The sequence below is a fragment of the Budorcas taxicolor genome, chromosome 1, assembly GCF_023091745.1.
Source record: "Budorcas taxicolor isolate Tak-1 chromosome 1, Takin1.1, whole genome shotgun sequence".
NCBI classification, from domain to species: domain Eukaryota; kingdom Metazoa; phylum Chordata; class Mammalia; order Artiodactyla; family Bovidae; genus Budorcas; species Budorcas taxicolor.
This window is the reverse complement of record NC_068910.1, coordinates 71629863-71753667: the sequence shown is the minus strand read 5'-3', so window position 1 is coordinate 71753667 and position 123805 is coordinate 71629863. Positions and strand designations below refer to the sequence as shown.

General features: G+C 41.1%; 3 protein-coding genes across 4 annotated transcripts; 1 reads left to right on the top strand and 2 right to left on the bottom strand.

The window, feature by feature from the left end:
- Positions 1–8991: 8991 nt before the first annotated feature.
- Positions 8992–21848, bottom strand: RWDD2B (RWD domain containing 2B). The gene is made up of 6 exons (XM_052639297.1): positions 21714–21848; positions 18137–18307; positions 12777–13003; positions 12616–12683; positions 12136–12498; positions 8992–10219 (listed from the first exon to the last, which is right to left on the bottom strand). Exons 3-6 carry the CDS (start codon positions 12981–12983, stop codon positions 9985–9987), a joined length of 873 nt encoding a protein of 290 aa, XP_052495257.1. The 5' UTR covers positions 12984–13003; positions 18137–18307; positions 21714–21848; the 3' UTR covers positions 8992–9984.
- Positions 21849–26345: 4497 nt separating this feature from the next.
- Positions 26346–52771, top strand: USP16 (ubiquitin specific peptidase 16). The gene is made up of 18 exons (XM_052641583.1): positions 26346–26403; positions 28478–28579; positions 32586–32764; positions 35687–35790; positions 36962–37065; positions 38239–38426; positions 38999–39094; positions 39652–39782; positions 40063–40150; positions 41468–41546; positions 42975–43066; positions 43405–43461; positions 44414–44590; positions 46949–47612; positions 48675–48769; positions 51764–51850; positions 52154–52310; positions 52422–52771. Exons 2-18 carry the CDS (start codon positions 28519–28521, stop codon positions 52544–52546), a joined length of 2484 nt encoding a protein of 827 aa, XP_052497543.1. The 5' UTR covers positions 26346–26403; positions 28478–28518; the 3' UTR covers positions 52547–52771.
- Positions 52772–53766: 995 nt separating this feature from the next.
- On the bottom strand, positions 53767–67360 carry CCT8 (chaperonin containing TCP1 subunit 8). 2 transcript variants are annotated; one of them, XM_052637094.1, is made up of 16 exons: positions 67225–67360; positions 65187–65277; positions 64435–64514; positions 62742–62891; positions 62096–62276; positions 61921–61982; positions 60880–61017; positions 59993–60171; positions 58972–59038; positions 58808–58895; positions 58601–58716; positions 57988–58059; positions 57743–57907; positions 57327–57446; positions 54314–54418; positions 53767–54003 (listed from the first exon to the last, which is right to left on the bottom strand). In XM_052637094.1, exons 1-15 carry the CDS (start codon positions 67282–67284, stop codon positions 54326–54328), a joined length of 1662 nt encoding a protein of 553 aa, XP_052493054.1. In that variant the 5' UTR covers positions 67285–67360; the 3' UTR covers positions 53767–54003; positions 54314–54325. The 2 variants fall into 2 exon arrangements, with proteins under 2 accessions (XP_052493054.1, XP_052493066.1); XM_052637106.1 differs by lacking the exon at positions 54314–54418.
- Positions 67361–123805: the final 56445 nt, after the last annotated feature.

The window sequence follows — 123805 nt, the reverse complement described above, 5'->3', positions numbered from 1 at the left end:
TTGCGACCCCATGGACTGTAGTTCCCCAGGCTCCTCAGTCCATGAGATTCTCCAAGAAAGAATACTGGAGTGGGTCGCCATTGCATTCTCCAAATATTATGTCAATTCTAATCAAAATATCCATAACGAATGTAATCGAAAGAATTAATGAACTTCGGAAATATGATTTAAATGTTTACTTGGAAGAATAAAAGAATTAAAAGGATATTTTTTGTAAATAACAAAGAGAAGTTTGTCATGTCAGATTATAACATCTATTTTGACATTATCAAATAATAAACAGGTTTTAATTAAAGATAATTGTCTAATTCAAAATGCATAAAAATTAAAACAATGTAGATGCAGTACCTAGGAGAAAAACGCTACAAATCTTAGGGTCATAACTAGAAAGAGGATGGGAAATTACAGTAGCTGAGATGTCAACTCTCAAAAGCTAAGTTTGAAACGTGTATACTCCCAACAGCATCCTCAGTGAGACTTTTGTTTTCAGATATCTCGAAACTATCTCAAAAACTCATACGAAAGAATAAGGAAGATATTTCGGAAAGCAGGCATAATAACGGTTGGTCCTAATAAACTTCAAAACTCAAGATACTGCCAATACTATCCTAATGGTGTTGTTAGGACTAAACTGAAATAGAATAGCAAATCTGGAACTCACACTCAGGCTCTGATGAAAGTGGCATGTCCTATGTCTGAAGAATATAGATTATTCAAAAAAAATCACTGAATTAACTGCTTACCTTTTGAAGAAATAATTTGAGTACCTACTTCATGAAAGTGTTAGTTGTTCAGTCCTGTCTGTTTGCAGGGGATCTTCCCAATCCAGGGATCAAACCCAGGTCTCCTGTGTTGTAAGCAGATTCATCACCTACTTCATGCAGCACTCTAAAATGAACTGCTGATGACTGAATGTTAAACATAAAGCCATAGGGACTTCCCTGGGGGCCCAGTGGCTAAGATTCTGAGCTCCCAATGCAGGAGGCCCAGGTTCGATCCCTGGTCAGGGAACTAGATTCACATGCTGCAGCTGAGACATGATGGAGTTAAATAAATAATTTTTTTAAATGATGCCATAAGATATGGCATAGGAACACATACATTATGAAAGTACAAAGAGATATGTGGGAATGATAAATTCTTTAGGGTGGGGTTAATGCTGCCAAGGAATAGGATTGTAATCAGCAAAAGTACACAAGAGGCTTTCAGCCACACTTGTGTAATAGAATGGTAAAGTTTTGCTTGTTGGCTAAGTTCTCTTAAAGGAGTTGGTAAGACTATGACTTCATTTTTTACTTCTTTTCACCTTTTTCTATAAGGTAAATGTTCATAGTAAAATAAATAGTATGGATGTTACATATCTACTTCACAATAAGATTTTTTTAAACAAACAAAAAATTATGAGGTTCTATAGACACATTTTCAAATTATCCTGGAGTAGGGAAGTATTCTTCCCAGTCAATGTGCCAAAGACAGAAGACCATAAAGAAAATGACTGATACATTTAAGCAACATTAATTTGAAAGTTTTTTTTCTGTCAGAAAAAAACAAATAGACAAACGGGGAATATCTGTAACATTAACTAGTTGTTAATAGGCTTACCATTAAAAAAAATTCTTACAGGGAGCTCCCTGGTGGTCCAGGGTTAAGACTTGGCCTCCCAACACAGAGGCTGTGGGTTCAATCCCTGGTTGGGGACTAGGCCAAAAAACCAAAACATAAAACAGAGGCCATATTATAGCAAATTCAATAAAGACTTGAAAAAACAAATGGTCCACATTAAAAAAAATCTCAGAGAAAGAAATAACTAAGGTTAAATTAGTTCTATTTTAAAAATTCTTACAAAAAATATTTTAAGGCTGCCCATTTAAATAAAAAGTAAGGCATAAACAGGCAATCCACAGCAAAAGAAATATAACTGACCAGTACACATATAAAAAGTTATTAACTCACACTAAAAGTCAAATGAGGTGAAGTGCTAAGTTGCTTCCTTCGTGTCTGACTCTGTGACGCTATGGGTTGCAGCCCGCCAGGCTCCTCTGTCCATGGGATTCTCTAGGCAAGAACATATGTACATTACCTGGGGACATATGTATACCTATGACTGAATCATCTTGATGTTTGACAGAAGACAATGAAATTCTGTAAGGCAATTATCCTTAAATTTAAAAATAAGTAATTTTTTAAAAAACTGAAAAAAAAAAAAATACTGGAGTGAGTTACCATGCTCTTCTCCAGGTGATCTTCCTGAACCAGATCAAAAGTCAAATGAAGATAATATAAAACAATACAGATTTTTTTTTCCAGTTGGCAAAATGATAATAACCAATGTGGGTAAAAATCTAGGGCAAAGGAAATTTTATGTCTTTACAATTTTCATTTCTCAACCTTTCACAAGTACAATTAGTAAGACAAATCCAGAATTTCAGAGTGAAATTCCACTTCTTGAAATCTAACTTGAAAAGATAATAATGGATGCTCAGAGCAGCTTTGTTTTTGAAACTGCAACTAACCAGTGAACTGCTGAAATCAATTACAGTATACTCAGACAACTGAATACAAGATAGTCTTGAAAATATTTAATTTCATGGAAATGTTTACAACCTATTGTTTTATCAAAGAAGGCAGATAACAAAGCAACACGGACACTATGACTTGTGTTAAAAAACAAAGACCACATATACAAAAATAATATACTAAAAAAACGTAAAACAAAATTTTTTCTTCCTGGGCACAAGGTTATGGGTGAGTTTTATATCCAGTTATTTGTACATTTTATACAATGGTCACCTTTTCAGTAAAAATATATTTCACAGATTTACTTGCATATATTTTGGGATGTGTAGGGAGAAAAGAAAACACGTTTACAAAACTCAAAACGCCAAACACCCCAGAGGAAAAAAATTAAGTCTCCATATTGCATGAGCAAAACTTGTATATTTAATCATCCAAAGCAAATGATTCTTCAGGGACTATCTGAAAATAGATAGTCTGAAAATATTTTAAGAACAAAAGTGATGGTCTATCAAAATTTACTTTTTCCAAGAAAGTATATATTTGTATAATTGTATCACTTTACTGTAATAGAGAAGTTAACACATTGTAAATCAATATATTTTGATAAATTTTAAGAAAGAACTCCGATAAAACGAACTTTAGGTCAATAAACAAGAAAATTTTTTCTAAATAAATAACTTTTTTTCTATCATATTTTAATTTCGGTTAAATTTAGTGTTATTTAAAGAATCATTAATTTGAATTTCAAAATATCTCAAGACGACAATATTGTTGAGCACTCCGGTCATTTAAATTTCTCTGAAAAGACTTCGATTCGTTTCAAACAATAGAGTATCAGTTTAAAACGAAATAAAAATAGTTTTAATATTAAAAAAAATAATTAAGCCTCCATTTCAGTAATTCCTTGGTTAAGATCCAGGGACAGACACCCTGGTCCTCAAAGACACCATTCAGGTCCCTGGAGCATCATGCCTCCAATTATTCCAGCTGTTAGCAACACCTGGGCAATCCCAAGAGAATGTGGGTCGATGCCATTTTTTTCCCCCTAAAGATAAATATTAAAAAGAAAAAAAGCGCATCTCAACACCAGAGAAGCCTCTGTCAGGGTTGGAGGATGCCCGCCTGAAAGACGAGCCCACCGGGAGCCAGGGTCAGCACCCTGCCGACAGATCAGAAACCAGCGCCCCCTGCCGGACAGCCTCAATACGCCTTTGCCCCTAAGAGGGAGCGTGCTTCCGGGGCGCATGCGTGAAGTCACCATAGGGGCCTCCCAGCTGCGCAGGCCGAGGTCCGGTGACTGAACGCTGCGAGCGTGTGAGCGAAGCGCGTGAAGTCTGTGTATTTGGGAGCATCTCGGGACCCTGGTGTCCGTAGGCAGCCAGTCACCTGCTTTACGCCGCTGAGCTGGAGTCTTCCCTCCCCGGGTTCTGCTCCTCCAAGGAGCAGATGTCTGCCTTTGACATTTCGTAGAGATGGCAGAGGCAGAGGACTTGAAGGCGTACATCCCTCCTACGACGCGGTGGGTCAGATTGCCAGATGGTGCTAAAGGGGAAGACTCCTGGTGCCCCTTTGCAGAATTTTTGTGGGCTTAGATCTTCACTGGTGGCTCAGGCGGTAAAGCGTTTGCCTATAATGCGGGTAGAGCCGAGTTCAATCCCTGGGTCGGGAAGATCCTCTGGAGAAGGAACTGGCAACCCACTCCGGTATTCTTGCCTGGAAAATCCCGTGGACAGAGGAGCCTGAAGGGCTACAGTCCATGGGGTCACAACGAGTCAGACACGGCTAAGCGACTTCACTTTCTTTTTTTAAGTAGTTGTAATCATTGTTTCGGGGGGACAGGGGACTGGCAAGTAATGTACCTGTACCTGTCCTTCAGTTCAGTTCAGTCGTGTCTGACTCATTGCGACCCCATGGACTGCACCAAGCCAGGCCTCCCTGTCCATCACCAACTCCTGGAGTTCACCCAAACTAATGTCCATTGAGTCGTTGATGCCATCCAACCATCTCATCCTCTGTCGTCCCCTTCTCCTTCCTTCAACCTTTGCCAGCATCAGGGTCTTTTCAAATGAGTCAGTTCTTCCCATCAGGTGGCCGAAGTATGGGAGTTTCAGCTTCAGCATCAGTCCTTCCAGTGAATATTAGGGACTGATTTCCTTTAGGAAGGAGTGGTTGGATCTCCTTGCAGTCCAAGGGACTCTCAAGAGTCTTCTCCAACACCACAGTTCAAAAGCATCAATTCTTCAGTGCTCAGCTTTCTTTATAGTCCAACTTTCACATCCATACATGACCACAGGAAAAACCATAGCCTTGACTAGATGGACCTTTGTTGGCAAAGTAATATCTCTGCTTTTTAATATGCTGTCTAGGTTGGTCATAACTTTCCTTCCAAAGAGTAAGCGTCTTTTAATTTCACGGCTTCAGTCACCATCTGCAGTGATTTTGGAGCCCAGAAAAATAAAGTCAGGCACTGTTTCCCCATCTCTTTGCCATGAAGTGACAGGACTGGATGCCATGATCTTAGGTTTCTGCATGTTGAGTTTTAAGCCAACTTTTTCACTCTCCTCTTTCACTTTCATCAAGAGGCTCTTTAGTTCTTCTTCACTTTCTGCCATAAGGGTGGTGTCATCTGCATATCTGAGGTTATTGATATTTCTCCCAGCAATCTTGAGTCCAGGTTGTGCTTCATCCAGCCTAGCGTTTCTCATGATGTACTCTGCACAAAAGTTAAATAAGCAGGGTGACAATATACAGCCTTGAAAGTGAAGTCGCTCAATCATGTCCAACTCTTTGCGACCCCATGGACTGTAGCCTACCAGGCTCCTCTCTCCATGGGATTCTCCAGGCAAGAATACTGGAGTAGGTTGCCATTTCCTACTCCAGGGGAATCTTCCTGACACAAGGATCAAACCCAGGTCTCCCACATTGCAGGCAGACACTTTAACCTCTGAGCCACCAGGGAAGCATACTCCTTTTCCTAATTGGAACCAGTCTGTTGTTCCATGCCCAGTTCTAACTGTTGCTTCCTGATCTGCACACACATTTCTCAAGAGACAGATCAGGTGGTCTGGTATTCCAATCTATTTCAGAATTTTCCACAGTTTTGGTGATTCACACAAAGGATTTGGCATAGTCAATAAAGCAGAAATAGATGTTTTTCTGGAACTCTTGCTTTTTTGATGATCCAGTGGATGTTGGCAATTTTATCCCTGGTTCCTCTGCCTTTTCTAAAACCAGCTTGAACATCTGCAGGTTCACAGTTCACATATTGCTGAGGCCTGGCTTGGAGAATTTTGAGCATTACTTTACTAGCGTGTGCTGCGCTGCTGCTAAGTCACTTCAGTCATGTCCAACTCTGTGACCCCATAGACGGCAGCCCACTGCCAGGGTCCAGCCCCGGTGTATCCAGGGAATTTGAAGCGGGGACGGCGTTGGCGAGGAAAAACTTATTTATTTAGAGATATAAGATTAGATTAGGAAGAAATAGTATAGTAGGAAAATTAAGTGGAGAAAAGAGGCTGAATAACTTGGTATACGTGGAGAGCCAATAAAGTTCCAGACAAGGAGCTTGCACCATCTACGTTAGGCCACCAGCGTCCGTTTGAATATCGGAGAGTGCCCCGCCTTGGGCTCTGTCTCTTACGGATCTTAGAAGCCGGGACAAGTAAGTAGACATGGTGAGCCTCCATGCCCCAGATGGGAATTCAGCCGAAAAAGGGAGAAAAGAACGACATGAGCAAGCCCAGCATTGGTGCAAGACTCCAAAAACTATTTTTCAAAATCAGCTTATATACCCCAAGTTGTACATAAAGAAATAATGGAATATGCAGAGTTATGTAGGGGCCGCAGTCCTGACCCTCATTGAGACAAACAAGGCTTTCTTTTTGCATACCCTCCCATATACAAAAGGTCTCAGGTGGTTTACATTATCTTCTGGCCAAGAGGCCTGTTAACATTTTTGTGGTTTTCTTCCTGGATAATTGTCTATCAACCAGAAAACTCCTTTTCCTTTCAAGTGTTTTTTCTTTACTCTGCATCACCCTCAAAGTACTAAATAAAGTTACATTCCTGTAGAACAAAGGTGCAGTGGGTTATAACAAAGAAAGTACTGAACTCAAAGATCTAGTGTTGCTAATACCAGGTCTACTACCTGTCTTTCTATATACCAACTATATCTAATAATAAAAGATATGAAAATTTGGCAGCAAGTATTGGCTCAACAAATGAAACCTTTAATCAGTCCTATTCTAATGATTTTGATTCCTCGGAAGCCCCTACATTCCTAGGATGTTTTAAGCTTCCTGTGCCTCCTGTGGTCAGGAGGCCTCAAACAATCACACGGGCAGCTGTACAAGTCCTGCAGGCAGGCTAGAAAGCCATCAGAGGGGTTTTTGGATTGAAACACTCGTATTATGCCCAGGAGATTTATTATCTAAAAGCTCTAATCTTTTCCAGGAAATGGTGGTGGGGGCACAGCCCCCTGTTAATGACAGAAGAGTAGGTGGAAAGCATAACACAGTAAAGCAGGCAGACTCTGGTCTTGGGGGGTGGATGCTCAGGAAATTCCAGGGGGAACCCCTGAAGCCAATCATGTCCTTGCGTTTTGTCAGGCTTCCTTCCGCATGACCTTGTCACAGCGGGATTCCTCACGCTGGCTCCCGGCAGCCCACCAGGCTCCCCTGTCCCTGGGATTCTCCAGGCAAGAACACTGGAGTGGGTCGCCATTTCCTTTGTGTGGTAGTTTGAGCATTCTTTGGCATTGCATCAGTTCTTCTTCTGTTCTAGCAACTCTTGGCTGCCTGGTAGCTTTAGTGGAATTTCACAAATGATACATTGTTGGGTTTCCCTGATATACAACTTTCTTTAAAAAAGAAATCTGTGCTTGTTACTTTTATATAGGTGCCAAAAGTAATCATCAGTTCTGCTGGACAGCAGATAACAGTTTGTTTTTTTTTTAATGCACTCTGTCAAAGTAATGTGCAGGGGGTAGGTTTGACTTTGTTAATCCAAACAATTTGGTTTTATGAGGTTAAATTTAGGGTTTTTTATTTTGACTTAAGAAAACTATTGTTTGTACCAGAATTACTTTTACAAATAAAAATGTCTATGTAGCGAGTTTCCTGCCAACACTGTTGGTTTCTATAGATTCTATCGATTATGTTAAACATAACTTGAGACTAAGACTTTCTTTTAAAGATTTATCATTTCTTTACAGATGATTTCAGTTCAAGATACTTTTCAGATTAATATGTTGACAAACTGTCATTGTGGGATAAACACCATGCAATCATACTGAATAATTTTACATTTAAGTATTTTTATATACGTAGTACATTGGTTTGGTTGGTTAGTCACTAAGCCATGTCTGACTCTTGTGACCTCGTGGACTGTACCCTGCCAGGTTCCTCTGTCCATGAGACTTCCCAGGCAAGAACACTGGAGTGGGTTGCCATCTCCTTCTCCAGGGAATCCTCCCAGCCCAGGGATCACACCCGTCTTGGCACTGGCAGGCACTGAGCCACCAGGGAAGCCTGTAATCATTGGTATAATGAAAAAAGCTATATTGCCTATTACATTTAACTTTAGTTTCTTACAGTTTTTACTGTGTCTTTTACATTATATAATCTAGGCAGACTATGTATGTAACTTGCTGTTTTCTTTATTGATGTATTTCTTTATTGAAGTATTGACTAATACTTCGATTCATTTTCAGAGAAAATTTCTTAATTACGCAGCTGAAAACTCTGTACTTCTCTTGGTCACTGTGTTAATAGTTCAATGTCTAAATTTGACAGTAGTCTGTGAAGAAAGCTTATAAAGCTACATTATTGTAGTCAATGTTTTTATATTTCGCTTGAGATCTATATATTTATACATACAATGTGTTTTTCATTAAAATAATGTATGAAGAGTAAAGAAGTTTTAGCAGTTTGGCCCCGCTGAAAGTAACATGGGCATCACCTGGCCCCCTTGGTGGCTTGTTGCCATGTCGGTATCGTTTGGTGGGGTACTCATCCAAACCTGGAAGTGGTGGGGGAACTCAGAAACTAAGGTACAGCTGATCCACCTGGCTGTGTGGTGGCAGCTGAGGGGGGCCTGGCATTTCCAGGGCAGCTGACAGGGCACCGGGGAGGTGGGCAGCAGGGGGGGAACCTGAGAAGGCATGTAAGACTTGCATCCATGAACACCATTTGGATTTTCCCGTGTGTGTATATCCAAGGTCTATCTACGTTTCCTTGTAGTTCTTTTATCCCTTTTTGTTTTCTACCTACACTTAGTGATGGCCACAGAAGTTGCCTCTGACTGTTTTACTAAGATAAATGATGTATTGTGCCCCCGACTCCGACCTGTCCCTCTATCAGAGTCTGACTCAAGGAACACCCAACACACAGGATCAACCTGGGTGCTAGCAATTAGTAAATATTTAATCATCACTTTTGAAACTGGTTTATGCAGGGTCTCGAAAACCAGGCTGTGTGTTTATTTGAGTGGGTCAATTTGCTGAAGGTAGATTTACAGAAAGCCACTTGCAGAATGAAAAAAATGTGTCAAAATCCAATTTGCCAAAAACAAATGCTCTAAATTACCAATTCCATGCATGCTTGAGACCTATTAAAAAGTCTTCTAAGCCTTCTCTGAGGTAAGCCAAGGAGCAGGGCAGAGCATGAGCATACAGAAATAGAGATGAACTGCAAACTCTGTTTAAGAAAAATCCCACCTGTCTTTGTACCAAATGGCAGGGGTACATGCAAAACTAATGCTCTGAAAAAAATCTAATTGGCAAACTCACTTTCAGCTGCTAGTAACAGGCACAGAAATACAAATAAAACTGGTTTTATTTCTTAATAAGCTGTCTAGAGATAGGCAGGTGCTAGTGTTGGATCAGTGGTTCAACTGCTTGAGGGTTGGCATCTCTGTGGCTCTCTTCACCCCTTCTTCCTTCATGGCTGAAAGGACGATTGCAGCTCTAGTGATCATTCTGGTGCCTGTGACAGAAGAGAGGGAAGAGGTGCCCTAGTTGTACCTATCACTTTAATCAGGGAAGCAAAAGTTTTCCCAGAGGTTCCGTGGTCAAAGCTGTGTCCCCCGGCCACCCTAGCTGCAAGACAGTCTGAGACAGTGAGCATTTAGCTTTTCCAGGGTCTTAAGTGGAGACAGATACAGGGGAAAGGGGTTGGGAATGGGTGGCAAGTCGGACCACCAATGTTATAATTAAATATAATTAACTTCTCTTTCAAAATAGGTAGCTTGTAAGTCAAGAAATGTCTATCAACAATTTTAAGGTTATAAATTAAAACTCAGTTCTAATCATGACATATTTTTAACAGATGCATTTCTGCTACATTGCTTTGCCTTTTTTTCCCCCTCCCTAACATTCTAGAGTGGGACTAAAGTCAAAATCTTTCAAGCAAAAGAGAGGAAAAAGTCAAAAGACCAACAGTGGCAAAACGCTTTCAGCCACTCCCCTGTTCACTGTCCTTCCACACCAAACAACATCTGGAAAACATTCCCACATTTGTTGGCATTCAAAAACTGATACAGCTGACCAAAGTCCATGTGGTTTCCTCTGGCTCCATTAACACTGAATATTTTTTCTTCAAAAACTGAAAATTTTCTTTGTCTCTCCATGTCCTCACTTGTACCATCAAAAGGAATATCTTCTCGATGGCGAATTAAAATTCTCTTCCAGTTTAATTTTCTGAGCCTGAAAAGAAATTTTCAGAGTAGAAAATTTGAAAATGTGTACTCTAAAGCCCTGAAAGTAGAAGTTATAAAATAGATTTATCAATGCTTTTTCCTAGAAGTAAAGAAATGTCCTTTCATCTCACATAGATTTTATTTTAATCTAGTATGATTCCAGTAATGTGTGATCAGTCATGTCTGTTTTGCAATGCTATGGACTGTTAAGCCCACCAGGCTCCTCTGTATAAGGGCTTTTCCAGGCAAGAATACTGGAGTGGGTTGCCATTTCCTCCATATCCCATCCCCAAACTCATCTACTGCTATTATGACTGCCTGGTATCAGCATTTTACAAATGTAGAAATTCCTGAATATTGACCTCTTGAAGGGGCTTGTGATTTAGGGTATCAGTAGAGAAATAAGATTCCCTAGTGGCTCAGACAGTAAAGAATCTGCCACAATGCAGGAGACCCAGATTCAGTTCCTGGGTCAGGAAGATCCCCTGGAGAAGGGAATGGCAACCCACTCCAGTATTCTTGCCTGGAGAATTCCATGGAAATGGGAGATTGGCAGGCTACAGCCCATGGGGTCACTAAGAGTCAGACATGACTGAACGACTGATACTTTCCATTTCTCACTTTCAGAGAAATAAGATTAGAAATCTTGTTCCAGAGGGTAACCACAACTTACAACATCGCTGAGAGAAGAATCAGATCCATAGAAATGGAGGGGACGGTAGACAGTGTTGTGGGCAGGGGCGGGATCTAATGTCTACCTACAGAATATCTTCTCTGTGCCGTGTCAGGTGAGAGGAGTACACTGACCAAATGTGAGTGCTATTTTAGACTAAATCCTGATATGACTTCAGGGACACAGATTTCCACATCTCTAGTATCATGTGATACATGGCACAGTGACAGATTTTTTTCCTGGGCTCCAAAATCACTGCAGATGGTGACTGCAGCCATGAAATTAAGAGACACTTACTCTTTGGAAGGAAAGCTATGACGAACCTAGATAGCATATTAAAAAGCAGAGACGTTACTTTGCCAACAAAGGTCCATCCAGTCAAAGCTATGGTTTTTCCAGTAGTCATGTATGGATGTGAGAGTTGGACCATAAAGAAAGCTAAGTGCTGAAGAACTGATGCTTTTGAACTGTGGTGTTGGAGAAGACTCTTGAGAGTCCCTTGGACTGCAAGGAGATCCAACCAGTCTATCCTAAAGGAAATCAGTCCTGAATATTCATTGGAAGGACGGATGCTGAAGCTGAAGTTCCAATACTTTGGCCAACAGATGCAAAGAACTGACTCATTGAAAAAGACCCTGATTCTGGGAAAGACTGAAGGAAGGAGGAAAAGGGGATGACAGAGGATGAAATGGTTGGATGGCATCACCAACTCTATAGACGTGAGTTTGAGTAGACTCCAGGAGTTGGTCATGGACAGGGAAGCCTGGCGTGCTGCAATCCATGGGGTCGCAAAGAGTCAGACATGACTGAGCGACTGAACTGAACTGAGTATCATGTTGTATACTGTAATAATTGACAAGGCATACAGAAGTTGTGAAAACCCTGGACTTCTCTGGTGATACAGTGGATAAGAATCCACCTGCCAGTGCAGGAGACACAGGTTTGATCGCTGCTCCAGCGAGATTCCACATATTGTGAAGCCGCTAAGCCCATGAGGCACAACTCCAGAAGCCTGCATGCTTTAGGGCCCGCAAACCACAGCTCCTGAAGCCGTCTGGCGTCTTAGAGCCAGCAAGTCACAACTCCTGAGCCCATGTGCCTAAAGCCTGTGCTCTGCTGCAAGAGAAGCCACAGTGAGAAGCCCACAGACCACAACTAGAGAGCAGTGCCCACTCGCTGTAAGAGGAGAGAAAGCCCGCACATAGCAACGAAGGCTTAGCACAACAACAAAAAAGGTGGTGATAGCCAACCTTGACCAGAATTCTTCACAGGCACTCTGTGGGCCTTCCACACAAACAACACCAGGTTTCCCAGGCATGCTAAACCCAGAGAGGGAAAGCTCCTTTGCCCACTCAAGAATATTCTTTCTTTTGTATTTGTTGTAGATGTGATGGCTGTAGATCCAGAGCCTTGTGAGAACGTGGTCGCCTGGCTGGACTGTACTTCCTGGAGCAGGGGACGGGGTGACGTCTTTGCTGATGTAGCCAGAAGCATGTTCTCGAACCCACTCTGTGGCATTCAGTATACAGACATCTCCGAGACAGTTCTTTTGTAGGTATGCAGTCAGATCCGTATTCAGCTGAGCCTGCTCGGATCTACTTAATAATTCTGACCTGATGGAAAAGATATGGGATTAAACATTAAATCAATTTTCTCAGAACAAACTTGAGAAGTGCTTTTGTTCTCAGATTAGTTTTGACCTCTGAAGTTGGCCAGGGTCTGTAACGTACCTGACAGTAATTTCAGGCAGAACTGCAGGGTATTTAAAAGGAAGAATACAGGCCAGAGAAAACATCACCTGATTAAAGAAAGAGAGAGAGAGAAAAATTGCCCTAAGTGCTGTTTTAAGTTGAGACATATTTCAATGCTTCCAAAAGTAACACTGAATTACCATTGCTTCCTCAGATACGTCCAGATTCACACTGATTGTAAAGTAAACTTTTGAAGATCGTCCTTCCATGGTCCTCTTTTCAATGCACTCTTTCAGTTCTGCTAAAGCCAGCTGGTCATTCATGATGAGCTCGTTCTCACCGGGGAACATACTGGCCAGCAGGTCCAACTCAGAGAGCTGGGCCTCTGCCTGGTCAATCTCAGTCATTTCGGGGTACCTGGAAGTTTCTAAGAAGGTAAGGATAAGAGAGACATTTATAAATACAATCTTGGGAGAACTCAACATCGGTACATATTGAACATGGGTACTTACTGAAAATCTTAATAAAATATGACATTTAATCAGAATACCTTCTGTGTTACTTTCAGGTGTAATATACTAAGGATCAAAAGGGGTTTCCCTGGTAGCCCACATGGTGAAGAATCTGCCTGCAATGCAGGAGACCCAGGTTTGATCCTTGGGTCAGGAAGATCCCCTGGAGAAAGGAATAGCAATCTACGCCAGTATTCTTGCCTGGGAAATCCCATGGATAGAGGAGCCTGGCGGGCTACAGTCCATGAGGTGGCAAAAAGCTGGATGTGACTGAAGGACTAAACCACCACCAGTGATCCAAACTACAGGACAACCCAATGACAGTGGTAAAACTCCAAAGAAACCCAGGCACCAGATTTCTCTATAGATAGTTGATGTGGCGTCTTGAGATACCACAATGAGCAATTACATGGAAGTAAACTAATTGTGTAGTCAAAAGTCATATCGATGATATAACCAGGAAAGAGGCTCTGACTGGTTACCTTGGAAACTCAGAATGAAAAGAATAAGGAAGAAAGTTAGATGTGTGGTCATTTTTTTCTCTTAATATTCATTAGTTTTTAAAAAACAGAAGAATGTGAAAAACAGAAAATAAAGGCTAATTATCCCATAGCTCAAGTAACACATGTCAACAACAGCAAAAAGTTACAAGATTATAAAATTCAAATGACGGAGAAAGGTTAAAAGTGAAGACACAGTTTGCTGCTGGTGATTGCTTCCCCTAGCTAAGCCCCCTATCCAAGGCAGAGATTTTGGTGTTTCAGAAACATTTTAGGCATTACACATATACCATGGTGGTATAATGTGTAAATATATGTAGAGAATGAAATATATCATTAAAATGTATCTAGAAGGGGTGATATTTACAAATCTTTTGTCCTTACTTCCTAACTCTCTCCCCACCAAATATATTTTGGAGATCTATTCACTGAAAATTTGAGATACCAAGGGAACATTTCATGCAGAGATGGGCTCGATAAAGGACAGAAATGGTATGGACCTAACAGAAGCAGAAGATATTAAGAAGAGGTGGCAAGAATACACGGAAGAACTGTACAAAAAAGATCTTCATGACCAAGATAATCATGATGATGTGATCACTCATCTAGAGCCAGACATCTTGGAATGTGAAGTCAAGTGGGCCTTAGAAAGCATCACTATGAACAAAGCTAGTGGAGGTGACGGAATTCCAGTTGAGCTGTTTCAAATCCTGAAAGATGATGCTCTTAAAGTGCTGCACTCAATATGCCAGCAATTTGGAAAACTCAGCAGTGGCCACAGGACTGGAAAAGGTCAGTTTTCATTCCAATCCCAAAGAAAGGCAATGCCAAAGAATGCTCACACTACCACACAATTGCACTCATCTCACATGCTAGTAAAGTAATGCTCAAAATTCTCCAAGCCAGGCTTCAGCAATACGTGAACTGTGAACTCCCTGATGTTCAAGCTGGTTTTAGAAAAGGCAGAGGAACCAGAGATCCAATTGCCAACATCCGCTAGATCATGGAAAAAGCAAGAGAGTTCCAGAAAAACATCTATTTCTGCTTGATTGACTATGCCAAAGCCTTTGACTGTGTCGATCACAAGAAACTGTGGAAAATTCAGAAAGAGATGGGAATACCAGACCACCTGGCCTGGCTCTTGAGAAATCTGTATGCAGGTCAGGAAGCAACAGTTAGAACTGGACATGGAACAACAGACTGGTTCCAAATAGGAAAAGGAGTACGTCAAGGCTGTATATTGTCACCCTGCTTATTTAACTTCTATGCAGAGTACATCATGAGAAACGCTGGACTGGAAGAAACACAAGCTGGAATCAAGACTGCCGGGAGAAATACCAATAACCTCAGATATGCAGATGACACCACTCTTATGGCAGAAAGTGAAGAGGAGCTAAAAAGCCTCTTGATGAAAGTAAAAGAGGAGAGTGAAAAAGTTGGCTTAAAGTTCAACATTCAGAAAACGAAGATCATGGCATCTGGTCCCATCACTTCATGGGAAATAGATGGGGAAACAGTGGAAACAGTGTCAGACTTCATTTTTCTGGGCTCCAAAATCACTGCAGATGGTGACTGCAGCCATGAAATTAAAAGATGCTTACTCCTTGGAAGAAAAGTTATGACCAACCTAGATAGTATATTCAAAAGCAGAGACATTACTTTGCCAACTAAGGTCCGTCTAGTCAAGGCTATGGTTTTTCCAGTGGTCATGTATGCATGTGAGAGTTGGACTGGGAAGAAGGCTGAGCGCCAAAGAATTGATGCTTTTGAACTGTGGTGTTGGAGAAGACTCTTGCGAGTCCCTTGGACTGCAAGGAGATCCAACCAGTCCATTCTGAAGGAGATCAACCCTGGAATTTCTTTGGAAGGAATGATGCTAAAGCTGAAACTCCAGTACTTTGGCCACCTCATGTAAAGAGTTGACTCATTGGAAAAGACTCTGATGCTGGGAGGGATTGGAGGCAGGAGGAGAAGGGGACGACCGAGGATGAGATGGCTGGATGGCATCACGGACTCAATGGACGTGAGTCTAAGTGAACTCCGGGAGTTGGTGATGGACAGGGAGGCCTGGCGTGCTGCGATTCATGGGGTCGCAAAGAGTCGGACACGATTGAGCGACTGAACTGAACTGATCTGAACTGATTCACTGTCAGCACATAGATTGATTTATCTCATTCTTTCTGGTGGTTGACTCATAGTGAATCAGATAGATACGTCATAATTTATTGCATTCCATATCTACTGATGGGCACTGGGTTTTTTCCCACAGTTTTGCTATTACGAACACTTCTATAATGGAACTTTATGAATACACACACATACAAACACACACAGTTTGGTGAGCTGTGAATAATATATACACAAGAGTAAGTTTGCAGAGGTGGCTGATTCGTACAGCATTTTACAAGTTTGGATATTGTCAAGTTGCCTTCCAGAAAAGTTGCTACATGGAAGTTTAAAATTTTCACACAGTCCCCTGCTTTAAGAAAAATTCTTGGTATATAGTCTTTATATGATGTTCTGTGTCTGTGTGAGCCATTCATTCGTTTTTACTTTTAAGGAGGCAGACTCACCAGCCTTTTCTTTTACAGCTTTTGGACTTTGAATCTTCATTGGAAAAGAGTCTTCCCCACTCCAAGGTTATAAAGATTACAAGATGCTAACCAAAATAGGATTTTAAAACATTTTTTAGAATTTGATAACTTGATTTTCATTTGCAAGAAAGTGCAGGGCCATCTAATAAAACATGGAGGCTGAGCACATGTATTTATTTCTCTTTCTCTCTTTTCCCTCCATTAAAATTAGAGTAAAGGAATAGATTCTTACATATACAGGGACAGAAATGACAGATAAATGCTATCAACAAAATACGGGAAGATGGAAAGGGGTGAATGAGTCACAGCTAACTTAGATTTCAGCTTTTTTTCCTTTATTAACTGCTTGGTCGGGTGGGGAAGGGAACTGCAGAACTTCAGAAGGGCTCAGAACTGTCAACACCAGCTACTTTGGAAAGTTGCTCTGTGTATGCCGCAGAAAACATGAATTTGTTGAAACTCTAGAGTCTAGACTTTAGACTCTCTTTCAGGGTTTCTTAATATTGGCACTACATATCTGATGGCTGAATCACAAATTATAAGACTGTTGTTCTAAATGTATGTAGAAGAAAAATTTAAGATTATTATATCGTTGAATTAAAAGTGACATAAGGTTTCTGTATTTTACTGACACTGGTAAAATATGACACCAGCAGACTATAATGGGTTGCTGCTTCTTCGTGTCAAGTCTGGGATATTTGAGGCAAAAAAAAAAATATCCAAAGGAGTGATCATCACGTCCTTCCTTGGGTCCTGAGGTCCTTCACTGATCTGCCAACCTCTCTCCACCTTTCAGAATATTGTTCTCCTTTATATATATATATATATATATATATCATGATTCTTTTGGGGAAGACTAGGAAAAATATCCTGAAAAGTGGAAGTCCCTCTAACATAATATTTTTAATTTATCAAGTTGGCATTAAAAAAAAAGAAAAAGGGGGAAACGTTGTTATAAGGAAAGCTGATTTAAAAATGCCAATCTTATGAAACTGCCCTAAAGAAAAACCGACGCATAAAACTGTGTTTCTAAGGATGGTCACTGTTAATAATAAGAAAAAAAATCAGAAATGGCTTAATTGTTCAGCAACAGAACAGGAGTTAAGTAAATACATAGGCATATCTTGGAGATACTGCAGGTTTAATTCTAGACCAACATAATAATGTGAGTATCACAATGAAGTGAATGACACAAATATTTTGATTTCCCATTGCATATAAGTTATGTTTATACTACACTGTATTCTGTTAAGTATGCAATAGAAATATGTCTAAAAAAAAAACAACATACGTACCTTAATGATAATCTTTTTGTAATAATGACATCAAAGATCACTGGTTACAGATCACGATAACCAATTTGGTAATAATGAAAAGTTTGAAATATTGGGAGAATTACCAAAATGTGAGAGAGAGACACAAAGGGAGCAAATGCTGTGGGAAAAATACCACCAGGAGATGTGCTCAAGTTACAACAAACCTTCAATTTGTAAAAAACAAAAAACACACTATCTGCAAAGTGCAATAAAATGAGATATGCCTGTACACCCTGTATACCCAAACAGTAGAAGATTATGAAATAACTTAAAAAATGGATATTCACATTGATGTTCATGATGTATGGTTACTTAAAATAGTAGACTATAAAAATAAAAAATAAATGAAAATAGGTTGTAGAACAATATAAATAATCAATAAATAATATTACTATTCCTTCTTACCATCACACATACACGAAAAAAAAATCACAAAGAGAATTCACAAAACTACTAACAGTTGGCTAATGTGGGTTGACAGAAGAAGAGAAGGATTTTCATCTTTTAATTTGTATGCTTCTATATTGCTTGAAGTTCATGATTAGCATGTAGTACCTCTAAATTCACTAGAAAGGAATAAGAGTTATGCTTATGAATGGAAAACTGAATCGCACTGATACAGAGAAAACATGGCTTACCTTCTCAACGAGAATTTACTCTGGGGAATCAAACACCATTATTTCAGTTGGTGGTGTCTTCATGGACTTTCTTTTCATCTTTGGTAAAGGTTGATTGGGCAGCTATTATCTGTAGAGCTTCATCCTTCATTCCTTCCTGGAACTATTTAGGTTGAAGATCAGGACTTATATCTAATAAAACATAGAACAGTGAAGGTAAAAAGGCCAAGTGTTCAGTGACCAGTATTATCACAAGGATTAAAATGAGGGCATGATCAATAAAATGGGTCATCAAAAAAAGATTTGAGGAAGGTGGCACGATTTGAGTTGAGCCTTAAAGGAAGGGTAAGACTTAGACAAGGGAGGAGGAGGCCTAACGTGCCGAGGGAAGAAAGGTGTGCAGGGCAAGAAAGCACAAGAGAAACAGCATGGACCTGAACCTGTCCCTTCTTCACAAGTCCAGCTGCCCAGGTGTAATTCAGGGATTCATCATTTGGAATATTTTCCCTTATGCTACTTACTGTTTGTCCTCTAAACCCATTCTTGGTCCTTCTTTACCCTTCCCTGGACTCTGGACAGCTGACCTCCACAGCCTATTGCACCCAAATCTTCTGCATTTCTTGTGGTTGGCCAGTGCTCTGGCTGGAAGTGGGAGGATGAGAGGAGAAAGAAGCCAGGGTATTTCTTCATTATTCTTTCCCTGCTTTGGTGGGATTCTGACAATGACCTATGACCAAGCTCCTGCAGGCAGCCCTTCACTTCTTTAGCTCCAGTAGAACTTTCAGCCTAGAGAAAGTCATGGTTCCTTTAAATCTGGCCATACCTTGGGACTTCCCCTGGTGGTCTAGTGGTTAAGACTCTGTGTTTCCACTGCAGGGGGTGTACGCTTGATCCCTGGTCAGGGAACTAAGATCTCCGTGTACCGTGCTGCTGCTGCTGCTAAGTCGCTTCAGTCGTGTCCAACTCTGTGCGACCCCGTGGACGGCAGCCCACCAGGCTGCCCTGTCCCTGGAATTCTCGTCAAGAACACTGGAGTGGGTTGCCATTTCCTTCTCCAAAGCATGAAAGTGAAAAGTGAAAGTGAGGTCGCTCAGTCGTGTCCGACTCTTCATGACCCCATAGACTGCAGCCTACCAGGCTCCTCTGTCCATGGGATTTTCTAGGCAAGAGTACTGGAGTGGGGTGCCATTGCTTTCTCCGCTTGTACCATGTGGTAAGGCCAAAAGATATATATGTAGGGGTGTGTGTGTGTGTGTGTGTCTGTGTGCACTTAGTCGCTCAGTCATGTCTGACTCTTTGTGACCCCATGGACTGTGGCCCACCAGGCTCCTTTGTCCATGGAATTTTCCATGCAAGAATAGTGGAGTGGGTTGCCATTCCCTTCTCCAGGGGATGTATGTATACACACACACATATATCTTCAGAATATATATATGTGTATATATATATCTTCAGAAATATTTAAAATCCCTGGACTATTAGAATTCCTTATCTTTTCTAGTCCTGTTGGAGTTGGGGAACTAGGAAACAACTTAGATGGTTATTAGAGGAGGTGAATTTACTTTGGTTTTTATCATAGTGTTTAAGTATACTCTGTTGCCACACTGCCAAGATGCAACTCCTGGCTCTGCCACTTACCAACTGTGTGACCTGAGGCAGGTGGCTTAATTTTCTGTGCCTTACTCTTCCCATCTCCAGAACGGGAATGACAGGGCTGCTGTAAGTTATTAAATGAGGATGTGTGGGAAGTACTTAAAATGATGCCTGGCAACAGAGCAAGTGCCATAAAGAGCTTGCTATTTTTATATTCAATCAACAAATATTTCTTGGGTACCTATTGTATGTCAAGCACTAAGACTGTAATGATGGACTAAAGTAACAAAAACAAAAAAAATCTCTGCTGTCAGAGATTTAACCTAGTGGGAGCAGCCTATGATAACAGAACACACACACACACATTGCCATGCCCTCTTCCTGGGGATCTTCCCAACCCAGGGATTGAACACACGTCTCCTGCAGCTCCTGCACTGCAGGCTGATCCTTTACCACTGAGGCACTGGGGAAGCACTTCATACACCGCTCCCCTGCACCCCACATATACGTCCAGTGAATAACTGTTATGAAGAAGGTAAATAAGATAAGGTGCAAGTTGCTGGGGGTGGTTCAATTATACACAGGCTGGCCAGGGACAGCCTTTTTGCTAAGGTGACTGCGGGGGAACGAGACTTGAAGGCACTGAAGAAGAAAGCCATGTGTTGAAATGAGCAACAAGTCTTCCAGGCAAAAGGAACAGCATGTCCATAGCCCAGGAAGCAGGCTGATGCTACACCAGGTGGCTGGAGCAGTGAGTCAGGGGCAGGGTTTTAGGACAAAACGTTAGAGAGGAAATCAGGGGCAGTCATGTTGGAAATTAGGGAATGGCTAGGATTTAGGATTTTTTAAAAAGATATATTTATTATGTATTCGGCTCTGCCAGGTCTTAGTTGCAGCACTGGGGATCTTGCAGCATTCGACCACCGGGGAAGTCCCAGGATTTGGGGTTTTATCCTGACTGATATGGAAGGCCACTGAAGGGGTCTGACTTATCAAAGGCTCACACTGCTGGGAAGAAGGATGGAAGCAGAGTTAGCAGGCAGGCACTACAATGATAGAAGGAGAGATGATGGTGACTTGGATAGTGGTAGTGGATATGGTAGTGGAGGTGGGGAGCAACTGTTCGTGTTCTAGACATGTATTAAGAGTAGACCAACAGGATCATGGATGAATTATATGTGATATGTAAGAATAACTCCGAGGCTTCCAGAAAACTGCAAGAACGGACCTGCCATTTACTTGGATGGGGAAGATGGTGTAAATCTGAAGGTTGGTCTTAGACAGACTAGGTAATGAAATGTCTGTCAAGCCACCTAGTAAGTAGAGACGTCCAGCAGGCAGCTAGATGAACAACTATGGCGTTTATAAGAGATTTGGCTGAAGATGTAATTTAGGGAGTACTGAGCATTTCTCTAAAAGCACGTTTGTTTAGTTAGTCCGGGAGTGAGTTAATTTGGGAACAGGCCTCACTGAGTTTGGAGGTTTGGGTCTCAGCGACGTATGGCTGGACAGCTACCGGAGTGATGTCACAAATAAATGATTTGTCTAGTTATTTTCGTAGACGAGGTTTCAGTCCCAGAAACACCTTGAACAGGATTTTCTGACTCAAGGTTTTAGTGAATATCACTGTAAGAACGCAGAATGACACGAGCTTCCTTTCTTTTTCCCTTGCAGTTTTTTTCTTTTTTATTTTGACTACTGTTTTTTTTAAAGGACTTGGTTGTCCAAGTTCTAACTTACTCAGAAAGTTTCCCCTGGCCCCTATCCTAACGACAGACCATGTTCAGGATGTGTGTGGGGTGTGTGTGTTTGAGGGAGGGGGCGGCGCGGCGCGGTGTAGAGGAGACGAGGGTGCGCGGGGCCAGGAAACACGAAGCTAGTTCTAACCAATGAGCGGCGATAAGTTAGTGGGAAGGCGGGGCCACCAGGTCGCCGAGTTACCGAGCGGTGGACTGGGCCGCCGCAGCATAGGAACTCCCGGTCCGCAGGTGGAGAGAAGACTCACCTCGAGCCATGCACCCACTCAGTGCTGTAACCCCGCGTTTCCTGGTTGCATAAACGGCTCGATTCTTATTCGGAGACACCCTCAAGGATCCCAGGCTAGCGAACCGGAAGCCGACAAACAACCTTCGTCCCGCCGCCTCTAGAGCGTGAGACACCGCCCTCCCGGCCGGGCGCATGCGCGATCTCAAGCCCGCGCGTCCCGGAAGTCGGAGGTGATAAAACCGGGATCCCTGGGCCCGGCTTCGTTTCTGTCAGCCGGATAGTTTTTGTTCTTCCCTATTCGTGTTTCCCAGCTGCTGCCACTGTCGGTGAGAAGCATGGCCGGCAAGTTTCCTGGGTCAGGATATGGTCCACCGAAGCATCGCCCCTCAAATTCGAACTTGTGGCGGAGTCCTTCGGGGATCTTGGTATAACGCAGATGGGATTCGGAAGGTAGCCTTGGAGTCCCACGTTTTGCATTCCTAAGATCTTCCCAGGTAGTAGCGGTCCTGGCCCCTGAACGACGCTGAGTAGCAAGGCAGTAGGGACAGGTGAGCGTGGATGGTGGCCGTGGCGACCCTAGGAAGGACCCTGTGCCAACACAGAAATTTATCGCCACGGATCAAGGACAGTTTTAAGCTGACTCCCCAACACGAGAGTAATTAAAAGATGTTTTTCTTAACCAACTAAATACACGCAATGTACCTTTTCCTCTATGTTACATATTCATTGTAGAAATCTCATAAGATTTATCGCCTGATATTGGGTCTTTCCTGGCTGCTCAAACCGCAAAGAATTTACCTGCAATGCGGGAGACCGGAGTTTGATCCCTGGGCTGGGAAGATGCCCTGGAGGAGGGCTTGGCAACCAGCTCCAGTATTCTTGCTTGGAGAAACCACATAGACAGAGATGCTTGGCGGGCTACAGTCCATGAGGTCGCAGAGTCGGACACGACTGAGCGACTAAGCCCAGTACAGCACAAGCTGGTATTAATATTAGGTACTATCATTGCTATTTTTTTTTTTCTTTTTAAGATGTGTTTAAAGGTCTTCATAGCTTCATCTTTTACATGGTGTTTTCTGAGCATTTTTCAGTGTCATAATCTTTCTCCAACTTTTATGGAACATTTCAAGCATTACAGCAAAGTTGAGAGAATTTCAAGTGAAGCAATTCACAAAGAAAGGAGAAGGAGGAAGTTGATTTTGCTCCCCAAAGGATTTTTGGAATGTCTGAAGACGTTTTGAGTTGTCACAACTGGAAGGGTGTGTGCTTTGGGTACCTAATAGGTAGAATCCAGAGATACTTAGCAGGGTGCACCAGGGTACACCAGGGTATCCCCCCTACAAAAAATTTGCTGGTCTAAAATGCTGGTAGTGCTAAGGTTAAGAAACTGACCTCAACAATGCCTAACTAGCTTTGTCATAAATCTAATTCAGCCATCCCATCTCTTATGCCTTTCAAAGTAAGCTGCAGACATTAGTCTACTTTTAAGTACTTAAGCATACATAACATTAGGATTTCAATTATGTAGGGTTTTTTTAAGTAAAAAGGAAATATATATCTTAAATGTATATTTGCTGAGTTTTGACAAATTCATACACCTTGGTAACTCAAATCCTATTAAAATGTAGAACATTACAGCACCCCAGAAAATTCTTTCAGATTCCTTCCCAGTCAGTCCTCAAGGAACTCAACAGGCAACTAATAGTCTTTTTATTTTTTTCCTCCACACCATAATTAGTTTTGCCTGTTCTAGAACTTAATACGGGGAAGACAATGGCACCCCACTCCAGTACTCTTGCCTGGAAAATCCCATGTATGGAGGAGCCTGATGCCCTGCAGTCCATGGGGTTGCTAAGAGTCGGACACGACTGAAGCGACTTAGCAGCAGCAGCAGAACTTAATAGAGATGGAATTATCCAGTAGGTACCTTTGTGTAAGGCTTCATTGTGTGTATCCATGTTCTTGTGTGTATCAGTAATTTCTTTTATTCCTTAGCTGTATCTACTCAGTGACTATACCTCAGTTCTTCCATTCCTCTTTTGATGGAGACATGGGCTGTCTGCAGTTTTTTGGCTATTATGAGTAAGGTGTGAATAGTCAAGTACCAACATTTCTCATGACTGAAATTTCTTCAGTAAGTATTAAGCATTGTGTTCCAAATACTTCTAGGTTCTAGAGATATAGCCAGGAGATATAGAAGAAGACAAAGATGCCCCCATCTCAGAGAGCTTAGGTCTGCTTGTTTCTGGGGCAGGGGAGAAAGGAAATGGCACCCTACTCCAGTATTCTTGCCTGGAAATCCCACAGGAGGCTGGCGGGCTACAGTCCATGGGGTCGCAAAGAGTCAAGACTGAGTAACACACACACATAAGGTCAGGGTGGTGGGGCAGGGGGTAAATACATAGGTAACTATGAAACAAAGATACCAGGTTGTGATAAATGCTGGGTAGAGAAGTAAAATCAGGTGATGTGAGCGATAGGGTAGCCATGTTACCTATGTTTTTCAGCCAATTTCTTTACGTGAAAGTGACTTTTAAAGTGTGAACAGGATTAAAAGCTCAAAAGTGAATGGCATTCTAGGTGTGGTACAATGGCCCTAAGCCCATTTTAGAAAAGAGGAAAAAAAAAAAAGGCCTTTGTGCTAAATAATGAAAACTTAAAAAATTATATAAGCAGTATAGAGCAGGAGAGCCGTTTACCCCCCAAATTTAACCATCATTACTCTGGCCAATTCGACAGGTTAGGGTGCCGCTTTCTTAACCTACTTTTATCAGATTACTAATAACGATAACTATTTATTCATATCATGTTTTTATTGTGAATTACCTGTTTATATCCTTTACCTGCTTTTCTATTGGGACCTGCATCTTTTCCCCTAGCGATTATTGTGTCTTCTGCATAGGACTAAACTCCAAGGCGACGAAAGCCTATGTTTATTTCACTTTACAGAGGGCTTGGCACTTAACCTATTTCTAACGCATAAACAGTAAATATTTGTAAATTTTACTTTGTCAGCAAGGTTATTTCCAGACTATATACTCAATTTTAGAAGTCCGGCTGGTCAGAATTCGGGAAAATGAGTAAAATTTAAATGTCCCCCTTCAAATGTGATGTGTTTGAGTAAGGTAACCATCCAGGAGACTACAAATGTCTGACCACCCCCAGGTACCAATACTTTAGAACTGTTTACCCAGAGTCGCTCAGTCGTGTCCGACTCTTGGACTGTAGCCCACCAGGCCCCTCTGTCCATGGGATTCTCCAGGCAAGAATACTGAAGTGGGTTGCCATTTCCTTCTCCAGGGAATCTTCCCAACCCAGGGATCGAGCACAGGTGTTCTTGCCTGGAAAATTTTATGGACGAAAGGAACCTGATGAACTGCAGTCCACGGAGTCGCAAAGAGTCCGCAGGACTGAGCGCACATGTACCTAATTACCGGAAGCGCCGGGGGCGGGGGGGGGGGGGGAATAAAAATCATTGACAGCCAGGTCAATCGCAAGCCACCGCGTCCAGACTTCCGGCGCGAGTCCCGCGCAGGCGCCGATTAACTAGCATCAGTGCCGCCGGGCCCAAGGGGCACAGCCGCTTCCCATAATGCCGCGTACCGGAAGTTGTTGCTTTCCAGGGGTCACGCTGGCTTCGGCTCTGTCGCTTTCAATTCGTCACCGGGGAGGAAGACGGAGCAGGCTGCCCGGCCCGAGGGCCCACTAGGGGATGCAGCAATGGGCGCTGTCGCCGTGGGTGAGTTCCGCTCCCACTGCCTTCGCAGTCACCACTCGCATGACTTCCTCCGCACCCGGGAGCCCGAATTTTCCTGCCCCGACCTCGTTCTCTCCTCGAAGGCCCCTCTGCCTTTAAGCACGTTACCTGGCCTCGGCCCAGTACCGCGTTCTCATTGGCCTCACGTCCTGTCAGTTCCAGGAGCTGACCAATGAGTTGTCGGTGCTGGCGCCCTCCTCGACCCAGTGGACCCCGAGGTTCCCCCCGTGGGTGCGGAGCAGTTGGAAGGGAAGGGGAGGTGTGGCGGACTTCGTGCGGCCGAGGACTCTTCTTACGAGTTGGCGCTGAGTTTGCCGCCGTGTTCGCTTGTTGGTTATTAGGACAGGCAGGAGCTGTCGTCTAGACGATTCAGTGCTCCCAGGGTAGGATTTAGCGAAACTTGAAAGCCCTGTTTTAGCCCGGCTGACAGAAGTTTTCCAAACGCATGCATGTTTAATGGATCCCAGGCAGGCGTGGGAAATACTGGAAGGGCGGAGAGGGAAGGGAACTGGGTTAATATGAGAGCCGGCAAGACCAGCTACTTTTGCGTGGAGCCCTGCAAAGAGTAATTTGGCCCAGAAGGCAACGCTCATCTGAAGACTCGCCTGAAAAATTGAGTAGATTTATGGATGTTTTATAGATAATAATACTCACAGTACTGTTTTCACAACTCATTAGATGCCCTTTATAGTTGTCAGAAATTCATTGGGAGCTCTTTTTTTTCCACATTGAAGCAGTCCCCCTACTGTCCTCTGCCTGCAGCAATTACAGTTCGTCCTTCAAGTTTTCCTTTGGCGTCTGAGCGACTAGCAGGTCCCAAACCAGATTTGCTAGTGCTGTCTTCACTGCTGCAGAGTTCTTCCTTCTTTACCTTTTTCTTTCTCACCGGAATTTGTGTGCTTCATTCTTGTACACCTACCTTTGCACCTTATAATCATCCTTAATGCCACAGGTACTATTCTCTTTTTCTGTTTCAATGCAAGTAGTATTTCTGGATCTGCTATATGTTAACACTATTCTAATGCTGTAGGTGATTCAGAAGTAAGGCCTAAAACACTTTCTTGCTCTTAGAACTTTAGATTCCAAATAGAGAAATCACACATGTCTAGGTAAAAGATTTAAGAAGTATCTCACTTAGGTATCTGATTAGGGTACAAGATGAATAGCGCACACTGAATCCTGGGAAAGCAGAGTTGAGTGGTTTATTTAAATTCAACTGGTTGTCTAAGGCTCCATTGAAATGAAAATCTTGGAGGAATGGGGAAGATTTGGATAGATGGAGCGAATTCCCAGCTAGAGAGTAAAGGCTTAGAGGTGGAAGGCAAGGTGTTTTGGAGTGGAGGGTTCAGAAGAGTCTGTGGGATTCTGCCTTGGAACCAAAAGATCTATGATTTAAGTTCCATTTCTGCCACCCTGTGATCTTTCATCATTTTGAGTTTACTTCTTTAGCACAATGCTCCATTTAAAGGCTTTTGTGAAAATCAAATGAGATAATATTTATGAAAAGGCTTTGAAAATCCGAAGCACTGTATGACTAAACATTAGTGGTTCTTTTCTGAGAAGTAATGAGAGTCAGGGTTAGGAGGGTGTTGAGGACAATTTATAATGGACCATGAGTGCACAGCACAGGAGAGTGGGTCAAAAAACTGTCAAGTACTTTGAATCAGGAGAGTGATTTGATGCAAATGGCATCATTGGAAGACATTGTCTGTACTAGAATGCAGCACAGATTAGAGGGAGTTGGATTGGAGGGAGGCAAGAACTTGGGTGCTGTTCCTCCCCACCACCTCCGCCAAATCAGAATATACCCTCATTTTGTATATAACCATATAGTTGTGTTCTGTTAATAAATACATTGGTTTTGTATAAATGAAACTTTGTTAATGTTTTATCTTTGAAAAGGGTAACAGTTAATGATTTGACACTCATTTTTCTTACAAACCTTGTGGGATTACTGTGAATTACCCTCACACGTTAAGAACTAAAGGAGGAATATTTTTAAGACTGTAAACCAGAGCAAGATGACAGCTACCTTTCAGAATTAATTGGGAAGTGTTTTAAAAATATATGTCCCATGCCCTACTTTTCACTTATGGAATCAGAATTTTCATAAGCATCCCAGGTAAAATAAATACTATAGTCATTTAAGTAATTTTGACACTAAGTTATTCTAATGTATGTAAACTACAACTTTTCAACATCATTATTAGGTAGACCTGTATGTACTTTCAGTATTTTTCATGTGTTCTGATTTTTAATTGTTGACTGAAAAGGTGATTTGATGGTAGCTAGATTTGTCATTCTTGCCTGGAAAAATCCCATGGATGAAGGAGCCTGGCAGGCTACAGTCCATGGGGTCACACGACTGAATGACTTCACTTCACTTCAGATTTGTCATATTATTTCAAACTGATTTTCTCAAGAATATAATAATGTAGATGGCCGAGAATACAGATGTAGTCAGTTTTCAGGTAACATCCATAGGAAGTTCTGGTATGGGAAGATGCAGAACAGTGTATCATACTATATGGTTGGCTTTGAAACTATTTTGCAAATTTTCTAACTCCCTCTAGGAGATTGTTTTCAGAATTATTTTAATTTTCTTTGAGAAATTATAAATCTAATTGCATTGCCTGCAAGAACTAAGATAGCTTTGAAGAAGGGGAAATTAAAGTTTCACACTGCTACCACCATTCCACATTTATGTAGTGAGAAGTTGAGTTCCTAACAGTGTAAAGTGTTAAGACTTCAAGATCTGTGTAAGAAGATACAAATTCTCTCCAGACCTTTACATTTATTGAAAATCTCTTAACATTACTAAGAATCAATTTCCTAAGCTATGAAAAACAGAGGTAATACTCTGCTTTGGGGGTTCTTATTGAAAACAATGATACATGTGAATGGTCTTTGTAACTTATAAAGTATGATAGATACACACAATGATGTGGTTTAGTTCCGTTACTGTATCCTAGAGAACTGTAAACTTTTTTTTTTTTTGGTCAAGCTAACTTTGTCTTGTTTTCTAGATTGTTATTTTGTGTCAGTAAGTAACTCCTAAAGTGCCAACATGGGAAAGAAACGGACAAAGGGAAAAACTGTTCCAATTGATGATTCTTCTGAATCTTTAGGTATATTTCACCAATTAAATCTTTAAAGTAATGTTTGTATCCCTAAATGGACATCTATTTTAATACGTAAAAATGGGATCAAAGTGTTTTGATTATGTTATTTTGTAATTTGCATTTTAACTTAATGTTTGTATAGACATGTAATTTAATAGTCTGCACAACATTTTCAATGGCGTGATATTTATTCCATTGATATAGAAGACTATGGGTGCTTATTTCATGATTTATTTGGGTAATCCTCCACCGTTATAAATGTAGGTAATCTGTAACTTTTCAGTGTTATGAATGGAGTGATAGTAAATATTTTTGTAGCTCAAACTGTGCACATCTGGTTATCTTCTTGGTACAGATGCTAAAATTAGAATCGCTAAACTGAGATATAAATATTTTCAAGATTCTTTTGGATCTATTGCCATTCAGAGATGTGTTACTAATGTAGGGGCCCCCTAGCAGCATAACAGAGTACACATTTCTCTGAACCTTTAATGACACAGGTTGGTATTATTTGTAAAAATCTTTGCTGATTTCCTAGTTGAAAAAGAATATTTTCTTTTTTCAGTTTGTGTTGTTTTTGACAACTTACTGGGCTTTAGTAGTTTTTTAACATGGTCTCATTTGCATTTGTATTCTCTTGGTGCATATTCATTGGACATAAAGCTAATTGTACCACTTGATGAGTTTCTAAACCTCCAGGAGCCATGAAAGAACTGAAGCCCTTTAGAGTGGCTTGCATAGCCTGCTACTGTCTGGCCCCAGCGGGGTTTTCCGTCTCAGGCCGTGCTGCTCATTATTTCACTTGTGACTGCCATTCTGAGAAGAGAGCACGCGCTTTTACATTTTATACCTCCATCCCTTTGTTAATGGGATGTGGCCTTTTCTGGGTCAGGAAGATCCCCTGGAAGAGGAAATAGTAATGCACTCCAGTATTCTTGCCTGGAGAATCCCATGGACAGAGGAGCCTAATGGGCTACCATTGATGGGATCGCAAAGAGTTAGACACAACTGAGCAACTAAGCACAAGGCCTTTTCAGATTGTTTACTCCATGAAATCATAGTTTAAACTATGAGCTTGAAATTAAAAAGACTTAAATCCAAATTCTAGTATAGCCACTCAGTAGTTATGTGACCTTGGGCACTAACTTTGAGGTTTCTCATCTATCATTGAGGGTAGTACAGTCTGCTTTTCGTGGTGGTTGTGTAGCTTAAATGAGATGATGTGTGTAAACAGTTAGCACAGTGTCATGCTCATCAGTTCAGTTCAGTCGCTCAGTCGTGTCCGACTCTTTGCGACCCCATGAATCGCAGCACGCCAGGTCTCCCTGTCCATCACCAACTCCCGGAGTTCACTCAGACTCACGTCCATCGAGTTGGTGATGCCATCCAACCATCTCATCCTCGGTCGTCCCCTTCTCCTCCTGCCCCCAATCCCTCCCAGCATCAGAGTCTTTTCCAATGAGTCATCTCTTTGCATGAGGTGGCCAAAGTACTGGAGTTTCAGCTTTAGCATCATTCCTTCCAAAGAAATCCCAGGGTTGATCTCCTTCAGAATGGACTGGTTGGATCTCCTTGCAGTCCAATGGACTCTTTCAAGAGTCTTCTCCAACACCACAGTTCAAAAGCATCAATTCTTCAGCGCTCAGCCTTCTTCCCAGCCCAACTCTCACATCCATACATGACCACAGGAAAAACCATAGCCTTGACTAGACGGACCTTAGTCGGCAAAGTAATGTCTCTGCTTTTGAATATGCTATCTAGGTTGGTCATAACTTTTCTTCCAAGGAGTAAGCGTCTTTGAATTTCACAGCTGCAGTCACCATCTGCAGTGATTTTGGAGCCCCCCAAAATCAAGTCTGACACTGTTTCCACTGTTTCCCCATCTATTTCCCACGAAGTGATGCAACCGGATGCCATGATCTTCGTTTTCTGAATGTTGAACTTTAAGCCAACTATTTCGCTCTCCTCTTTGACTTTCATCAAGAGACTTTTTAGCTCCTCTTCACTTTCTCCCATAAGGGTGGTGTCATCTGCATATCTGAGGTTTTTGATATTTCTCCTGGCAATCTTGATTCCAGCTTGTGTTTCTTCCAGTCCAGCATTTCTCATGATGTACTCTGCATAGAAGTTAAATATGCAGGGTGACAATATACAGCCTTGATGCACTCCTTTTCCTGTTTGGAACCAGTCTGTTGTTCCATGCCCAGTTCTAACTGTTGCTTCCTGACCTGCATACAGATTTCTCAAGAGGCAGGTCAGGTGGTCTGGTATTCCCATCTCTCTCAGAATTTTCCACAGTTTCTTGTGATCGACACAGTCAAAGGCTTTGGCATAGTCAGTAAAGCAGAAATAGATGTTTTTCTGGAACTTTCTTGCTTTTTCCATGATCCAGCGGATGTTGGCAATTGGATCTCTGGTTCCTCTGCCTTTTCTAAAACCAGCTTGAACATCAGGGAGTTCACAGTTCACGTATTGCTGAAGCCTGGCTTGGAGAATTTTGAGCATTACTTTACTAGCATGTGAGATGAGTGCAATTGTGCAGTAGTTTGAGCATTCTTTGGCATTGCCTTTCTTTGGAATTGGAATGAAAACTGACCTTTTCCAGTCCTGTGGCCACTGCTGAGTTTTCCAAACTTGCTGGCATATTGAGTGCAGCACTTTCACAGCATCATCTTTCAGGATTTGAAATAGCTCAACTGGAATTCCATCACCTCCACTAGCTTTGTTCGTAGTGATGCTTTCTAAGGCCCACTTGACTTCACATTCCAAGATGTCTGGCTCTAGATGAGTGATCACACCATCGTGATTATCCGGGTTGTGAAGATCTGTTTTGTACTGTTCTCTTGTGTATTCTTGTCACCTCTTCTTAATACCTTCTGCTTCTGTTAGGTCCATACTATTTTTGCCCTTTATCGAGCCCATCTTTGCATGAGATGTTCCCTAGGTATCTCTAATTTTCCTGAAGAGATCTCTAGTCGTTCCCATTCTGTTGTTTTCCTCTATTTCTTTGCATTGATCGCTGAAGAAGGCTTTCTTATCTCTTCTTGCTATTCTTTGGAACTCTGCATTCAGATGTTTATATCTTTCCTTTTCTCCTTTGCTTTTCGCTTCTCTTCTTTTCACAGCTATTTTTAAGGCCTCCCCAGGCAGCCATTTTGCCTTTTTGCATTTCTTTTCCATGGGGATGATCTTGATCCCTGTCATGCTCATAGTAAGTGCTTAATCAGTATGAGGAATGTTTATGATTATGCATATCTCCCAAGATTGTACAGGCATTACCTCTTCGGTGAACTTTCGTTGACTTCAGCCTTCTCTTCTTGTGCTACTGTAGCATGGCTATAGCACTGCTCCCTAGGTGGTATGGTGTTAAAGAATTCACCTGCCAATGCAGGAGACACAGGAGATGGGTGTTCAATCCCTGGGTTGGGAAGATCCCCTGGAGAAGGAAATGGCAGCCTACTCCAGTATTCTTGCCTGGAGAATCCCATGGACAGAGGAGCCTGATGGGCTACAATTCATGGGGTCGCGAAGAGTTGGACATGACTGAGCGACTAAGCACCCACGCAGATGTATATAGCATGCCTAGAGATTCTTGTGCATTCACTTATTTGCTTCTCCTGCAAGAATGTGAGCTGCGCAAAGAAAGAGCTGTGAGTTGGTCAGGTTTTCGGTTATATTGTCTATTACAGTGCCAGACATGCAGCAGTTGTATTGTTGACTGAATGAGGGACCTTCTCTGCAATCTTATAAAATGAAGAGGATAATAGATCCAATTAATAAATTGAAGTGAATTTAGGGTGGTGGTGGTTATACCTAGAACTTCAAAGCTTGTATAAGATCTTTCTTACATAATCATCTCATGATCAGATATCAGAGAAAAATTTAAGTTTTTTGGTTGTCTAACAATTAGTTTATAGAGTAAATTCATTTTTGAAGTTGAAATCAGGTGTAAGTTTTGAGATTAACTGAAAAAAGTCATATTCTACCTCATATTTATTATTTGTTTTAATAGAACCTATGTGCAGACACATTAGAAAAGGATTGGAACAAGGTAATTTGAAAAAAGCTTTAGTGAATGTGGAATGGAATATTTGCCAAGATTGTAAGATGGACAATAAAGTAAAAGATAAATCTGAAGAAGAAACAGAAGAAAATCCTTCAGTTTGGCTGTGTCTTAAATGTGGCCATCAGGTATGCTTAGATTCTGATCGATTCGGGATTGTATTAAACTCTCTGAACTTATTTTAGAAGATATTACCTAAAAGCATGGTATGGGTGACTAGAATGTGTGTTGGCGTAGTTTGTGTTCCCTGGGGAATAGGTTCTGAGACTTGTGTGTAGGGGGTTTATTGGGGAGTATTCTCGGGTACTGTACTAGGAAAGCAGGGAGAGAAGCAAGCTTAGGCGGAGGCAGTGCTCCAGGGCCTCAGCTGAACCCACAGTGGAGTCTGGTCATCAGGGAAATCCTGAACTGCAGCACGGGCCCAAGTCTCTGTCCTTGTGCCTAGACCAGTCATTGGATGTTGGTTGCTTCTGGGGAATGGAACTGATGGTAAGGAAGGCAGCTTCGTTCCACTGAGGATAATTCTTGGGGATGGACAGACTGAGCTGTGACCTGTCTCCAGGCCACATTACTGGCCTCTGGGGAATGAATACCTTGGGTCTGGTGGTATCTGGTTGGCAGAACGGTCACAGGGATCATGATACTAAAGGTCAGGAGGGCCTCTTAACCAACCTTGGTGGTGGTGAGTTTACCTGTTAGGAAACTTGACTGAGCGGTGGTAACATTTTCTAAAACTACAGTGTAGTATCACAACCAGGATATTAACATTGATACAATCCAACAGTCCTCATCAGGTCTCCCCAGCGTTACTTCTCTTAGTTCGTGTGAGGGTGTATGTGTGTTGTGTATGTATTAAGTGCTGTTTGGTTCGGCAGCTGTGTAGATTTGTATCCATCACCACAGTCAGGGTATTGAAAAGTTCTGACATCACATGGAGCTCTTATATTGCCTTTTAAAAATCATACCCACCTCTGGACTGCCACCCTTCCTCCCAGCCCCTCACAACATCTAGTCTGTTCGCTGCTCCTAAAATTTTGTCATTTCAAAATGCTGCGTAAGTGGGATCATGTGATACACAACGCTTTGGGACTGACTTTTTTTACACACTTCTGAAGGTTTTCCCAAGTCCTGTGTCTCAGTGGTTGCTTCTTTTTCATTGCTAAGTTGTATTCCATGGTAGAGGTGTACCACGGTTTGTTCACCCATTGAAGGACATCTGGGCTGATCTCAGTTTGTGGTGATCATGAGTAAAGCTGCTGTGAACATTTGTGTACACATTTTAGTGTGAATTTAATTTAAGATTTCATTTCTCTGGGGAAAATGTCCAAGAGTGCAATTGCTGGGTAATATGATAATTAAATGTTCAGTTTTTAAGATACTCCCAAGCGTTTCCAGAATGGCTGTCCCATTTTATATTCCTCCCAGTAGTGTTTGAGTGATCCACTCGCTCCATCCTTGCCAGCATTTAGTATTGTCACAGTTCTTCATTTTACCATTCTGATAGGTAAGATCTCACTGTGGCCAGACAGTTACAAAACTTTATGTTAGCATTTTTATTTATTTGTATTTGAAAAGTTGTCATTTAACCTGTTAGATACATATGATGAGCATGAATATATTTTACTACTACAAATTTTCCATAATGCATTTCCTATTATAAAATTTATTTATTTTGCTAGTTTTTTAATTCCTTGGGGTAAGACAGTATCAGTATTAACTGTTCACTTTCATCCCAGTAGTTACGTTTTACAGTGTTAGTACAGGAGTCTCAGTTATTAAGGTATCTCATGTTTATTTCAAATAGCCTCAATTGGTGTTAGAATTTTCAAAATCAATACCAAATTGCAATTCATTTATTTTAGAACTAAATGTTGAATGGGATAAATTCAATCAGTAGGTTTGATATCATAGTTAAAGGGTTAGAAGCCATTGATGGATATTTCCCCCCGCAAAGTAATATTTTTTAAGAGCTGCAGTAGAGACAGGACCACTTATGGTAGTGTCGTCGGAGAGTTGAAGGGCTGGTTCACATAGACGCACAGGGAAGATGTGCTTCTTAGCTGTGGCTGATCAGCTGGAGGTGAACAATCTGGTCATGTTCTCTTGTGAATATGCCTATGCAGATGTAGGTGGTGGAAGTCTCCCACTTACCTTGTTCAATTAATGCTTATTGACCTCCCTCATTTTGCTAGTCTTTGGTAATAGATTAATTCTGTTTTTCATGCCTTCAGTATTTACGCTCCTGCAGGAGGGGTGTGAAAGGGAAGAAAGGATAGCAACATTAACAGCTTTACTGTAAGGTAGAAAATAAGGCATGCCCTCAGGAATGTACACCATGTTTTGTGGGAGTTTGTCTATAGGAGGAACAGTGTTTCCTCATCTGGGAAGCTGGGCATAGGCTTCTAAGAGGAAGTGGCCTCTGAGCAAGATCCTGAAGACCAAGTGGGATTTGATCCATGGTAGTAATGGTAAAGAATTTCAAGACAGATGAAATAATGTGAACGAAACTGTATTGTGGAAGCGAGGTGGTTTTAGCTAGTAGGTGATACTCAAATAGAATATGGGCGCTAACCCTGGAAAGGGGGATTGGGGTCCAAAGGTATCAAGTTTGTTGAGTAGGTTTGCTGAGAGCAGTTCATCACTTTTGAATTGAATATATGAACAGAGCTTTTAGGACTATTAAACTGAAAAAATAAGTATGTGAAGAAAGATTGAAGTTAGGAAAATATTGAGGAAGATGTTAAGGAGTCTAAACTAGAACTCGTGAATGATTGTACTAGCATGGTTTAGCTAGGACTGGAAAGGGCGAGCTGGAGCAAAAGAGTACTTCTAGTGTGTGCTTTTCTAAGTACCTTGTTCCTTAAATGTCCTCAGGTGCCTTTTCGTGTTTAAGTTCTAACGAAATCTGGACTCCGCTAGAGTCTCAAGTTTTAATTTTAAAATTGTAAGAATGTCAGGATTTCTTGATCCACTTCCTTATTCACTGTAGATTGTGAATTCTCTCCTGGTGAGTTTTTGTGGCTTTGAGTTTTATGATTATGGTTCTCTAGGGCTGTGGCAGAAATTCTCAGGAGCAACACGCTTTGAAGCACTACATGAAACCAAGATCTGAACCTCATTGCCTGGTTCTTAGTTTGGACAACTGGAGTGTATGGTGAGTTTCAACTCCTGTGCCCATTTGCTGGAAATTATTTGAAATGTTGGAGAATGGAGGTGTTTTAAGTATTTGTTTACATACCGTCACTTTCAGGCTTCCAACCATTGGCTCAGTGGTAAAGAATCTGCCTGCAACCCAGGAGATGCAGGAGACTTGGGTTTGATCCTTGGGTTGGGAAAAATCCCCTGGAGGAGGAGTTGGCAACCCATTCCAGCATGCTGGCCTGGAAAATCCCACAGACAGAGGAGCCTGGCAGGCTGCAGTCCACGGGAGCACAAAGAGCGACACAGCTGAGCTACTGAGCTTACACGCACGCATCACTTTCAGAAGGCTAGAGAGTGTGATGTTATGAGAAGCTTTTGCTTAGTATTGTACAAACACAACAATTATAGCATGTAGAAGACATAGGAATTTTTACCTTTTTTCTCTCGTGATATTACAAAGCATATGGTAGAGTTGGGACACTCAGAACAAATTCCAGATAAACAGATAATAAATTTTGGCAATGAATCTGCATGAAAATGTTAGGCTGGCATTTTTTGTCTTTTAACACCATTAAAATTTTGCATCTGTAACCATTCACATAGCACTGCTCACTGAACGTGCACGTGTGCTGTCACTTCAGGTGTGTTCGCCTCTTTGTGACCCTGTGGACGGTAGCCCACCAGGCTCTTCTGCCCATGGGATTCTCCAGGCAGGAATACTGGCCTGGGTTGCCTTGCCCTCCTCCAGGAGATCATCCCCATCCAGGGATCAAGCGTCTCTCATGTCTCCTGCATTGGCAGGCAGGTTCTTTACCACTAGCGCCCCCTGGGAAGCCCATTCTCTGAACAGCATTTGTCAGTTGTAAAATGTGTTAATTTTGATAATGTAGGTCTGTAATTTAACATATGATTAGAAAAAACTTTCACATTGTAAACAATCATTTCTGTAACATGTTTGGAGCATTTTCACAGTATTTATATGTAGCTGTAACTCAGGCTAACTTAAACGGTACAGCAGAGTTAATATGTATAGTCTTCTTCAAGAAAACATAGCGTTTTTATTTTCAGTTTCTTTACTGGAATATTTTGAGGGTTGCACACTTTGGGTCCCCTGAATTAAAATTAGTCTCCTTTTGTGGTTGTCAGTTTGTCACTTTTCTTCTCTGGGATCTTTTGGGACACAGGTGTTACCTATGTGACGATGAAGTCCAGTATTGTAATTCAAACCGATTGGGTCAGGTGGTTGATTATGTTAGAAAGCAGGCTGGTAATACAACTCCAAAATCAGGTAAAATCATTTGTTTCTTAATGTAGACTGTAACATGGATATATATTATCTGTGGGCATTTAGTTTCACATACTGTATCATTGCATATAGCTGAATAACATTATTAATGATTGATTTCAAACTATGAAACTATCTTTGGTTAAGAATGTAAAACAGTAAGAACATAGATAATTATAAGGAGTTAGAAGGGAATCTGAGAAATAATATAGTCATGTATGATGAAGAATCTGAGTTAGCGATGAGCAGTAACTCCACACTCCCATAGCCTGGCACAGGGCTTAAGGCAGACCTGCCTTATAATGGATTGGATGATGTGCAAGTTGGTGATGGACAGGGAGGCCTGGCATGCTGCAGTCCATGGGGCGGTGAAGAGTAGGACTGGACTGACTGAACTGAACTGAACACTGGATGATGTGAAAGTAAAGTGCCTATGATTCCTTCAAAAGGCCAGATACTTCTTGGGTATTTTTCATTCATTATTAAGTTAATAGGGTTGATTTTCATCATCTGCTTTAAAAACTCCTTTAGATTTTTACGGTCCCAGAGGTATCTTTTGTGGAGCCAGAATTGTTTGTTCCTAACTTCAAGATTAGTTTTTTTTGTTTGTTTGTTTGTTTTTTAGTTAATGTGATTGGCTGCACTGGGTCTTAGTTGTGGCATATGGCATCTTTGATCTTGGTTGCACTATGCTGGAACTTTTAGTTCTGGCATATGGGATCTAGTTTCCTGACCAGGGATTGAACCCAGGCCCCTGTATTGGGAGTGCAGACTCTTAACCAACAAACCACCAGGGAAGTCTCCAGGGTTAGTTTTCCACTCTCAGACTTCATTTAAAAATTTACTTCATGTCCATGTTCTTTGTTTGATTGCTTTATACTCTGATTTCACAGGGTAAGATTGCTCATTTGTAAAAAAACATTTGTTCAGTTAAAAGGGGATTTATACTGAATACTGTTTGGTTTGCCTATGTCAGTTCTGAATATTTTTGGTTTATTGGTTTTTCTCTCTTGATGGTAATTTATTTATAATAAAACATTTATAATCAAACAGGTGGCAAATCATGTTATTAGGTAAAATTCACAAATTCTGGTCCCAAGTATATCTTTGCATTTGGTATGGGTGTCTTGCACGTTTTGCTAAATCATTTCTTTTTCTTCTTTTTTTTTTTTTAAGCAGCAAAAGATAATGGTAATATTGAACTTGAAAATAAAAAGCTAGAAAAGGAGAGTAAAAATGAGCAAGAGAGAGAAAAAAAGGAAAACATGGCGAGAGAAAATCCTTCCATGAATTCTACTTCCCAAATAACTGTGAAAGGACTCAGTAATTTGGGAAATACATGTTTCTTCAATGCAGTTATGCAGGTGCCAGTGTTAATATTTCCCCCCTTTAAAAAGATCTTAGTATTTTCCTCATAATGCTAGGATGTTTTTGCATATTTGCTACGGATAATATTGAGCTTTTCCCTTACACGTAGTTTCTTCCTGTGTTTTCAAAGAAAATTCAAGGGAATGTTTACTTTACATGACAGTAAAACCCTGTGCTAAGCACTGGCATGCCAAAGGGTTCAAAACAACCGTGGCCTGTGCCGTCACAGAACTGTCACTTGGGTGTTAGAAGCACAAGGGAACCAAGTACAGAAATAAATTCCTGGCTGCGTGTGGTGGTGGTGGTGTGGTGGTGGTAGGGGTAGGGTAGCTACTTCATAGTAGGTGGTTGGGAGAAAGACCTGAGGTGATGCCTAAACTCAGGACTGAAGTATTTATGAACCAGTTGGGGTGGGGGGAAGAGCATGATGTTACTTTGTGTATAACAGACACAATAAAAGTTGCAGTGTTGGTGTTTTTCTGTTATGGAAGAATAGACACTTAAAGTATTTGACTGAATTGGTTTGCCTGTAAATAATTTTTCCTTTCTTTTCCATCCTGCATTCCAGAATTTGTCACAAACACCAGTACTTAGAGAACTACTAAAAGAAGTAAAAATGTCTGGAACAATTGTAAAAATTGAACCACCTGATTTGGCACTAACAGTATGTACTTTAAATTTTTCTTCTTTTCTTTTCCTCTCTGAGTAGCAGCATTTTAAATTATTTTTAAGAACTGGTGCTCATTTTCACCTTTTTTATTTGTTTTAAGCTACCAAGTTAGATTTTCAGGCTAATGGATATTTATGAGGGGCCTTTGTGTGTGTTTGCTCCTGAAAGCCCTTCTGCTGTGCTGAGTGTTTGGCTTCCTTCTGGGGAATGCTGCTTATGGAGCTCTGAGCACTCATTATGAGTTTGAACTTCTTTTAAAGTGACTGATACGCTGTGTAGCAAAATGAGTTTTACCTTCTCCATTTTTATTATCTACATTTCGATTTAGCTCTTTCAGTTCCTAGGCAGTAAGTTCCTGATAAGATGAAACAATAAAACTGAATTCTTTATCAAAATAGTTTAGGACTAAAAACTTTCTCCATCTTTTGATGTACATTTTGAACTTTTAATTGGAACAGCTCTATCAGGAACATAGGAATATAGGTTGACGAGTTGCATTTTGATAATTCTAAAATTTGACTGAAGAAAGTAATTTTTATTCCCATATTCAGGAACCCTTAGAAATAAATCTTGAGCCACCAGGCCCTCTTACGCTAGCCATGAGCCAGTTTCTCAACGAGATGCAAGAGACCAAAAAGGGAGTCGTGACACCCAGAGAGCTCTTTTCTCAGGTCTGTAAAAAGTGAGTATCCGTATTGACTGTGCTTTCAGCGCCGCAGTAAGACGCTGGGAAACACAATGAAAAATTAATAGGAGTAGAGTTAATGCAGCAGATAATATTAAAGCATGGTTTAAAAACACATATACTTTGTGTGAAAATTAAATCTGCCAAGAGTGTTGTTGGACTAAACAAAAATTTTGAGAAATTGGAACATGCCAAAATCTGGGATATGATCCTAAGATTTTATAAAAAATAGTTTCATTTTAGTGGACTCACCATAGTTTTTCTTTCTTCCCTGTAGAGCAGTGCGATTTAAAGGCTACCAGCAACAGGACAGTCAGGAGCTGCTTCGCTATTTATTGGATGGAATGAGAGCAGAAGAACATCAGGTTAGCATATTTTGACCAGTGTATTTTATAATCTTCATTAACTTTTCTGTCATTTGATGTTATTAAGGGTTATTAGAGCAATGAAAACTAGTTATTGAGGCCATTATATTAAAATTTTTTTCTTCACCAGCCTTTTCAACCAGTGTATTTTCTTTCCTTTTTTATATATTTGTTTTTCTTCTTTTCTTTTTCTTGGCTAGTATATTTTAATTATTAAATGAATGAAGGGAATTAAAAATGATTCTTTTCAGGATGCTTTACTTTGCTCGCTGTTTGCGTCATTATTGTTCGCTAAGGGTTGACATTGTAGCCTATGTCAGCAGAGATAGAGGTATGGAAAATATTCCTCCCCAGACGATTCCCAGTTGCAGTGCAGCCTTACTCTTACTCTGAGTGTGATTTAACACTCTTTTTAATCTGGGAAGTATTTTTATTTTGCAAGAGTCAGGGAGCATTTGTTGCATTGTGAAATTTTTGTTAATTGCCAGGATGTAATTTTGGGGAGGGTGTGTGTAGATATAATTAGTAATAGTAATAACACACTGATAACGATACTTATTTTGCTTTTATTTTTTGTCAAGCACTGTTCTCAGTATTTTATGAATTACCTTACTCAGTCCTTACAACCATTCTGTGAGGTACATGCTACTGTCATTTTTCTCACTCCATAGATTATGAAGCTAGGATATCCAGAAGCTGGTTCAGGGTCACCCAGTAGTGATGGAGCTGGGCTTTGAGCACTGGAGTCTGTCCCTATAGTTCTCTGCTTCTGGGATTTCAGGTGGCTCAGGAATCTGCCTGCCAATGCAGGAGAGGCAAGAGATGCAGGTTTGATCCCTGGGTCTGGAAGATCCCCTGGAGGAGGAAATGGCAAAATTTTGCATGGGAATTTTCTGCAAGTATTCTAGCATGGGAAATGACATGGACAGAGGAGTCTGGCAGTCTGTAATCCTTGGGTTCACAAAGAGTCAGACATGGCTTAGCAACTGAGCACACACGCACTCTGCTTCTAGAACATGATATTTCAGTGGTCTTTTTCAAAGGAGGTGGGCATATTCAGAGAAACTTTAGTTCGAGTAGGTTAAAATCTTGAAATGCTAATACAGTGCCTTTGCTCAAGGGTTAGTTATTGTTTTTTAAAGTATATTTCTTTTTAGCTCCTGGAATTAATTTTGAAAATGTGATTTTAAAAATACTGATTTTTATTTGGTAATTTTGAGGTGCTAATATTTGATCATTTTCTTTACTTGATTACATATTTTCTAAGGAAAATAACTATATATTTAATAGTATATATATTTATTTTATTACTTTTAGAGAGTGAGTAAAGGAATTCTTAAAGCATTTGGTAATTCTACTGAAAAAGTGGATGAAGAACTGAAAAGTAAAGTTAAAGGTAATGTCTGACTTCTTGAACTAAAACAGTATAGTTGAAATCCTATGTACATTAAAACAGGACTGCTGGCACATGTATTTTAAATCCACAGTTATTAGTGTATAATATCTCTTTATCTCTGTTGATTTAAAAAAATTATTCAGTACTCCAAAGGTAAATACTTTAGGAAAATTTAACCTAGGTGTATTCTTTTTATGTAGTATTATGGTAAAATTTATAAACATAGAGCTAAGATGACATCCCAATTTTATTTTTTAAAAGCTTAGACTTTATTTATTTGGCCCTGCCACGTGGCTCAAGGGGTCTTACTTCTCCAACCAGGAACTGAACCCAGGCCTCAGCAGTGAAAGCCAGAGGTCCAAGTCCTAACCACTGGACTGCCAGAGAATTGCCTCAAAAGCTTAGACTTTAAATTGTTAGTGATTTACACTTGTCTTTGCTAGTTATCAGCTAGTTTATTAATCATGGAGCTGACTTTATTCTTATCGTTGTGTAACATTTAATGATTTAGGAAAGGTATGTTGAGTAGAACTGTCTGTGATGATGGATTACTTCAGTATTTCTGCTGTCTGATACAGCAGCCATATGTGGCAATTGAGCCCTTGAAATGTGACTGGTGCAAAAGGACCTGAATTTTTATTTTCATATGATTTCAACCACTTTAAATGGCTCCAGTGACTAGCAACTACTGAATTGTGAAGCACAGCTTGGAATCTACACAGAGCAACTGTTTGCCTCCTCAGTGCCCTTGGTGCTGGCCTGGCCATTAATGGAGAGAATTCTAGCCTGCTCAACTGTCTGTCACAAAATGTGTTTCTGTATAAATGACACGTGTCGTTTGAACAAGGCTTACACATTTCATGTAGTTAGAAAATTGGATGACTAGGTAGTAAAATTCCACCACCTTATGCTAAGCTTACCAAGGTTGTTTCTGGGGACATAGAGAAAGAAAAGGAGGATTTTGTCTGAAATACTTTCCTAAGGGCTTTTTGTTTTTGTTTTGATTTTGAATGGAGTTCACAAAGCAAGTTACTCTCAAATTTGCTGCCGGTGTCTGAATACTAGAGCTAGAAGTGAGCTAAATTATCATCCTGCGTAGCCCAGTCTGCTCATTTTACTTTTGATAGTTAAAATATTGATGCACAGAAAGTCTCACTGACTTGGCACAATTCATTTTGCACTGACTAGACCCTAGATAAGAATTTGTGTGTGTGTGTGCAAGATGTGTTAAATTGTATCCTGCTTAGAATGCTGGAGTACATTCTGCTGACTGTAGTATAAAAGTAAAATTATGGTAATTATGAGTAGAGAAAAACAAGTCAATAGGAAATTAAAAATAAAATTTCAGGGTTAGATAGGTAAGTAAGTAGTTTCATCTTACTTCGTTAATTGTGTACAGGTAATTGATAGCCTTTTTTCCCCTTATAGAGTATGAAAAGAAAAAATCAGTACCAAGTTTTGTGGACCGAATATTTGGTGGTGAGCTGACTAGTACAATCATGTGTGATGAATGCAGAACTGTAAGTAGATGCAGTGCAGACTGGATTTATGCGTATTAATAGAGGATAGTTCATGAGTTGTTTCTTTTGGAAACAGAAACATCTGGTTAGTTTTGTAAGATACTCTTTTTGAACTAAGTATGCATAGTTTTTTGCTAGAACTATGAACATTCCTTATATCAGGAAGAAGTATAATATTTTAATTTCTTATACCTAACCCAAAGTCCTTAACACTGTGTAGTTTTTCATATTCTTAAGCCTTTATTTTTAAATTTAGCCCCCCTCCCCAAGATTTTACTATATGATGTTTAAAGTGAATCTTTTCCTCCTTTTCTCATCGTCTTTTTTGGATGGTTAAGGTCTCCTTGGTTCATGAATCTTTCCTTGATTTGTCTCTACCGGTTTTAGATGATCAGGTAAGATTATTGAGTTTATTTTATGTAAGTAGATTGTTTTCTTTCCTGTGCTAAATTTTGTGAGGGAGGGCTTGTTACCCTTTCCAAGTTTGTACTTTACTAGGCCTTGCATGGAAAAAGTTTTCTTAATATATGTGAGATAGAAGAGTTTTAAAGATTTGAAAAGAGAATGATTAAATATATGTATTCGTGTATATATATATTTTTATGTGTGTGTATATATATGCATTTTAAAGACTATGTTTTGAATTGGTTATGGATGACTAACTTGGGTAATTTACATATAGGGAAGTATTTACTTCATATAAGTCATTATTATTTTCGTTATTTAAGATTAACCAGAAATCCCTAAAGTTTAAGTTCATAAATATTAACAGAGAGTAAGCCATATAAATTTAGTTCTTATCAAGTAATATTAGGAAAAAAAATAACATTATGAGTATTGGATAAATCATTATTCAACTTAATATGAATTGGGGGGGGTCCCTTTAAATCACTAAGTGATTACCAAAGTTACTATGTCTTACCAAACATACTCTTATTTTTTCTTTTCTTTAAAACTGTCGCTTGCATGAGAAGAAAAGAATAAAAAGGAATACCTGTAGTTGGACATGTAAATCACTTATCAACAGAAAGTGCATTTAGAAATAGATGTAATTACAGCATGGTACGGCATGTATCTATTAAAACTCACTATAGTCCTTTCTGTTACACTCACATGTTAAATTGCCTTTTTTTTTTACTGTTTTGTTTGTTTGCTTGTTTTCTCAGTATGTGAAGATTGTTTTCTAGTGTCTCAGATGAATTAATTTTGTCCTGGATATGTTTCCAAACAGTATGAAAAATAAATCTGGTGTAAATTAGGAATAGAAAACTGTTTAGGTAACATGAAGTCTCTTTACAAGCAGTAATAAAGTTTTATTTTTGGTCCATATTCTCTCCATATTTTAAGAGTGGCAAGAAAAGTATAAATGATAAAAATCTGAAAAAGACAATGGAAGATGAAGATAAAGATAGCGAGGAAGAAAAAGATAATGACAGTTACCTAAAGGAGAGAAACGATATTCCTTCAGGAACAAGTAAGCACTTAGAGAAAAAAGCAAAGAGGCAAGCCAGGAAGCAAGCCAAGGTGGGTAATTAGGAGGAAAACTGTACTTGTCTAATTTTAACTTTTAGACTATTGAGTTTGAAGTCTGAATGACACTGGTAGACATGTCTATTATTTTATATACAGCACTTTAATTTGACAGGCTTCCCTGTTGGCTCAAAATCTGCCTGCAATTCGGGAACCTGGGTTGGGAAGATCCCCTGGAGGAGGGCATGGCCACCCACTCCAGTATTCTGGCCTGGAGAGCCCCATGGACAGAGGAGCCTGGCAGGCTGCAGTCCACGGGATCACAAACAGTCAGACACGACATGACTTTCGCTTTTACTCGATTTGGCAGTTATAGAATTAGCTCATGTGGTATTCTCTGCAGTGAAATTTCTTTGAGAATATGTGAAGAAAATGTTGTTCTTTAAAAAAAAAAACTGCATTACTTGTCAAGAATTTTTTAAGTTTCTAATAGATTAACATTTAAAAATATAAAAGGTGTACAATAAAAGTCTTCCTCCTTGTATGATATATTAACTCTCATTAGGGTCTTATTTGTGCTGGATATATTTTGGGAAAATACAATCAAGTACAAATATGTGGTCTTGTGTTTTCCTGGTTTTAAAAATTATGCACACTGTTCTGGTCCTTGTTTTTTTCTACTTAGTTAGATTCTTGGAGATCTTTACGTTTCTTCATGTTTCAGGACGCAAAGATTCTTTTTTTTAACAATCATGTAAAGAAACTCTACTTGGTGCTCTGTGGTGACCTAAATAGGAAGGAAATCCAGAAAAAAGAGATATATGTATAGCTGATTCAATTTGTGGTACAATTAAAACTAACCCAACATTATAAAGCTACTATACCCCCAAAATTTCTTTTTCAAAAGTTACATAGAATTCTGTTTTAGTAGTAAATGTTGTTCAGTCACTCAGTCATGTCCAACTCTGCGACCCCATGGACTACAGCACGCAAGGCTTCCCTGTCCTTCACTATCTCCTGGAGTTTACTCAAAGTCCATTGAATCAGTGATGCCATCCAACCATCTCATCCTCTGCCATCCCCTTCTCCCACCCTCAATCTTTCCAGCATAGGGTCTTTTCCAGTGAATTGCTGTTCGCATCAGGTAGCCAGAGTGCTGGAGCTTTAGCATCAGCATCAGTCTTTCCAGTGAATATTCAGGGTTGATATCCTTTAGGATGGACTGGTTGGATCTCCTTGCAGTCCAAGGGACTCTCAAGAGTCTTCTCCAACACCACAGTTCAAAAGCATCAGTTCTTCAGCACTCAGCCTTCTACAAAATATAGTTTAAAAGATATACTCTTAAAAGAAGTGCTGTAGTTCATCTAACCATTTCTTTATTGATTTAGATGTACAAACACCTATGCTCTTCTGCTGTAATGGCCAGTGCTTCTGTGAAGAACCCTATACATATGTCATCTGCAGCGTATATTTTGAGAAGAGGGATTGTATTTGTAGTTTTGCTAAAATAATTGCCCCCCACAAAAGCTATACCAATTTATGTTCCCATCAGCAACATATGAAAGTGAAGTTAAGCATATTTTTATGTTTAAGGGCCATTTGTGTTTCCTTTGAAGTATTTGCTCATCTCCTTCATTTTTCTTTCATGTGTAACTATTTTTAACTGAAGTGTCTCAGAAAATATTTGTGTCCAGGGCCCTGTATGTGGCCCTTCAACTTTCTGGTACTACAAATTAGCCTCATGGGGCTGTCCTTTTATGACAGCTCAAGTGCTAGCCCTTTGAGTCTTCAGCCATTCCAGTAACAGGAATCTCCGTGAAACCCTGCCCACACCAACCCCACACCCCCATGCTGGGACAGAGGCAGCAAACAGCAAAGAAGGTGGTTTAAGTGGCTAGTGATTTAAGTGTCCTCTGTACATGTGGCTTCCTTGCTGCTTCTCTGATTTGGGGCTGTTTGTTTCCTGGAATTTTATCCTCCATCCCTCTGCTTGTCCTTGAGTTTTCGGTTTGTTTTTTTTATCTCTTAAGTGAAGCCTTGATCGTGTAGTTATAACTCACATGGATACATCCCTTCCTGATGTATGTGTCATCACTCGTCCCCCGCCTTCACACATGGCTGCTTGGGTTCAGCAGCCTCGCTGCTCTGTCTAGATCTAGACTGCTCTGTCTAAATCGTGCCCATTTTTATTTGCCCCTGTGTGACGGTCTTTTGAATATTCGTGATGGTTTACCCCTCCTTTCGCAGAACTTTTCTTTATAATTATTTAATCTCTTTGACAGTAAAGGAACTTTTCTGGGAGTGAACTCTTCCTTATTATTTATTTTTGATTGATAAATAAGAAAATCTAATGTGGTACATGTATGCTTTTCCTCTCCCTCTCTTTTTTAACATTTTGTACTTTTTACACAGAACCAACGAAGACAACAGAAAATTCAAGGGAAAGTTCTTCATTTAAATGATGTCTATGCCATTGACCATCCTGAAGATAATGAATGTGAAGTTGAAATGTCACTTCAGGGAGAAGCAGATATTAAATCCAACCATATCTCACAAGAGGAAGTTGCACCTAAAGAATATTGTGTTAATCAGAAAGATTTGAACGGCCATGAAAAAATGATAGGAAGTATAACTGACGATCAAAAATCCACAGAGAAAGCAGCTATGAAAAATGTCAGTGTGGATAATGATCTGGAGGTTTTGGCATCATCTGCCACTGAATGTCCTAGGAATTTAAACGGTGCCTACCTGAAGGAAGGGAGCAATGGGGAAGTGGACATTTCCAGTGGTTTTGAGAACCTTAACTTGAATGCTGCTCTGCAACCTGACGAAATAAATATAGAGATTCTGGATGACGATCCTACTCCCGGGACGAAGGTATATGAGGTTGTAAATGAAGATCCAGAGACTGCTTTCTGTACACTCGCAAATAGGGAGGCTTTCAACACCGATGAGTGTTCCGTCCAACACTGTTTGTATCAGTTCACTCGAAATGAGAAACTTCGGGATGCTAATAAACTGCTTTGTGAAGTGTGCACGCGCAGACAATACAGTGGACCAAAGGCAAATATGAAAGGTATTTAGATGCTTCACAGAAAGTGAAGTTAATGTTCAGTAGAACAGTTTGCACTGCATAAGTAGGCTGTTAACTGTTTTAATTGTGCCAGGATTTGGATGGAGTCACTAAGTCCTTTTCTGTGTAAACATTTTCACAGAAGGGTGGGTAAGCAGAGTTCACTGGCGTCCCAGTAGTTGGGTGGGGCAGCTCGCGCTCTGCTAGCAAGCGCTCCCGTGAGGAAGTCGTCCCGCTGAGCTGTTGTCTCCACAGGCTCCTCACAGACAGAGGCTGTTTCTGTGTGTCCTTGGTTTCCTCTCACTTGTGATGGCCCTCATCCCCCCGCATCCAGGAAAACACGCTTGAACTCTTCAGTGTGGTGACATCCCAGTGCAAGGTCCTGGGAGCACAGTGCTTCCTTACAGGCTTCTCCAGATACAGACAGAAAGATATTAGTAATTCCTCTCCTACCCCTAGCCCCCACCTTTTTATGTTTATAGACTGGGTTAAATTGGATAGGGAGGGACCATAGATTCCCTAAGGATTCTCACTTGAATTGTTGAAACACTTGAAAAGTCTTTCTCTCTGTTATTTCTGTTTTATTTATTTACAGACAGTGAATCATGTTGATTTTATAGCATTTCTGTTTGCTTTAGTGCTGGTGTCAGTGGACTATGGTTTGTATTCTAAACTTGGCCCACCTCTTGTTTTTATTGTCATATCTGAGCTAAAAATATTTTTTATAGATGAACATTTGAAAATGATTTTATGATAGAAAACATTAACTTTGAACCCCGATTAATTACCTCTCCAAACATAATTCTATTCTTTTCAGTAGACTGCAATTATACTCAATTATTTTATAATAGTAAAAATTTGTGGAAATTTTCTCTCGTGTATTAATACATATAAAATAGCCTTGATTTTTGCCTCTTGGTCCAGAAACCTAAAATATTATTTGGTTCATTCCAGAAAGTTCACTAATCTTTGACTTAGATGTTTTGAAAAGATTTTATAGCAGGTGTGAAAGCTGAAGAAGTCTAAAGTGATGCTCACACTGCTAACATTTGGTTCTTTCTGTAGGCGAAAGGAAGCATGTTTACACCAATGCTAAGAAGCAGATGCTAATTTCTCTTGCTCCTCCAGTTCTCACTCTTCATTTCAAGAGATTTCAGCAGGTACCCCTTGTTTTCTTACCAAAACTTTGTTTCAGATATGTAACACCTGCTTTATTTGTTACTGTCTCTACACATTAAGTGTGTGTGTGGTTTTGCTTTCTGTTACTTCCTAGTTCTGACTTCATAGAGGCGGGGAAGCAAAGCAGTACTCACCTGTGTGTGCTCCACTGCTCAGTCTTGTCTCACTTTCTGTGGCCCCTTAGACTGTAGCCCATCAGGGTCCTCTGTCCATGGGCTTATTCTGGCAAGAATACTGGAGGTTGCCATTTCCTCCTCCAGGGCATCCTCCCACCCCAGGGGTTAAACCTGAGTCTCCTACATTAGCAGGTGGATTGTTTACCACTGAGCCACCTGGGAAGTCAAAACAGTATACATACGGGTAACACAGAAGGGTTTGATGAAGATAACGTCAAGTTGGAAGAGAAATTTAGGCACAGTCCCTCCTCAGTCTTACTACATGTTGCTCTTTTTAGATATCAGTTCAGTCGCTCAGTTGTGTCCGACTCCTTGCGACCCCACGGACTGCAGCACACCAGGCCTCCCTGTCCATCACCAGCTCCTGGACTTTGCTCAAACTCATGTCCATTGAGTCCATGATGCCATCCAACCATCTTATCCTGTCAGCCCCTTCTCCTCCTGCCTTCAGTCTTTCCCAGCATCAGGGTCTTTTCCATTGAGTCAGTTCTTTGCATCAAGTGGCCAAAGTATTGGAGCTTCTTCTTCAGCATCACTCCTTCCAATGAACACTCAGGTCTCATCTCTTTAGGATGGACTGGTTGGATCTCCTTGCAGCCCAAGGGCCTTTCAAGTCTTCTCCAACACCACAGTTCAAAAGCATCAGTTCTTCAGTGCTCAGCTTTCTTTATGGTCAAACTCTCACATCCATACATGACTACTGGAAAAACCATAGCTTGGACTACATGGACCTTTGTTGGCAAAGTAATGTCTGCTTTTTAATATGCTGTCTAGGTTGGTCATAGCTTTTCTTCCAAGGAGCAACTGTCTCAATTTCATGGCTCCAGTCACCCTCTGCAGTGATTTTGGGGCCCCCAAAATAAAGTCAGCCACTGTTTCCACTGTTTCCCCATCTGTTTACCATGAAGGGATGGGACCGGATGCCATGATCTTAGTTTTCTGAATGTTGAGCTTTAAGCCAGCTTTTTCGCTCTCCTTTCACTTTCATCAAGAGGCTCTTTAGTTCTTCTTCACTTTCTGCCATAAGGGTGGTGTCATCTGCTTACCTGAGGTTATTGATATTTTTCCCAGCAATCTTGATTCCAGCTTGTGCTTCATCTAGCCTGGCATTTCACATGACATACTCTGTATATATGTTAAATAAGCAGGGTGACAGTATACAGTCTTGATGTACTCCTTTCCCAGTTTTGAACCAGTCCATTGTTCCATGTCCATTTGCTTCTTGACCTGCATACAGATTTCTCAGGAGAGAGGTAAGGTGGTCTGGTATTCCCATCTCTTGAAGAATTTTCCAGTTTGTTGTCATCCACACAAAGGTTTTGTTGTAGTCAATAAAGCAGAAGTAGATGTTTTTCTGGAACTCCCTTGCTTTTGCTATGATCCAACAGATGCTGGCAGTTTGATTTTGGGTTCCTTTCGGGTTCTTCTTGGGTTTTTTCTAAATCCTGCTTGAACATCTGGAAGTTCTCAGTTCATGTACTGTTGAAGCCTTGCTTGGATAATTTTGAGCATGACTTTGCTAGTGTGTGAAAGTAAAGTGAAGTCGCTCGGTTGTGTCCAACTCTTCCCACAGACTGACTGTAGCCTCTCAGGCTCCTCTGTCCATGGGACTTTCCACGCAAGAATACTGGAGCCGGTTGCCATTTCCTTCTCCAGGGGATCTTCCTGACCCAGGGATTGAACCCGGGTCTCACGCATTGTAGGCAGACACTTTACCGTCTGAGCCACCAGGGAAGTCCACTAGTATGTGAGATGAGTGTAGTTGTATGGTAGTTTGAGCATTCTTTGGCATTGCCTTTCTTTGGGATTGGAATAAAAACTGACCTTTTCTAGTCCTGTGGCCACTGCCGACTTTTGCAAATTTGCTGGCATATTGAGTGCAGCACTTGCACAGCATCATCTTTCAGGATTTGAAATAGTTCAGTTGGAATTCCATCACCTCCACTAGCTTTGTTCCTAGTGATGCTTCCTAAGACCCACTTGACTTTGCATTCTAGGATGTCTGGCTCTAGGTGGATATCACACCATCCTGGTTATCTGGGTCATTAAGCATCTTTTTTGTATCATTCTTTTGTGGTTTTGCCACTTCTTGCTCGTATCTTCTGCTTCTGTTAGGTCCATACAGTCTGTGTCCTTTATTATATTAGCATCTTACTCTAACCCTAATTTCAGATTTAACGAAAAAAGACCATTTTAGTAGTTATATCTCATACTTGGCAAATTTAGCATTTTCAGTGTGTGTGTAGTATCTTATTTTTACTGACCCTTAATAATAAGGCATTAGTACCTTGGATTTCCATCTTTTTGATGACTCCATCTTTTCTGAAAGACTTTTAGCATGAGCAGTACCAGTTGTAAATTCAGTTCTAGATTCCGAAAGTATTTTTAGAGCATTTTCTCTCCTGTGCTTGGTGTGAGCTTGACTTACCTGGGTGCATCTTTACGAAGTTTGCCAGGCTTGGTTAGAGTGAGGCCAAGGAGGGTGCTTCACAGAATTCTGCTAATGCTGAGTTTTAAGCACTCAAGAGTCTCTTGTCTAATTTGGCTTTTCTGGATGGTTAAAGCAGAAACATTGAGAATGTTCTTACAGGAACAGCTTACTCAATCTGGACTGTGTGTAGGTACACTTAGCAAAAACCAATCAACTGGAAGTTAGCAGTGAGGGAGCTAGAGTCTTCGGAGACAACTGAACTGGGACTGGGTTATTGTTCTTCTGGGCATTGTGTTGGGTCAACAGTTCTCTTACCATGTGCAGTTTTTCCAGGAAAAGAACTTAAATCTACTATCCTTCTTTTTCAGGCTGGTTTTAACCTACGCAAAGTTAACAAACACATAAAATTTCCAGAAATCTTAGATTTGGCTCCTTTTTGTACCCTTAAGTGTAAGGTAGGTGAAACTTGCCTTTTTGGGGAAATCTTTTAGAGGGAATCAGCTTATTACCAAATGCTCCAACAGCAACTCACATAAGTATGAAGTTGATTAAGAGCTGCTGAGTACACTAAGTCTTTTGATCTTTGTACCTTTGTAATTTCAAGATCTGTGATCAATCATCTGTGATCAACATAGAAAAGGGAGAAAATTCCAGTTCAGATTCATGATTTCTGCATTCTCAAAGGTTAGAGACCTTTGGCATAGTTTACAGTTATCTTGCCTAGAAATAACTTTTTTGAATTCTGTTCACCTTTAAAGAATGTTGCTGAAGAACATACTCGGGTACTGTATTCCTTATATGGAGTCGTTGAACACAGTGGTACCATGAGGTCAGGGCATTATACTGCCTACGCAAAGACAAGAACTGCGAACACTCATCTCTCTAACCTTGTTCTCCACGGTGATATTCCACAAGGTAAAAGGTTTTACAGAATTCTAGTATTCAGCAGATATTTATGGCAAAAACAAAAAAGGCTGAACTTGAATTTTTCCATTCCTATTTAATTTTACATTTCCTTTCTGACAGATTTTGAAATGGAATCAACCAAAGGACAGTGGTTTCACATCAGCGACACTCACGTGCAAGCTGTGCCTATAACTAAAGTACTAAATTCACAGGCTTACCTCCTATTTTATGAGAGAATACTGTAACACTTTCAAAGTGCTTTCTCTGGAAACGTTTATGGCTTTTATAATGGCTATAATAATAAAAAAGTAAAGACTAACTGTAAATCGTGTTCACTTAAATACATGCCAGAAGAAATCATGTTTACTGAAATACTGAAGGGAAAATATCTAAAAATTTACAGTGGTTTTGTATTGTCACAGTGGTTTTTATCCCTGCTTCCAATTTCTGGAAAGGATTCTGAATTAAGTTCTCAATAATATGTCGGTGTGGTGGTTTGCAACACATCAATAAAATTAATTACCCCCAAAATTTGCTTTATCAGTAAGTTGTACTGACATACACTACCAGAAAACATTAAAGTTTCAGACTGCCTAACAAAACTTGAAGTGTTAGTTAAAATGAAAGTATTAATTTTATAACCATAGGGTATTTGATTTGGCAGTAACATACATGTAGTTCTGCTGCTGCCAAGCAGCCTGCATACGCTGGGGTGTTGGTTGAACTCAAGCCAGTGTTTCCAAGGCACATACAACTCTAATAATACCAAAACTGTCTAAACTTCCTGTAAGGTTCTCTATTAGAATTTCTTTTGATGAGTTTATATAAGGCCCAGTCAGCCATACTGCATCTAAATTCCTTTGAAATGCCAAAAACCGTATAGAAGTGTTATTCAGTGACCTCATATAACCAACACATAGTAGCATATGTTCTGTAAAGTAAGTTTACTTTTTAATGTTCTTTGCTTTTTTCAAACCTCCACGGTATAAAAATTTATACGTTGAGGCATTTTTTCAGTTGCATTGTAAGTATCTTTTGTTCTCTGCTGCTAAAATATATGTATTTAAAGTCATCCATTCAACACATCATTCAGTGCTAGTGAAACAAGTCACCTGTCAGGGATTTTCAGAGCTGTGAAAAAATACTAAAAATCTAGTCCAGGGAATGACAGACTTCCTACAGAGCACTTCCTATAATTAGTAAATGTCTCAGAGGCCTTGCAAGCCACTTCGTCTCTGTCATAAGTCTCCAACTTTGCCTTTCCCTTGTAGAAAGCAGTCAGACAGGGTGTAAATACCTGATCACATCTGTGTTCCAATAAAACTTATGTACAGACAAACAGCAAGCCAGATTTATACTGCAAACAGACCCCCTGATAACTTGGGTGACTTCACTTAAGTGCCACAGTTTTTCATGAACAAAGCTGAGACAAAACAGGTCATCAAGATCCAAGAACAGTGGTCCTCAAAGAGGCTTCGATAATAACGTTTATTGCATCATCCATTCAAGGATACAAGATACAAACACAAAACACTTCTTAATTTAAGGAGAACATGAAAATATCAGGCAATTCCTATAGTACTACTACAAACACAACCTTCACCTACAGTAAAAATGAAACCATTCAGTCATTTTGGTCTTCATCCCAGTCTTTCTTCCCACTTGGAGGCTTGGGCCCACCCGCTGGTTTTGCCATGATGATCTGCAAAACAAAATTCACAAGAGTACACTTACAAACTCAAACTTTAGAATGAAGAGAAAGAATATTTTTCTGAGCCTGCTTTGTTATTAAACAATCATCACCAATGAGCAATCTGTTATTACACTGCATATGGAACACTAGCGCGATGTTGGTTATCATCCAGCAGGTGAGTTTTCCGTTTTCTGGACATTAACATCAACAAAATTCACATTCATTAGTGGGAGGCCTTCTAAGACATGCATTTCAACAACCCAATGTGCGGAATGTGAGAAACATCTGCATGCATCACTGCCATCAATCAGTTTGGCACCTGATTTGCTATTTATATATGAGATTCGTCTTGCCAACCATCTTTATCCCAATTTCCTTGTGGTTTAGGAGCTTTAGGTCCACCTGCCAGTTTTGCCATTATAATCTAAAGTGGTCAATAGGTAAAATATATTAAAGTTCAACAATGATATTTCCTAGTATTCTTGAAGTACAAGAATTGTGTTTATAAACAAAAGTCCTAGCACCTAGCTGCCTGGAAACTTACATGCCAGAAGCCTCATTTATTGAGAATGAATGCACTAACCCACCATTTTATAAGTATAACCATCTAGCATTTTTAAAGGATTTATGTTTGGGCAGAAAAACGTGGTTGCAGCTTTGGGGTCAAGTGAATTTGGGAGAAGTTAAAGTTAGTTGGCTTTCCACAGAGTAGAACTCTTAAAACCCTATACATAAATGCTAAAAAGGAGTCCCCACCCCTTTTTAGAAGCTTTCATAAAGAAATTTAAATTCCTGAAATAACATTTTACCAGTGAGTTAAGTGTTAGTTGCTCAGTAATGTCCAACTCTGTGACCCCATGGACTGCAGCCCATCAGGCTCCTCTATCCATGAGATTTTCCAGGCAAGGATACTGGAGTGGGTTGCCATTTTCTTCTCCAGGGGATCTTCCCAACCCAGGGATCGAACCTGGGTCTTCTGCATTGCAGGCAGATTCTTTACCAACTTAGCTACAAGGGAAGCCCTTGTACCAACTAGGGATAAATTCAGATTGTATTAAAAGCAGCAAGTATAATTGTAGAACCTAAGTATACTTCAATTAAGAAAGCAGACTGATGGGCCTCTTTCGAGTTTCTGATTCAGTGGATCTGGGAATTTGTATTTTTAACAAGTTGTTAGATGACGAGGATGCTATGGATTAGGGGACAGTTTGAGAACTAGTGAATTAAACACCTGAACAAACACTAATCTGGCCCTACTACACTGTTCAATGCTGAAAACTTTTCAAGTCTTTTTCTAAAATCCATACTATGCAAAATTAGGTACAACTGCTCAGAGGTTAAAGCGTCTGCCTGGAATTCAGGAGACCCAGGTTTGATCCCAGGGTCGGGAAGATCCCCTGGAGAAGGAAATGGTGCAACCCACTCCAGTATTCTTACCTGGAGAATCCCATGAAGGGAGGAGCCTGGTAGGCTACAGTCGATGGGGCTGCAAAGAGTTGGACATGACTGAGCGACTTCACTTTCACTATACTGAAGAGTACAAGCTCGTTACAGTTGGATGGGTTCAAGATAGGTATGTACACAGTGCTAACGGCAAAAACAATGAACGTCCTCCTTTAGGGTAAAACATACCAAGCCTTCCTAGGTTAAGAAGTACCTGTGTGAGAAAGGCACTTGTTATTGGCTAACTGGCATGCAAAATATTCCTTAGAAACTTCTACTCTGAGACTTTCTGCTTATCTCATGCTTCAGTCTATTTAGCTTCTCCTGTCCCCTTCTACTTTTTCTTGGGGCCCCCATTATCTCTGCTTACAAACTCCAAAACCATTTTTTTCTCAAAACTGTTATGATGCACTGACATAAGAATGCACAATTACTAAATCCAGTCCACGGATATCCAGTTCCATTTCTGGGCATCTTACATAGGAAAGAGTTCTTTAACGAAGTGAAACCTGTTTTGCTGTCATTACAACCACCTGGTCCTTGCTTAGAGTAAGTCCAATCTCCTTTCCATTTCTATGTAAAACTCTATCTCTTTTCCATTTCCACCTAAAATTTGCTTCTCCCAAGATTAATTTGGCATGATTTTCATTTAATGGATTTACACTATGGCTCTAGCAATTAAAATTTTCTACTCAATATTTAAAAATTATTCATTGGTTAATAATCACTCCTAGAATTCTGTAAAAAAATAGATTTCATTAAGTTTACTAGAAAACACTTGAAAAATTGTGATTTCTGATTTAACTCAATTTGAAATAGTCTTCACCACTTTTGCCTAATTCCTCAAATATATTAGCAGAAATACTATAATTTTAACACCTGAGGACCTTAAAACCCCCAAGACAAGATCTGTCACAGAAGAATGCTCTTAACCACCAGGCCGGCCCTGTCATCTCCACATTTCCTTGATGGTGGTACAGATTGTGGTCCAGACATTACCCCTCAGATGCCTTCCAAGAACCTGAGTGGATGCCTGAAACAGCACAGTAAGAACTCTCTATATATAACAACACTCTGCTTTTTCTCACCCGTACAAGTCTATCAATCAGGTACAATAAGAATGTATTCAAGTTGGCAGCATCACTAACTCCTGTACTTTGGGACTGTGTGCTAAATCACTTCAGTCATGTCTGACTCTGCGACCCCATGGACTGTAGTCCACCAGGCTCTTCTGTCCATGGGATTCTCCAGGCAAGAATACTGGAGTGGGTTGCCATTTCCTTCTCCAACTTTGGGACCAGAAGTAAAATATGTTGATCTGATCATTGAAATGGCTAAGAGACAATGTACACAGCGTGGATATGCTGGATGAAGGGAGGGTTCATGTCCTGGAGCAGGACAGCATGAGATTTCATCATGCTACTGATAACAGTCTGCAATCTGAAAAATATGAGAATTTTCCATACAGTAGTCTGGTATAATAGATGAATTGTGGGTAAAATGAAACCACAGAAAGCAAAACTGCCAACAAGGGAGAGAATACTGTAGTCTGTAATGTCTGCTTCAGGGTTTTATGACCCTTCCATATGGAACTTCCTCCTTTAAGAAGGGTTTTTAAAACTATGAATCTAAACGAGATTTATTTTACCCATTTCAGTTCCCAAGTGGCAAAGGAGTCTTTCATTGGAAAAATAATTTTAAATTAGTTGAATCAATACTTTCAACACAACGTGTAACTATAACAGAAAAAGAGAACTTTTTGGGGGGGGGAGGAGGAGGAGTACTTTACTTTGAATAGAAAGAGAACTGTGTTTTAGTCCCATGAAAATGTACTTTGAACTACATAAAAATTAGTATTTTTAAAGATCAATATTTCATTTCTCACTCACCTGATCCACTCTGAGAACAGTGACGGCAGCATTAGTAGCCAGTTTAATAGCCCAGTATTTTCCCAGGTAAGTATCTAGAACACCAGCTTCCAACATGTCCTTTACAGCAGGAACTTCAGCCTGTGAACAGAGAACTGTTTTTATGCTTTCATTCTAAAGGTTTACGTGAAAATATTTATACTCAATAATAGAAACATGGCTACTTGAATAAAACTAGAATAAGTAGCTAGGCCAAGTACAACCCTATATACACAATAAAGCAGAAGGATAACTAAATTCTCTATCAGACAAAATGAAAAAGCTATTAAGAAAATCCTGTGCTCACAAATCAGAACATTTTCTGATTTTCCTTTTAATGTCTATTTTTACATTGTACATTCACAAAATAAAGTTCACTTTTTTCCCCTCCCAAATACCTCAATATCTAATCCAACGTTTTTATTTCCTTCTTGATGTACTGCATAGAGTTTAGAGATTACTTCATTGGCCTTAACTCCAGAGTTTTCTGCCAGTGCCCGGGGAATAGCTTCAAATGCCTCTGCAAACTTCTTAATGGCATACTGTTCAAGTCCAGGACACGTCTAAAACAAAAACATGCTCATTACTCAATTTTATTCAAACAAAAACAAGAAAGTCAGTTTATACACAGAAAGCCATGTACCTCTCCATACGATGTGATCTGTTTGGCTAATTCAATTTCTGTGGCTCCACCTCCAGGTACAAGACGTTTATCCTATAACATATCGTTAAAAAAAAAGTTATCAAGAAGCAATGTCCAGTTTCCTAAATCTTTTCAGATTCCAGCACTCCACCAGTCTTAGAGGGTTAAATCTGATTCAGTTACAAATTTTATAAAACTTGAATTCCAATTAAAAAACGGAGTGATCTGGACAAGCTATCTTACCTCACCATAAGGTCTGGTATATGAAAAAGAAGAATCAAAGTGAAGAATGGGAACAACACTGTGCAGTTACTTACTTTTCACAAATCCAGCAACAAGAATTTATTGGATAAGAAACTGAAGTGCAACAGAAGAAAAACCACCATGAACTCTTTAAGACAGTCAAAAAAGGAAGCCTTGATTAGCTGCTCCTTTTCATATTTTAGAAAACTCATTAGCAACAAACACTTAAACGGAGTCTTACGGGAAAAGGTGCTGTGCTTTACAAAAGCCACTCGTGTTTTTCATTTTGAAGTTCTCAGGATATTTAGGAGTCTGCCAACTGTTTTTGAGGACTTAAAATTACTAAGTTACGATGAATGTTAATACTGACCCTTGTGAGAACTTTGAAAGTATTAACACCATCATCTACTGCCCTCTCTATATCATCCATCAGGTTGTCTGTAGAGCCTCGAAGCACTATGGTAGAAATGGCACCATCTTCCTTTTCTGTCAATAAATTAAATATATATTAGGAGATTAGTAAAAGAAAATGAACTCCCTACACATCAAATATGTACATTTTACCATGATTACTCACCATGCTTAAACACAACCACTTGTGTATCTCCCACCTCTGACAGGTAAACACTGTCACAATGCCCCATTTCTTCAAGGACAGGAGGATTCTGTGAGAAAACGATTCTTGTAATAAAATAATCTGAATAGGTTCAACTATCTTTTAATAGTGCCCAAAATACATACCAATCTAGGAAGAGCTGTAGCACCAACTGTTTTGCATAATCTTCTGAGATCCCATTTTGAGTTTAGCCTTTAAAAAACAAATCAAACGCCTTAACAGTAAAACACATGAGATTAAATATCATAGGGCCTCAAGGTTCAAGCTCAGAATAGGTCTGGACTGCACTGTGCAATCCAGCCACTTATGTTTATGGAATTATTCTAGAATTAACGTTTTCAAGTCTCCTTAGGATGTCAAGGGTTAGTAGTTGTAAAACACAAAGGAAGCCCTGGCACATAGAAAACTTTTGCTTTACTCTGGGCAACTGAATGTTCCGTGAGAAAGAGAACAGTGATTTCCTCTGCCCATTATATTAAGAAAGGTGGGAACGGTTAAGTTGTCCAGCGTAATCCATAAACAAAGTTATGTTCCTAACCCCACACTCTAGCTAACAGTGTGTACCAGACTTGTGTCTGGTCTCTTAAGCTCTTCCTCTGGTCTGGAACACTCTTCCCTCTCTCTCTTCAATTAACATCTGTTAACTGGTCCTGCAGCTCTCAGTCTAAAGGTAGGTTTTCTCAGATATTTCCTGTTCCCCTAGACCAAGTGAAGTCCACTTGCTACACTGTCTAATACCTCATGCTGCTGCTGCTGCTAAGTCACTTCAGTCGTGTCCGACTCTGTGTGACCCCATAGACGGCAGCCCACCAGGCTCCCCCACCCCTGGGATTCTCCAGGCAAGAACATGGAGTGGGCTGCCATTTCCTTCTCCAATGCAAGAAAGTGAAAAGTGAAAGGGAAATTGCTCAGTTGTATCTGACTCTTTAGCGACCCCATGGACTGCAGCCCACCAGGCTCCTCCGTCCATAGGATTTTCCAGGCAAGAGGACTGGAGTGTGGTGCCATCGCCTTCTCCCTAATACCTCATACTCCCCACTTTTAACACGCTCAACAGTCTTCATGGTGTGCTGAATTTATTTGTTCACTGTTTCACCGCCCAAAGTCATTTACAATCTGGAGTAACAGAATGCAGTCCTCTCTTACCTCACCAACATGATATTGTATTTGTTTGCATAGTGAAGAGCCATGTCTGCCACTCTGCCACCTGTTACTACAACATTTGCACCAGTATCAGCAATAGCTTTGACTTGCGCATCCATGAGATTTTCTTCTCCCTTACTAAAATTCATCAATTCTTCAGCACTCTTTATCAACACCGTTCCCTAGCAAAATAAGCAAAGATTTTCTTTAAAACCATTTAATCACTTTGGTGTTCAAAGTCACAGAATAACATTAAACAATTTAAACACGCACATATAACAGAATACAAAATCTGTACGAAACTAACAGAAATGCAGCTTGCTCCTAGACCAACAACCTCTCCCTCCGCCACACTCAGCACTAATATATTTGCTCTTTGACAGGCACTTTTTGTGGAAAAATTAGAGAAACTCTATACTATGAGAGGTCAGGCACATGTCCTGACATCTGTCTTCTAATGTCAACTAGTGTACTGAAACAACACTGTGGTTCTCAAACTTCCTCTAAAATGTGGACTAAATGACCAGGCCCATCCATCCCCAAACCTGTATAATTTTAAAAGATATCAACCGCTCAAAATCTCAAGAATTCCAGGGATGAAATCAACAGTGACTTATAAACTTAAGACTTACTATGTATTTTCAATACAAACTTCCAATTATAACTGTTACTAACTTCAAACTATGTCAGCCTATTTTTGTTTCAGGATGCTACAGAACTTCAGTGTTATTTAAAAAATTGCAATGAACAGCACACAAATACTCATTTTTTTCATGGAACATTTAACCTGGTGAATGCCATATTCACTAGATTAAGAGCAAACTCCACCTCAAAATGTTACTGAAAAGGAAGCCCAAGTTTTTACCTTCAAGATTCTGAAATCTACATACCTTAGTTTCTGTTATCATGCCATCAAACGGACAGGAGTACACTGCTATTTTTGCATCTTTGACAGATGTCACATCGCCTTCAGTTTCCTTCTTAAAAACCATACCATGCAGTACTGAAGAGGAATGCACACCAGAGCCCTGAGGAGTTGGATACCAAAATCTTCAATGATTTCATGAAAATAACATCGGGGCTAACTGACTGCTTCTACATGTACCAAAAATATTCATTACTAAATAATGTACTACAGCAAGGCAGGGACTCTTGGGGATGATGATACAGTGATGGACAGTAAAGCACAGCAGTCTGTTCATTGCAGGGATCACTTTGGCAATGAGCCACAGTTACGGACTGGGATCCTGCAGTATACTCGGGGAAAAATCAAAGAACTGCTCTAAGCCATTCATGCACTCAGCACCAATGTACCAGACTGGACTGTCAGCGACAGGGACAGAACAGGGATCAACGCCAAGTTTCTGATTTCACACACACAACCCAGGGAACGGAGTAGGGGAGGCAGTATATGGGCGGTCAGAACACATGGCATGTATATCACACACACAGCCAGCGCACGTACTTATGTAAGTTAGACGTGACTACGTTAACGATCACATGTCTATGTGTAAAACCAATAGTTACAGGTTTTACTGTACCAATCACAATTTTCTACCAAGTATATACCCTTTAGATATTAAAAGTATGAATTTTATTATAGAGCAACAGAAAAACTTGAACCACATTCAAAATTTCCTTCTAAGCTCATTATTATAAATCAGCATATATGAAAAACGCAAATAATTAGTATTTTATGTACTAAACCTTCCAACTGTTATGGAAAAGTGATGACAAGAATATGCTGATATCTTTTTAAATTCAAAGTAAAAGTATTACAATTTAGCAATATCAAAATCTTAAATGAAGGCAGGAAGTCTTAAGTGTCTAAAACTTACAAGGTAAAATTTAGATTAAGAGATTTTTGCGGGGAGGGGTGGGGGGAGAAAAAAAGACCTATCTAGATAACACTGATGCATTTCTAAACTTACCAGAATCTTACAAACTCTGATGTTATCAACATTGAAATGGCCAGAGTCAGGAAAAATGGATACTGTTAAGAAAACAAAGACATATCAAAAGATAAATTGGGAAAACAGAGAAAATATCTTGGCCACATGAAGACATTTTAATTTTGGATTTTTGCATTTACTGATATATACTCACCACATGCCTGAGCTATAAGCTTGGCCAGAAACACTTCATTACCATATTGTTTACTCATTACAGAGGTATGAAGTAGAGACGACACTTCATCAACATCCCGTAGATTTTTTGCAGAACAACATACCAAGTCAGGAAGAATCTCATGAGCTTTTTTGCAGGCTATTTCATAACCTTCTATGACCTTAAATGTAAAGAGCAAAAATACTTCCTCAAAGAACATAATTTTGACGTGTCTTAAGTATCTCATTTTGGTAACCCAACAGATATGGTATTTTCAATAGAAAAAGACAAAACACACTCCCAGAGTAACATCCACAGCAAAATCTACTATTTAAGAGCACAGGCTTTGACAGCCCACATTTGAACCCCAACTGCCATTACTAGCTACTCAAGCAAGGTTTTTCTAACTTAAGGCTCACTTTCCTTATCTGAAACAAATTGGGATTACTTTTAATAGGCCCCACTCACAGGGTTCTTGTAAGGACAGAATGAGACATTGCATGGGAAGCACAAGTACTACAAACCCTGACACAGAGAAAAGTGCACAGTACTAGCTGTTACTATAGTACTATCTTAAGTTTGAAACAATAGATATACATACAGAAGCAAATTTTAAACAGGGGTAGGTTATAAAATGGACACTCACCTCTGAAACTGACAGGCCAAGTCTGAGAAGCTCTTCAGCTAATTCCAGAAGAGCTCCAGCAAAAACCAGAACAAAGTTTGTGCCATCTCCAACCTCTTGCTCTTGCATGTGAGAGGCCATTACAATCATTTTTGCAGCAGGATGCTGTACCTGGTAGAAGGGGGTTGAATTTAAATAGCAAGTTAAACATTTGACCCTTAAAGCAGTATGAAAAATTTCCTTTCCATTTCTTCTTAAATTGACAGGCTCCAATCTCCTATGGGTGAAGTAACTCTTCTGATCTCACCTATAATGTGGTCACAAGAAGACAATCCAGGTACCCTTATACCCATCAGCACGAATGCACCACCATAAATGACAGTAACTTCACAGGGCACTTTCTTTCAACTGACTGAGGTCAGTCACTCAGTATGTACACTGTATACATAAGGTTCCTAACACGATTACAGGTTCACTAAATTAAAAAACAAAGTAATTCCAACCTAAAGCACTTTTAAAAAAAGGCTTCAGAGGTGCTAAAGTAGATGTCATTTAGCTTGGTGATAAGTCTCAATATTTATGTATATCCTCATTGAAAGGGGTTATCAATTATGGTCTAAAAAAACAAAAATATAAAATATTTCTTAAAGTGTATCAAAATTTGAAGTGGTCCTTCCCTAGAATTTAAGATGCTTTTAAAGAAATAAGCAAGGAGTGACAACTGACAGCACTGAGAAAACTAAATAGCCGACACTGGTTTATTACGAAGACAATATCCCCACCATACTTAAATAACTCCTGGGAACATCACAGAGCACAATGTTTAACCTTCATAATGACAAGTCCCTCCACAAATATCTCGTTGATCTGTTTTGTTCAATATTATTACTTTAACACTATATCATTACTTGGGCTTCCCTTGTGGCTCAGATGGTAAAGAATCTGCCTGCCATGTGCGAGACCCAGGTTCGATCTCTGGGTTGGGAAGATCCCTTGGGGAAGGGCACGGCAACTCACTCCAGTATTCCCGCCTGAAGAATCCCATGGACAGAGGAGCCTGGTGGGCTATAGTCCATGGGGTCACAAAGAGTCGGATACAACTGAGTAAGGGACACTCTCCTATCATTACTTAAGAAGATGGAGAAACGTTAAGTTATCTATGGAGTTCTGACTAAAGAATTAATCCTGGTGCTTTAAGAAAAATTCCCTGAGACTGAACATATCCTTCAATTAGCAGCTGGCTGAGGAGTGGTTTTCCATGTGTGATCAGGCGCCAGACTGTCCTCATAAACCCGACTCTATACCATCAAAACTGTAGGTGAACAAAATTCCACCAACTGATTTAATTTCATGAACACAATTAAAACAAACCCATCTTAAATATCAGCTGTTTCTACATTATAGAATAATTCACTTTACTGTCACGCTCTAAAGAAGACAACATTCAATTTTATATTATCGGCAAATATATATGTATATTTTATCACAACCAACCTCTCCATAAATAACAGGAGATTTTAACAGGAGCAAAGATGTGAAACATAAAAAGGATTCTCTATAATTAGGAATATCTATAGCATGAATTTTTAAGTTGGGAATTAAAAAAACCCCTTATTATCCAACGTGAATGAAATAAAGGTTATTTGATATTAGAATACACTGAATTTTTGACATCACCAAAACATTTCTTGGGTTTTTAAAAGAAATAACTTACTTCTAGCTCTCTTAAAATAGTCGCCGCATCATTTGTCACAAACAACTTCTCCAGATGGTTGATAACCATTTTGTTCATTCCTCAAAAATAGTTAGAAAAAGAAATCCATCATCACTCAAACCCTTCTCCAGACACCAAAGAAAATCCAGTGAAGAAACAAAAATTTGCTATCCATTCCTTGAAATAACTTTGTAAGAACTCAAAACATACTACCTATTCTTAAAGCCACAGCTTAATGGCTTCCCCTGCCTGCACACCTGTATTATTTCTTTCCTGCCAATTTCATATTTTTTCAATCAACTTAAATTATATTGACATGTACAAAGACTAAAATTATTTACTTGAAAGTGTGTTTTGCTTATTCCATAAATTTGTATCAATTAATTCAGTTGATGGGAAGCAAGAGAGAATTTTTCTCCCTTAAATTATGTCATTTTACGTAAGAGAACTGTTCCACAGCTGTAACAATGGTACTACCTCAAAGGTGAAAGCACCATAACTTTTCTATCCTCTCAATAGGACAAAAAGTAACATTTTGATTACAACTTTTCTAAAAAGATCCGAACAGCTGATTAAAGATTAGGAAAACTGTACAGGAGTTACTGAACTGTGAAAAAATTTTCAACGCCATAGTGTATTATGACTAAAACTCTCAATTTACATATAATATCCTCAAACAAGTTTCAAAGAACTACTACACAAAATTCTATTATAGTACTGTATTTTTTATAAAACATGAATTTAGAAATTACCATTTGGTCCATATGCTGTACGAGTTGTTTGGGCCAGCTCCTTGCAAGCCTGTATGTTCCTGTACACAGCCTCTTCTAATCCTGAAAAATGCTGTAGAAGAAAATTTCTGATTAGGCAGGACAATGAATCTCAATAATTTCTTCATCTGTAAAATAATAGTACCTGTCTCAAAAGACTGTTGGTATTATCAAATGAAATTTATGTATGTAAAGCATGGTGTTTGGTGTTCCTATGATACCACAGATACCATCCTAATCCACAGATTTGTCCACAAATTGAATGAATAAGGCATGACATTTTTAGGGACCATGAGTACCTACTTACACATCAAAACATAAAGCTTAATTTTTTTTAGTTTAGTGAAAAGTGCAGAGAAGAGTGCTAAGCCTGATTAGAGAAAGCATATGAACCATTGCAGATTATAAAAATCCCTTTCCAAAGTCTACCAATTCTTTCTAAAAGCTGAAAAGTGGTATGAATGTGATAAAACCTGAGCACTGTAGAGTCAACAGGTCTATGTTCAAAGGGAATTAACGTATTTGCCTTATACATTTTTAGAACTAAAGCATACAGATTTTGAATTCTCGTTTGAACTGAAACAAATTGCTCGTTTGTACACATTAATTCCAACGTGTATACACTGAAAACTGAACTGCTCACAGTACTTAAATTTTCAAGTTTTACAATGAACTTCTTTTAGACATGGGATTTACTTGTGAGTCTCAGATAAATTTCAAGAGCCTACTGTTCATGTGAACATCTTTTTCCTTACTGTTTTAACAAGTCAAACTCACTTCATCCTCAGTGAGTTTGGTCCCTTACTGGTCCCTTAGCCTGAAACATTTCTGCCTTTAATCTTGGCCACTAAGCACAGAGCTGAGAGTTCTTTCCTTAACATTTACTGTTCTACCCCAAACTTTCCTTTATAATTTTTTTTAGAGGAGCACTTTCAATTTCCTTTATCATTATTTGAAATTATCCTTCTGCTTATTTGGTCACTTATTTCTGCCTCAGAAGAATAAAAAAAATACGGCCACTTCCCAACCTTTTAAAAAAAATTAGTTCATGTCATTTTCAGCAAAGCTCTTTCACCAATACTTACAGTAAACCTCCTTACCTACTAGAGTCACGTTATCCCCAAAGTGCATCCTCGCCAACAAGAAACCTAGTACCCTCAAACTGTTACCACAAATGGAACCACACTATCTACATTCCTTTAAGCATAGCAAGTCTGGGGGACAATAAGGGAAAGCAACTATTTGAACATAAGAGACACACTTACAGTAGTGTGTCTAAGACATTAAAAACAAACAAACAAACAAAAAACCATGCTGTTGAAATTACTTTCAAGATCTCGCCATAAAACAAAAGCTTTACTTAGGTCAGGGTGTCACTTACTCTGTTGGTTACAACTATTTCCGTCCAATCTCCCCAACTGAAAGATGAGGAAAGTAAGACCCAGAGCATTAAGTTTTACCTCAAGCTGGCTAAGTTCAGAACAGAGCCCATTGGGATTGTAACTAAGATTTATCCTATAATGCACTATTTCTGCGAACTAAATGGGGAGCTCGCCGTTTCTCATTTGCAAGAGTTGCCTCGTCCCTCTCCTCCCTGGACCACCCGCTCCTGGAGCCGTTTCGCAGTACTCAAAGCAACCTCACCTACGTTATTTCACCTACTTCGCACCCCTCAACGGAGAGCCTCCTCACTCCCGTTTTACCGACGGAGGAAAAATGCAAAGAGTGGCCTTCACACCCTGTAAGGCTACAAAGCAAAAAACGCGCCGCCTGCGGCCTCGTCGTCCACTCGCCGTTTCTGGCCGCTTGCCCCCCTCTCCTGGGTTCATAAAAAAAAAAAAACTCGAAATGCCCGCGGCCCTCCGAGGCCAAGCTCTCCAAAGAACACCTCCCTTTCTGGAATCTTCTTTCCCTCCGACCGCTATGTCGGGTGGGTACGCCGGGCCCGTTGGTAGGCTTTTCTTCTTGGCTGCGGCCGCCGCGGCTCTCCCACCTCACTCCCTCTTCCTCCTTTTCTTACCTTCGCTCCCTCCTTGAGCATCTGGGCAAAGCCCGGGGCCTTGGGGACGTGAAGCGCCATAACCAGTCTGCAGGGTGCCGTTCACGCGCCCTCTCAGAAGATCCTGGAAGAAGCGAGAGGCGCGCACAGCTTCCTGGGAACGTAGCGTGCAGCCGGCTCACGCCCCTCCTCTCTCTTCAGCCGGGCCCGCCCTTTCCCCCGGCGGCCTAGTCTGTGAAGCCTCGCGAGAAGGAGCAGTTCGCGCCGCCAGAACTGAGTTGACGATTCTCGATCTGGTCGATCGATGGGGCGGCTCGATCGGGCTGGGCCTTCTGTCTTCCTGCCGACGCATGCGTAGGCTGCCTGGCGGATGTGGCTCGCTCCCGGAGGTTGTTCCCTTCGCTTAGACTCACAAGCTTTGTACTGGGGACTTTCGAGTTTTGTCAGTTTTGTCCTTGAGTTTTGCCACTCCTTCCAAGAGTAGCTTCCGTGTAAATCTTCCAGAGCTTCCCACGATATCAGCCAGGTGGGCACCCCTTTTTTCCCGAGGCCGAGGATCTGCCTTCATCCTCCAAATCTGTGGTTGAACTTGCGCTCAGACTTGGGCCCTGTAGCAGCTCTGGGGACTTGAAGGTGATAAATGAAAATCTGAAAGGAAAACTACGTACTGAGTGCTCATATGTGCCAGGCCCCGTTATTTGCTTTGTGTGCGGTATCTTAGCTAGTGGTCAATCTTGTATTAATTACTTTTGCAATTTACAAAAGGTAGTTTGTACAAGATAACAGCGCTAGTAGTGTTAAAACTAGGATTTCTACCCAGATTAGATTGCAAAATGCACGTTGTTAGGCAACTGTATTCCTCTTTCCTCCTTTTTTTTTCTTCTGTTTTGTGGCCGCCCCAAGGGCATGTGAGATCTTAGTGCCCCCCCCCCCCCCCCCCAGGAGTGGAACCCCGCTCCCCTGCAGTGGAAGCATGATATCTTAACCACTGGAACACCTGGAAAATCCCTTTCCTGCTTTTTCTTGGAAATATAAACCCCTTTTACTTTCCCACAGTCCTTTAAAACCTGACCTCTGTGTCATCCCACATCAGCACATGACTGATTTCAAAAGACTGAATGATGACAGAATACTTCAAAGAATAATTTCACACAGTGAAAGTAATCCACTCTCCTAGTAGAAAATGTAGACAACTGAGTAGAACGTTTGGCTTGTCTTTTGTTCCCTGGTCACACACTTGCAAATGATTTATTTTCCTTAAATCGGGACAGATTTAGTGTGTCTTAAGAAATAATCAAATGTGTTACATGTACTATAACTTTTTCTAATTAGCACTTAAGTGCGTAATTATTAAAAAATATTTTTGCGAGCCATCTCAAACCAACTGGTATGTGAACCACCTTTTGGGAAACATTCAGCGATTCTCAAAGGGTGGTCCAAGGACAACAGGAGATTTCCTTATGGTTTAGCCAAGAAATAAGTGAAAGTGAAATCACTCAGTCATATCCGACTCTTTGTGATCCCATGGACTGTAGCCTAGTAGGCTCCTCCCTCCAAGGGATTCTCCAGGCAAGAGTACTGGAGTGGGTTGCCATTTCCTTCTCCAAGCCAAGAAATCATCTAACTCAGAGCATTGCTTATAAACATAACCAGCAACAACAACAAAACTGAAAGAGATTAAAGATGACACGGTAAAATTTTAATAATAATTAAGGTATCAAGTCTTGGTAGAGACCATGGTAGATAATTTGAGGATAAAACTATTGATGAATCAAATTTCCATGGAAAGTTTTAATAAAAAATTGATCTGGGGACTTCCCTGTCAGTCCAGTGATTAAGACTCCACTTTGACTGCAGGGGCCGTGGGTTTGATTCCTGTTAGGGAACTAAGAACCTACATTCCTTAGCAAAACTGCCAAAAATAATAATAAAAGTAACCATAATAATAACAGTTGGAGAATTGATATTAATTTTAGTAAATTAAAAAGGAAATGGGGATTAAATCAGTTAAAATCTTCTGTATGGTAATTGATCAAGAATTAAATTGATTTAATTGCTAAGAAGAATGCTTTTTAGATAAAAATTCATTTTGTATTACTTGGAGTAGATGATGTATTCATAATTGTGGAATTAAAAGCTCAAGGGCAAAATTTCCACTGGATCCAAATAGTTGGCCAAATATTCCTCACCCAGACTAAAAAGTAAACACACTCAGTATGGCTCGGGGCCTGGGTCCTGGTCCCTGCTTGCGGCACCTGTATCTTTGCCCTGTTGGCCTTCCTCTCCGTCTTCTGGCCACAGAAGCCTGAACAGTTCATCCTGTCTGCTTTACCTCGGCTGCTTCAAGGTCTCAGCCTCTGCTCTCCTCTACCTAGAATGCTCATCTGCTCCCCTTTGGCTGAGTTAGTTCTACTTCAGTAAACAAACGCTTACGCTGGAAAGCCTTTGATGACTCCCAAGACACTCCCTGTGAGTCCTTCTCACAGCTTCTGTGCTTCTCCTTCAGAGCACTTATCCTGGTCATGACAGAATTTGTTGCAGTCTTTCCCAACTGGTAGGCAGGCACTGTATTGCCAGCATATATCACTGGACGTTGCATGAAGCAGAGACTTAACGGATGGCTAAATGGGCGTCTGAGTGTTACTGAAAGGGGTGGGGTCTGGCTGCTCACTGCTCAAAAGCCAATAAACAGGCCAGGTTGGTGGAAAGGAAAGTTTGCTTTATTTCAGATGCTGACAGCTGGGCAGGAGGGTGGACCTCTATCCCAAGGCCGACTCACCCCGCTGGCAGCCAGTGGGGCGAGAGCTTTTATAGACAGAAGAAGAGGGCTACGTGCAGAAACATCACAGTCAGCTCTGACAGTCATCTTCAAGCTGGTCAGGAGTGGTCTGACCAGGGTCATCTTGGTTGTTTTAGGTGCAATTAATATTCAGTTCTAGGGCGGATTTGTTTCCACTGTGTTGAGGCCAATTCTCGGAATTGTGGCAGCCCATGTTATGGCTACAGTCTGGTCATCAGGTAATTAACTGCTCCACCTGGTAGGGGTTTCAGAGTCTGTAATAGACAGTTCGCAACATATGGCTCAGAATGTTCTCTACAGCACTCGAGAAAGAACTAAAGGTCCTTGACTATGCGTAATGAGTGTATTATTATTTGTTCTCCTTTGACTGTTTTCCTGTTTTCACATGTTCTCATTTCTCTGATTAAACTTATGCCTTGACTAAAGTTTTCCACAAACAAAAAGCAGGCTGAGGACACAGAGGGTGGGACAGGGAAGGCCCATCACGTCCTGCTCCATTCTATGAAGAGAAGACCAAAGAATTGGGAGATGAGGTTTCTAGTCGTCTGTTTACATGCTGTGAAACCAGAAAACAACACAAAGCAATCAAGAGGGTTTCGTCAGGAGCTTGCAAAGACCAGGGAGACACAGTTCAGTCCCTAGCGTTCTCTATGCTCATAGGAACATTTTTGTCCTGATTACTTTAGCTGATAAATCAGATGAGATTTGCCTTGATGAATGTATTGTCCTTATCGGATCACCCCCTGTCAGCTTAGGTTTTGGACCACCTTTCTGTCATTTGAGGCATTTATTCTGTGGATCCCATAGCAGGAAGAACTGTTTAAACATCTGGTCTGTTAAAGAACAAATGAAGACATTCCTTAAGCCTCAAGTCACCAGGAGCCACTTTTATGGGGGCACGCTGAATGGTAAATTTGTCACCAACTTGACTTGCATCTAGAGGCTGCTTTTTCACGTGGGGTAAACCTGGAGAAGTCACTTCCCTCCATTCTGAGAGTAGTGGTCTATGAGTTAGGCTCCCTGAGGTTGCAAGGAAACAAAATGCTGAGATCACTTGGGGGGGTTGGTTATAAAGAATCACAAAAATGTAAGAAATCGCACAAATGTCTTAGAGCGAGATGACTTTTCATGTATACAGATAGGGTATCTCTGAGTTACCAATTTCCTATCTTAGTTTATCTCTGTTTCTATGCATTCCATCAAGCTGGCATTTGATTCTCTTTACCTCTTTCAGCTGATTTTTCTTCTTTCCTCATCTTAGCTTTGGCTGGCATCCTTTTCTCTATTTCTTTTAGTTTTTCCACCCCCTTCAGATGGGTCTCTGTGTATTTCATTCTTAAACATCCCAAGAAAAAGGGTCTGGTTCATTCAATATATTGCTATCTAACAACTCTGCCCCTACCCCAGGTTTGACTGAATTCTCATCAAGGATACTACAAGCTTCTGTGGCTGCTTAGGCTGAAACAAGACTCCCTGGTGACCAGTGGACTAGGATCACCTGTGACTTTAGTATAAAGAAAGCTTTGCAGCTGTTTTCTGTGAAAATGAGCTCTGCATGCGCCTGACATTCAGAGTTTCATCAGTAGTCCAGTCAGTCTGTCCAAGACTAGGCTGTAGTTAGCATCTCCCTTAAAGCCTTTCTGGATCCAGGCAAAGTAAAAAGAAATGTATATTTAATTGTAGGCTTCCCAGCTGGTGCTAGTGGTAAAGAATCCACCTGCCAATCCAGAAGAGTCAAGAGACAAGGGTTCAATCCCTGGGTTGGGAAGATTCCCTGGAGGAGGAAATGGCAACCCACCGCAGTATTCTTGCCTGGAAAATTCCATGGACAGAGGAGCCTGGCGGGTTACAGTCCATGGGACTGCAAAGAGCTGGACACACAGCACACACAGCACAACACACAGTGAATCACTTCTTGGTTATTACCATTCTGAGAATGGAGATCGTGGACTGGATGAAAGTGATCGTTTCCCCCTCAACTGTAAACGCTGGCTTAGCTGTCCCATGACTTTATAATTGAACTGGTTCAGTTACAGAGATGAGGAAGGTGAAATGGAGTGAAACAATGTATTTAAATTCTATTCTGGGGCCTTAGATCTCTAGAGATTGATGAAATCTCTTAGATGACTTGAGAGAGAAGTTCCCCTTCAGCTGTTGTGAATGGATTGTTGATAAACTAAAACTATGTTTATCAGTCCCTCTCTTAGTAAAATTAAAAGTTACTGCCTTAGTTCTGCTAGATTGGCACACTGATATGGTTCTCAGACCAGAGAGCTGAAACTGTGTGTCCAGGTTTCCTTGCAGTTATATATGGATGTGAGAGCTGGACCATAAAGAAGGCTGAGCACTGAAGAACTGATGCTTTTGAACTGTGGTGTTGGAGAAGACTCTTGAGAGTCCCTTGGACTGCAAGGAGATCCAACCAGTCCATCCTAAATGAAATCAATTCTGAATATTCATTGGAAGGACTGATGCTGAAGCTGAAGCTCCAGTACTTTGGCCAACTGATGAGAAGAGCTGACTCACTAGAAAAAGCCCCTGATGCTGGGAAAGATTGAGGGCAGGTGGAGAAGGGGGCACCAGAGGATGAGATGGTTGGATGGCATCACCGACTCAAAGAACATGAGTTGGAGCAAACTCGGGGAGATGGTGAAGGACAGGGAAGCCTGAGTGACTGAACAACAACAACTTGCAGTTATGGCTCAGGATATAAATAAGTCTCCACCAGTCAGAGACCTTATGTGAGGGCTGGAAGGTGGTGGGGAGACAGTCTATTTTCATGCTGCTTTGTTCTTCCAACAAGTAGAGTCATGAGACGATGCTGTTTCGGCATTACTGGTCCACTAGTTACTCTGCGTGCGGTGTCAGCTGTGGTGATGGCGAAGGCTTCTTATCCTGGCTCCCTGCTCTTTGCATCACAGCTGCAGTGGTGTGTTCTTGATCTCAGGCTGTCCAGTGGTGAGTCCTGATTCCAACCTTTCTGATCATACAGGAAATATAAGCTCCCAAGGTGGGTCAGTTCTGAGACACCTAGCTAAGATTTATTCCTGGAGGCCCACCTGAAAACTTGCTTCTCCATTCATCCATGGTGGACTTCTGAAGCACCTGATTCCTTGTATGAAACCCTTTTCTGTCTCTGATACCTAGAGTGGTTTCTGTTTCCTACATGGAATGCAGATGGAAGCAATTGCTGTGTTTGTGATAGTGGGTGGGCTGAGGGCTGATAGGTTAGGAATCCTCAACTGAGACAATTATTATTCTCCAAGAGGCTACCTGGATTCGTATTCTTGGAAATGAGGGTTCCAAGAAAGCAAGCAGAAATGGGCAAGTGCCTTGTCAAATCTGCTTCTATCACATTGGCCAAAGTAGGTCCACGCCCAGGGTCAGTGTAGGAGGGCAGCCTCAAAGGGTGTAGACAGAAGGAAGCATGATAACTGAGGACAAGCGTGCAGTCAGTATACCAAAGGAACCGATTTACTGTGTAGGATTCACTGGAAAGTAGCATTGCTTAAATTAAAATTTTGTTTTAGTGCACGACTGATATTTTTTGTTTCCTTGAGCCACAGTGAATGGCTGATAACATCTATATTGAAAAGATTCAGGCTGAAAATTAGCATGGTAGTTCTTTGCACTGTAGAACTTTGGTGTCTTAGTTCAGTTCAGTTCAGTCACTCAGTTGTGTCCAACTCTGCAACCCCATGAATTGCAGCACGCCAGGCCTCCCTGCCCATCACCAACTCCTGAAGTTTACCCAAATTCATGTCCATCGAGTCAGTGATGCCATCCAGCCATCTCATCCTCTGTCGTCCCCTTCTCCTCCTGCCCCCAATCCCTCCCAGCATCAGAGTCTTTTCCAATGAGTCAACTCTTCACATGAGGTGCCCAAAGTACTGGAGTTTCAGCTTTAGCATCATCCCTTCCAATGAACACCCAGGACTGATCTCCTTCAGAATGGACTGGTTGGATCTCCTTGCAGTCCAAGGGACTCTCAACAGTCTTCTCCAACACCACAGTTCAAAAGCATCAGTTCTTCGGCACTCAGCTTTCTTCACAGTCCAACTCTCACATCCATACATGACCACAGGAAAAACCATAGCCTCGACTAGATGGACCTGTGTTGGCAAAGGAATGTCTCTGCTTTTGAATAAGCTATCTCCTTCCAAGGAGTAAGCGTCTTTTAATTTCATGGCTGCAATTACCATCTGCAGTGATTTTGGAGCCCCAAAATTAAAGTCTGACAGTTTCCACTGTTTCCCCATCTATTTCCCATGAAGTGATGAGACCGGATGCCATGATCTTCGTTTTCTGAATGTTGAGCTTTAAGTCAACTTTTTCACTCTCCTCTTTCACTTTCATCAAGAGGCTTTTTAGTTCCTCTTCACTTTCTGCCATAAGGGTGGTGTCATCTGCATACCTGAGGTTATTGATATTTCTCCCAGCAATCTTGATTCCAGCTTGTGCTTCTTCCAGTCCAGCGTTTCTCATGATGTACTCTGCATATAAGTTAAATAAGCAGGATGACAATATACAGCCTTAACATACTCCTTTTCCTATTTGGAACCAGTCTGTTGTTCCATGTCCAGTTCTAACTGTTGCTTCCTTACCTGCATATAGGTTTCTCAAGGGACAGGTCAGGTGGTCTGGCATTCCCATCTCTTGAAGAATTTCCACAGTTTATTGTGATCCACACAGTCAATGGCTTTGGCATAGTCAATAAAGTAGAAATAGATGTTTTTCCGAAACTCTCTTGCTTTTTCGATGATCCAGTGGATGTTGGCAATTTGATCTCTGGTTCCTCTGCCTTTTCTAAAACCAGCTTGAACATCTGGAAGTTAACGGTTTATGTACTGCTGAAGCCTGGCTTGGAGAATTTTGAGCATTACTTTACTAGCGTGTGAGATGAGTACAATTGTGTGGTAGTTTGAGTCTTAACTTTTTCCTTTGTTTATATTTTGAAAGAGATACAGAACTTTTAAGAAGGCATGATGTTGGTGCTTCCTGAAGATATTGAGATGGTTGCCTTGGTTAGTTCCTCAACTTTCTCAGCTTTTACTTTACTACACAGACTATCTGTACGCCGGATTCTTGTTTGAGAATATAAGTTTTAACCATCTTTTATCAAGTTCTTATCAAAAGCCTAGTTGTAAAAATTAACATTTGAGGGAAATTCCATTTAGGTAATAAGTTTTGCCCTGGGATCAAGCCAGAGCATCAACATTCTAGTTCTTTGGAGGACTGAGTCTGACAAAATGCATTTTTGGTATCATACCATTATCTTATATGAGTTGGCCAAAAATTTCGTTAGGTTTCTTTCCACAATGTTATCATGGAGTAGCAAAGGAATAAAGAATAGGAAAGGCACAGCCAGTTGTAACAGCCTCTTAACTTTATTCTGGGCCTGTTTTTGTGGATGTCAAGCATTTCATTACACAATATCCTTTTTATATGCCCGCGTGTTTAGTTGTGTCTGACTTCTTTTGGCCGTATGGACTGTAGCTCACCAGGCTTCTCTGTCCATGGGATTTTCCAGGCAGGAATACTAGAGTGGATTGCCATTTCCTCCTCCAGGGGATCTTTCCAATCCAGGGATTGAACCCATGGCTCCTACAGCTCCTGCACCGGCAGGTGAATTCTTTACCACTGAGTCACCTGGGAAGCCCTTTTTATATGACCTGTGGGGAAAATTAATCATTCAACCATTGTTTTTATCTTATGATCCCAATGAGTCTTACAACTTCCTCATTTCTCTGTTAAATTACTAGAAACCGAGGCAGTGTGTAGCACAGCTCTACCAACTGTATGGTGTGACGTTTCTGTAGACTATTCACTAGTAGGTTTTATTGTTTTCTTGCTTCTTCTTTCTTATTGCCCAGACCATCTCAACTTAAAAAAAATATTTATCAATGTTATTTATTTTTATAAGTCACATCAAATCCTTTATGGTATGAGCTGAGTATTTTTTTAAGTGTTAGTTTATGGGTTTACAGATACATTAGGGATGATTAAAGGAGTTAGAGGCTTTATTGCAGAATGACCTTTTCCCTTTCTTCCTTCGTTTCTTTTCTTACTAATTTAAATAGAGAAATTGACAGTTTTGCTAGAAACGCTACCACACTATAAGTAACACAAAACCAAAGTGTAAAACAAGCTTGAGACCTTTTTACATAACCACACATTAATTCCATTGAAAACAACGAGGGGCTGGGACTTCCTTGGTGGTCCAGTGGTTAAAACTTCTTGCTTCCATTTAGGAAGGTGCAGGTTCCATCCCTGTTCAAGGAATTAAGGTCCCACATGACATGGGGTGCGGCCAAAAAAAAAAAATAGTAAAGGGAATCAAGGATGATTGTAGAATTTTTTTAAGATACACACATTCATTAATTCATGTAAAACAGTTCCCAATTTTGTTTAGTTATTTAGCGCATGAACTAGTACTTATTTCTGTGGCTGGATTAGCAAGGTTGCTTGATATTTCAGATGCTTGTCGGCCATCATCATTCTCACTGGTCCTATTCTTAATGTTTTGGCTATTTTTGTTACAATGATTTCTACTGGGATTTTCATTAGGTTCAGTCATTAGTCTCAGGGGAATAAAATTAAGAAGGATCTATGTGTCTATTTATGAAATGGTTGGGTAAAGCAACTACATTTTCTCATTGCTATCTGATGGAGCTGTTTTCTCTTCCTTAACAGACATTCACTCTTCTGAATCTAATCCAAGCTGCACTGCCAAGATGGAAGTTAAATTGCTTCAGGTATCTTGATGAAGAAGAAGGAGACAGGTTACCAAAAATCCCTTCCTATACATATATATATGTATATATATATATTTTTTTTTGGTCCCCCTACGACATCATCCAGGGATCTTTGACAACTTAAGAAAACAGTTTAACAACAGTTAGAAATTAACTTCCTGAGATGAATAAGGAAATGTACTTAGAAAGCCTAGAAAGCAATATGTGTTAGAACATTCAAGGCAAGGTTTAGAGCATGTAAAGACATGCAGTCACTCAAGATGATTCTCATACTTTGCAAAAATTACAAAGGAAAAAGGAAAAAAAATAGCAGGGAAAATATGTGTCTCCAAGCCTATGCACTTTCTCCTTACTTGAAATCTGGAATGACTCTTAGGCCTTTGCTTGGGGCCTTTGGACTGAGAATTGTGAAATAATGCAGCTCATTCCTAGAAGCTTTATCTTGTGGTTTCTCAGACAGATCAAATGCCAGCAGGTGTGGGCAAGCGCAAGCCAAGAACAATCAGACCAAGTGACAGATAATAGCCAGACAGACAAGGACATGACATACTTAAAGGAAATTTGAAAAACTAGAGAAACATAATTGATGCTATTTAGTGAAGCCATTGCATATATCAGTGTTTTAAAGTGATCATTGGCTATAAATAAAGAAAATAATGATTCTTGCATTTCTTTAAGTGGTCATTGATATATGAAATACATTTAAGTTTTGTCAAAAACAATGGCAAATTTTGAAACATTTTCTGATTTTGGTTCTTGATGGCGAAGCTTCACATGTCTGGAAAATTCATTTGTAAAAACAACCTCATTCCTCTCATATATGACTGAAAGGCCATTATATTTAACATTGTATGTGTGTGTGTGTGTGTGTGTGGGTGTGTGCTCAGTAGCTCAGTCGTGCCTAACCCTTTGAGGACCCCCGGGACTGTAGCCCACCAGGCTCCTCCATCCATTAATTAAATGCTAATGACATGGTCAGGCTTCCCTGGTGGCTCAGAGGTAAAGAATTCGCCTGCCAATGAACGAGACACAGGAAACACAGGTTAGATCCCTGGATTGGGAAGATCCCCTGGAGGAGGAAATGGCAACCCACTCTAGTATTCTTGCCTGGGAAATCCCATGGACAGAGGAGCGTGGCAGGCTACAGTTCATGGGGTTGCAAAGAGTTGGACACAACTTACCATACTGAATCACAGCAACAACAAATGACATGGTTAGTTTGTTGTTTGAAGCAATGTTGTGACAGCTGTGATGCAGGATCATAACTCTTTATCACTCTATGTGAAAGACAACTAAAGTAGTTAAATTCTTTCAATGCAAGGCGACTAGACAGTGCAGATAACTGAACCTTCAGTAGTTACATGGGATGTGGTGGCAGATATTACACCGTGCCCTCCTCCAACCTCTTCCCATAAGACCGACAACTGTGGTCCTGTATTTCAACAAAAATAGGGTAGGGAAAATGTAGAAGAGCAGTAGAGAGAAATGAACCTTTGGAAATGTCTGCGCCAGCTATTGCCATTGGCAACCTCCAAGCACTCCGGGGCAGGTCAGTTGCCTATTTGTCGAGGTGCTGATTGAAACTTTGGGACACTGGTTCTATCCCTTAATACAAAGCCAGTTTTGAGCCAAGCCATTTAAGACCTTTTGAAAATGGACTCGAAAATAGCATGTGATATCCAGAGGAAAAAATAAACCATGATTTAGTAAACGAAATGATCCTCGGAGTAAGGATTGCTTTATACGGCAGTGAAGAAATGAAGTGCACAGACGATGAGTGTAGCCAGGAAAAAAAAATCCATGATGCACCCATTTGAGTTCCAACCTAAATGGATTTCTCCATGTTCCTACCTCAGTGTTTGCTGCCCACCTGCTTTGGGAAGTAGGTGGAGAGAGTCTCAGCAGGTGTGGGAAATAGGGAATCCACTTTCCCAAAGATGCGCTGGGAGAAAGTATGAAATGTCTATGTCATTTGTGATCATGGAGCTTGGGATTGCCCTTTCAAATTCACTTTGCCATAAGCAGATGGGAAAAATCAAGAAAGGTGGATAGGGGTGGCCTAAGATTTGATTTCAGTTTTAGTTGATGATAATGATAATAAGGAAGATATCACAGTAAAACATGCCCCACAGTGATGAGAATTTGGCTTTATGGTGATTGACAATTGAGCCTTGTGCCCTGGTTGGGCCTTGTTCTTTCTACAATAATCTTGACCCTGAATCTTATAAGAAGGAACATTTTGGACCTCCCAATATTATACACCTGGGTTTAAGGATGACGTTGTCACCTCTTGCTGAGTGTTTACTCCGGGCCATGTCTTCCTGGTACTGAGCCCTTCACATTTTTATCTCATTTAATCGTCATAGCCAGCCTAACAGAAAGCCTCTAATGCCTTCACACTGGACTTAAAATAAGAACTAAGCTCTATTAGGGGGCCTCGAAGGCTCAGCATGATCTAGTCCCTATCTACTGCTTGTCCTGCTCTGCTTTTTAAATGTATCATTTATTTATTCATTCATTCAAATTTTTGGCCTCCCATGCAGCATGGGGGATCCTAGTTCCCTAACCAGGGATCAAACACACACCCCCTACTTTGACAGTGCAGTCTTAACCACCAGGCCACCAGGGAAGTCCCTGTCCTGCTTTCTTTTCACTCACTCTGCCACAGTCACACAGGGCTCTGTTTTGTTCTTGGAACATGCAAGCTCACTCTCACCTTTCCACCAGCTGTTCCCTCTGCCTGGACGGCTCTTCTAGACGTCAGCATGGGTGGCTCCTCTTGTTATTCAGGTCCTGGATTAAATCTCACCCCCCAGGAAAGGTTTCTTTGACAACTCCATCTGAAGCATCTACTCAATACCTCTTTCACATCACACTGTTTTATTATCATGACATCTAATATTCCCTGAAAATGTTTGTGTTAATTAATTAAAACTTTGTCCAACAATGTAATATGAGAATTGTTGCTGTTCAGTCGATCAGTTGTGTCCGACTCTTTGCAACCCCATGGACTGTAGCATGCTAGGCCTCCCTATCCATCACCAACTCCTGGAGCTTGCTCAAACTCATGTCCATTGAGTTGGTGATGCCATCCAACCATCTCATCCTCTGTCATCCCCTTCTCCTCCTGCCCTCTATCTTTCCCAGAATCAGGGTCTTTTCCAATGAGTCAGTTCTTCATATCAGGTGGCCAAAGTACTGGAGCTTCAGTTTCAGCATCATGTAATGTAATCTTCCTGAGGATTTGGACCAAACATATTCTTTATTATTATATTTCCAGATCTTAGAACAGTGTTTAGCACATGGTAGGGATTCAATCAATGAATGAACTCCAAATTTTGGATCAGGAAGCTGAAGCACAAAGAGGTTAATTTATCTGTTTTATGCCACACAGCTCCTAAAGTCTCGTGCAGTATCTATTCAGGCTTAATTCCAAAGCCAATTTTTTTTAAAACCACCCTGCTTTAAGACACTGATTAAGAGATCTCTTTACAGAAAACCTGGACTCATGTAGAGGTAAGAGCTGAAGACTAAACTGAGATGCCCAGGAGAGGGATTCCGGTTGTGTTTAATCTACTATCTAAGTTAATTTGTTAACTTATTGAACCACTCTATTGAACCACTTTATTGAACCACTATGCATTAAATAGTGTCCATTTTTCTCAAAAAGTGCTGAAATTCAAGACTGCACTCAGGAGAGAGCAAAGTGGGAAAAATTCTTCAATTTTGTTCTAATAGTTTTGATCAAGATAGATGCTTTTATTTTTTTCAGCAGTTTAACTATGAAAAGTGAAATTTAAATAGACAAACAATTCAGGCTGTTCTGAATATGCTTGATTAAGAAAGTTAAGCATAAGCAAAAATATCAAATAAATACTATCACTTTTTGTTATGCTCTCCTGCAAGTGTTTATTTTAAAATATGTAATCCATTTTCACAAAAAGCACACAGGTTTGCAGGCTTGCATTATATTTTCATCATATTTTGAATTATGTGTAAGGATAAATATAATTTCTGGGTTCTTGTAAGCTCTTCTCATAAGCTCTCCTTAAGTTATTTCACATCCTGCAAAGTTTAATTTAAGCACGTTAGTTTTATTTGATAGTCTAAAAGGAATGAAATTGGTTTTAAGATAAATTATGCTGCAAATAATAAAAATGCTAATAGGAAATGTATTCCATAACACTAATGCTATATTTCTTGAGGCTACTGAAGTCCAGTTACTACTATTGTTACAGGCAATCTTAGGCTACAGTTGATCAATTTAGGAAAGGAGTTTTGGGGGCCCAAGGGAAAGTGCATGTGTGTATGTGTGTTGAAGAAGGCAGGGCCAGTCCACCTTTTGTGATCCTGCTTTCTCTGATCTCATTACGACGTGAACTTTCTTTTGTTTCCTTTTTCTTTAGTTTGGAATCTTGGGCTGTGACTGACTGTACCAGTGAGTCAGTTACCTGTTTCTTTTTCTTTTTTGCAACAGAGAGAACTAATAAGATACTGGTGCTGGGAATACTGGGCCTGGGTATCCCAGAGGAACCTCTTCTCCCTAAATGAAGAAGTTGAGGAAGGCTGCTTATTCTTGTTGGGGAAAATGAGGTGGGCCCCTGAGATTCCAAGTTGGAAGTATTACGGGCCTTTTCCTATAAAAATACTATTACATATTATTTTGATAGAGTAGAAATAATTATATTGTTAGTAGTCTGTCTCAAATCCATTTTAGGTTAATGCATATTTGTATAGTTGCAAGCCGGTCCAGGAACAAATGAGAAAAGATGTCTAATTCTAAACAACCAACATATCAACTGCCTCTGGGAAGATAACCCGTTCCTAAGTCAACAGCTGCTTATCGTTCTGAACTTGACACCATTAAGTTTCTAGCTGATGAACGTTTGTAGTCTTAAAAGTTCTTGACCTCATCTGCTAGGTTGGTCTTAGACACACGAACCTCATAAAGAAATTGTACTGAAACAAACAGCATAGATCTCTAAGTTGAATCTCACCTTGTGCTGTCTTTACATAGGATTTATAAAAAGGGTGTTTCTGAGCTATTGAAAGGGTGAAAGAAAAAAAGATGGAGGGAAGGATGGAAGGAAGGAAGGAAGAAAATGCCGGAGGGAAGAAAAGAAAGAGTTGACATGACCTAAAAATAGCTTTCATATTATTAAACCTGTTCCCTTGCCTTAATTTCCATCCTCACTTAATCCATAGTGCAAGTTGTACCTGCAATAATATGAAATGTAACTCATTCATTCATTGTTATTTTTAGACTCCTCTGTGCCTATTTTTCTTAAAACATTACTAAGTAGCCAGCAGAGGGTGCTCTTTCCCTAATTTAAATTTTCCAAGGAGGACTTAACCAAAAAGTGAGGTATTGCTTTTTAAGACCAAAAACTGTCCTTCAGTGAAAAGAGTTGAAGGACCTACAACCTCTCTTTTCTTTCCTCTTCCAAATGTTACAAGATGGGATATATAAAAACGCATGGGAAGTGCAGTCTCTTCTGGCTTTTTTGCTAATAGAAAAATCTAATCTTGATGGTTTCTGTTCTTCAGTGGAGCTAGGATTATCAAGCCTGTTCCTCTCTCGTAAACAGATGATTTTTCAATTTGCTGCATCCTGGGAGCTTCCTGTTTCCTCAACCTGTGTGTGTGTATTCTTCCCTCCTTCCTATACCATTCCTGTCCAATAGAGATAAAATACAATCTGCATGCATAATTTAAAAAATTTTCCATAGTCACATTAGAGAAGTAAAATGAAACAGGTGAAATTAATTTTTAAGTATATTTTGTTTATTCCATTGTATCCAGTTTTAGGTCTTCCCTGGTGGCTTAGAGGTAAAGAATCTGCCTGCCAATGCAAGTGAAAGTGAAAAGCGAAGTCGCTCAGTCGTGTCCGACTCTTTGCAACCCGTGGGCTGTAGCCCACCAAGCTCCTCCGTCCATGGGATTCTCCAGGCAAGAATACTGGAATGGGTTGCCATTTCCTTTTCCAGAGATGGGTTCAATCCCTGGGTTGATCCCCTGGAGAAGGAAATGGCAAACTATTCCAGTATTCTTGCCTGGGAAATCCCATGGACAGAAAGAGCTTTATGACCATGGGGTCACAAAAGAGTCAAACATGACTTAGCAACTAGACAACAACAAAAATCCAGTTTTTATCATTTTAATGTGTAGCTATTATAAAAATGGGGCTTCCCTTGTAGTTCAGTCAGTAAAGAATCCTCCTGCAATGCAGGAATCCACCTTGAATGCAGAAGACCCGGGTTTGGTTCATGGGTTGGGAAGATCCCCTGGAGAAGAAAATGGCAACCCACTCCAGTAATCTTGCCTGGAAAATCCCATGGTTGGAGGAGCCTGGTAGGCTACAGTCCATGGGGTTGCAAGACTTGGATGTGACTTAGCGACTAAACCACAGTATGAAAACATTAACAAGACATTTTTTATTATTTTTTGGTACTGAGTCTTTTAAATCCAGTGTGTATTTTACACTTATGGCACAATTCAACTTGACCTATCACTTCCAACTGCTCAATAGTCACATGTGATCAATGGTTACAGTATTGGACAGTCCAGCTCTATACCTTCCCTGTTTCTTTCATCATTTCCCTATCCCTAACAAAGCTGAGTGCCGAAAAATTGATGCTTTTGAACTGTGGTGTTAGAGAAGACCCTTGAAAGTCCCTTGGACTGCAAGGAGATCCAACCAGTTCATTCTAAAGGAGATCAGTCCTGGGTGTTCTTTGGAAGGAATGATGCTAAAGCTGAAACTCCAGTACTTTGGCCACCTCATGCGAAGTGTTGACTCATTGGAAAAGAGTCTGATGCTGGGAGGGATTGGGGGCAGGAGGAGAAGGGGAGGACAGAGGATGAGATGGCTGGATGGCATCACTGACTCGATGGATGTGAGTTTGAGTGAACTCCGGGAGTTGGTGATGGATAGGGAGGCCTGGTGTGCTGTGATTCATGGGGTTGCAAAGAGTCAGACACAACTGAGCAACTGAACTGAACTGAACAAAACTAGTAGAAACAGTATATTACAAAATGATGCTATGTCTGCTGGGACTCTTTATGTCTAATTATCTACGAAGGAAACATGACAAATGACTTGCATTGCTTTGAGTGACTGTCATTTACGAATTCCGAGATCTTTAAATAGAAAGTAAGTATTTCCTAGCCTGTCATTTTTTAAGTGGCTCTAATTCTATCACAATAGGAGGTGTAGATTTGACTCAGACTCTTCAGTTTTATTTTCCTGAGTGTCTGTTTTCAAATATATAATCACATATCTATTGTATATTACCTATAAACCAGAGTGTGCATGCTCAGTCACTCAGTTGTGTCCGACTCTTTGTGACCTCATGGATTGTAGCCCACCAGGCTTTTCTGTCCATGGGATTTTCCAGGCAAGAATACTGGAGTGAGTTGCCATTTTCTGCTCCCAGGGATCTTCCTGACTCAGGGATCGAACTCACCTTTCCAGCATTGGATTCTTTACCACTGAGTCACCTGGGAGGCCCTCATATACCAAGGACTTGGTGCAAATTATTTATCTGGCTAAGTTGCTTCAGTCGTGTCCAACTCTGTGTGACCCTATAGACGGCAGCCCACCAGACTGCCCCCTCCCTGGGATTCTCCAGGCAAGAACACTGGGGTGGGTTGCCATTTCCTTCTCCAATGCATGAAAGTGAAAAGTGAAAGTGAAGTCACTTGGTCGGGTCCGACTCTTCACGACCCCATGGACTGCAGCTTACCAGGCTCCTCCATCCATGGGATTTTCCAGGCAAGAGTACTGGAGTGCGGTGCCATTGTTCATTTAATTGTCACAATAGCCCTTTGGGTTAGTTCCTATTATTAATATTATTACTTCTATTTTAAAGATGAGGAGACTAAGGACAGGAAGGGTTAGGGAGTCATCCCACGTGACCAGCCAGGACATAGCAGAGAAAGGATTTCATGCTGGATCTGCAGGCCTTCAGATCCCAGCTTCTTTAATTTTGTGCTTGGTATTTCCCAAGTTGTGAGTATATTAACTGCAAGTTTAGGTTGTTGGTAGGGCTTCCCATGTGGCTCAGACGGTAAAGAATCTGCCCGCAGTGTGGTAGACCTGGGTACAATCCCTGGGTTGGGAAGATCTTCTGGAGGAAGGAATGGCTACCCGCTCCAGTATTCTTGCCTGGAGAATTCACTCCAGTGTTCTTGCCTGGAGAAATCCATGGACAGAGGAGCCTGATGGGCTATAGCCCATGGGGTTGCAAAGAGCCAGACTTGACCGAGTCACTAACACATTAGGATGCTGATAAAGAGTAGAATTCTACAGATGGAAGTAATCCTAGAGTTCCTATAATCAGTTTTCTGTTTTATAGGAAACACACATATACACATACTCAAGAACCCAAACCTGAGGCTGAGGGAAACTGAGTCATTTCTCCTTTGACTATTCAGGTCTGGAACCCAGGCTTTCTGACTCCAAGCCCAATGCTCTTTCCTCAGATTAAAATATCTCTAGAGTTAGACCCCAGTCTATAGGACCATTAGCCATCCTCTCTCAAAAGGAGGCAAGAGGTTTCAAATTCTTGTCAGGATGAAACAGAACTGACATCAGAAGGTTTGTTTGAGGTCATTTGTCTCATGGTGACTTTCATTTGGCCTTGGTCTTTATTTAGCACTTCAGTTTTATGCTCAGTGACAAGTTTGGCCATGTCAGAGGACCGTCCAAAGGTCAGCAAGCTGGCTGCTGGCGATGGGATGCTCCCTCAGAAGCCAAAGTCTATTACTGTGCCGTGGAAATCCCCAGCTCACCTCTGCAGGACGATTGCGTCTTCTCTCTGGAAGTTGTGGGTGTTGCAGGCTTTCTGCACCCTGCCCCCTGGGAGCCTGATGCCGGCCATTCAGCACTTCATACTGTGGGGACCTGGGTCACGGTAGGTCGAAGGCTCTCTGGTATTCTGAGCATCCTTTGATTCGCTTTCATTTTCCTGTTGGGGGGTTGTGGTCTAGAGGAGAAAGAGTATTCTTGATTGGTTAATCGTGCTATTTTTCTTCCCTTCTCTGATTTGTGTACAAATCTCCCCGACATCTTGCCTAAGGCTCATGATAATGCCCAGATAGCTTTTATTTCCAAGTAATAGCTCATGCCAACATCCGTAAATAGGCTTCCTCTAATCTTAGATGTATGACACATTTTTCATATTAAACAGAATGTTGAAGTATTCTTACCATGATAACATTTCAGCTAATCTTGAATTTGTTCTAAGAACAATGATACTGTTCAAGGCTAGACACATCCCCTCCATCACCTGCTTAATAAGATAATTTTCTTTATCTATAAAAAGGGAGGATATGGGTTTAAGTTTCAGCTGTGCCACTTAGCAGCAGTGACCTTGAGCACACTGAGTGACCTCTATGAATTTCAGTTCCCTTCCCAGGTATACCAGGTATATGAGAATGACGATAGTTACCTTCCTTGTAGGATTAAGGTGAACAGCAAATGACACGTATGAATGTGCTTTGTAAGGCATAAACGATTCAGATCTTCAGTTCAGTTCAGTTGCTCAGTCATGTCTGACTCTTTGTGACCCCAGCAGCACGCCAGGCTTCCCTGTCCATCACCAACTCCTGGAGCTTACTCAAACTCATGTCCATTGAGTCAGTGATGCCATCCAACCATCTCATCCTCTGTCATCCCCTTCTCCTCCCGCCTTCAATCTTTCCCAGCATCAGGGTCTTTTCCAGTGAGTCAGTTCTTCGCTTAAGGTGGCCAAAGTACTGGAGCTTCAGCTTCAGCATCAGTCCTTCCAATGAATATTCAGGACTGATCTCCTTTAGGATGGACTAGTTGGATCTCCTTGCAGTCCAAGGGACCCTCAAGAGTCTTCTCCAACACCATAGTTCAAAAGCATCAATTCTTCAGCACTCAGCTTTCCTTACAGTCCAACTCTCACATCCATACATGACCACTGGAAAAACCATAGCTTTGACTAGACGGACCTTTGTTGGCAAAGTAATGTCTCTGCTTTTTAATATGCTGGCTAGGTTGGTGAAAGCTTTTCTTCCAAGGAGCAAGGGTCTTTTAATTTCAAGACTGCAGTCACCATCTGCAGTGATTTTGGAGCCACCCCCCAAAATAAAGTCTGTTGCTGTTTCCATTGTTTCCCCATCTATTTGCCATGAAGTGATGGGACCATATACCATGTTCTTAGTTTTCTGAATGTTGAATATTAAGCCAATTTTTTCACTCTCCTCTTTCACTTTCATTCAAACCTTAGCTTATGACATATTATCACCTATATGTGAACAGATGCATGCATATATAGTTATATATAGATGTGATTGTTTCTATGCCATGATATAGACTTGGATCAGTCTCAGTCATAGTTATCACTCTAGAGCAGTGGTTTTCAACTGGGGGCAAGTTTGTATCTCAGGATGTCTAGCAATGCCTGAAAGTGAAAGTGAAGTGGCACAGTTGTGTCTGACTCTTTGCGACCCCATGGACATGGGGTCTATAGCCCGCCAGGCTCCTCCATCCATGGAATTCTCCAGGCAAGAATACTGGAGTGGGTTGCCATTTCCTTCTCCAGGGGATCTTCCCAACCCAGGGATTGAACCAGGGTCTTCTGCATTGCAGGCAGACTCTTTACCCTCTGAGTCACAAAAGAAACTTTGCAATGTCTAGAGATCTCTTATTTTATTAAAAAAATCATTTATCTATATATATATGTCTGTATTGAGTCTTAGTTGTGGCAGGAGGGATCTTTAGTTGTGGCATGTGAACTCTTAGTTGTAGCACGTGGGATCTAGTTCCCTGATCAGGAATTGAATCCCGGCCCCCTGCATGGGGAGCTTGAAGTCTTTGCCACTGGACCACCAGGGAAGTCCATGGAGATATCTTAGAGTGTCACATGAGGGATGGTGTGAAATCTATTAGGCAGAGGCCTGAGACTCATCCAAACATTCTACCATGCACAGGGTAACTCCCATCCAAGACTTTTCTCTCTGAGAAAACTTCCTTTAGGGCATTATATCTCAGACTTCAGCATCCATCAGTGTCACCAGGGAAGCTTGTTAAAACACAAATTGCTCTTGTGTTTTAACTCCATCGCTACATTTTCTGATTCAGAAGGTCCAGGGTGGGGTCTAAGAATTTGCATTTCTAAGATGGTCCCGGGTGATGTGGTCCAGGAACCACACTCTGAGAACCACTGCCGGAGACAGTTCCATCCATCTGCATCAATTGATTTCAGAGCCCACTTTGCTTAGCCTACCGAGCAAGCTAGTATTTTTACTTGTTAAATGGCATCTAACTGGGACTTCCCTGGTGGTTAAGAATCTGCGTTGAAGTCCTAGGGGCACAGGTTCGATCCCTGGTCATGGAATTAAGATTCCACATGTGGTGGGGCAACTAAGCCCACATGCCCCAATACTGGGTCCTTGGGCCACAACTAGAGCGTCCATGTGTTGCAATGAAAGATCCCACATGACCCGACAAAGATCCCACAGGGTGCAACTAAGACCCGATACAGTCAAATAAATAAATAAATATTTTAAAAAACATGGTACAAAATTTTTACCAGCTAGTGGAGGAGTCCAACACCAGGTCTAAATCCCTCGTGTGATCTGTCTTTATGTGATCGGAAGTGATGACAAAGCTTTGCCTGGTGGGCCTCGTGGAGGGAAGCGGCCCTGTGCACTCCAGACATGGTACATTGCAGTGTTCCAGAGGGAATGGCCTGCAAGGACTCAGGTGTGCCCCTACTCCTGCCTGATCATAGACTTAGCTCCTTCCAAGCTATGTCTTGTAAGCTCCTTGGTTGCTTCCAAGCTGATGCCTCTTTACCGAGAGCCTTGGCTAAGATACTTCTCCCCCTGACTCATGTCTCCATTTCTAATCCTCTCCCTTCCCTGTTTCCCCAGCCTATGGGGTCCATAAAGGGGGAGGAGCCTTTGGTTTACAGCTCCTTTCGCTTGTGGATTGGTTTCTCTGACTGACCTGTGCTGCCTTTTTTTTTTTTTTTTTTATTGGAGTATAGCCAACTCGGGCTTCCCTGGTTGCTCATGGTAAAGAATCTACCTGCTAGTGCAGGAGACACAGTTTTGATCCCTGGATCAGGAAGAGCCCCTTCCCATGGAGAAGGAAATGGCTACCCACTCCAGTATTCTTGCCTGGGAAATCCCATGGACAGAGGAGCCTGGTGGGCTACAGTCCATGGGGTGGCAAGAGTCAGATGTGACTTAGTGACTAAACAACAATAATAGCTGATTCACCACCTTGTGACAGTCTCAGGTGCACCACAGAGTGACTCAGCCGTGCGTATACATGTATCCATTTTCCCCTACACCCCCCTCCCATCCCGGCTGCCATATAACATAGAGCAGAGTTCCCTCTGCTATACCATAGGGCCTTGTTGGCTGTCCATTTTAAAGACAGCAGCATGTACATGTCGATCGAAACTTCCTAACTATTTCTACCCCCTTCCGCCACCGGCCGCCCGCCCTGATACTTGACCCTCTGGCAACTGTAAGTTCGTTCTCTAAGTCTGCTCATGAGTGCTCATGTGTGCTCTTTTGTGAGGGAAAATGGAACAGAGGGGGAGCTGGAGCCCTTCTTTTTTGCCTCTTCCTTGCACTATTATACAGGCTTCCCAGGTGACTCAGTGGTAAAGAACCCTCCTGCCAATGCAGGAAACGCAGGAGTCGCCAGTTCGATCCCTGGGTCGGGAAGATGCCCTGGAGAAGGGGATGACGCCCGACTCCAGTATTCTTGCCTGGATAATTCCAGGGACAGAGGATGGAGTCCATAGGGCTGCAAAGAGTCAGACACGACTGAGCACACACACACATACACTACTGTGTAAGTGAATAAAGTCTTGATTATCACTCTCAGTTTGATGCATTGTCCTCATTGACCTCCTTGAAACCTGATTATCTGACAGTAAGTATTGAGTAGTATTAAGTATTTTCCTATACCTGTAGTCGTCTCTCAACCTATGTGCTGTCAATACAAATGTGATGGTGAAAAATATCTGGTGTCAGTGATTACTCCAGAGCAGTGATTCTCAACCTTGGCTGTATGTCGGCATTGCCCTACCCAGGGAATCTTACTAAAATGCAGTTTCTAATTCATTAGATCTGAGGTGGAGCTGGAGATTCTTCATTTCTTCAAAACTCTGAGATGATGTCAAATCTGCTGGTCCAGGGACCACACTTTAACTGGCAAGACTAATGTTTCAAGAAACTAACAATTTCATTAAGACAATTAGAATAAATACACAGAGACCCGCAAAACAGTTAAAGTGATACCACTCAATGGTGTCAGCTGTTTCTAAGATCAAAAAAATGAGGTGAATTATAAGACAGAGTGGTGCTCAACCCAGGGTGCCTCTGAGGAGTTTATAACTTTTAGTAAAGAAATATATTGTTGGAAGCAGTTGTTTAGGGTGAGATGTAAACTGAATCAGGAGTTGAAATAGCATAGTTCCAGATTAGTAATTGACATTCTGAACTCTGGGTTCTTAGAGAAGCTCATGTCTACCAGCTTGATTCTGTCGGTTAAGAAGTGGGGATGAAAACACATACTACACTCCACCCAGTTAATATGCACATAGCCCATCACAGGCAAAAATCACAGGCCTGGGTTTCTCAGGAAGGATGCAGATTCTGAAGAGGGAGGATCTCTAGACAGGGGGCATTTTTACAAAGAAATGACGGAGTAGTCAAAAGGTACAAACCTTCAGTTCTAAGAGAATAAGTTCTTGGGGGGTAACATAGAGCATGATGAATATAGTTAATGACACTGTTATATGTTTGAAAGTCTCTAAGAGAATAGATCTTACAAATTCTTAATGTATTGATACAGCCATATGGAGAGCAATATGGATATTCTTTAAAAAACTAGGACTAAAACCACCATATGACCCAGCAACCCCACTACTGGGCAAATATCCCAAGGAACTCATAGTTGAAAAAGACACATGGACCCCAATATTCATTGCAGCAGTATGTACAATGATGAGGACATGGAAGAAACCTAGATGTCCATCTACGGATGAATGGATAAAGAAGTTGTGGTACATACATACAATGGAACATTACTCAGCCATAAAAAAGAATGCATTTGAGTCCATTCTAATGAGGTAAATGAAACTAGAGCCTATTACACAGAGAAGAAAGTCAGAAAGAGAAAAACAAATACTGTATATTAATGCTTTTGCAGAATATAGAAAGATGGTACTGCTGAACCTATGTACAGGGCAGCAGTGGAAACGCAGACAAAGTGAAGGGATTTGTGGAGACAGTGGGGGAAGGAGAGCATAGGATGAATTGGGAGAGTAACACTGAAACATAGACATTACCGTACGTAAAATAGACAGCCAGTGGGAAATTGCTGCGTGATGCAGGGAGCTCAGACCCAGCGCTCTGTGACAGCCTAGAGGGGTGGGACGGGGTGGGAGGGAGGCTCAAGAAGGAGGGGATACATGTATACCTATGAGTGATTCACGTTGATGCATGGCAGAAACCAACATGATATTGTCAAGCAATTATCTTCCAATTAAAAATAAGTAATTTTTAAAAAATATCTTAAAAAATTCTTAAAGTAAGAAAGCGAATATGTAACCGTGTAAGGTGATGGATGTTAACTAAACTAACTGTGGTGAGCATTTCACATACATACATCAAATCATCATGTTGTATACTTTAATACAACATTGCATGTCAATTGTATTTCAATAAAACTAGGCAAACAAAGAAATGGTGAATCCAGTAGTCATGTATGGATGTGAGAGTTGGACTGTGAAGAGGGCTGAGAGCCGAAGAATTGATGCTTTTGAACTGTGGTGTTGGAAAAGACTCTTGAGAGTCCCTTGGACTGCAAGGAGATCCAACCAGTTCATTCTGAAGGAGATCAGCCCTGGGATTTCTTTGGAAGGAATGATGCTAAAGCTGAAACTCCAGTACTTTGGCTACCTGATGAAAAGAGTTGACTCATTGGAAAAGACTCTGATGCTGGGAGGGCTTGGGGGCAAGAGGAGAAGGGGACGACAGAGGATGAGATGGCTGGATGGCATCACTGACTCGATGGACGTGAGTCTGAGTGAGCTCCGGGAGCTGGTGATGGACAGGGAGGCATGGCGTGCTGTGATTCATGGGGTCGCAAAGAGTCAGACATGACTGAGCGACTGAACTGAACTGAACTGAATATATATATATATATATATATATATATATACTATATATGGAGAACACAATGGCACCCCACTCCAGTACTCTTGCCTGGAAAATCCTATGGACAGAGGAGCCTGGTAGGCTGCAGTCCATGGGGTCGCTAAAGAGTCAGACACGACTGAACGACTTCACTTTCACTTTTCACTTTCATGCATTGGAGAAGGAAATGGCAACCCACTCCAGTGTTCTTGCCTGGAGAATCCCAGGGACGGGGGCGCCTGGTGGGCTGTAGTCTATGGGGTCGCACAGAGTCAGACACGACTGAAGCGACTTGGCAGCAGCAGCATATATACTATGCTTTGACAACACTTAAAGTTTGGTCGGTTTCAAATGAGAAACTATAAGGGAAAACACCATTCACTTATTTGTTCATACCAACTATGCATTAGATGCCTACTCTTTGCTCCAAATTTTGCTAGGTTCTGGAGAATACATCAGTGAAAAAAGGGTATAGTCCTTGACCTCATAGAGCTTGGAGTCCAGTGGTGAAAACAAACATCAGAGAGAAAATAATAGTAAAGTTGGGTGAGTGTTATGACAGAGGAAGCACGAATTACTGGTGGAGCTCTTGGCAGGTGTATGCCCTTCATCTGAAAGTCAGGGAGGACCTCCGTAAGAATGTAATATTCAAGGTGAGATTTGAAGGCCAGGGCTCCAGGCAGAAGGAGGATATGTCCAAAGGCCTAGCAGTGAAAGAGAGCAGTAACCAGAAAGAACGTCTGAGTATGGCTGGAGCATGGAGAGAGGAGAGTGTGGATCCTTGTGAGGTTGGATCGGTGCTATATTCAGGACACGTTTGGTTACAGGTGGTAGAAGCCCAACTTTCAGTAAAAGTGAAAGTCACTCAGTTATGTCTGACTCTGCAGCCCCATGGACTGCAGCTGGACAGATTCCTCTGTCCATGGAATTCTCCAGGCAAGAATGCTGGAGTGGGTAGTCATTCCCTTTTCCAGGGGATCTTCCCAACCCAGGGACTGAACCCACATATCCTGCATTGCAGGCAGATTCTTTAGTATCTGAGCCACCAGGGAAGCTCCCATCTTGTAGAGCTGAAGTATACAAAGGAAACTGTTGCCTGGTTGAAGTCCACGAGTGGAGCTGGTCTCAAAGCGAGTGAAATGAGATTATCAGGTCTGCTTCTGGAGTGGGTTGCTGGGCCCTCTTCTGAGGGATCTTCCCCACCCACGGATCAAAACCTCATTTCCTTCTGCTCAGGTGGATTCTTTACCACTGAGTCACCTGGGAAGTCCTGCATTCTGGTCTTAGTCTGCTCCATTTCAGAGGCACATCCTTCACGTGGATGGGAAATGGAAGGGCGTGATTAGAGACAGCTCAAGATTAACAGATCCCAGTGCAGCTACTACAAAGGAAATGAGGTCTCCTTTCTTCTAGAATATGTATAAAATCTCAGATGAGAATGCTGATTGCATCATGTATTAATGCCATTCTAGCCTATGATTGAAGTCACTCAGTTGTGTCCAACTCTTTGCGACCCCATGGACTGTAGCCTACCATGCTCCTCTGTCCTTGGGATTCTCCAGGCAAAATAATGGAGTGGGTTGCCATTTCCTTCTCCAGGAGATCTTCCCAACACAGGGATCGAACCCAGGTCTCTGGCATTTCAGGCAGACGCTTTACCATCTGAGCCACCAGGGGTAACAGGCAAATTTGGTCTTGGAATATGGAATGAAGCAGGGCAAAGGCTAATAGAGTTTTGCCAAAAGAACGCACTGGTCATAGCAAACACCCTCTTCCAACAACACAAGAGAAGACTCTGCACATGGACATCACCAGATGGTCAACACCGAAATCAGATTGATTATATTCTTTGCAGCCAAAGATGGAGAAGCTCTATACAGTCAGCAAAAACAAGACCGGGAGCTGACTGTGGCTCAGATCATAAAATCCTTATTGCCAAATTCAGACTTAAATTGAAGAAAGTAGGGAAAACTACTAGACCATTCAGGTATGACCTAAATCAAATCCCTTATGATTATACAGTGGAAGTGAGAAATAGATTTACGGGACTGGATCTGATAGAGTATCTGAAGAACTATGGATGGAGGTTTGTGACATTGTACAGGAGACAGGGATCAAGACTATCCCCATGGAAAAGAAATGCAAAAAAGCAAAATGGCTGTCTGGGGAAGCCTTACAAATAGCTGTAAAAAGAAGAGAAGTGAAAAGCAAAGGAGAAAAGGAAAGATATAAGCATCTGAAGGAAGAGTTCCAAAGAATAGCAAGAAGAGATAAGAAAGCCTTTTTCAGTGATAAGAAACAGAAGAAAACAACAGAATGGGAAAGACTAGAAATCTCTTCAAGAAGATTAGAGATAGCAAGGGAATATTTCATGCAAAGATGGGCTCGATAAAGGACAGAAATGGTATGGACCTAATAGAAGCAGAAGATATTAAGAAGAGATGGCAAGAATACACAGAAGAACTGTACAAAAAAGATCTTCATGACCCAGATAATCATGATGGTGTGATCACTCACCTAGAGCCAGACATCTTGGAATGTGAAGTCAGGTGGGCCTTAGAAAGCATCACTATGAACAAAGCTAGTGGAGGTAATGGAATTCCAGTTTAGCTGTTTCAAATCCTGAAAGATGATGCTGTGAAAGTGCTGCACTCAATATGCCAGCAAATTTGGAAAACTCAGCAGTGGCCACAGCACTGGAAAAGGTCAGTTTTCATTCCAATTCCAAAGAAAGGCAATGCCAAAGAATGCTCAAACTACCGCATAATTGCACTCATCTCACATGCTAGTAAAGTAATGCTCGAAATTCTCCAAGCCAGGCTTCAGTAATACGTGAACTGTGAACTTCCTGATGTTCAAGCTGGTTTTAGAAAAGGCAGAGGAACCAGAGATCAAATTGCCAACATCCGCTGGATCATGGAAAAAGCAAGAAAGTTCCAGAAAAACTTCTATTTCTGCTTTATTGACTATGCCAAAGCCTTTGACTGTGTGGATCACAAGAAACTGTGGGAAATTCTCCAAGAGATGGGAATACCAGACCACCTGACCTGCCTCTTGAGAAATCTATATGCAGGTCAGGAAGCAACAGTTAGAACTGGACATGGAACAACAGATTGGTTCCAAATAGGAAAAGGAGTACGTCAAGGCTGTATATTGTCACCCTGCATATTTAACTTCTATGCAGAGTACATCATGAGAAACGCTGGGCTGGAAGAAGCACAAGCTGGAATCAAGATTGCCAGGAGAAATAGTAATAACCTCAGATATGCAGATGACACCACCCTTATGGCAGAAAGTGAAGAGGAACTAAAAAGCCTCTTGATGAAAGTGAAAGAGGAGAGTGAAAATGTTGGCTTAAAGCTCAACATTCAGAAAACAAAGATCATGGCATCTGGTCTCGTCACTTCATGGGAAATAGATGGGGAAACAGTGGAAACAGTGTCAGACTTAATTTTTGGGGGCTCCAAAATCACTGCAGGTGGTGATTGCAGCCATGAAATTAAAAGACACTTACTCCTTGGAAGGAAAGTTATGACCAACCTAGATAGCATATTCAAAAGCAGAGACATTACTTTGCCAACAAAGGTCTGCCTAGTCAAGGCTATGGTTTTTCCAGTGGTCATGTATGTATGTGAGAGTTGGACTGTGAAGAAAGCTGAGCGCCGAAGAATTGATGCTTTTGAACTGTGGTTTTGGAGAAGACTGTTGAGAGTCCCTTGGACTGCAAGGAGATCCAACCAGTCCATTCTGAAGGAGATCAGCCCTGGGATTTCTTTGGAAGGAATGATGCTAAAGCTGAAACTCCAGTACTTTGGCCACCTCATGTGAAGAGTTGACTCATTGGAAAAGACTCTGATGCTGGGAGGGATTGGAGGCAGGAGGAGAAGGGGACGACATAGGATGAGATGGCTGGATGGCATCACCGACTCGATGCACGTGAGTCTGAGTGAGCTCCGGGAGTTGGTGGTGGACAGGGAGGCCTGGTGTGCTGCAGTTCATGGGGTGGCAAAGTGTTGGACATGACTGAGCAACTGAACTGAACTGAGCCTATGGTTGTAGCCGAGAGATCATAGGGTTACGGTGATTAGATATCCCACCAAACTGACGGGGAAAGGTATATTACCTAAATGAGAAAAGAGTTGCTCTTATCAGAAAAAAAAGGGGGCACAGGGAGGCTGAACCGACAGAACCAAAAGAGATTCATTTCAAGTAACTAGTTGGAATATGGAGGGAGTATGCCTGCCACAATAAGACCTTGATCTTTGCCCTAAAGACAGCTTAGATGAAAGGTTTAGTTTTGAATACATTGTTGAGATGTATGTAGACTATGTGGTAACCAGCAGTTATTTGGAGCTCACGTAAGGATAATGAGAAAAGAAAAGATAGGAAAAAAAGAAAATATAAAGATTTCCAAATAAATTGAAAATATTACAATCACATACAAAATAGGAAATAGAAAAAAATTAAAGTTTATTTTCACTTTTAATATCACCCCTGCAATTCCCCTTATGCTGACCTTGAGATGTCTGCTAAATACCTGTGTTTTGATGACACCTCCAGTTCTTAGGTTGGAAGAAAGTCAGATTTATTACCAGTGTTTAGGTCGTAGTCTTTTTTCTGGGTCCTTTTGAAATTTATCATTTCCCCTATAGACATTATGGTCAAGCACATGCTATATAAGTTACCACAACAATTGATTTCACATGAATTAGGCAGAACAGCAATATTCCAACTTAATTAAAGCATGCAAGGATATAATTTATATGATGTTTACAATTGGTCAAAATGGGTTACCCATTAATGCCATAACTTTGGGATTAATAGAAGCAGAAGAGTCTTTATCATTTTTTTCCCATGCTTTTAGCTCAGTTATCAGAAACTAGGCAAGCCGTTAAGATTAGATAAAGTCATAAAAATATATGTGAAAGCAAATTGTAGTTTCTTCAAATTGTGTCTGTGTAACTAAGGAAATCAACCCTGACTTTTCATCGTAAGGACTGATGAAGCCGAAGCTCCAATTCTTTGACCACTTTATATGAAGAGCCAACTTTACGGCCCAAAGACCCTGACTCTGGGAAAGATTGAGGGCAGGAGGAGAAGGGGACGACAGAGGACGAAATGACTGAATGGCATCACAGACTCAACGGACATGAGTTTGAGCAAACTCCAGGAGCTGGTGATGGACAGGGAAGCCTGGTGTACTGCAGTCTGTGAAGTCGCAGAGTCAGACATAACTTATCAATTGAATGACAACTTGAAAGGATTATGGAGGAAAAATATCTAGGTGAGTCTGTTATCTAGATTTGTGCTGTCGAATATGGTAACTATTAATACATAAATTTCAAGTGTTATATTAAATAAAATTAAAAATTCAGTTCCTAGTCACTCTGCTCACACTTCATGTGCTTAATAGGCACATGTGGCTACTATCTAACACATTGGACAACACCTATACAGAACATTCCCATCATCGCTGAAAGTTGTTTGGACAAAGTTAATCGAGACACCATCGAAGGGTCAGGTTCCCTTTCTTCAGGACGAAATAAACTAAATACAAATTTTTAAAAGGGATTTTTCTCTCATCTCATGCCCCAGAGTAAATTCTGTCAACTGTACCTTGAAAACACACTCCCAGATCTACCCTCTTCTTTCCTTTTCTGCTGAGTCCAAGTCATTATTATCTCTCATTTGTACAGTTGCAGTAGCCTCCTGAACTCACCTCGTTTCCATTCATTCCATTTATATATGGAATCCATAGGGCAGCTGGGGTGATTTTTAAAAAATAGATCAAATGTAAATTTCTTAAAAAAAAAAAAGAATACAAAAGGAGAAACTCAAACATTAATTGAATTGCTACTATTTGCACCACTCTGTGCTGTTAAGTGAACTATCTTCTTTAATCTTCATAATAATACATGAGGGAGGGACTCCCCTTTTGGTCCAGTGGTTGACAATCCACCTTGCAATGCAGGAATGTGGGTTCGATCCCAGGCAAGGGAACTAGGATCCCATAAGTTTTGGAGTAACTAAGCCCCAGCACCGCAACTACTGTGTTTACCTAGGAAGTGGCGAAGCTGTCGAAGAAATGAGTGAATGATCAGACAGCAAAGTCCACACGCTTCCAACGAGACTGACTTGTCAAACATTGTTAAACCCTAAAGGAAATTTGTTATTGGGCTTCTTGCTTTTGAGGAAAAGAGGGACTCTGTATTTTTATCTGCCCTATCTGTTTATTTATCTGGACTTTGCATCCTTAGTTGAGGACAGCACTCTCCTGATCAGATGAGAGTTGAGTGAGTTCTGACATGGCTTATACTGAAAGGGTTCCCTCTCTGACATTATCCTAGACTTTAAAGCAATGGCTCCCCACTTTTGGGGGCTTGCTGTGTTTCGTCGCTTCAGTCGTGTCTGACTCTTCGCAACCTTGTGGTTTGTCTGCCAGGCTCCTCTGTCCAGGGGATTCTCCAAGCAAGAATACTGGAGTGGATTGCCATGCCCTCCTTCAGGGGATCTTCCCGACTCAGGGATTGAACCCATGTCTTCTGTGTCTCCTGCAACGCAGATAGACTTTTTATCACTAAGTCTCCAGGGACGCCCTTTTGGGGCTTGAGTCATAAAAGAGTTTTTGAAGGCATACAAAAAGAGTTTGAAAGAGTAAAAATAGCACACACGTAGAAAGCCAGTAAAAATGATAAGGAAGCATAATAAAGTGAAACAACATCTCAGGACAGAACCACAATTATCACACTGTCGATGATGGAGTTTCTCTCTGAAACCATGCCACCCTGTGCTGCACTGGATGGTATGTCCTGTCATATCACTGTGTCCAGAGTATGCAGACTGCAGCAAAAGGGAAGTCTTAACACTTTTACTATCTTTGTTGTTGCTGGGGGGATCTCTGTGAAGAGACTGCCCCATAGCAGTTGGTCAGAGTAGAAGGTTCCTTGTTTTCTGCTATGAAATAGACCTCACCCCCCTTTTATCCTCTGAATGGCAGACTGGGATGTACAGGAAATTGTCTGCATCAACTACTATAACAATGGAGATTCCTAAGCTTCAGTGGTTTTGAACTTCATGTCTTGGGTTGGATTTTAACTCCAAACAGCTCCGTGATTCTTTTCTCTTACATAGGGCATCTCTTGCTTGTTTTCCTAGTAAGTGACCCTGAGATCCAGGGATCACAAGATAAAATCAAGGTAAAGAGGATATTTCTGCACATGTCTCGTAGGCCCCTTTGCTAAATTCCTCTGTATTATGTAGGTTCTCGTCCTTCCCAGGTTTCTAAGCCTCTGGCCATGGAGAGGCTCCAATTTATGTTGAGAGTTTCCATCAGCACAAACTCATGCCATAATGCTGTTTATACATTTTTTTTCTTCTTGATGCACATTGATGCACATTTTCCTGCCAGCCAGTCTCAGGTTCTGTATGTTTCAAGGCCATGCTGTTCAGAGGGTGAGTGTCAGCATCAAGTCGAATGATTCTTTAAAAACAACAGATAATTCCACCTCTGAGTATTTATTAGAAGGAAATGAGAACACTAATTCAAAAAGATATCTGTGCCCCCACATTCTTTGCAGCATTATTTACAATAGTCAAGACATGGAAATAACCTAAGTGTCCACTGATGGGTAAATGGATAAAAAAACTGATATATACAATGGAATAGTATTCAGCCACAACATGAAGAAATGCTGGAGACATCTCTGGTGGTCCAGTGGTTAAGACTCCACGCCCCCACTGCAAGGGGTGCAGGTTTGATCCTGATCAGGGAAGTAAGATCCCACATGCCTTGCAGTGTGACAACAGCAATAAAAGAAATCTGGCCATTTTTGACGACATGAAGGGACCCTGAGTGCATTATGCTAAATGAAATGAGAAAGACAAAGGCTGTTTGATCTCACTTTTCTGTGGAATCTGAAAAACAAGCCAAAAAACAACTGAGTTCATAGATACAGGAAACAGACTGGTTGGTGGTTGTCAGAGGCAGAAGGAGAAAAGTGGCTGAAATGGGTGAAGGTAGTCTCAGGTACAAACTTCCAGTGACAAAAGAAATACGTCCTGGGGATGTGATATTCAGCATAGCAACTAAACAACATATACTGTGTTGTGTATTTGAATTGGAAAGTTCCTAAAAGAGTGGATCTTAAACGTTCTCATCACACACAATTGTTAACCATGCATGGTGATAGATGTTAACTAGACTTCCTGTGGTAACCATTTCAAAACATATATAAATAGCAAATCATGTTGTATGCTTGAAACTAACATCATGTCATATGTCAATTACATCTCAATTTTTTTTTTTTTAAACAAAACCTTTTTTCCCCTCAAATTTCCTTCTGAGAGGAAACATTCAGAAACATTCTCCAGGCCTCCTCCCAGCAGAGTTCTGGTTTACATTTAAACTAGTAGAAAGACCCCTTCCACATCTTTAAATGTATTCACATTGCCCGACCCCATGTAAGCTGGGAAGCGCACAGCAGTCACTGCATTTCCAGCGGTGGGCGGACTGAACCGTAAGTGAATCCTCCACGTGGAGGCGAGCTTTGCTGTTCTCCATGCTGTGCTGGGCAGCCTTACCCACATACCGCTAATTTGAGAACCTCTTTTGCCCAAAGAGAGAGCTTGTCTGGATTAGAAACTTGACACTGTCCTGGGCTGGTAGTATTTGCATTCACACACAGGAAAGGGTTGCGTTATTTGTTGACCTGCCTACACGACAGAATCCGTGTGTGGCCATCTCTAATTACAGCCATCCAGGAAGCATCACCCCCAGAGGGCGAGTGCTTGTAAGCGCGGGCTAATCTTCATTAACCGAGATGGAGGTTCTCTTTCTGTCTCTGCCGTCTTCTAAATGGTATCTGTCCTGCAGTCTTTTTTTTCTTGCCCAATATTTATTTATTTTGAGTGGGACAGGTCTCAGCTGCAGCACGCAGGTTCTTCATTGCGGCCCCTGGATTGTCTAGCTGTGGCACATGGGTTTAGTTGCTGAGCGGGTATGCGGGATCTTAGTTTCCTGACTAGGGATAGAACCTACGTCCCTTGCATTGCAAGGTGGGTTATTAACCACTGGACCAGCAGGGAAGTCCCTTCCTGCAGTCTTTCATGCCTTGGCAGCTCATGGGGCCATCCTATGGGGGCACGTGGGCCTAGGTTTGCCCCTGATCAGATACACTCAACAGTTATTCAATCATTTTTGTGAATAAACAGCTCTCCTTAGACCCTGGGTCCCACACACATGGGGGCCTGGAGAGCCCCAGGTAGGATTTCTCACGTGAGAAGCACCATTTCCAAGAAGGGAAGCAACTCAGCTGTAGCCATTTGATTTCTACCCAGGTCTCAGATCCCCTGGAGGAGGGCATGGCAACCCACTCCAGTATTCTGGAGCCTGGTGGGCTACAGTCCACAGGGCTGCAAAGAGCTGGACACGACTGAAGCGACTTAGCACACTCACACTGCAGTTGGTGGGATCCCACTGCTGACTGGGTTTCCCAGGTGGCACTAGTGGTAAAGAACCCACCTGCCAACACAGGAGACACGGAAGATGCAGGTTCAATCCCTGGGTCAGGAAGACGCCCTGGAGGAGAGCATGGCAACCCACTCCAGTATTCTTACTTGGAGAATCCCATGGACAGAGTCTGACATGACTGAAGCTACTTAGCACACATGCGCTGTGGTGCTGGAGAAGACTCTTCAGAGTCCCTTGGACTGTCAGGAGGTCAAACCAGTCATTCCTAAAGGAAATCAACCCAAATATTCCTTGGAAGGACTGATGCTGAAGATGAAGTTCCAATACTTTGGCCACTGGATGCCAAGAGCCAATTCATTGGAAAAGACCCTAACGCTGGGAAAGATAGAAGGCACGAGGAGAAGCGGGTGATGGAAGACGAGATGGTTGGATGGCATCACCGACTCAATGGACAGGAGTTTGAGCAAACTCCAGGAGATAGTGAAGGACAGGGAAGCCTGGTGTGCTGCAGTCCGTGGGACTGCAAAGAGTTGGATACGACTTAGCGATTGAACGGGCTTCCCTGGTGGCTCAGAAGTTGAAGTGTCTGCCTACAATGCGGGAGACCCAGGTTTGATCCCTGGGTCGAGAAGATCCCCTGGAGAAGGAAATGGCAACCCACTCCAGTACTCTTGCCTGGAAAATCCCTTGGACTGAGAAGCCTGGTAGGCTACAGTCCACGGGGGTTGCAAAGAATAGGACACAACTGAGCGACTTTCCCTTAGCGATTGAACAGGAGAACAGCAACTGTTGATTAGCCTCTGAGCCAATCCTGATCTTTTGCTTTCTGTCTCTAGGACCCCACCTCTGGAAGCAGGGCTTGCCCTGGGGGATTTCAGGCCTAAGGGAGGTTTTTCTTTCTGTTTCTTCTCAGTCCTTCTGTGGATGGTTTATCCTTTCTCTTCCACCCCTCCCCGACACCATGCTGATTATTAACCTTCCCAAGATGAGGTGTTGCCCTTCTTGCTGATCTTGGCGCAATCCAGAGAGCTCCTTGTGCTCTGAGCTGAGCTGAAAAGATAAGGATGAGGTCTTTGGCTCCGGGGAGGAGTTCCCTGCTCCTCTGTTGAGTCATACCTATAAACCTGTAATATGCCAGTGAAATCTGGTTAATGATCTGAAGGACATTCAAGTTGCATCCTTGAGGAAGGAGCTTGGAATTGTTTACCTGGAGGAGGAGTGGGGTTCAGGGAGAGATCCCAAGCTGTAGGGATAAACATCACATACAGAGATAGAAAAACATGTGGAACACTGAGAACTGTGTGTTCTAGCCCGCCAAGCTCCTCTGTCTATGGCCTTTCCCAGGCAAGAATCCTGGAGTGCATTGCCATTTTCTCCTCCAAGGGATCTTCCTGACCCAGGGATTGAACCCATTGAACCCACGTCTCTTGCATCTCCTGTAAAGATAGGTGGATTCTTTTACCACTGAGCCATCTGGAAGAGCTAAAAGAAGTTCACTTCAGGGACATTCTTTTTTCTTCTTTTTTAAATGTTTGTTTATTTGGCTGCATAGGATCTTAGTTGTGGCACACAGGATCTTCACTGCAGTGCATGGATTCTCCAGTTGCTGTGCATGGGCTTAGTTGTGATGTGTGGGATCTTAGTCCCCCAACCAGGGATTGAACCCATGTCCCCTGCCTTGCAAGGATTCCTAACCATTGGGCCACCAAGGAAATCCCCTGCAGGGATATTCTGTATCGTAGCTTATTCTGGAAGTTCTGTGCAGATAGGCCATTGGGAGAACAGGAGAGGTGATATTCAAGAGTGCTTTAAATCATCTATCCCTGATACATACGAGTGAGGGTGAGTCCTGTCCGATTACCCCTTGGCTGGGAAGCATATGACCATGCACTCTAGCTTTGCTGGAAGAAGGCTACATGAAGGGAGATTCCATTTTAGGATATCCAAGAAAGAAATTTTTTCCTTGAAGTATTGTTGAAGGTAGCTCATGAAAGTAGATTCTAGGCAGTCCTTACCTGGCTCCTGGCCTTTTCTCCCCATAATTGGGGTCCCTGCATCTCCCTGCGTTCCCATCTGTAGGCTCATCCCAGTCCCCAGGCTCTAGAATCAAGCCAGACAGGGCTACAGGTAGCCCAGGTGGAATCTCCACTTGTATTCTAAAGAGGCACCTTCCCGCGGGTGGCCCAGGGCTTGGCAAGCCCAGTGCAGCTTTGTAAGTGCCAGAAATGGCCCTTCTGAAAAAGAAGATGCTCACTTCTTCAGGTAGATGGGGGTTCAGAAATAGGGTCATGGCTTGGAGAGCAGAGGTGAGCTGGGTTTTGGCCCCTTCCCACTTCCCTGGTGGCACAGTGGTAAAGAATCCATCTGCCAAAGCAGGAGACACAGGAGATGCAGTTTCAATCCCTGGGTGGGGAAGATCCCCTGGAGGAGGAAATGGCAACCCGCTCCAGTATTCTTGTCTGGAAAATCTCATGGACAGAGGAGCCTGGTGGGCTACAGCCCATGGGGTTGCAAACAGTCAGATACCACTGAGCAACTGAGTGCAAGGAACACCCACACACTCCTTTTAGTCTAGGGCCCTTGCACTGATCACAATCTACACAGCTACACAAGGCAGTCCTGAAGTGTAACCTGTGGTGGGGAGCCTGGAATCGCAAGACTTGGAATCAGATCTCGCCTGGCACTAGTTCCCCGTTAGACTTGGCTCTGGGCAGGATTTTGCACTATGATTGAGCGTAACTGGGTGACCCAGTTCTGAGGAAGTCTGAGGACTTCTAGGGAGAATTTTCTGCTGTCACTACTCTCACCTAACTTTGGTAGTTGTCATGTGGGGCTGTGATCTATAGAGTTGTAGCAGCCATCTTGAGACCATAAGGAAATAAAGTTATAAAAACAATAAGGGGACATCCCTGGCAGTCCAGTGGTTAAGACTGGATTTCCACTGCAACAGGCATGGGTTTGCTCCCTGGTTGAGAAGCTAAGACTCTGTATACTGAAAGGCACTGCCAAAAAATAAAATAAAAACAATACGAAAGCTAACAGAAAGCCCTGACTTTACTGAGAAGCTAAACTAATTCTGCTTCTGGACTTCTTGTCATTTGAGAGAATAAATGCCCATTGATTAAGCCATTTTTGTTGCATGTTCTATTAATGGCTAATGAAAATGTCTGATAAGGAAACTATGACTTGCCAAGTACTGTACGAGGCCTTTGTAATATTCATAACAAGTTAAGCAGTATGGACTGCTCTTCTTGTTCTTTTTGAATATGAATTTCTGAAACATAATGTGTTTTGCCCAGCAACACTGGATTTCTGTTGCCCCTTAGTCTATGGTATTTTGTTATGGCAGCTTCAGCTAAGACGTTTATTTATTTACTTCTTTCAGTCATGATGAGTGGCTTGCGCGGTCTTACTTCCCGGACCAAGGATAGAACCTGGGCTCCTGCGGAGAAAGCTCCCAGTCCTAACCACTGGACCACCTGGGAATTCCCCAAGACACCTATTTTAAGGCCTTTGATACCAACTGCCAGATTATCCTCCAGAAACATTATAGCAATAGGCACCCCCATCAGTAGCATATAAAAATATACATTCCTTGTTCTTATACCAATAGACATAGCCATATGTGCATGCTTAGTCATGGTCAACTCTTTTTGACTCTATGGACTGTAGCCCATCAGGCTACTCTGTCCATAGGATTCTCCAGGCAAGAATACTGGAGTGGGTTGCCCTTTCCTCCTCCAGGAGATTTTCCCAACCCAGGAACTGAACCCAAGTCTCCTGCATTGGTAGGCGGATTCTTTACCACTGAGTCACCTAGGAAGCCAATACTTACACCAATACTGCATGTATTCTTAGAAGACCTGAATATGAATGCAGTCCACCCTTCAGCACCTGGGTAAGCCACTCTCCCCTCCGAGTCTCAGTTGTCCCACTTGTCAAATTAACATAACAATGATTATCCCAGCTTTATTGGTGCCATCTCACAGGCCCATTGACACTGTCAGTGAGAGGATACATTTTGTAAACTGTAAAACACCAGCGACAGTGCTTATGTTTATTCATCTTACTGCCCCAGTAGAATAGACTATAGAATGTTTTGGAGGTTGAATGAAACAGTCTAATATTGCAGTGTTAAATGGACTCAAATGGCATGTAAATTAGTTAAAATGAGATATGCAAAAATACATAGAGTCCCAAAGTTCAAGTTGAATCTAAATTCATTGTAGACTGGGCCCAAACGATTTTCTAATTCTAGAATAGTAGCTCAAGAGTCCATGAATTTCCTGTTCTTCATTGCAAAATTGTATTCCTGTGCCCCTAGTCTGTATCTTCCTGTGAGGTTGATGGGCTTCCCTGAGTGGATCAGTGGTAAAGAATCTGCCTGCCAATGCAGGAATTTCTGGTTCAATCCCTGGATCGGGAAAATCCCCTGGAGAAAGAAATGGCAACCTGCTCCATTATTCATGCCTGGGAAATCCCCATGGACAGAGGAGACTGGTGGGCTGCAGTCCATGGGACGCAGAAGAGTTGGACACAACTTAGCGACAAAAACAACAAACAGTAACAAACGAGGCTGACATTCTTTTTTTTTTTTCAGTTGGAGTATAATTGCTTTACAATGTCATGTTAGTCTCAGCTGTACAATGAAATGAGTCAGCTATATGTATACATATAAAACTCCTCCCTCCGGGACCTTCCTCCCATAAACAACATGAAAAGACAACTCTCAGAATGGAAGAATATCTGCAAGTGGAGCAACTGACAAAGGATTAATCTCCAAAATATACAAATAGCTCATGAAGCTCAATATCAAAATAACAATGCATGCATCCTAAGTCGCTTCAGTTGTGTCTGAGTCTTTGTGATCCTATGGATTGTAGCCCACCAGGCTCCCTTGTCCTTGGGAATCTCCAGTCAAGAATACTGGAGAGGGTTGCCATTCCTTTCTCCAGGGGATCTTCTCCACCCAGGGATTGAACCTGGGTCTTCCACATTACAGGCAGATTCTTTAACATCTGAGCCATCAGGGTAATGGGCTCAAATCTTGCCTCTGCTTTTAAGATAATTTCTTTTCTTTTTTCTTTGCTTTCCCCCTTCTCCTCTCTAGTGTCCCCACATTACACACTTCTCCTCCCAATCCATGTTAACAAAAATGTCCTTTAACATTTTCTTCCAACCTCACACCATCCACTCAAACATATACATGCAGAAGCCCACATATTTCTAAGTAAATATTTTATACAAAGAAATCATGCTTTTTTGCATCATGCTTCTTTTCACTCAACAGCTCCACATACTAATCCCTCCAAGACAGTTTCTATGGCTTGGATTCATTCTTTTGAATGTCTGTAGGCCATTCTCTCATATGAAAACAATATGACTGAATCAACTGTTCTACCACTGATGGACAGTCACTTTGTTTGTTTTACCATTACATTCTGTGCTTCAATAAACTGTCTTGCACATAAATCCTCTGCACTGCAGCTTTCAGCTTTAAAGTGTAGGCTCCCAGGAGTGAAATTTCTGGGCAAAATATGGTAGAATTTAAATTTTAATTGATATTGTCATATTGCTCTCCAGGAAGACATAGCTGTGTGTTTTCCTCATAACCCTGCTAACAAGAGATGTTACCTGTTTTAAAAGGTTATCTGTCCAATGATGTATAAAGTGATATCGTACTGTGTATTTAATTTGCATTTCTTTGGTGCTCAGTAGATTTGAGCATATTTTTACTTTTCTTCAAACCTTCTACTTGTACCCATTCGCATTTTTTTTTCCTGTTACTGTTTTCCATCACATCCTAGAACAAGACATTTTACTTTAAACACAAAAGGAATCTATCCCTTCACTAAAAAGCACATCCATTATATGAACATATGTTCATATATCTCACCAATTATATGTCAATCACCTGTATTAATTACAAATTTTGACTAACATCATTAACTTTGAGTTACATTTTCTACTTTTTCACCTTCACTTTCACTCCTTTATTCAAAATCAGTGGGACTAGTTCTTGGATTTTCTCATCTTCCCCCAGGTCCACTTCCCATTTCCATCTGTGCGCTCTATCTGCTGGTAAATAATTAATTTTCTATTCCACCCTTTCTACTGAGTTCTTCCATTTCTACTTTCATGTTCTTCATTTCGAAATAAATCTTCCTTCTCGGAATGTTTCTTTTCTTTATACTAGCCATTTTGTTTCATGGGTGCTATATCTTCTTTTAAATCCAAATGTGTATATACAGAATATTCTCTCTCTACATGTAATCTAAATGTGTATACATATTTTTAATTTTTACGTTTTTAATTGGAGGACAGCTGCCTTACACTGTTGTGTTAGTCTCTGCTGCACAACAACATGAGTCAGCTATATGCATGCATATCTCCCCTCCCTCACGACCCTCCCCCCCACCCGCCTCATCCCACCCCTCTAGGTGGACACAGAGCACTGAGCTGAGCTCCCTGTGTTATACAGCAGCTTCCCACTAGCTATCTATTTTATAGATGAATGGATAAAGATATGGTACATATATACAATGGAATATTTGTTGTTGTTGCCGTTCAGTTGCTGAGTCATGTCCGACGGTTTGTGACCCCACGGACTGCAGCACACCAGGCTTCCCTGTCCTTCACTATATCCTGGAGCTTGCTCAAACGTATGTCCATTGAGTGCGTGATGCCATCCAACCATCTCATCCTCTGTCGTCCCCTCCTACTCCCACCTTCAATCTTTCCCAGGGTCTTTTCCAATGAGTCAGTGGAAAAAGGTGTCTCATAAGGTGACAAAAGTTTTGGAGCTTCAGCTTCAGCATCAGTCCAATGAATATTCAGAACTGATTTCCTTTAAGACTGACTGGTTTGATCTCCTTGCTGTCCAAGGGACTCTCAAGAGTCTTCTCCAACACCACAGTTCAAAAGCATCAATTCTTCAGCGCTCAGCTTTCTTCACAGTCCAACTCTCACATCCATACATGACCATAGGAAAAACCATAGCCTTGACTAGATGGACCTTTGTTGGCAAAGTAATGACTCTGCTTTTTAATATGCTGTCTTGGTTTGTCATAGCTTTTCTTCCAAGGAGCAAGGGCCTTTTAATTTCATGGCTGCAGTCACCATCTGCAGTGATTTTGGAGCCCAAGAAAATAAAGTCTCTCACTGGTTCCATTGTTTCCCCATCTATTTGCCCTGAAGTGATGGGACCAGATGCCATGATCTTCGTTTTTTGAATACTGAGTTTTCAGTTAGTTTTTTCACTCTCCTCTTTCACCTTCATCAAGAGGCTCTTCAGTTCCTCTTTGCTTTTAGCCAGAAGAGTGGTGTCATCTGCATCTGAGGTTATTAATATTTCTCCCAGCAATCTTGATTCCAGCTCGTGCTTCATCCAGCCTGGCATTTCGCATGATGTACTCTGCATGTAAGCTAAATAAGCAGGGTGACAATAGGCAGCCTTGACATACACCTGTCCCAATTTGGAACCAGTCCATTGTTCCATGTCTGGTTCTAACTGTTGCTTCTTGACCTGCACACAGGTTTCCCAGGAAATGGAATATTACTTGACCATAAAAAAGAATGAAATAGAGTCAGTTGTAGTGATGTGGATGAACCTAGAGCTGTCATACAGAGTAAAGTAAGTTAGAAACAGAAAAACAGATATCATATATCAATGCATGTATATGGAACGTAGAAAAATGGTGCTGATGAACCTGTCTGCAGGGCAGGAATAGAGACGCGGACGTAGAGAGCGCACTTATAGACATAGTAGGGGAAGGAAAGAGCAGCATTGACGTGTGTACATTACTATGTGTAAAATAAGTGACTTTCTTGTAATTAGTATGCAGTTACGGTTTCGTTTTTTAACCCTATCTGAGCATCTCTGCTTTGTAGTTTAACGATCGTGTGTGCTGGTAGAGTCGCTTCTGTTGTGTCTGGCTCTGTGCGACCCTATGGACTGTAGCCTGCCAGGCTCCTCTGTCCATGGGATTCTCCAGGCAAGAATACTGGAGTGGGTTGCCATGCCCTCCTCCAGGGGATCTTCCCCACCCAGGGATCGAACCCAGGTCTCTTACATCTCCTGCATTGGCAGGTAGGTTCTTTACCACTAATGCCACCTGGGAGCTCTTAATGATCAATGCATTTCAATTTATTCCACATTTGATTTTATATTTTACAAATACTTTATATTTTTAATTTTATATATTTAAAATATATAAAAATAAAAATATATAAAAATTTTGACTTCTTTTTTCTTTTTCCTTGTATTCATTCTTTCTTGTTCATAATTTCTATACTTTTCCACTGTGTCTTCTCTTTTTGATCCTCATGACTATATACCGTATTTCTCTACCACTGTTGGAAACAAGATACCATTTATTTCCCTTATCAAGATGCTCTTTATCCTTTGCCATCATCCCTCCCGTCTTGATTAGCTGACTCCCCCAGAATACCTTTACTCTTCCTTCCACCTTCCCTCCCAGCAAATGAGACCTTTGGAACGTTTACTCCAAATCCTCCTTACCTCCCAGCTTTCATTCTCAACTCCACTACCTTGGGGTGAGATAGTGGAGAATTTTTGATTCTGCACTCCTGTTAGAATTTCTTCTTGCAGTATATTTTTTCTTCAAGATTGACATTATGAGAACAATTCAGGGTTGTGTTTAAAGAACATGAGATCTGGAGCCAGACTATGCGGGTTTGAATGTGGGCTCTGCCCCTTCCCTGTCTTGTGACTGTAGTGAAAGTCACAAGTTAAATAAATCTAATCAGTCTGCACTTCAGTTTCCTCCATGGTGAAGTGGGGTTAATATTAGTATTGTTCTCATAAGGGATTTCGTGAATGTTTAGTTACTGAATGACCGGAACTTAAAACAGCATTTCTTTTATAGTTGAGTAAGTGTTCACTTATTAATGCTTTTATACACATTATTAGATATTAAGTCTTTGTTCATTTACATATATATTATCAAGATATATATGTGTATAGCTACACTACATGTATATATATATATATATATATATACATACATACACTTCCTGGGAGTGAGATGGTAAAGGTGGGTGGCATATTTAGAGGGTCTGGAGTAAGGTGGGTCTTTCAATATGGCAGAGGTTGATTGGGCTTCGGGAAAGTTTGTAATATAGTAATTGGGAGACGTAAAGAGAGTTATAAGGCCAATCAGGAAGCATACACACTCATCTGATAAATTGGTTAATGGAAATGTTGTTCTGAGAAGGTGATGTTTGCTCTGATGAGGTCTGGTGAGTGGTCTAGTGCTTGGATAAATGACTTTTTTTTTTTTTGAGAAGTTTCTAGAAATGCTTAAGTTACTTGCAACTTCATCTTCCAAGTTTTCTGGAATAGTAGAGCGATGTTAATGTAGATAGTGAGCTCTGTGGTGACAGGTGGTTCCTGGGTTCGGGGGTCAAGGTCAGACACCATTCTCTCATGCTTGTCTGCTACCAGCCATAGTCTTCAACAGGTGCATCTTCAACTCTGCTCTTTGAGGGTCAGAGTTTCTGACTTTTGGCTGCACACAGAGCAGTGATGCCACTAAAAGGAATTCAGGGCCAGATTGGAGGGACAGTTTGTCTCACAAAAGACAAAGGCAGAATGGATTTGAGGATGGGAAAGACTCTTTGGAATCCTTACTTGGTCCCTTACAGTTCTAAGCAGGGAGATAGGTTGGGAGACCTTCTAAAGGAGACTGTTGTTGGTTAACTGACTAAATCTTTAAAGTCATAGAGACTCATACGGTTAAGCAGAAAACCATAATAGTCTAAGAACACTGGGTCCTGTTGGCTTTACCGAATCCGATTAGAAAATAATATGCAGGTTTATAGTGAAAGACAAGACAGCCTGGCGTGCTTCAGTCCATGGAGCTGCAAAGATTTGGACACAACTAAGCAACTGAACAATGACAACGACAACAAATGCAGGTTTATCAGAGAATCAGTTCAGTTCATTTCAGTCGCTCAGTGTGTCCAACTCTTTGTGCCATGCCAGGCTTCCCTGTCCATCACCAACTCCCAGAGCTTGCTCAGACTCATGTCCAGAGAGTCAGTGATGCCATCCAACCATCTCATCCTCTGTCATCCCCTTTTCCTCCTGCCTTCAATCTTTCCAAGCATCACGGTCTTTTCCAATGAGTCAGCTCTTTGCATCAGGTGGCCAAAGTGTTGGAGTTTCAGCTTCAGCATCAGTCCTTCCAATGAATATCTAAGGACTGATTTCCTTTAGGATTGACTGGTTGGATCTCTCAAGGGACTCTTGGGAGTCTTCTCCAACACCACATTTCAAAAGCATCAGTTCTTTGATGCTCAGCTTTCTTTATAGTCCAACTCTCACATCCATACATGACTACTGGAAAAACCATAGCTTTGACTAGATGGACCTTTGTTGGCAAAGTAACGTCTCTGCTTTTTAATATGCTGTCTAGGTTGGTCATAGCTTTTCTTCCAAGGAGCAAGCGTCTTTTAATTTCATGGTTGCAGTCACCATCTGAAGTGATTTTGGAGCCCCCCCCAAAATAACATCTGTCACTGTTCCTCATCTATTTGCTATGAAGTGATGAGACTGGATGCCATGATCTTAGTTTTCTGAACAGTGAGTTTTAAGCCAGCTTTCGCACTCTCTTCTTTCACTTAGTTCCTCGACCAGGGATCAGACCCACACTCCCTGCAGTGACAGCGTGGAGTCTTAACTACTGGCTGTGCTGTGCTTAGTTGCTCAGTTGTGTGACTCTTTGCGACCCTTTTAACTGTAGGCTCCTCTGTCCCTGGATTCTCCAGGCAAGAATACACTGGCGTAGGCTGCCGTTTCCTCCTCAGGGGATCTTCCTGATCCGGGGATCAAACCTGTGTCTTCTGTGTCTCCTGCATTGCAGACTGATTCTTTACCTGCTGAGCCATCAGAGAAGCCCTTTAACCACTGAACCACCAGGGAATTCTCGGAGTAGATTTAAAAAAAATTTTTTTAAACTTAAATGACCTATATTTGGGAGATAGTTTTATAATTAATAAAAACAAAAGATTTTTATTCTGATATTTAAAAAGTCAAAAGCAGAATGCAGACAGAAAACTAAATAGCAAATACGAAGATAATGATGATAACTCTCAGAGTCTACAAGCTATGGCTCTGGCCCTGGACTCACAAGGAATGTCTGCAGTCCATCCCCTTGAGCTCATAGATTTTTGTCAAAGCAAAACACCCACAGTTCCCTTAGATAGAAGACAGAGATGGGAAGGGTCAGGCAGGAACTCTGAAAGCCAAAGGAGGCAAGATGCTTCTCTCAACGGGGAACTTGACCTTCGACTCCGGGCCCTCAGGAAATCTTGACTCTTTTCTTTAGTATTTGATCCTTAGCTGATGCAAGCCTTTTATTTATGTTCACCCATTGGCCAACAGGCCGTTGGGCTGTTTTCACGTCTATAAAAGGCAGTGCAGAGTGTTTCCTTTGATCTGACCCGCCCCTGCTGTGGCTTCGCCATTCCCAGCTAACTTGGTCTTCCCCATGTAAGGGCTCTGGATCCCACTCCTAAAAGCTCTAATTTGGGGATTAGAGCTTGAAATAGCCCCAAAGGTATCCTGTTTAGCTTGTCATTTAAATAGCTAAGCCCCTGCCATGGCCATTTAAAACCCTCTCACCTTTCATTTAGCTAAGCAGTTCTTTTTTCAAATTAGGCTTGTTTGTGAATACAACATCTCTTTTTCTTTATCCACTGCGATTCTGCATCTATAAAAAGCATTGATTGAGGGAAGAGAGAGTGAAATCAACACTCCTTTTAGTAAACGACCTTAGCTGGGATTGTAGAACTAGCTGAGAACTGATCATAATGGCTTCCAGCATCTCCCTTGTGGCTGCAGAGGCATGTAGGGTGTGACTCCTGGCTCCAGGAATGACTAGCTTTTTGACTTTGGGCAAGTTATTTAACTGCTCTTTGCCTCAGCTTCTGCACCTGTAAAATGGGAGTGTTGCTTGTCCGTAGCTAAATCATGTCTGACTCTTTGTGACCCCGTGGACTGCAGCACGCCAGGCTCCTCTGTCCTTCACTGTCTCCCGGAGTTTGCTGTAACTCATTTCCACCGAGTCGGTGATGCCATCCAATCATCTCTTCCTCTGTCACCCTTTTCTCCTCCTGCCCAAAATCTTTCCCAGCATCAGGGTCTTTTCTAATGACTTGGCTCTTCACATCAGAAATGACAAGCTTTTTGACTCTGGGCAAGTTGCTTAATCTCTCTTTGCCTCAGTTTCTGTACCTGTAAAATGGGAGTGAGAATTGAGTTAATCACCTACCCGGGATTGATTGCATAATCTATAGAGCTCCTTGTTTAAATTCTGATGTTATAAGAATGCTGGGCCCAGTTTCTAGATGGTGGGAGCAGAGCATTAAACCAAGCATGAGGTCCTTCTGAGCATGAAGCCACTGTCGCTGCCCAGGAAGCTGGCCCTGCTCCTAGCACAGTTGTGAGGATTAAATGAATTATTGCATTTAAAGTCCTTAAAGCAGTGTCAGGCACATATGCAACCTCTGTAAATGTTATTTAAATCTAAAAATAAAGCAGTGGATGAATTGGGAACTGAAGAGCTTATTGACAGCTCAGGAAACAGTGAGTTGGAGGTAAAGTGAGGCTTAGTCGGGGTCTGTTCTATGTAGGGCAGTTGTGGTCATTGGTGTCTGATTCTTTACAGTCCCACGGACTGTAGCCCACCAGGCTCCTCTGTCCATGGGATTTCCCAGGCAAGAATCCTGGCGTGGGTTGCCATTTTGTTCACCACCAGGTGCTATGGTTCCCTGCCTAATTTATTTATTAATAATATACTCCATGCTTTCTCCAGTGAGATTCATTCAATCAGTATTTTTTTAAATGACTTTTATGTTCCCTGCACAGTGATAGGCAGTGATAATACGTAGCTCATGAGTTTTATTTCATTTACTTGTTCTGTTCTCTTTATTTAAAGTGCTGTAAAACTCTAGAATAGACCTCAAGATATACCAATTTTGTCATTGGACAAGACATGGAATTCTTACCTTATTAAGCCATAAAGAATTTAGAAGAGTCAAGAAAATGATGTTGGAATCTTGCTATCAAAATATGAATGAAACTTGTGAGTATGAATTATTTTAAGAAGATATTGGGAGATTGGGGTTGACATATACACACTGTTGCTGTTGTTGCTATTGCTAAGTCACTTCAGTCGTGTCTGACTCTCTGCGACCCCATAGACAGCAGCCCACCAGGCTCCCCTGTCCCTGGGATTCTCCAGGCAAGAACACTGGAGTGGGTTGCCATTTCCTTCTCCAATGCATGAAACTGAAAAGTGAAAGGGAAGTCGCTCAGTCGTGTTCGACTCTTCGCAACCCCATGGACTTGCAGCCTACCAGGTTTTCCGTCCATGGGGTTTTCCAGGCAAGAGTACTGGAGTGGGGTGCCATCGTCTTCTCCATATACAGACTACTATGTATAAAATGGATAATTAATGAGAACCTATTGTGCACAGCAGGGAACTCTGTTCAATGCTTTGTGGTACCCTAAATGGGAAGGAAATCTAAAAAAGAGGAGAATCACGTGTATGTGTAGCTGGTTCCCTCTGCTGCACAACAGAAACTAAGGCAACATTCTAAAGCAACTACACCCCAATTAAGAAAAAGATAAATGAAGATATAAATGTAAATTACACATGACTTTTCTCATGGGGTGAATCAGGGGGTAATTTAGGTGAGCCAAAAGAAATCTTCTAGTTCTAACATTAGTAATATAATTACATGTATCCCAATTCTTCTTTCTCACTGCCCATGTAGACACAACTTGAAAGTCCTAGTTAAAATTATTCTATTTTTTATTCTTAATGTGCCCTTAAAGAAAATTATTAAAACATCTCAGATCAATAGCAGCTAAAATTTTCTTAAAATCTTAGTTAAAAAAACCTAAATGGAGTACAAAATACTATTCCGTTGATATTCTGATTCATCTTCATTTACTTTTTTCTTGGTAAAAAGGGAATGTCATTCTTCATTGTGAGTTTCAGAATCTAAATGTGGAAAGAGAATTCTAAAAGCATGCTAATTAGGCTCTGAAGAGAATTCTTTAAGATTTTGAATATATAAATAATTTTACCACTCAAAGTATGAATTAGCTATAGTTAGTCCAGAGGACTTATTTATTTAGTTTTTAGACCAGAAGACTTTTTAAAGCAATTTACTTTTTTTCCTGTTCAGGAGTGTTTTTCTGCCATTTTCCCGGAACTTAGACCAGAATTGTTTGGATTAATCTGACAACCCCTGAAGTATCCCTTTGATTCTTATCTCGGTCATGGTAACCTTGGAACAGATTTTTCGTTGGTTAATAAAGCAAGCTCTCCTTTCATACACAAAAGCACTTGTGAACACTGTCCTAATTATTGATAGATTTCTTATATTGAACATATTCTCCAATCTCAAAAGGAGATAATCTCCTGTCCTTCACTGGGATTTGTCTGTTCCAGGAAAATGTCAATTTCTATTTGTAAACTCTTCTAGGAAATCTTCATTCTCCTTTAGCTGGAGCAATGATGGGAAGCTGCTCCTTCTCTGATGGGCTTAACAATGCTATTTCTACATCTCATTTGAGAGGCTGGGCAGCCATTCATTTGTGGTTAATACTGTAATTCTTAAAATGTATTTTTAAGAAGGGAATGGAAATAGCTGAAAGCTCCATTTTAGTCTGAATGCTATCACTGCTCAGGCACATTCAGAACTGTCAGCAAAATGCTGTCTGTGTTGAGCAACGCTCATGAATTGAAAGTAGCTAAGCTAAAAAAAGGGAAATTGACAGGTGTCTTATTAGGCCCTAGCTATTAGTCATTTTTGTATCTGCACAAGTAATTGACACTCCACTTCTAAACAAAGAGGGTGCATTTGCATGCTTTCAGGAAGAAGTCCTGCTGGGTGATTCTAATACACTATTTTAGGACGTCATGGCTTAATTTGTAAAATGTTTTGATGAACCAAATATGATCTCTTCCTTGTCACTTTTCTGGACGTCCTCAGGGTTCACAGTATAATCAAGGACTGAATGGATTTTGCTCGGGTATGAAATATCTGATGACTCAGGGAGTTTGGCAGTAAAATTGGGGGTGGTGTTGGTAAGTGGCTTCAACAGGAAAAAGAAGAGGGATTATCTCCCTTCTGTTCTTTTCTTGACAATTGCTGTAAATGTATTTTTGGTTCATTACACCCCGGTTGACTCTTTACTGAATCAAAACTAGGGAAGGAATTCTGAAGATAATTCTTTTTTCAATTAGGGGTTGTTCCATTTCCTAAAATGAAAAAAAAAAAAAAAAAGAATTGTAAGGAACTTTAGAGCATCAATTTTAAATCTCTCCCTTACAGATGAGAAACTATTGTTCAGAAATGTGAAGTGGCAATCTCAATGTGGCTAAATGAGATAAAGACAGAATGGAGATGAAAAGGTTACTAAAACAGTGTGATGAAATTTATGGAACTAGATTCCTCTTTCTTCTATCTTTGTGTTAGTGACTTTTTCCACAAAGAGGTGAATTGCTAAAACCACATCATACTCCCCACTTCTGCATTTTGGAGTCACTTTACTTTTGACCCAGCCTCGGAAAACATGGAGTATGTCTAAACTGATAATCTGATGGCAAAGTCCGAGTTGGTGATTTGATGAATTAAACACCACCACCTCAACAATAAAATGTTTACCTACCAACAGCTTCTCATTTAGGTGATTGCTATAACTTCTTAAGTTATCGGTCTTTGTGACATTATTCAGGAATAGTGTAACCCCAAAGTGACTGTGCCCTTTGGGTAAACTCTATTGTCTCCCTGTAACCAAAGGGAAGTGGGTCCGCCAGGAAAGAGTTGGGAGCAGCACTACACGTAGCTAAGTGCTTTACATGCAAATGATCAAAGAGCTTTGGGAATACCAAAGGTAGAATGATTATGCAGAGGAGGTGACAGCAGAGATAGCCTTGATCTGTAAGAGTACAAAATTGACACCAAGACCGAACGCTGAAAGCTATCCTCTAGGCGAGAGTGAGTTAACACGGGGATCTTTCAACATTCTAATTGCTATCTCACTTTTACATCGACTTTGACTTACATTAAAGAATCAAAACCCAAACAAACAAAACAACCCTGCAGGGCTCAAGCTTCCTCCTTGCCATATTGAAGACTAGCTCCATTTCCTTGCAGTCTCCAGTGACATTTGTGAGAACTACAAAAACATTTCTGGCTACTGATTCATTTTTTTTCTCATTTTCTGAGAAGTGTAATCTGCTTTGATACTCAGCCTTCCCTGCTTGTAGTTTGACTCAGCCCTCTCAGGGCTACTATTAATAATTCTCTCTTACCACTTTCCCACTTTCTTTTCCGCTCACAAAATTTTGTTTCTGTTGTCTTCTTTCCCATTCTCCACTTCCTTATGAATTTATACCTAAAAGCAAAACAAAAGCCCAAACAAACAAAAAATACAACAGCAAAAGTTTATTATTTTAGTAGAAGGATTTTGAAAACAGAAAAATGTTGAAGCTACCATATTTACCTGGAAGTTTCTTTAGAAACAGAGCTATGGATCTTTTTCAGTTCAGTTTAGTCGCTCAGTCATGTCTGACTCTTTGTGACCCGTGAATCGCAGCACTTCAGGCCTCCCTGTCCATCACCAACTCCCGGAGTTCAGTCAAACTCATGTCCATCGAGTCGGTGATGCCATCTAGCCATCTATCTCATTCTCTGTCGTCCCCTTCTCCTCCTGCCCCCAATCCCTCCCAGCCTCAGAGTCTTTTCCAATGAGTCAACTCTTCACATGAGGTGGCCAAAGTACTGGAGTTTCAGCTTTAGCATCAGTCCTTTCAATGAACACCCAGGACTGATCTCCTTTAGAATGGACTGGTTGGATCTCCTTGCAGTCCAAAGGACTCTCAAGAGTCTTCTCCAACACCACAGTTCAAAAGCATCAATTCTTCTGTGCTCAGCTTTCTTCACAGTCCAACTCTCACATCCATACATGACCACTGGAAAAACCATAGCCTTGACTAGACGGACCTTTGTTGGCAAAGTGATGTCTCTGCTTCTTAATATGCTATCTAGGTTGGTCATAACTTTCCTTCCAAGGAGTAAGCATCTTTTAATTTCATGGCTGCAGTCACCATCTGCAGTGATTTTGGAGCCCCTCAAAATAAAGTCTGACACTGTTTCCACTGTTTCCCCATCTATTTCCCATGAAGTGATGGGACCGGATGCCATGATCTTCGTTTTCTGAATGTTGAGCTTTAAGCCAACTTGTTCACTCTCCTCTTTCACTTTCATCAAGAGGCTTTTTAGTTCCTCTTCACTTTCTGCCATAAGGGTAGTGCCATCTGCATATCTGAGGTTATTGATATTTCTCCCAGCAATCTTGAGTCCAGCTTGTGCTTCTTCCAGCCCAGTGTTTCTCATGATGTACTCTACATATAAGTTAAATATTCAGGGTGACAGTATACAGCCTTGACGTACTCCTTTTCCTATTTGGAACCATTCTGTTGTTCCATGTCCAGTTCTAACTTTTGCTTCCTGACCTGGATATAGGTTTCTCAAGAGGCAGATCAAGTGGTCTGGGTATTTCCATCTTTTTCAGAATTTTCCACAGTTTATTGTGATCCACACAGTGGAACTTTTTAACAATTAAAAAAAATTTTTTGTATTGAGGTATAGCTGATGGTGGCTCAGACAGTAATAATCCGCCTATAATGTGGGAGACCTGGGTTTGATCCCTGGGTTGGGAAGATCCCCTAAGAAGGGAACGGCAACCCACTCCAGTGTCCTTGCCTGGAGAATCTCCATGGACAGAGGAGCCTGGTGGGCTACAGTCTATGGGGTCACAAAGAGTCAGACATGAATGAGTGGCTAAGCATAACACAGCATGTAGCTGATTAACAATGTTGTGATAGTTTCAGATGAACACTGAAGGGATTCAGCCATGCGTATATATGAATGGATCTTAATTAGCAGCTTTTGAAGTTCATAAAGTACTGTTTGAAATAAAGGCTACAAAATCACGAATGTCCTCTAGAACATATTCATTACATAAGCTGACTGATGGCCCTACATCTGTTAACTGTATGAGTTGGCACAGTGGGCAGTGGGGTTATCTTGGAAGTGATTTCTACACGAGTTTGACCAGTAACACACTTTATACTGAGACAGAGAACCACATAAATATATGGATGGTAAATGTAGTCCCAGTGCAACTTCCATTTAGCCAAATTTTCACAACTGCTCCATCTCCACTCAAGTGTGGAAATGTGACAGAGGGGATGTTGGATGGTAAAGGACAGAAGTCTTAACAAATACATTGAAAATAACCAGCTGTCTTTGTGCTTTTGGATAAATCCATTTTGAAGCAAAAAGCCTTCTGGATTTCCTAGTGATATGAGCCCATAAATACTCTTTGTTATCCAAGCCAACATTGCATTAGTTTTTGACTCTTGCAATGAAAAGAAGACTAATTTAGATCTAAAACTTCTTTTGTCTTTCCTCTCATTCACATGGGAGATTTGCCTGGCCTTTGGTCTTCTCCTGCCTAGAAGGCTCTCACAGTGAAGACATACACTGAAAGGGCAGAAAGGCATTGTATTTAATGGATCATGAAGCTCAGTGTTTGGGATTTTTAGAAACAGTTCAATGAGTTTCCTTAATAATTTTAGTGAAGTTGTGACCTTAAAATTGAAGCTCATTTGAGAAATGTGTGAAAGCCACTCAGGATACATTTCTTTAGGCCTTTAAATTTTAACAGGCTTGTGTTCATGGGTTAATAGGATACAAAGGAAGCAGTTGTGGTTAGAACCAAAAAAGGAGGCCAACATTTACAGATGCCAGATGTTCAGCATTTTTCTCAAATAATGTACAAAGGCCGAGGATGTCATGGACACCACTCAAACATGAGTTTCAAAGCAGGTCACAGAGGGGAAAGTCCCACAACGAGTCAAGTGTCCTGCATGTGGCAATGTGGACAGGAAGAACCCTAATGGACCAGTACCAGAGAGTGAGGAGTCCTATGTTCAAGCTGTGTGCACTTGCTTATTCTCAGGAAAGCAGTCTGTCATGTTAAATTAATGTGGTCAAATTGTAGTTTAACTTTGGTACTTTCAGTTCAGTTCAGTCACTCAGTTGTGTCCGACTCTTTGCGACCCCATGAATCGCAGCACTCCAGGCCTCCCTGTCCATCACCATCTCCCGGAGTTCGCTCAGACTCACGTCCATCAAGTCTGTGGTGCCATCCAGCCATCTCATCCTGGGTCGTCCCCTCCTCCTCCTGCCTCCAATCTCTCCCAGCATCAGAGTCTTTTCCAATGAGTCAACTCTTCGCATGAGGTGTCCAAAGTACTGGAGCTTCAGCTTTAGCATCAGTCCTTCCAAAGAAATCCCAGGGTTGATCTCCTTCAGAATGGACTGGTTGGATCTCCTTGCAGTCCAAGGGACTCACAAGAGTCTTCTCCAACACCACAGTTCAAAAGCATCAATTCTTTGGCATTCAGTCTTCTTCACAGTCCAGCTCTCACATCTATACATGACCACAGGAAAAACCACAGCCTTGACTAGACGGACCTTAGTCGGCAAAGTAATGTCTCTGCTTTTGAATATACTATCTACGTTGGTCATAAGTTTTCTTCCAAGGAGTAAGCATCTTTTAATTTCATGGCTGCAGTCACCATCTGCAGTGGTTTTGGAGCCCCCAAAAATAAAGTCTGACACTGTTTCTACTGTTTCCCCATCTATTTCCCATGAAGTGATGGGACCAGATGCCATGATCTTCGTTTTCTGAATGTTGAGCTTTAAGCCAACTTTGTCACTCTCCTCTTTCACTTTCATCAAGAGGCTTTTTAGCTCCTCTTCACTTTCTGCCATAAGGGTGATGTCATCTGCATATCTGAGGTTATTGATGTTTCTCCCGGCAATCTTGATTTGTATTCAATTTGTAAAGCTAGTTTTATAACAGCGTCATAAACTTTTATAACTCTAAAACTCTTTAAATAAAGAGTTCCTTAAGAAGCTTGCACACAGTTTTAGGCTCTCCTTAAGTAACATTGTTATCAAAATCATCTAAGTTAATATTGGAGAATGTTTTCTGTTAAGAATAGAAGACACACGTATTCACTGCCTATGAAGTAGTCCTGCAAAAAACAAAATCAAGTTTGAACCTGATCAATTTCTCGAGCTCATTGTTGATTTACAAGTAATCTAGAAGACAGAGAAATGTGAAAAATGACATGATGGGGGTACAGTTGTGGGAAACTGTGGTTTTGAAAACAAATAAACTGCCCCAAATTACTTGGCAGTGGTACTTACAGATTTTTAAAAATGCAATAGAAGTAGCAATCAGTTCTATATTTGAAACTTGTTTGGGTGTTGATTAAAAATAAACAATAAGCTAAAAAATAATAGAAGACATTTGTGAGAAAACCAGAAGTTTTGAATGTTGTCTGGATGTTTGATGGTGTTGCTATTGCTGTCGTGTTTGGCATGAGAGTACTCTTTTGTTGTGTAAAAGAGGGGAGTGGTCTTGCCTGTTGGGGAATTTTACAGACAATAACTTTTTGTTTTCTTTAAGATAACATGAAAATGATAAACTAAATTTATCTGCTCTATAGTAACAAGTTTTAAAATTTTGTCTCAGCAGTCCTTCCAGATTGTGTTCTTAGAAAAGATGCAAATGTTGAAATACAAGATCAACATGACTTCTCATAGTCAAGAATATTAAAGGAAATTTCATTCTCTCTCCAAAAGCTCGATGTTATTTTAGTTATTTTAGAAATGGGAACATGTAAATCAAATCTGTTGTTGTTTAATTGCTAAGTCATGCTGACTCTTTGTAACTCCATGGACTGTAGCCCACCAGGCTCCTCTGTCCATGGGATTTCCCAGGCAAGAATACTGGAGTGGGTTGCTGTTTCCTTCTCCAGAGGATCTTCCCAACCCAGGGATAGAACCCATGTCTCCTGCATTGGCAGGTGGATTCTTTACCACTGAGCCATCGGGGAAGCCCAAATCAAACCTACCCAACTATGAATAATATGTGTGAAGTGTGAAGTGTTAGTCACTCAGTTGTGTCTGACTCTTCACGACTGTAGCCTGTCAGGCAAGAATACTGCAGTGGGTAGGCATTCCCTTCTCTAGGGGATCTTCCTGACCCAGGCATTGAACCTGGGTCTCCTGAGTTGCAGGTTGATTCTTTACTGTCTGAGCCACCTCATATAGAATTTGAATAGTTTTTTGTTAAAAACTTATAATATATAAGCTTATATATTATAATTTAAATGGTTTTATATTATAAGCTTATAATATAAATCCATTCAAGTCCTATATGAGATTGGAAGGCAAAACAATGCCCCCCCCCCCAACTCCCCGCAACACCTATACTATATTATCCCAGTTTGGGAAAACTTAACTTTTCCTTTGCTTGCTTGTTGGCTAATTCTATAGGTTGATAGTGTGAAAACTATGGACCTTGGTTCAGATCTGTCCCACTACCTGTTTTGGTGTGGTCCATGAGCTAAGAATTTTTTTTTAATTTTTAAATCATTGACAAACATTAATAAGAGAATAATATTTGGTGACAGTTGGAAATTGTATGAAATTCTAATTTCATTGTCTATAAATACAGCTTTATGGAAACACAGATGAGCCTGTTTTTACTATTTTTGTAAATAAAGTTTTATTGGCATCCATTGAACCATTTATATCTTGTCTATTGCTGCTTTCCATGATAGAAATGACAGAGATGAGCATAGTCATTACTCAGTAGTGGATTGGTTCCAGCAAGCCCCATGGCCAAATCCGTGGATGCTTTAGTTCCTTATATGAAATAGTGTAGTACAGTGTTGTGTGTCTACAAGTTCTGTATCTCCAGATTATACATCCGTGGATTCATGGAGCCACAGAGGTTGAATCCATGCATGGATTCAGAGGGTCCACAGTAAATGCCACAGAGACCATAGGGCTTCCTAAGCCTAAAATATTTACTCTCTGGTCCTTTACAGCAAAGCTTTGCAGACCACTGGCATAGCTGAAAACACTGAAGTCTCAGAAGTGTTTGGTCTCAACTTGCACAGCTTTCTGAAGGCAGAATCATAATTCAGACTTAGATCTTCTAAGTCTTCCAGTGCTGTTAGTCTTCCCTATATTTTGCCCCCTTGAAATCATAATTTCTACTCATATAGTGCTTATTATCTTTCCAGCATTGTTATAATTACTTTCCTTATATTATCTTTTAATCATCAAAATTGCTGATAAGATAGGCACTGTAGTTATTCCCCATACGTGGGAAAATTGGGGCACAGATTTGTTAACTAGTTTTATGAAAGTCCTGCAACAGCAAGAGACAGAGCCAGGTTGGGGACCCAG

What these genes read in the sequence shown, in the direction of transcription:
- RWDD2B (XM_052639297.1), bottom strand. Translation starts at nt 12,983, where the DNA reads ATGACTGAGATTGACCAGGCAGAGGCCCAGCTCTCTGAGTTGGACCTG. An exon ending in CTGCCTGAAATTACTGTCAG is followed by an intron (nt 12,499 to 12,615) that starts GTACGTTACAGA and finishes CTTTTCCATCAG; the next exon opens with GTCAGAATTATTAAGTAGAT. An exon ending in TGTGAAGAATTCTGGTCAAG is followed by an intron (nt 10,220 to 12,135) that starts GTTGGCTATCAC and finishes ATTTCTTTTCAG; the next exon opens with GCTCAGAAAATTAAACTGGA.
- CCT8 (XM_052637094.1), bottom strand. Translation starts at nt 67,284, where the DNA reads ATGGCGCTTCACGTCCCCAAGGCCCCGGGCTTTGCCCAGATGCTCAAG. An exon ending in GCATGATAACAGAAACTAAG is followed by an intron (nt 60,172 to 60,879) that starts GTATGTAGATTT and finishes TTATTTTGCTAG; the next exon opens with GGAACGGTGTTGATAAAGAG. An exon ending in TACAATATCATGTTGGTGAG is followed by an intron (nt 59,039 to 59,992) that starts GTAAGAGAGGAC and finishes TGTTTTTTAAAG; the next exon opens with GCTAAACTCAAAATGGGATC.
- USP16 (XM_052641583.1), top strand. Translation starts at nt 28,519, where the DNA reads ATGGGAAAGAAACGGACAAAGGGAAAAACTGTTCCAATTGATGATTCT. An exon ending in TAATACAACTCCAAAATCAG is followed by an intron (nt 37,066 to 38,238) that starts GTAAAATCATTT and finishes TTTTTTTTTAAG; the next exon opens with CAGCAAAAGATAATGGTAAT. An exon ending in TGTGTGATGAATGCAGAACT is followed by an intron (nt 43,067 to 43,404) that starts GTAAGTAGATGC and finishes TGGATGGTTAAG; the next exon opens with GTCTCCTTGGTTCATGAATC.